This window comes from Haematobia irritans, chromosome 3, assembly GCF_050003625.1.
Source record: "Haematobia irritans isolate KBUSLIRL chromosome 3, ASM5000362v1, whole genome shotgun sequence".
Classification (NCBI taxonomy): Eukaryota; Metazoa; Arthropoda; class Insecta; order Diptera; family Muscidae; genus Haematobia; species Haematobia irritans.
Window position 1 is genome coordinate 12,042,027 of NC_134399.1, and position 144,179 is coordinate 12,186,205.

The following is a 144,179-nucleotide window of genomic DNA, read 5'->3' on the forward strand; positions in this document are numbered from 1 at the left end:
GGTACATGTTATCAGCTTATGATCTCTAACAACCATGCAAAAATTGGTACACATCGGTCCATAATTATATATAGCCCCATATAAACCGATCCCCCGATTTGGCTTGCGGAGCCTCTAAGAGAAGCAAAATTCATCCGATACGGCTGAAATTTGGTATATGGTGTTAGTATATGGTCTCTAACAACTATGCAAAAATTGGTCCACATCGGTCCATAATTATATATAGCCCCCATATAAACCGATTCCCCGATTTGGATTGCGGAGCCTCTAAGAGAAGCAAATTTCATCCGATCCGGCTAAAATTTGGTACATGGTGTCGGTATATGTTCTCTAATGACCATGCAAAAATTGGTCCACATCGGCCCATATTTATATATAGCCCCCATATAAATCGTTCCCCAGATTTGATCTCCGGAGCCTCTTGGAGGAGCAAAATTTGCATCGTGGTGTTAGTATAAGGCCGCTAATAACCATGCCAAAATTGGTCCATATTGGTCTATAGTTATATATAGCCGATCCCCAATCACACAAAAATTGGTCCATATCGGTTAATAATCATGGTTGCCACTCGAGCCAAAAATAATCTACCAAAATTTTATTTTTATAGAAAACATTGTCAAAATGTTTTTTCTATAGAAAACATTGTCAAAATGTTTTTTCTATAGAAAATTTTGTCAAAATTTTATTTCTATAGAAAATTTTGTCAAAATTTTATTTCTATAGAAAATTTTGTCAAAATTTTATTTCTATAGAAAATTTTGTAAAAATTTTATTTCTATAGAAAATTTTTTCCAAATTTTATTTCTATAGAAAATTTTTTCCAAATTTTATTTCTATAGAAAATTTTTTCCAAATTTTATTTCTATAGAAAATTTTTTCCAAATTTTACTTCTATAGAAAATGTTGTCAAAATTTTATTTTGTCAAAAATTTATTTTTATAGAAACTTTAAACTTAATTATATACGTATTTAATCGGCCTTTTATAGTTTAATATATACCACGTATGGACTATGTGGTATATATTATGGTGTTAGCATTAGCGTAGCTAGACAATTTTCCTAGGGGGGGCTATAGCCCCCCTGGCTAAAACTTTATAGACTGAACTTATAGGTTCAACTAATGTTTTATTTCATAAAATTGAATAAAAAATAGACATCAAAATAACTCGAGAATCAATTTATAATAAAGCAACTAAAAGTACCCTAAGGGAAATTGGTGCAAATTGCCACTGACGGACCTATCACAGAACTGGTACCTGTGCTCCAGTTAGTTGCAATTTTCACATTTAGTGAAATAAAATTATCAGAATAACCTTTTGTTCGACATATTTCTCAAAAAATTTTTCTTTTCATTTCGGATTCGATTAGGAGCCCAAATTGAAAGAGATTTCTAAGAGTTTGTCCGAGGTTGGTTCCTGAGGACTTGTTTATGGGTTGCTCCTGCTAAATTGTCCCAGGACGTGTCCTTTGGGGTGAGTCCAAGACGCGTCCTAAAATGTAAGTTTACTCCGTCAATGACAAACCGATGTTAAGGTGGACGGTCCCTTCCATACGTTTTGATCAGAACTGACACTGGTCCATACACACCAGGGACTAGTCCTGTACCAGTTCTGTGGTTGATCCATTTCCCGTAGGGTAGTTCCACACTATTCCCAGCACAAAAATTGGGAGTTGTTCTAAAGGCACAACTTTAAAAGCACTTCCACAAATGTCCTCACAAAGAAGTTAACTATTTTAACTACACAGGAAGTTTTTTTACTTCATTTTTTTATACTTTAAAGCGTAATTTTTTGTTTTCTTTTTTCAAATAGTTAAAAAAACAGTAAGAATAAATAAAATGGTACAAATTATTCAAATTTTGCCTCAAAAATGCTAAATCCATTATAGGAAAATCGATAATATTTGAAAAAACGTTTCAAACAAGCGTTAGAATGCATTAAAAAATCATAAAAAAGTATAAAAATTATTTATTTGGGAAAATATCACAAAATTTTTAATTCACATTCAAAACACTGAATTCAGATCACACCTTAAGAAATGATGCAAATTCATTGCAACGGTTGTTGAAACGGTGGACATTCGTTCTATGACAAGTTCATATTACATTCATCGCTTCTCCGCCAATTTTGTACCACTTCCAGACCCAAACAGAACATTTTCACTTCTTTTTTGGCGACGCTTTTTTGCAGCATTTTTAAGATACTAATTTATGAAAGAATAGTTTTAATATCAATTACTATTTTTTATTCAACTAAATCATAAGTTCAACCACAGCTTTATTTCATAAATATCAGACATCTACCACAACCCAAGTAATTCGATTGTGCATGAAAGTCTTTAGTGGAACTTTGTGCGTTGTACGAGTATATACTTGTTTAATTTTTATAAAAATGTAAAATAGGTTTTCAAAAAAAATGTAAATAGGTTTTCAAATTCTGGGGGGTGGCTAAAATTTTTCTGGGGGGTCTCCCCAGAGGCCTTCCTACGCTTATGGGTGTTAGGAAGTTTTAAGATACCTTGCCATTGGCAAGTGTTACCACAACCCAAGTAATTCGATTGTTGATGACAGTCTTCAGTAGAAGTTTCTACGCAATCCATGGTGGAGAGTACATAAGCTTCGGCCTGGCCGAACTTACGGCCGTATATACTTGTTTTTTGTTCCCATTTATAACCCTCACACAGTGATGCCAACTCCCGAAAGGCAAAAAGCACCAAAAAACGCATTATAAATTCTAACATACCACCTCCAACCACAAAAACGACAAAAGCCAGCCAAAACAAAAATAAACTGTATCATGGACCTTTTGTGTATCGATTTGACGTCTTTTTTATGATTTTTCAAATTTCAAAACATTTATTTTCAGTGGATATTTTTCGACGTTACATTGGGAAATATTAATATTTGGAGAGATTTCTTATTTCAGTTATGAATGCGTTTGTGAATTTAATACAAACGTTTTTAAGGACATTTATATCATGTTCAGAAATTTAGCACTCGCCGCTAGACATTTCTAAAGAATATCCTAAATACCAATATTGATTAAAAAAGATTTAATACCACCTTCGTAACATTCACATTCTATAGTTTACAATATAGTTGAGTTTCTGAAGCTTTTGAAAGTCAATTCCGGATTTTTTTTATGAAAACATATCGTCAATTAAACTTAATACCGTTCAATGTGAAAAACGCACCAAAAGCACTAAATGAAAATGCCAGAAAGCATCAAGTTGGTGCTTTTTTTGAAAAGGCACTAAAAAGCCAATTTGGTGCTTTTTGCAAATCAAAAAACACTAAATTTGGTGCTAAAAGCACCAAACTGGCATCACTGCCCTCACACCATTGTAGATTTATTTTGCCACTCTTCCCTTGTCAACGATGTGGATGCTCTATAAATCCACTGCTTTATTCACCACTATGTTCTCTCACATTTTTTTGTATGCTCAAGCTTATATGTGTGTGTGTGTGTGTGTGAAGAAATACAAATCTTAAGATTTGTATTTTATTTTTCTACCACAAGAACAACTTGTGGTTGTTGTTGTATTTCTAGTAAATAAAGCACAAAAGTACAGCTCTTAAGTCATCTAACAGTTATGTATTGGACAAAATGAATTTCTCCATTAACAACAAATTTATGTAAGCATTTTAAAAACGTTTAATAGTAAACAAACTTACATGTAAAACACCAATTGGATTTATTCAAATTATTTGGCGAGTAGGTTTGTCATTTTTAACACTGTTAACACATAAAAAATAAAAAAAAAACACAACACTACAAAAATAGCAACACGAACTGTACGGTACGAGCATAAAAACCGAACTGTTAGTTTAGTTTTTGGAGGATAAACAAATAACCTGTTGAGCAAGGTGAGGAAGCGGATATTAAACGCATGCTATCCATATTCAGTGATAGCAACTCCCGAAGAGCAAAAAACACCAAAAATATATTATAAATTAAATTATAAAATATATTATAAATATTAATATTTGGAAGGAGTATATTTCTTTTTTCGATTATGAGTGATTTGGTAAATTTAATGCAAAGGTTTTTCATGACATCTTTATCAAGTTCAGAAATTCTGCACCCGTCTCTAGACTTTTCAAAAAATACCCTAAAGAACAATATTAATTAAAACAAGTAAGGAAAGTCTAAAGTCGGGCGGGGCCGACTATATTATACCCTGCACCACTTTGTAGATCTAAATTTTCGATACCATATCACATCCATCAAATGTGTTGGGGGCTATATATGACGGTTTGTCCCAAATACATACATTTAAATATCACTCGATCTGGACCGAATTAGATAGACTTCTACAAAATCTATAGACTCAAAATTTAAGTCGGCTAATGCACTAGGGTGGAACACAATGTTAGTAAAAAAAATATGGGAAACATTTAAATCTGAAGCAATTTTAAGGAAACTTTGCAAAAGTTTATTTATGATTTATCGCTCGATATATATGTATTAGAAGTTTAGGAAAATTAGAGTAATTTTTACAACTTTTCGACTAAGCAGTGGCGATTTTACAAGGAAATTGTTGGTATTTTGACCATTTTTGTCGAAATCATAAAAACATATATATGGGAGCTATATCTAAATCTGAACCGATTTCAACCAAATTTGGCACGCATAGCTACAATGCTAATTCTACTCCCTGTGCAAAATTTCAACTAAATCGGAGCAAAAAATTGGCCTCTGTGGCCATATGAGTGTAAATCGGGCGAAAGCTATATATGGGAGATATATCCAAATCTGAATCGATTTCACCCAAATTTAGCACGCATAGTTACAATGCTAATTCTACTCTCTGTGCAAAATTTCAACTAAATCGGAGTTAAAAATTTGCCTCTGTGGTCATATGAGTGTAAATCGGGCGAAAGCTATATATGGGAGATATATCCAAATCTGAACCGATTTCAACCAAATTTGGCACGCATAGTTACAATGCTAATTCTACTCCCTGTGCAAAATTTCAACAAAATGGGAGTTAAAAATTGGCCTCTGTGGTCATATGAGTGTAAATCGGGCGAAAGCTATATATGGGAGATATATCCAAATCTGAACCGATTTCACCCAAATTTAGCACGCATAGTTACAATGCTAATTCTACTCTCTGTGCAAAATTTCAACTAAATCGGAGTTAAAAATTTGCCTCTGTGGTCATATGAGTGTAAATCGGGCGAAAGCTATATATGGGAGATATATCCAAATCTGAACCGATTTCAACCAAATTTGGCACGCATAGTTACAATGCTAATTCTACTCCCTGTGCAAAATTTCAACTAAATCGGAGTTAAAACTTGGCCTCTGTGGGCAAATGAGTGTAAATCGGGCGAAAGCTATATATGGGAGCTATATCTAAATCTGAACCGATTTGGCTGATATTTTGCAAGTTTTTCGAAACCCATAAAATATTCGGATGTACGGAATTTGAGGAAGATTGGTTGATATATACGACAATTATGACCAGATCGGTGAAAAATATATATGAAAATTGCGAAATATCAGGAATAATGGATTAAAAATAAAAAATAAAGGAAACGAAGATCTTAAGCTTGAAAACTATTGACTTTTATTAAAAAGAAAAAGATCGAATAAAACACCAAGAAACAAAAATGACAGCTATATCTAATCAATAGGGATCGTCTTTGAGCCGAAACAGGACCCTATACCAAATTTTAGGACAATCGGACTAAAACTGCGAGCTGTACTTTGCACACAAAAATACATCAACAGACAGACAGACAGACGGACATCGCTAAATCGACTCAGAATTTAATTCTAAGCCGATCCGTATACTAAAACGCCTTCTTGACGTTACATACAAATGCACAAACTTATTTATACCCTGTACCACAGTAGTGGTGAAGGGTATAAACAGGATAAATACCAACTTCATAACAATCAAATTCTATAAATATTGGCTAATTTTAGAAATTTTAGGATAATTTTAGAAAATATGAACTAAACTATATTATTAGTGTTTTTCCCGGGATCGCGTTCCCGGGAATTCGCTATTTTTTGCTCCTGTTTTCCCGGGAATTAACAGGTTGCCTGATAAGTCCCCGGTCTGACACATAGATGGATTATTTTTATATAGTACCAGCCTTCAAATGATTCGTGTCAAAATTTAACGTCTGCAAGTCAATTAGTTTGTGAGATAGAGCGTCTTTTGTGAAGCAACTTTTGTTATTGTGAAAAAATTGGAAAAAAAGGAATTTCGTGTTTTGATAAAATACTGTTTTCTGAAGGGGAAAAATACGATGGAAGCAAAAACTTGATAATGAGTTTTCGGACTCTGCCCCAGGGAAATCAACAATAATTAATTGGTATGCCAAATTCAAGCGTGGTGAAATGAGCACGGAGGACGTTGAACGCAGTGGACGCCCGAAAGAGGCGGTTACCGACGAAAACATCAAAAAAATCCACAAAATGATTTTGAATGACCGTAAAATGAAGTTTATCGAGATAGCAGAGGTCTTAAAGATATCAAAGGAACGTGTTGGTCATATCATTCATCAATATTTGGATATGCGGAAGCTCTGTGCAAAATGGGTGCCGCGCGAGCTCACATTTGACCAAAAACAACAACGTGTTGATGATTCTGAGCAGTGTTTGCACCGCTTAACTCGTAATACACCCGAGTTTTTCCGTCGATATGTGACAATGGATGAAACATGGCTCCATTACTACACTCCTGAGTCCACTCAACAGTCGGCTGAGTGGACAGCGACCGGTGAACCGTCTCCGAAGCGTGGAAAAACTCAAAAGTCCGCTGGCAAAGTAATGGCCTCTGTTTTTTGGGATGCGCATGGAATAATTTTTATCGATTATCTTGAGAAGGGATAAACCATCAACAGTGACTATTATATGGCGTTATTGGAGCGTTTGAAGGCCGAAATCGCGGCAAAACGGCCCCATATTAAGAAGAAAAAAGTGTTGTTCCACCAAGACAACGCACCGTGCCACAAGTCATTGAGAACGATGGCAAAAATTCATGAATTGGGCTTCGAATTGCTTCCCCACCCACCGTATTCTCCAGATCTAATCCCCAGCGACTTTTTCTTGTTCTCAGACCTCAAAAGGATGCTCGAGAGGGAAAAAATTTTGGTGCAATGAAGAGTTGATCGCCGAAACTGAGGCCTATTTTGAGGCAAAACCGAAGGAGTACTACCAAAATGGTATCGAAAATTGAAGGGAACTATGTTGAATAATAAAAACGAATTTTTACAAAAAAAAATGTGTTTTTCTTTGTTAGACCGGGGACTTATCAGCCAACCTGTTAATATAGGAAATTGTTCCTACATTTCTTTTATCTACCTGTAATCGATGGTATCGATACCTGTCATCGATGTAATCGATATGTTTGCGCGTGGGTTGTTTTTATACCCACCACCATAGGATGGGGGGTATATTAACTTTGTCATTCCGTTTGTAACACATCGAAATATTGCTCTAAGACCCCATAAAGTATATATATTCTGGGTCGTGGTGAAATTCTGAGTCGATCTGAGCATGTCCGTCCGTCCGTCCGTCCGTCTGTTGAAATCACGCTAACTTCCGAACGAAACAAGCTATCGACTTGAAACTTGGCACAAGTAGTTGTTATCGATGTAGGTCGGATGGTATTGAAAATGGGCCATATCGGTCCACTTTTACGTATAGCCCCCATATAAACTGACCCCAAAATTTGGCTTACGAGACCTCTAAGAGAAGCAAATTTCATCCAATCCGGCTGAAATTTGGTACATGGTGTTGGTATATGGTCTCTAACAACTATGCAAAAGTTGGTTCACATCGGTCCATAATTATATATAGCCCCCATATAAACCGATCCCCCGATTTGGCTTGCGAGGCCTCTAAGAGAAGCAAATTTCATCCGATCCGGCTGAAATTTGGTACATGGTGTTAGTATATGGTCTCTAACAACCACGCAAAAATTGGTCCACATCGGTCCATAATTATATATAGCCCCCATATAAACCGATCCCCCGATTTGGCTTGCGAGGCCTCTAAGAGAAGCAAATTTCATCCGATCCGGCTGAAATTTGGTACATGATGTTAGTATATGGTCTCTAACAACCATGCAAAAATTGGTCCACATCAGTTCATAATTATATATAGCCCCCATATAAACCGATCACCAGATTTGACCTCCGGAACCTCTTGGAAGACCAAAATTCATCTGATTCAGTTGAAATTTGGTACGTGGTGTTAATATATGGCCTCAAACTCCCATGCAAAAATTGGTCGATATCGGTCCATAATTATATATAGGCCCCATATAAACCGATCTCCAGATTTGACCTCCAGAACCCCTTGGAAGAACAAAATTCTTCCCATTCGGTTGGAATTTGGTACGTGATGTTAGTATATGGTATCCACCAACCATGCAGGAATTGGTTCATATCAGTCCATAATTATATATAGTTCCCATATAAACCGATCCCCAGATTTGACCTCCGGTGCCTTTTGGAGAAGCAAAATTCATCCGATCTGCTTGAAATTTGGTACGTGGTGGTAATATATGATATTTAACAACCATGCCAAAAGTGGTCCATATCAGTCCATAATCGTACATAGCCCCATATAAACCGATCCCGAGATTTGGTTTTGGAACCTCTTGGAGGAGCAAATTTCATCCGAGTGAGTTGAAATTTGGTACATTGTGCTAGTATATGGTCGTTAACAACCATGCCTAACTAGGTCCATATCGGTCTATAGTTATATATGGCCCTCAGATAAATCGATCCCCAATCACACAAAAATTGGTCCATATCAAGTTCATAATTGTATATAGCCCCGATATAAGCGACCCCCATATTTCAATTTTGGCTCTCTACGTACAAAAAGCCCATATCGATTCGTAATTATTTGTAGACTTAACTATACATAACTTTTTTTTCTAATATATACCATGTATGGACTAAATCAAAATTTAGAAAACGATGTTAAGAAGTTTTAAGATACCACAACCCAAGTAAATCGATTGTGGATGATAGGGTGGTGGTGGGCCGTATATACTTGTTTTAGTTGGAATCGTGTTATTATGATATACGGAGAGATAGTTAAAAATAATTTAGTAAAATAATATAATAAATAACAAATAAAATATATAAAATATTTGTTATTTTAAATTAGTGAGAAAATACCAGAAGAATATCAACTTTCGTCTTCAATTGAATATTAGTTTCACTTAACACACACACAAACACTGAGCGTTTCCGTTGTCGTCAACATGGGTTGCATGCGTTTAATATCCCAGTAAAAAAAGCGTCGCCAAAAAAGTAATGAAAATGTTCTTTTTGGATCCGGAAGTGGTGCAAAATTGACGCAGAAACGATGAATTTAACATGGGCTTGTCATAGGACGGAAGTCCTCCATTTCTACAGCCGTTGCACTGAATTTGCATCACTTCTTTAGGTGTGATCCGAATTCAATGTTTTGGATGTAAATTAAAAAAATTATGCGATATTTTGTCAAATAAATAATTTTTATAATTTTTTATAATTTTTAATGGATTTTAACGCTTGTCGGAAAGGTTTGACCTCAAATATTTTCAAAAATTCACAATTTGTATACCCTCCACCACAGAATGGGGGTATATTAACTTTGTCATTCAGTTTGTAACACATCGAAATATTGCTCTAAGACCCCATAAAGTATATATATTCTGGGTCGTGGTGAAATTCTGAGTCGATCTGAGCTTGTCCGTCCATCCGTCCGTCTGTTGAAATCACGCTAACTTCCAAACGAAACAAGCTATCGACTTGAAAGTTGTCACAAGTAGTTGTTATTGATGTACGTTGGACGGTATCGCCAATGGGCCATATCGGTCCACTTTTACGTATAGCCCCCATATAAACGGACCCCCAAATTTGGCTTTCGGATCCTCTAAGAGAAGCAAATTTCATCCGATCCGGCTGAAATTTGGTACATGGTGTTCGTATATGGTCTCTAACAACCATGCAAAAATTGGTTCACATCGGTCAATAATTACATATAGCCCCCATATAAACCGATCCCCCGTTTTGGCTTGCAGTTGAAATTTGGTACGTGATGTTAATATATGGCCTCAAACACCCATGCAAAAATTGGTCGATATCGGTCCATAATTATATATAGGCCCCATATAAACCGATCCCCAGATTTGACCTCCGGAGCACCTTGGAAGAGCAAAATTCTTCTCACTTGAAAGATATTATAGGCCAAATAGCGCTTATTTTCGTAAGGCCATTTAGTCACAATTCAAAAATCAAGTTTTCAGAACAAGCTCATATAGCTCTTGAACTAATTGAGGTAGGTTCTCAAGGTGACAATTTTTGTTCTACATGCTGTAAGTACTAGTAAAAACAGAAGAAAAATTAATGTTTTTAACATTAGATTTATTTCGGTAGTGAAAGGGTTAAGAAAACATTGTATACTTAGAAATATTTGTTATAATTTGGATAGTTTAACTGACATTTACTTGTATGTAAATAGCTTTATTAATTATCACAAATTCCATATACACTGAAAAACCCCAGGAAGAAAAATTTTGGTTAATTTTAGAAAATTTAAATTATTGAACCCTACACCCAGAGAAGGAATATGATCACCTCAAACATGTTTTAAGAACAAAATGTTATTTTTGAGTGGTGACTATGTAACATGGTTTTCGCAACCATGTAATTTTCTCGCAAATAATGTATCTGTTTTCGGCAAGCAGGTTATATTTGACGAGAAAATAGCATTTTAGTGACAAACATGTTACATGGTCACCATACAAAAATAACATTTTGCTCTTGAAACATCTTTGAGGTGATCATATTCCTTCTCTGCGTGTATATTTCTTTAGTGAAATACAAGGTTCAAAAATTTTGAATGTATGAGATCTATATCCTAATTTTAATTTTATAGCTAGATAATTGTCTAAAATATGTTTATGTTTAAAGAAGCCGTATATTTGGCTCACAATCAATCCTTAAGGGATGGACAAAATCTTTTGATGCATTTAAGCTTTTGCGAGTGTAGGATTTTCATATTGTTTGAGGAAACGATTAGTGAAATTAGTTAGTTGATAATTGAGCTAATCTATCTCCTCAATGTCTTTTTCTAAATCCCATTTGCCATCCATTTTTGGATTTTAATGCTATTCTTATTATTGGCTTAATATCTTCGCCCAATGGCAATAATTCATAATTTTGAACTATTCTGGTGAGAACAGCTTTCATTTCGAGCATTGCAAAACGTTGTCCAACACAACTCCTTGGTCCAGCACAAAAAGGCACGAACACAAAATTATTCTGATCAGTTTCCTTTCTCCCGGGTATAAATATATGGGGATCAGTGAAATATTCTGGATCATTTTGCATAGGCATTATACCTATTAAAACACTTGTTCCTCCTGGAATACATTGTTCACCTATTAGAAAAAAATGTTACAAAAAAACACAGTTAAAACATTATTGTTGTACTGGATATTAGATCACCCTGATACCCACCTACATGAATATCATGCACCAATTGTCTACCAATAAATGCTACAGGTGGATACATGCGTAAAGATTCTTTAATGACTTTATCCATATACTTCAAGTCCATTAGCTGCGTATATGTCAAAGGAGCAGTCACATCTGGTCCTATGATTTCGTTTAATTCCGCGTAGAGCTTTTTCTGTACTTCTTGATAACGTGACAATAAATACAAGGTGAAGCAAATACCACTTTTAGTTGTATCATGACCTCCAAACATAAATGTGTCCACTTCTTCTCGTATATCATGATCGGTTAAAGGCTGTTGATCAATAGTCGATGAAAGCAGAATATCCAATAGAGCCATATGTGTCTTTTTACCACCATACATAATAAAACCTAATAATTTTTAGATATTATTAATTTTTGAAGGGGACTCTCGACCTTTCAAATAGTCAATAGTTTTAAAATAATCAAAATTTAGTTTTAGTTTTCAACGATTGAACAAAAGTTTGTACTATTCCTGTAATGGAATTTTGAAATTGTTAAAAATTGTGTGAATTTTGAATAATTTGATTATCGACTATTATTTATGATTTCAATACGGTACCAAAAACATCACCAAATAATTTGGTGATGTTTTTTGTACCATATTGAAATGTAGAATTCTACCAAATATGGTAGATTTTTTACTGTGTGGTAGATTGGTAGAATTCTTGATGTTTTGGTAGATTTTTCACAATCTTCCTCAACAACGAAGAGGTACTTGAAATTTCTATATACGGAAATACAATTATTAAAAAATACTCTAAAGAAATAAAATTTTGACAAAATTTGTTATAGATATAAAATTTTGACAAAATTTTCTATAGAAATAAAACGTTGACAAAATTTTCTATAGAAATAAAATTTTGTATAGAAATAACATTTTAACAAAATTTACTATAGAAATAAAATTTTGACAAAATTTTCTATGGAAATAAAATTTTCCATAGGAATAAAATTTTCTGTAGAAATGAAATTTTGACAAAATTTTCTATAGAAATAAAATTTTGACGACATTTTCGGAAATAAAATTTTGACAAAATTTTCTATAGAAACAAAATTTTCACAAAAATTTTCTATATAAAAAAATTTTTCACAAACATTTTCTATAGAAATAAAACTTTGATAAAATTTTCCATAGGAATAAAATTTTCTGTAGGAATGAAATTTTGACAAAATATTCTATAGAAATAAAATTTTGACAAAATTTTCTATAGAAATAAAATTTTAACAAATTTTTAAATAGAAAAAAAAATGTTAACAAATTTTCTATAGAAATAAAATTTTGACAAAATTTTCTATAGAAATAAAATTGTGACAAAATTTTCTATAGAAATAAAATTTTGACAAAATTTTCTATGGAAGTAAAATTTTGACAAAATTTTCTATGGAATTAAAATTTTGACAAAATTTTCTATAAAAATAAAAATTTCACAAAAACTTTCTATAGAAATAAAATTTTGACAAAATTTCCCATAGGGATAAAATTTTGGCAAAATTTTGTATAGAAATAACATTTTAACAAAATTTACTAAAGAAATAAAATTTTGACAAAATTTTCTATACTACAGAAATAACAATTTGGCAAAATTTTCTATAGAAATAAAATTTTCGAAAAAATTTCCTATAGAAATAAAGTTTTTAAAAAATTTTCTATGCAAATAAAATGTTGACAAAATTTTCTATAGAAATACAATTTTCACAAAAATTTTCTATAGAAATAAAATTTTGATAAAATTTTCCATAGGAATAAAATTTTCTGTAGAAATGAAATTTTGACAAAATTTTCTATAAAACAAAAATTTTAACAAAATTTTCTATAGAATAAAATTTTGACAAAATTTTATATAGAAATAAAATTTTGACAAAATTTTCTATAGAAATAAAATTTTGGCAAAATTTTCTAAAGAAATAAAACTTTGACAAAATTTTCTATGGAAATAAAATTTTAACAAAATTTTCTATAGAAATAAAATTTTGACAACAGAAATAAAATTTTGGCAAAATTTTCTATAGAATAAAACTTTGACAAAATTTTCTATAGAAATAAAATGTTGGCGAAATTTTGTATAGAAATAAAATTTTAACAACATTTACTATAGAAATAAAATTTTGACAAAATGTTCTATGGAAATGAACTTTTGAAAAAATTTTCTATAGAAATAAAATTTTCTATAGAAAAAAATTGACAAACTTTTCTATAGAAATAAAATTTTGATAAAATTTTCTATAGAAATAAAACGTTGACAAAATTTTCTATAGAAATAAAATTTTGACACAATTTTCTATAGAAATAAAATTTTTACAAAATTTTCTATGGAAATACAATTTTGACAAAATCTTCTATAGAAATGAAATTTTAACAAATTTTTCAATAGAAATAAATTTTTGACAAAATTTTCTATGGAAATAAAATTTTGGCAAAATTTTGTGAAATAAAATTTTCACAAAAATTTTTCTATAGAAATAAAATTTTGACAAAATGTTCTAGAGACATAAAATTTTGACAAAATGTTCTATAGAAATAAAATATTGCAAAAATTTTGGTAGATTTTTCAAAATCTTCCTCAACAACTAAGAGGTACTTGAAATTTCTATATGCGGAAATACAATTTTTAAAAAATTCTCTAAAGAAATAAAATTTGGACAAAATTTGCTATGGACATAAAATTTTGACAAAATTTTCTATAGAAATAAAATTTTGACAAAATTTTCTATAGAAATAAAATTTTGACACAATTTTCTATAGAAATAAAAATTTTACAAAATTTTCTATGGAAATAAAATTTTGACAAAATTTTCTATGGAAAAAAAATTGACAAAATTTTCTATGGAAATAAAATTTTGACAAAATTTTCTATAGAAATAAAAATTTTACAAAATTTTCTATGGAAATAAAATTTTGACAAAATTTTCTATGGAAAAAAATTTGACAAAATTTTCTATGGAAATAAAATTTTGACAAAATTTTCTATAGAAATAAAATTTTCACAAAAATTTTCTATAGAAATAAAATTTTGATAAAATTTTCCATAGGAATAAAATTTTCTGTAAAAATGAAACTTTGACAAAATTTTCTATAGAAATAAAATGTTCTATAGTAATAAAATTTTTGCAAAATTTTCTATAGAAATAAAATTTTGACAAAATTTTCTATAGAAATTAAATTTTGACAAAATTTTCTATAGAAATAAAACGTTGACAAAATTTTCTATAGAAATAAATTTTGACACAATTTTCAATAGAAATAAAATTTTTACAAAATTTTCTATGTCAATAAAATTTTGACAAAATTTTCTATGGAAAAAAAATTGACAAAATTTTCTATGGAAATAAAATTTTGACAACATTTTCTCTGGAAATAAAATTTTGACAAAATTTTCTATAGAAATAAAATTTTCGCAAAAATTTTCTATAGAAATAAAATTTTGATAAAATTTTCCATAGGAATAAAATTTTCTGTAGAAATGAAATTTTGACAAAATTTTCTATAGAATAAAATTTTAACAAAATTTTATATAGAAATAAAACTTTGACAAAATTTTCTAAAGAAATAAAACTTTGACAAAATTTTCTATGGAAATAAAATTTTAACAAAATTTTCTATAGAAATAAAATTTTGACAACAGAAATAAAATTTTGGCAAAATTTTCTATACAATAAAATTTTGACAAAATTTTCTATAGAAATAAAACTTTGACAAAATTTTCTATAGAAATAAAATGTTGGCGCAATTTTGTATAGAAATAAAATTTTAACAACATTTAGTATAGAAATAAAATTTTGACAAAATGTTCTATGGAAATGAACTTTGAAAAAATTTCTATAGAAATAAAATTTTCTATAGAAAAAAAAAATTGACAAAATTTTCTATAGAAATAAAATTTTGATAAAATTTTCTATAGAAATAAAATGTCGGCAAAATTTTCTATAGCAATAAAATTTTGACAAAATTTTCTATAGAAATAAAATTTTGACAAAATCTTCTATAGAAATGAAATTTTAACAAATTTTTAATAGAAATAAATTTTTGACAAAATTTTCTATGGAAATAAAATTTTGACAAAATTTTGTGAAATAAAATTTTCACAAAAATTTTTCTATAGAAATAAAATTTTGACAAAATGTTCTAGAGACATAAAATTTTGGCAAAATGTTCCATAGAAAAAAAATATTGCACAAATTTTCTATAGAAATAAAATTTTGCAACAATTTTCTATAGAAATACAATTTTGCAAAAATTTTCTATAGAAATAAAATATTGACAAAATTTTTTACAGAATTCAAATTTTGACAAAATTTTCTATAGAAATAACAATTTGACGAAATTTTCTATGGAAATAAAATGTTGAAAAAAATTACTATAGAAATAATATTTTGAAAAAATCTTCTATAGAAATAATATTTTGAAAAAATATAATACAATAAAATTTTGACAAAATTTTCTATAGAAATAAAACTTTGACAAAATTTTCTATAGAAATAAAATGTTGGCGAAATTTTGTATATAAATAAAATTTTAACAACATTTAGTATAGAAATAAAATTTTGACAAAATGTTCTATGGAAATGAACTTTTGAAAAAATTTTCTATAGAAATAAAATTTTCTATAGAAAAAAAAATTGACAAAATTTTATATAGAAATAAAAATTTTATATAGAAATTTTCTATAGAAATAAAATGTCGACAAAATGTTCTATAGCAATAAAATTTTGACAAAATTTTCTATAGAAAAAAATTTAGTAAAATTTTCTATAGAAATAAAATTTTGATAAAATCTTCTATAGAAATGAAATTTTAACAAATTTTTAATAGAAATAAATTTTTGACAAAATTTTCTATGGAAATAAAATTTTGACAAAATTTTGTGAAATAAAATTTTCACAAAAATTTTTCTATAGAAATAAAATTTTGACAAAATGTTCTAGAGACATAAAATTTTGGCAAAATGTTCTATAGAAAAAAAATATTGCAAAAATTTTCTATAGAAATAAAATGTTGCAACAATTTTCTATAGAAATACAATTTTGCAAAAATTTTCTATAGAAATAAAATATTGACAAAATTTTTTATAGAATTCAAATTTTGACAAAATTTTCTATAGAAATAACAATTTGACGAAATTTTCTATGGAAATAAAATGTTGAAAAAAATTACTATAGAAATAATATTTTGAAAAAATCTTCTATAGAAATAATATTTTGAAAAAATTTTCTATAGAAATAAAATTTTGACAAAATTTTCTATAGAAATAACACGAAATTTTCTATAGAAATAACAATTTGACGAAATTTTCTATAGAAATAAAATTTTCGACAAAATTTTCTATAGAAATAAAATTTTGTTAAAATTTTATTACTATAGAAATAAAATTTTGACAACACTTTATATAGAAATAGAATTTTGAACAAATTTTCTATGGAAAAAACTGTTGACTACATTTTCTAGATTATAGATCATAAAAATTCGGTTTCAACTTATTTTGACACAGACTCAGTTAGTCGAATGTGTTTTTTTGTACACTATTATTAATGCTATTATTAATATTCAATACAGTACCTTCTTCTTCTCCTTCACTTTTATTTGTATCATCAAAATCTTCTTTATTTTCAGATTGCCCATTGTGTAATATTTCATTTCTTCTTTCCTTTATAATTTTCTCCGTGAATCCATGTAGGGAGGCCAGAAGTTGTTTGTATCTTTTATACATCTTTGAATTAAATAGTTTGAATACAATGTCAATTTGAAATTTTGCAAAACGTTCCAAGAAAATTTCTTCCATCCTGTTAAATGAAGAAAAAATTTTAATTTGATTGCATGAGAATATTACTATAAACAACGAAAAATGCAGCATTAACATCAAATCATAATTCCGCAATGCTCAGTTTTCGTTGTGAAAACCAGTTCATTTTCGGGGCCATTCGACTCTTCAAAACCCATATTAAAAAATACCCAACATTTTAATTGCTTAAAATTATCGCAAAAAACGATTAAAATAACGGAGTTTTATACCTTGCGCCACACTGTGAAACAGAGTGTTATAAGTTAGTACATATGTTTGCAACACCCAGAAGGAGACGAGATAGACATATGGTGTCTTTGGCAATATTGCTCAGGACCGGCCTCCGAGTCAATCTAGCAATGTCCGTCCGTCTGTCTGTGGACACATTTTGTGATCAAAGTCTAGCTCGCAATTGTAGTTTCATCGACTTCAAATTTGGCAGAACTATGCGTTTTGGATCAGAATAGACCCCTATTGATTTTGAAAGAAATCGGTTCAGTGTTTGATATAGCTCCCATATACATACACAAATTTTCCTTGTAAAATTGCCACTGCTAAGTCGAAAACGTTTAGAAATCACTAAAATTTTCATATACCAATAATATTTAAATGTTTTCCATATTTATACCCTTCACCACTACTGTGGTACAGGGTACAATAAGTTTGTGCATTTGTATGTAACACTAACGCCCATTTTCATGAAGCTCCGTTAGTGCTCTGTTAACTAACGAATTTTTAAACCGTATTATGGACATAGCTCCCATCTAGCGTATATACTCCATATGCCAGTTAGGATCTTAACTGACAAAAAATTTGCAGTTAAAGTTAACCGGAAAGAAGATATTTGGATTTTACTTTCTGTTAACTGGCAGTTAAAGCCTAACGGAGCTACATGAAAATGGCCGTAAGAAGGAAAAGTCTGAGTCCCATCTTTTAGTATACTGATCGTCTTAGAATTAAATTTTGAGTCGATTTAGCGATGTCCGTCTGTCTGTCTGTATGTATATGTAATTTTGTGTGCAAGGTACGGCTCGCAGTTTAAGTCCGATCGTCTTCAAATTTGTAGAAAATTTCAAATTTGGCACAGTAATTTACTTTGGCATATCCTGAAATTTGGCACAGATTTTTTTTGTCTACACGCAGGCCAAGTTCGAAGATGGGCTATATCGGTCCTGGATTTGATATAGCTCTCATATAAACCGATCTCCCGATTTAGGGTATTGGGGTTATAGAAATTGGAAATCTAGAGGTTTTCTAGGACCATAAAGGGGAGGAAGCCGAAAATGATGAGAATCGGTCCAAGTTTTGACATAGCCCCCACATAGAGACCGATCTCCCGATTTTACTTCTTGGGCTTCTAGAAACCGTAGTTTTTACCAACTTTGCCTGAAATTGGAAATCTAGAGGTATTCTAGGACCATAAAGAGAAAATGGTGAGTACCAGTCCATGTGTTGATATAGCCCCCATATAGACCGATCTCCCGATTTTAATTCTTGGGCTTCTAGTTTTTACCAAATTTCCCTGAAATTGAAAATCTAGAGGTATTCTAGTACCATAAAGAGGTTTGCAGAAAATGGTGAGTACCAGTCCATGTTTTGATATAGCCCCCATATAGACCGATCTCCCGATTTTACTTCTTAGGCTTCTGGAATCCGTAGTTTTTATCCACTTTGCCGAAAATTGAAATCTAGAGGTATTCTAGGACCATGAAGAGGTGTGCCGAAAATGGTGAGTACCGGTCCATGTTTTGATATAGCCCCTATCTAGAGGTTTTCTAGGACCATAAAGGGGAGGAAGCCGAAAATGATGAGAATCGGTCCAAGTTTTGACATAGCCCCCACATAGAGACCTATCTCCCGATTTAACTTCTTAGGCTTCTAGAATCCGTAGTTTTTATCCAATTTGCCTGAAATTGGATAGAGCCATAAAGATGTATTCTAGGACCATAAAGAGGTGTTCCGAAAATGGTGAGTATGTTTTGATATAGCCCCCATAAAGGCCGACCTCCCGATTTTACTTCTTAGGCTTCTGGAATCTGTAGTTTTTATCCAATTTGCCGGAAATTGGAAATCTAGAGATATTCTAGGACCTTAAAGAGGTGTGCCGGTACAGTTTTTGATATAGCCCCCTTATAAACCGGTCCTCCCATTTGGGGTCTAGATTCTAGAACTACACTTAGATGTGCTGAATACTGTGTGTATCCCTCCATGGGGGAGCCACCGTGGTGCAATGGTTAGCATGCCCGTCTTGCGTACACATGGTCGCGGGTTCGATTCCTGCTTCGACCGAACCCCAAATAGTTTTTCAGCGGTGGATTATCCCACCTCAGTAATGCTGGTGACATTTCTGAGGGTTTCAAAGCTTCTTTAAGTGGTTTCATGGCAATGTGGAACGCCGTTCAGACTCGGCTATAAAAAGGAGTCCCTTGTCATTGAGCTTAACATGGAATCGGGCAGCACTCAGTGATAAGAGAGAAGTTCACCAATGTGGTATCACAATGGACTGAATAGTCTAAGTGAGCCTGATATATCGGGCTGCCACCTAACCCAACATACCTATGAAGACTAGATCAGATTCTGGATTTATAAGAACCACTACTCTGAGCTATTGTTGCATTGTCGTTTTTATTGTTGAACTAGTGAGACTACCTTATAATTACTTGTACCATGCTTTCGGTAAACTTCCACTTATATTCTCAAAATCAGATTGCCTTCATTTATTGATTCACTCTTACTTACTCGATTATGTTCCGAACATATTCACAGTTCTCATCGGTTTGAGCATTTATTTTTACTCCCATAGTTGTTTCACATAATATATCCAATGCAGCCAAGGCTACATAATGTTCCACATTGGTAACATATTTTGTTTCAGATTTTAATATTTCATCCAGGGTAGTGCCTTTTCCCGCAGCTTGTTTCATTAGCTTATTGGCTAATATGTTGGCTTGTCGATCGAAAATCTGTATAAAATTCTCAAGAATTTTAATATGAAAAGCTGGCATTATGACACGACGACGGGAGAACCATTTGGAGCCATGACTAGTCAATAGACCTTCGCCTAACCACTCATTGAATAGAGAATACATGCTATTCTTCTTTAATTCAGTGGGATGACTTAGAACGGTTTGTACATATTTGGGATCACTAACAAAGACGACATTCATACAGAATACCCAAGATTTCACAACACGTCCATAATTTTTGATTACAGTATTGACCATCTCTAGAAGTTCTGAACGATATATGAATAAATATATTTTACTGGGTATTGAAATTCCAATAATCAAGACAATATTTCGTACCATCTGGTTTAGAACGTAAAATTAACCATACAGAACCAAATATGGGCAAATCTAAGGGCCCAGGTATATTTTGCATAATTCTATTAATTTTTCTTTTCCATAAACGATCCAAAATCATTAAAATAACAAATATCGTTAAGAATTCCGCAAACATTTTGATTACTTTGTTTCTGGACGAGCGCGCAATACTGACTGTACTGCAAGGTAATAGAAAACTTTTAAGACCTAAAATACTAATTGTTTAAGTTCAACTGATGATTTTTTAATATTTATTCGTATTAAGGGCACTTAATTTACAATTTATTGATATCCCCCTCTCGTTAGAAAATTTACACAGGTACTCCCTTTATGCAGGCTTGTGCTCTCTGCACAATTAGTTACATTGTTGACGTTTACCGCCATTCGGTTGGGTTGTGTTTCGGTACTTGGATTACGTCCATCAGCAGTGTATCAAAAGGGTAAATATTATAAACAAAATTCCTTCAATAAAATTACGTTTTATTGATTGCTTGAAGAAAAAACTAAATTCTGTGTTTTATTATACCCTCCACCATAGGATGGGGGTATATTAACTTTGTCATTCCGTTTGTAACACATCGAAATATTGCTCTAAGACCCCATAAAGTATATATATTCTGGGTCGTGGTGAAATTCTGAGTCGATCTAAGCATGTCCGTCCGTCTGTTCAATTCACGCTAACTTCCGAACGAAACAAGCTATCGACTTGAAACTTGGCACAAGTAGTTGTTATTGATGTAGGTCGGATGGTATTGCAAATGGGCCATATACGTATAGCCCCCATATAAACGGACCCCCAAATTTGGCTTGCAGACCCTCTAAGAGAAGCAAATTTCATCCGATCCGGCTGAAATTTGGTACATGGTGTTAGTATATGGTCTCTAACAACCATGCAGAAATTGGTCCGTATCGGTCCATAATTATATATAGCCCGCATATAAACCGATCCCCCGATTTGGCTTTCGGAGCCTCTAAGAGAAGACATTTTAATTCGGTCCGGCTGAAATTTGGTACATGGTGTTAGTATATGGTTTTTAACAACCATGCAAAAATTGGTCTACATCGGTCAATAATTATATATAGCCCCCATATAAACCGATCCCCCGATTTGGCTTGTGGAGCCTCTAAGAGAAACAAATTTCATCCGATCCGACTGAAATTTGGTACATGGTGTTAGTATATGGTCTCTAATGACCATGCAAAAATTGGTCCACATCGGTCAATAATTATATATAGCCCCCATATAAACCGATCCCCCGATTTGGCTTGTGGAGCCTCTAAGAGAAACAAATTTCATTTCGGGTAGCAAATAAGGTTTCTGGAAGCCCAAGACCCCAAATCCGGTGGTCGGTTTATATGGGGGCCGATATAGCTCATCTTCGAACTTGACCTGCCTGCAAACAAAAAACGAATCTGTGCCAAATTGCAGGACGCTGTAGTGTCATTACAATAGACAGACAGACGGACATGGTTATATCGTCTTAGAATTCCTCCTGATCAAGAATATATATACTTTGTATAGTTCAGAAATCGAGATTTCGATGTATTACAAACGGAATGACACACTTATTATACACCGATCACCATTCTATGGTGGTGGGTATAATAAAAAGTGCAAAATTATATTGTGGTGTTGTGTGGTGCATTTAAATGTTAACATGTACCTATTTACATCAAAGCATTATTTGCAATTACGTTGCCTTGAACTTGAAGTAAATAAAAGCAATAACAAAATACATACAGACTCCAAAGTCTCTGTTGGTCGTATTACAAGAACAAGTGTTGCATCAATCATTACTGCAGTCAACCTTTGAATTTGTATTGTGCCTAACAGGGTTGCCATTTTGTTCCGATCGAACCAAAATTGGTCCAAAAAATTATTAATTTTTAAATTTGGTCCGATGGTCGAATCAAATGGAATTTGTTTGATTTTGTTCCATTTTCGTCAAATCGGTATTTCTTTTTCAAAATATTCTATAGAAGTAAAATTTTGACAAAATTTTCTATAGAAATCAAATTTTTACAAAATTTTCTATGGAAATAGAAATTTTGACAAAATTTTCTCTAGAAATAGAAATTTTGGCAAAATCTTCTGTAGAAATTTCGACAAAATTTTCTGTAGAAATAAAATTTTGACAAAATTTTCTATAGAAATAAAATTTTGCAAAAATTTCTATAGAAATAAAAATTTGACTAAAACTGAAATTTTGACAAAATTTTCTAATAAACTAAAAGTTTAATAAAGTTTTCTACAGAAATAAAATTTTGACAAAATTTTCTACAGAAATAAAATTTTGACAAAATCTTCTATTTAAACACAATTTATACAAAATTTTCTATAGAAATAAATTTTTGACAAAATTTTTTATAGAAATTAAATTTTAACAATATATTCTATAGAAATAAAAATTTGGTAGATTATTTTTGGCTCGAGTGGCAACCATGATTATGAACTGATATGAACCAATTTTTGTGTGATTGGAGATCAGCTATATACAACTATAGGCCTATATGGACCAATTTTGGAATGGTTGTTAGCGGCCATAACACCACGTTCCAAATTTAAACCGGATCGGATGAATTTTGCTCCTCCAAGAGGCTCCGGAGGGCAAATCTGGCGAACGGTGGGGGCTATATATAATTATGGACCGATATGGACCAGTTCTGGCACGGTTGTTAAAGACCATATACTAATACCATGTTCCAAATATCAACCGGATCGCATGAAATTTGCTTCTCTTAGAGGCTCCGCAAGCCAAATCTGGGGATCGGTTTATATGGGGGCTATATATAATTGTGAACCGATGTGGACCAATATTTGCATGGATGTTAGAGACCATATACTAACACCACGTTCCACATTTGAACTGGATCGGTTGAATTTTGCTCCTCCAAGAGATTCCGGAGGTCAAATTTGGAGAACGGTTTATATGGGGGCTATATATAATTATGAACCGATGTGGACCAATTTTTGCATGGTTGTTAGAGACCATATACCACAACTCTGTACCAAATTTCAGCAAGATCGGATGAAATTTGCTTCTCTTTGAGGCTCCGCAAGCCAAATCTGGGGATCGGTTTATATGGGGGCTATATATAATTATGGACCGATGTGGACCAATTTTTGCATGGTTGTTATAGACCATATAACATACCAACACCATGTACCAAATTTCAGCCGGATCGGATGAAATATGCTTCTCTTAGAGGCTCCGCAAGCCAAATCCGAGGGTCCGTTTATATGGGGGCTATACGTAAAAGTGGACCGATATGGCCCACATGCAATACCATCCGACCTACATCAATAACAACTACTTGTGCCAAGTTTCAAGTCGTTATCTTGTTTCGTTCGGAAGTTAACGTGATTTCAACAGACGGACGGACAGACATGCTTAGATCGACTCAGAATTTCACCACGACCCAGAATATATATACTTTATGGAATCTTAGAGCAATATTTCGATGTGTTACAAACGGAATGACAAAGTTAATATACCCCCCATCCTATGGTGGAGGGTATAAAAAAAACTAAAAGACAATAAACTTATATAATAGTTTGAAGTTGCGAATGCGATCTAAAAAAGGGTTTTCTACATTAGGTTTACGACTTTTACAACATACGTATTATACCGTCGTAAATGTAAGTCCGAAAAATCACAGTTTGCGACAGGCCAACTCTGATATTTAATCGATATTTTAATATCCTTGGAACTGCTTATTATATATTTCGATTTTCGATAGTTGGCAAAGCTACGTACGATTGCACCTTGCAGTCCGTACACCCTACATTTGGTCGGACATTTTTATGATTTTTGGGAATTTTTTGGTTTTAGGTGTAAAGGTTATAGATAGATTTTCGACAGTCTGTGTTCGACGATACACTGTGGAAAAATTAAGGATTGCCTCGTGCACTGAGAAAAATAGTTCGGAGGTAAAATTTTAAGATTTTTCGGATTCGGGTGGAATTCATCAGGAATTCTCATTTGGGCAATATTGAACAATTGTGTCATCTGCTCAAAAATGCTAGTGGCGACGCCCATGAAGTGATGAGTGTTTTTGTAGGGTTTTTTGTTTTGGAACGGGATCCCGGGAATTTCCCGGGAAATTACTATTTTTTCGCTCCCGCTTTCGCGGGAATTCCCGGGAATTTTTTTTTTTAAAATATATGTCCTCAAATTTGCAAAAATCCTTGTGTCTTCAATACCAAATGCTAAAAAATATATTAAACTGACAAAAAAAAAAATAATGTTATATTTCAAAACTATATGTTTAACCTTTAACATCACCGATTCTTCTATTTTTTTTTTTTTTTTTTGCACAAGATCACCGATTCTTCCGAAAAAAATATATAATATACAAAATGGTAAAAAAACAAGAACATCTGCATACCACGTTAAAAAAAAAACTAAGTTTTTATTTACAAATAAACAATTTGATTTTAGTAAAAAATAGAGAATAGAGATTTTTACACGGTTTTTACCCACATTACTTTCATCTCTGATACACAAAAAAAAATTTGTCTGATTCAATTACGAAATTAATTTGTCCAATTAATTTTTTCACAGAAATGATAGTATCAATTAAAAAATTATTTGATCCAATTAATTTTTGTGATTGATTTTTGTTTCTATAAAAAAACTTGTTGAATCAATTAAATTTTTAATTGAATATTTTTTAAAACTCAGTTAAGACTTTAATTGGAAACATTGTCTTTATTTTTTTTTTTTTTTTTTTTTTTTGCTGTGGATCGAATAAAATTTGTTCCATCATGAGCCAACAAAATCAAATTTTGGGATATATTTATATGGGGGCTATGCATAATTATGGACCGATATGGACTAATTTTTGCCTTTTTGGGACACGAATCTTTGAAATGTGTGTCCTTCCGATAAAGTTGTATGTCCTTGAAGTAAGACAATTTTCCTTAAAGCGAAGAAAAACATTTTATGAGTATAGTATCTTAATATTTTGATGAGATTAGATAGTTCTAGTTAGTAAAATTAATTTTATTATTTACTCAATGCCTTTTTCTAAATCCCATTTGCCATCCATTTTTGGATTTTAATGCTATACTTATTGTTGGCTTAACATCTTCACCCAATGGCAATAATTCATAATTTTGAATTATTCTGGTGAGAACAGCTTTCATTTCGAGCATTGCAAAACGTTGTCCAAGACAATTTCTTGGACCAGCACTAAAAGGGAGGAAAACAAAGTTTTTCTGTTGAGCTTCTTGTCTTTCTGGTATAAATTTATGGGGATCAGTAAAATATTCTGGATCATTTTGCATAGTCATTATACCTAGTAAAATACTTGTTCCTCCTGGAATACATTGATTATCTACAAGAAGAAAAAATGTTACCAAATGCACAGTTATGTTAAAACATTATTGTAGTATTAGATCACTTTAATACCCACCTACATGAATATCATGCACCAATTGTCTACCAATAAATGGGGCAGGTGGATACATGCGTAAAGATTCCTTAATGACTTTATCCATATACTTCAATTCCATTAGCTTCATATATGTCAAAGGAGCAGTCACATCTGGACCTAGGATTTCGTTTAATTCCTCGAAGAGCTTCTCTTGTACTTCTGGATAACGTGACAACAAATACAAGGTAAAGCCAATACCACTTTTAGTTGTATCATGACCTCCAAACATAAAAGTGTCCACTTCTTCTCGTATATCATGATCTGTTAAAGGCTGTTGATGAATAGTCGATGATAGCAGAATATCCAATAAAGCCATACGTGTCTTTTTACCACCATACATAAAACCTAATAATTTTTAGATATTATTTACATTTGAAGTCGCCAAATGATAATATAATAAATTTAGTGTTTTTTTCCAATTTTCTAAAAGCTTACTTTCCACTTTTACAAGAATGGACTTTTGAAAATTAAAAAATAAATAAAATAAAATAAAAATAAATAAATAAATTCTTATTTTTTTAATTTTAAAAATTTTGATATTCGATTACACTATCTGCTGAATTCGACAAAAAATTGTAACAAATTTTTTATGGAACTGTTTTTGAGATATCCCGTTGCCATACAAGATGGTAAATTACAGATGCAAACAATTCCAGTAACCTGTACTAATAAGAGACTTTATAATGGTGTATTTCCGGCCTGTTGCGTCATATGTTAATGGTGACTTTGTAGTGTGAATAGTTTCGTTTTATTCTCTATATGATTTTTTTTTTTGTTTGTGAATATAAATGGATTCGTAATTTAAACAATTTTTAAAATATCTGAATATGACACATATCAAGGTAATGAAACAATTCCCAGCAAAAAATACTTCAGCAGTAAGAGTTTAGTTGCGCTTTTTGGTATACAATAAAGTAGGCAGTGCATCCACACTGCATGAATCGGTGGCAATAACGTAAACGAGTAATCAAACTAGTTTATGATCATGCGTTTACGTTATTGCAACCAATTCATGCAGTATAGATGCATGAAAGGTTTTCCTTCACGCCAATAATGCTATATTCAAGATTATATATCACTTCTGAGCAATATTTCTATTAAAATGAGCAATTATATCAGCGCTATGTAGAAGCTGCTCTAAATCGGGACATTGCCCACAAAAATCAGCGCTGATTCGGTTGTTTTGTAAGCAGTTTGTACTGCCTCTCTCCCTTACAATCCTGCTGAAATAGTGCTCCATTTTTTGCTGGGAATCTACTACTAAAGCAAAAATATAGGGTTGCCGTTTTACTATAATTTTTTAAAATGAGGCAACACTATTTTTGTGTATTTGACTTTTCGTAGTATTTTTCAACAATCAGTTGTGGTCACACGAAAATATTTCCAATTAAAAAGTTAATTGAAGTTGAAAATTTTTTCAATTAATAAATTAATTGATACAATTAACTTTTTAATCATGATAGAAACATTAAGTTAATTGAGTCAATGATTGAAAATTTTTAAATTTTTAATTAAAAAATTAATTGATACAATTAACTTTTTAATCAAATTCGGAAGACTAATTCAGTTAAAAAAAATGCTGATTTTTTTTAAATTTTTAATTAAAAATGTATTTCAAACAACCATTTGTTAATCCAAATAAAAATTCTAAGCCAATTCAGAAAGTAATTAAAAATTGTGACTTTTTTAATTAATAAATTAATTGAGTTTTTCAATCAACATCAATTAAATGTTTAATTGAATCAATTAAAAAATTAATTGAAATTAATTTGAAAATCAATTAATTTTTTAATCAAGAATTTTTTCTATGCCCAATTAAAACAGTGATTGATACTATCATTTTCGTGATTGAAGACATTTCAATTAAAAAATTAATTGGATCAATTAATTTGGTGATTGAATCAGAAAAAATTTTTTTGTGTGCAGCTGACAACAAAAGATACTCGTATTTTATACAGGCAGAGAAAAATTATAATTGGCTGGAAACATTTCCACCATGATCATATAAAATCTCATCACGATTAATGGTTTATACTTTTCTGGCGGAAAAGGTCCATTGTAAAATACGGCCTTTTCGCATCGATATTTTTTGAACCACTTAACTTATCACAGATCCAATTATAAACGATTATTCGTCATCTTAATACCTTTCCTTTAAGTACCAACAACGATGCAATCGGACATTTCTAACTCGAGATATAATTTGTTTAGTGAAAAAAGGGGCGAAAAATTAAAAATAACGGGATATCTCAAAAACTTTTCTATAACAAAATTTTCAACATTTTTTTCGAATTCAGCAGATCGAAATACTTAAGAAAAGTCGACACTCATCAAGTGTACATTTTCAGTGTAAATTAGTGTTATTATTTACATTGGCAAGAATTGGATATTCATGTATGTAATGATTTTTTTCGGCATGGCATGGAAAATCGATGTTGTTCAACATCAAAAGTTTAATTTAAATCCTACAAACTTACAAATAATCGATTTTCAATACTATAAAAAGTCGATTAGTCGAGTTTGAAAATAACGAAATGTCAATGACGTCGACCTATTTTAATATTTATAGAAATAAAATTTTGACAAAATTTTCTATAGAAATAAAATTCTAACAAAATTTTCTATAGAAATAAAATGTTGACAAAATTTTCTATAGATATAAAATTTTGACAAAATTTTCTATAGAAATAAAATTTTGACAAAATTTACTATAGAAATAAAATTCTAACAAAATTTTCTATAGAAATAAAATTTTTACAAAATTTTCTATAGAAATAAAATTTCGACAAAATTTTCTATAGAAATAAAATTTTGACAAAATTTTCGATAGAAATAAAACTTTGACAAAATTTTCTATAGAACTAAAATTTTAACAAAATTTTCTATAGAAATAAAATTTTGATAAAATTTTCTATAGAAATAAAACTTTGACAAAATTTTCTGTAGAAATAAAACTTTGACAAAATTTTCTATAGAAATAAAATTTTGACAAAATTTTCTATAGAAATAAAATTTTGACAAAATTTTCTTAAAAATAAAATTTTGAAAAAATTTTCTATAGTAATAAAATTTTGACAAAATTTTCTATAGAAATACAATTTTGACAGAATATGCTATAGAAATAATATTTCGACAAAATTTTCTATAGAAATAAAATTTTGACAAAAATTTCTATAGAAATAAAATTTTGACAAAATTTTCTATAGAAATAAAATTTTGACAAAAATTTCTATAGAAATAAAATGTTGACAAAATTTTCTATAGATATAAAATTTTGACAAAATTTTCTATAGAAATAAAATTTTGACAAAATTTACTATAGAAATAAAATTCTAACAAAATTTTCTATAGAAATAAAATTTTTACAAAATTTTCTATAGAAATAAAATTTCGACAAAATTTTCTATAGAAATAAAATTTTGACAAAATTTTCGATAGAAATAAAACTTTGACAAAATTTTCTATAGAACTAAAATTTTAACAAAATTTTCTATAGAAATAAAATTTTGATAAAATTTTCTATAGAAATAAAATTTTGACAAAATTTTCTATAGAAATAGAATTTTGACAATATTTTCTATAGACACAAAACTTTGGCAACATTTTCTATAGAAATAAAACTTTGACAAAATTTTCTGTAGAAATAAAACTTTGACAAAATTTTCTATAGAAATAAAATTTTGACAAAATTTTCTATAGAAATAAAATTTTGACAAAATTTTCTATAAAAATAAAATTTTGAAAAAATTTTCTATAGTAATAAAATTTTGACAAAATTTTCTATAGAAATACAATTTTGACAGAATATGCTATAGAAATAAAATTTCGACAAAATTTTCTATAGAAATAAATTTTCGACAAAATTTTCTATAGAAATAAAATTTTGACAATATATTCTATAGAAATAAAATTTTAACAAAATTTCCTATAGAAATAAAATTTTAACAACATTTTCTATAGAAATAAAATTTTAAAAAAATTTTCTATGGAAATAAAATTTTGTCAAAATTTTCTATAGAAATAAAATTTTGACACAATTTTCTATAAAAATAAAATTTTGACAAAATTTTCTATAGAAATAAAATTTTGAGACAATTTTCTATAAAAATAAAATTTTGACAAAATTTTCTATAGAAATAAAATTTTGAGACAATTTTCTATAGAAATAAAATTTTGACAAAATTTTCTATAGAAATAAAATTTGACAAAATTTTCTATAGAAATACAATTTTGACAAAATTTTCTATAGAAATAAAATTTTGAAATAAAATTTTGACAAAATATTCTATAGAAATAACATTTTGACAAAACTTTCTATAGAAATAAAATTTTGACAAAATTTTCTATAGAAATAAAATTTTGACAAAAATTTCTATAGAAATAAAATTTTGACAAAATATTCTATAGAAATAAAATTTTGACAAAATTTTCTATAGAAATAAAATTTTGACAAAATTTTCTATAGACATAAAATTTTGACAAAATTTTCTATAGAAATAAAATTTTGGCAAAAATTTCTATAGAAATAAAATTTTGACAAAATTTTCTATAGAAATAAAATTTTGACAAAATTTTCTATAGAAATAAAATTTTGACAAAAATTTCTATAGAAATAAAATTTTGGCAAAAATTTCTATAGAAATAAAATTTTGACAAAATTTTCTATAGAAATACAATTTTGACAAATTTTCTATAGAAATAAAATTTCGACAAAATTTTCTTTAGAAATAAAATTTTGACAAAATTTTCTATAGAAATAAAATTTTGACAATATATTCTATAGAAATAAAATTTTGAGAAAATTTTCTTTAGAAATAAAATTTTGACAAAATTTTCTTTAGAAATAAAATTTTGACAAAATTTTCTTTAGAAATACAATTTTGCAAAAATTTTCTACAGAAATAAAATTTTGACAAAATTTTCTGTAGAAATAGCATTTTGACAAAATGCGACTTTTGCGACTTTTTCCAATATGGACTTATAAAAATTTTAAAATTATAAATGAAAAAACCTCGACTTCGACTTATTTCGATACATGATCGATTTGGGCTTTTGGATCTTCATTGTAGCCGTATTAAATACAATACCTTCTTCTTCTTCTTCAGTTGTATTTCTATCATAAAATTCTCCTTTATTTTCAGATTGTCCATTGTTTAGCATTTCTTTCCTTCTTTCCTTGATTATATTCTCCGTGAATCCATGTAGTGAAGCCATAACATGTTCGTATCTTTTATACATCTTTGAATTAAATAGTTTGAAAACAATATCAATTCTATAGTGAAGTTTTACAAAACGTTCCAAGAAAATTTGTTGCATTCTATTGAAAAAGAAATACAAATAAGGATCATTAGTATGTCATTATTAAATGGAAAATTAATAAGAGTAAGGAAAAGTTTCATAGTATCTACCAATTTGGATAGTTGGCTCAATTTTAATGACAAATATTAATAATACATAGATTTATTTAAGTGTATTGAGAATGGATAAAAACGAAATAAACTTTTCTATATATTTTGACAAAATTTTCTATAGAAATAAATTTTGACAAAATTTTCTATAGAAATAAAATTTTGACAAAATTTTCTATAGAAAAAAAAATTGACATAATTTTCTATAGAAATAAAATTTTGTCAAAATTTTCTATAAAAATAAAATGTTGACAACATTTTCTATAGCAATAAAATTGTATGTGTTGTTTTGATCTCAGCTTTAAAACCATTGACTAAACTACAAGAGTAGCTTAACCAACAGAGGAAAAGAATGTTTGTCAAATTTATTTGGGCTCAATTTTAATGACAAATATTAATAATACATAGATTTTTTTATATGTATTGTGAATGGCTATAAACGAAATAAACTTTTCTATAGAAATAAAATTTTGACAAAATTTTCTATAGAAATAAAATTTTGACAAAATTTTCTATAGAAATAAAATTTTGATAAAATTTTCTATAGAAATAAAATTTTGACAAAATTTTCTATAGAAATAAAATTTTGACAACATTTTCTATAGAAATAAAATTTTGAGAAATTTTTCTATAGAAATAAAATTTTGACAAAATTTCCTATGGAAATAAAATTTTGACAAAATTTTCTATAGAAATAAAATGTTGACAAAATTTTCTATAGAAATAAAATTATGACAAAATTTTCTATAGTAATAAATTTTTGACAAATTTTTCTATAGAAATAAAATTTTGACAAAATTTTCTATAGAAATAAAATTTTGACAAAATTTTCTATAGAAATAAAATTTTTGCAAAATTTTCTATAGAAATAAAATTTTGGCAAAATTTTCTATAGAAATAAAATTTTGACAAAATTTTCTATAGAAATAAAATTTTGACAAAATTTTCTATAGAAATAAAATTTTGGCAAAATTTTCTATAGAAATAAAATTTTGGCAAAATTTCCTATAGAAATAAAATTATGACAAAATTTTCTATAGTAATAAATTTTTGACAAATTTTTCTATAGAAATAAAATTTTGACAAAATTTTCTATAGAAATAAAATTTTGACAAAATTTTCTATAGAAATAAAATTTTTGCAAAATTTTCTATAGAAATAAAATTTTGGCAAAATTTTCTATAGAAATAAAATTTTGACAAAATTTTCTATAGAAATAAAATTTTGACAAAATTTTCTATAGAAATAAAATTTTGGCAAAATTTTCTATAGAAATAAAATTTTGGCAAAATTTTCTATAGAAATAAAATGTTGACAAAATTTTTTACAGAAATAAAATTTTGACAAAATAAGATTGTTTTATTTGCTAAAAAAAAAAAAATAAAACATTCTTGTTCGCTAAATTAGAATTTTTTTCGTCATAAAATATTTGTCTGTTTCAGTAACTGAAAATTGTTATTTAAATTCTGTTTTCCCATTTTAAGTAGACCTGCTTTAGCAGATTTTTCTACTGTGTCTACTAACAAATTTCCTTGCTTGTTCATTTATTGATTTATATACTTACTCAATTAGGTTGCGAACATATTCACAGTTCTCATCGGTTTGAGCATTAATTTTTACTCCCATAGCTGTTTCACATATTATATCCAATGCAGCCAAGGCTACATAATGCTCCACATTGGTAACATATTTTGTTTCCGATTTTAATATTTCATCCAGAGTAGTTTCCTTTGCCACAGCATGTTTATTTAGTTTATTAACTAATATGCCAGCTTGTTGATCGAAAATTTGTATAAAATTTTCAAGAATTTGAATATGAAAAGCTGGTGTTATGGCACGCCGACGGGATAACCATTTGGGACCATGACTTGTTAATAGACCTTCACCCAACCATTCAATCAATAGAGAATACATGCGATTTTTCTTGAGTTCAGTGGGATGACTTAGAATGGTTTGTATATATTGGGGATCACTAACAAAAACGCCATTCACATGGAATATCCAAGTTTTCGCCACACGTCCATATTTTTTGCATGTAAAATTGGCCAATTTTAGAAGATCTGAAACATAAGAGTGAATATAGTCCACGGGGTATTGCGATACCAATAATCAAGAGTATGTTTTGTACCATCGGGTTTACAACTTAAAAGTAACCATAAAGAACCAAATATGGGCAAGTCTAAAGGTCCAGGTATATTTTGCATAATTTTATTAAATTTTCTTTTCCATAAATAATCCAAAACTATTAAAATAACAAATATCGTTAAGAATTCTACAAACATTTTGATTACTTTGTTTTAGGACGAGCGCGCGATACTGACTGTTCTCTGTTATATGGGGCGTGTCATTACAAGGTAGTAGTTGCTAAATGTAAGCATTTACAAAACTAAAAACTAAAAACAAATTTTGTTTGTTTTATCATTTGAAAAGGTCGAAGGCGAAAGACGACTTCTAAATTTAATTGTTTGTAAAAACGTTTAGATTTTATTATGTGCGGTGATAAAAAGAAACATATGGCTCATTTGGATATTTTGCTTCCATCAACCGGCGAACAACAACCTTTAATAGATGTTGATATACGAGAAGAGGTGTAAGGTCATATTACAACTAAAATTGGTATTGACATCACCTTGTACTTTGTTTTATTTTTTATACCCTAATTCACATAGTGGTTTAGTGCAAAACAATATGCCTACCAGGAATATTTAATTTTGAGCCCAATCGACTCAGAATCACCTTCTGAGTCGATATAGCGCTTAGTGTCCGCTCGTCCATCTGTCCCGTCACAATAATTAAACTATTTTGATGAAATTTGGTTGTTGTTGTTGTTGTTGTAACAGTTTATTGTGATCTCATCCATTTCATGTTATACGCTTGGTACATCAGCTTGTTGGCAGATCAAGGAACTCTGCGACTAAGATGGGGTGTGTCCAGAGTGATCTGGTGGTAAGTCGGGTTGGTTTGGCTGGGCAAGAGAAAAGATGACGCGTGTCGTGTGGCCCTTGGTTGCAAATTGGGCAAACGTCAGCTACGCTGCTATCAATCACCGATAAGTAGGAATTGAGGCGGCTGCACTTGCCTGATCTTAATTGGGCCAAAACTACCCTAGTCTGCCGTGGGGGGTCTCTTTCCTCCGGTGCTATGGGCGGTGGTCGGACTCCAAGAACAGGATTAACCTTGTAGCTTCTCACCGCTTCAGCTACAGTATCCTCATGAATCCTGTTCAAACCTGCCTGGTACGCTGCTTGATCTAGAGGCTCTCTTTTATAGCGCTGGATCTCGCGCTCTAGATTATGTATATCAACCCTTACGTTCCTGGGTGGTGGTGAAATTTGGTATATGGTGTTTTGTTTATCACAGCCATCTTAAACGAAATACATAATAAGCTAATGGAATTTAAATACATGCATAAAGAAATAAAGGAATCTTTACGAATGTATCCGCCTATCCCATTTATTGGTAGACAATTGGTGCATGATATTGATGTAGGTGGGTATGAAGCGGGTATGGAATATACAATTTTTAAGAAGAGGAAGAAAGTACAGAAAAGGTATTTTTTTTTTAGCGAAAAAATACTTTTTACTACATTTCATCAAAAGATTATTGTCAAGATCTCCCTTAGAATGAATTTTAAAGAAAATAAAATTTTGTTTGTCAACTTCCACACTTTAAATATCTTTTTTTAGTTTTATATCCAATGTGGTATCACAATGGACTGAATAGTCTAAGTGAGCCTGATACATCGGGCTGCCACCTAACCTAACCTAACCTAGTTTTATATCCGCTTACCACAGTTGGAAGAATTCTACCAAAAATTGTATGTTTTACTGTTTTGTAGATTGGTAGAATTCATGGGACTTCATAAATTTTCTATAGATAAATAAAAATAACTTTTTGACAAAAATTTCTATAGAAAAAAAATTACAAAATTTTCTAAAGAAATACAATTTTGACAAAATTTTCTATAGAAATAAAATTTCGTCAAAATTTTCTATAGAAATAAAATTTCGTCAAAATTTTCTATAGAAATAAAATTTTGACAAAAATTTTTATAGAAATAAAATTTCGACTAAATTTTCTGTATAAATAAAATTTTGACAAAATTTTCTATAGAAATAAAATTTTGACAAAATTTTCTATAGAAATAAAATGTTGACAAGATTTTCTATAAAAATAAAATTTTGACAAATTTTGGTTTAGGACTTTCTACTTTATTTACACCCAAAGAAATTTGTTACTAGGGACAGCAGAAAAGTCTGCTAAAACAGCAGAAAGTCTGCTGAAAAAGGGACAGGAGTCACTGTTTGCTGAAATAGCAAAAATTTCCTGCTATTTTTTAAGCTCGATTACACTAAAACATGTTTTATTTTGGCTAAAACAAATAAAAATGTCAACTTAGGAGCTATCCTAACATAATTGAAACAATATTTTATGAATATCTATGTTATAGTATTTGACCAAAAATCTGAATATTTATCAAATTGAGGCATAACAGCAAACAACATGTTTGCTGATCATATTTAGGAGCTTGTAAGTATACTACAGTGCAAAAATATACCAAAAACTACTTTGAGGAAAAATGTATAACCTAAAAATTTTATAAATTGTTGTTCATTTGGTCCTGAAGTACAAAAATATAACAGCAGACATCGACTGCTGTTTTTAGCAGACTTTTTCTATGAGTGTAGAAATAAAATTTTTAAAAAATTTTCTGTAGAAATAAAATTTTGGCAACATTTTCTATAAAAATAAAATTTTGACAAATTTTGGTTTAGGACTTTCTACTTTACTTGTTTCAATTGTCAACGAACTAGAACTACTTATATATTCTCACTGATCGTTGCCTTCAAATGAAGATATTAAAACAAATATAAGATTAATATGTAGCAATATTCTAAAATATGATATATCTGACAAAATTTTTTCTATAGAAATAAAATTTTGACAAAATTTTCTATAGGAATTAAATTTTGACAAATTTTCTATAGAAATAAAACTTTGGTAAAAGTTTTCTATAGAGCTAAATCTTTGGTAAACATTTTCTATAGAAATAAAACTTTGGTAAAATTTTTTTATAGAAAAAAATGTTGGTAAAAAATTTCTATAGAAATAAAACGTTGACAAAATTTTCTATAGAAATAAAACTTTGGTAAATTTTTTTTTATAGAAAAAAATGTTGGTAAAAATTTTCTATACAAATAAAATTTTGACAAAATTTTCTATAGAAATAAAATCCCGAGATTTCGGTACGGGATTAATCCCGGGTGACAGCCCTAGTAGATATAAATCCATACCGGCTTGTGTTCTCTCGTAATGCAAGTGAAAAACCCTTGACAAGGGGTTTTCAAATTTTAATAATTTTCTATTGAATTTACAAAGACCAAGTTCATGGAATGGTACAGGAAATATCACTTTAGTTTAGGTTGCCGATGTATCAGGCTCGCTTAGCCTATTCAGCCCATTCTGATACCACAGCGGCGAAATTCTCTATTTAGTTTATCTTTTAATTGCCGTACGAATTAGAATAATTAAATTTAATTTAATAATTGTCCATTACTTTTGGTGTTGAACCAAAAGTAATGGTATTAAAATCCAATATGATTTTTTTTTTTTCAATTTTCCATCATTACAAAAATGTATTATTGGATTTTATAACATAAACCTATTTATTAACTTTTCCTGGAGTGGGCAGACTTGCAACGGGTTTGGAGTAGGTTAGGTTAGGTTAGATGGCATCCCGATGTATCAGGCTCACTTAGACTATTCAGTCCATTGTGATACCACATTGGTGAACTTCTCTCTTATCACTGAGTTCTGCCCTATGCTATGGTAAGATCAATGACAAGGGAGCTCCTTTTTATAGCCGAGTCCAAACGGCATTCCACAATGCAGTGAAACCACTTAGAGAAGCTTCGAAACCCTCAGAAATGTTACCAGCATTACTGAGTGGGATAATCCACCGCTGAAAAACTTTTTGGTATTCGGTCGAAGCAGGAATCGAACCCACGACCTTGTGTATGCAAGGCGGGCATGCTAACCATTGCACCACGGTGGCTTACGCGTTTGTAAGTGGCAACTTTTAGAATTTCTTAACCAAATCTAAAATTCCATGAATGGCAAATGTATTTAAAAAGTTTTGTACATAATCATTGCCCTGAAACAATGATATTAAAGCACACAAATCGGAAATCCTTGATATAGGTAACAATTCTCATGAAGTTGGCCCTCGCTAACCGACGTTTTATCCGGCAACTTCAAAATCCAAGGGAAATGAATTATATGCTTTCAAAGATCCAATCCAATGAAATAGTAAAAGTCCTGGCAACTTGTCTGTTAATTAGAATTCTACAATTTTTTTTGCACTAAAGGCAATGATGTTGTTCAACCCACAGTATTAAAATCCAATGTGAGTTGTTTCAGTTTGTCTATGATCACATAAATTTATTATTGACTTTTAAAATTTAATCCCATTTGTAAACTTTTCCTGGAGTAGGCAGACTTGCAACAGGTTTTGAGTCAGCAGCAAGTTTTAGATTTTCCTTAACCAAATCTACAGGAGGTGCTACAATACGACGGGGATCACGACCATGATAGTAGCAATCGGACCTCAAGACAGGATAAGGAATTTCTGGAGGAGGTTGTGTACGATCTGCCAAACCGTCTTCGAAACGTAGTGCCACTGTGTGTTCACGCTGTAAGGAAAAGGTTCATTAAATCCTTGGAAAAAATTACTAAGCTTACATAACGCAAACATTATGTGTGACATTTCCCTAGGACTTACGCCAAGCAAGAAGGCTCTCAAGCGCTGTAGAAATGGAGCAATGTCACGACGTAAAGCTGACATGGTTGTCAAATAATAATTTTCTATGGAATAGATAAAATTATTTATTTAATTGAAACTCTTAAATTTAGGATTGTACAATGAAAACATACCGAAACAGAACTGTCAGCTGTCACACGCTGACACCGGAAGTTATCCCTAAATATGAGCGCATTTGTTTTGCGTACAATAAAAAGCAGACTGTTGTCACAATATGAACTAGAAAACGGAATATTTGTCTGCAAGCATGCATGCATGCTTGAAATGTCGCTTTTTCCACAAAAGCTGGATATTAAGTTCGAGTTTAACCACTAAAATCGTAATTAAATCTGTAAAAGCAGAATTAGGTCATAATTTTTTTTAGCATGGGGAACGATCCAAAGCAACAATTGAAAAAATATATTTCCTTTAAAATGAATTATTAAAGACAAGTAATCGTTAAACTGTTTTAGCACGATAAGGTGGGTATTAAGTTTGAGTTTAACTGTTAAGGTGAGTACTATGTTCGGGTTTTCCACCAAAAACAAAATGAAAAGTACAAATATATTTATGAAGACGATTATATTTTGATCAAGTCTTGCCAAATAATGGATTGAAAAAGTCCAAGGAATTGATTGCAAATAATTTTATATTTCTAAATTAATTAATTTAAAAAAAGTAACCGTGAAAACAAACTGGTTTTCAGCTTGAAAACTGAACATAGTACTCAGCTCTAAAATCCCCATTTTTCACGATTACTTTTCTTAATTAATCCACTTTAAGGAACACAAACTTTGTGAAAATTTACTTTGGGCTATTCCCCATCAAGTTATAATGAAATCTGCAACAAATATGTATAATTTTATGCCTTTTTTACTGATTTAGTTTTCACTTTATGCGCTTGACAGACTATCAGTTATTCCGGACGGAATGTCGGTGTTTGTAAAGAATCTTACAGTGTGTCGGATCGATACGACTTGTCGGCGATGACTAAATAATCGGTAAATGTGTTATCGATCCCATAAACATGCAGCAGTATCGATTATGCCTCTCGGACTTAACTTATAATGTGCACAATATATGGGATATTTTCGACACGAGCACTGTCGTCCGGAATAACTGATTTTAGCGGCTAAACTCGAACTTAATACTTTAGGTGAGTTCTATGTTCGAGTTTTTCACCAAAACACTAAATTAAAAGTTCAAAAATATATATAAAGACGGAAAAGATCCAATGTATTGATTGCGAACCATTTAATATTTCGAAATTAATTGATTAAAAAAAGTAACCGTGAAAATAAGCTGGTTTTCAGCTTGAAAACTGAATATAGTACTCAGATTTAACTAACAAAGCGTCGCCTAATAACACTACAGCTTCACCTGCGCATTCGCCGCAATTTAGTGTTGGAAATCATAACGTATGTAGTTGTCAATTCGGTATGTTCAGTGCATGTCAACTTCTTCTTGATGTAAATGTAAACAAATGCTACGAAGACATCGTACACCATTGTAAATATTGCAAATAGTTGCTATTTCATATATTCGCCATATAATTAATTAAATAATGAATCCAAATCGCGCATTACCTCAATCTAAAGAAGCCTTACTGAAGTCATATCAAGTGCGTCTGAAGGATGATGTCAAAAGTATGCTTGAGAATTTTGAAGGTAAGGAACAAATTTCATGGCTCGGTTTGGCTTTTTAAATTATTAGTTTTTGGGATATTTGATTGATTTTTTATTAACTGTTCTATTATATTTATAAAAAAGATTTATAGATTATAGTCTATTGTATGCCTGTAGAACATTCTTTTTGGTACATTGTCAAAACCTTAAACTTAAATTGTAAATTTAAATTTGTGTGTTAGATGGATACGTTCTATCGCCCGCAATTCGTCGCATTCGTTGTTCCTAGTCTGGCAAATGTCGAATCTAGTGTCTAAAAGCGATACTTCGGCCCACAATAAGAAACGGAAGTAACAACAAAAACCAAGAAGTGGTTTTTGTTACGGTCATCGACAATTGAAAGTTCTTGTTAACAAATGAAGGGCAGCATTTTGCCTAAGAAAAGTTATATTTGGGTAAACTACAATTAATTTTGTTCTTTGCGAATATATAGGTATTTAATATTAAAATGTTAGAAAAGTTCCTATCGGCTAATGTCATAAAATCTGGAAATCATTGTTTTATTATAAACTCTTCCGCTCTTTAAGTTTATCCATAATTGTCTATTATTTAATTAGTAGGTGGATATATTTGTTATCCCGAATAAATTATACTTTTATACCTCATACATATTAGACTTCCAAAATTCACTTTTGGTAGATTTCAAATCATTTGCCTTATGAAAAAGGGATTTCAAATCTACTTTTAGTAGATTTCGAGCCTAATGTGAATGGGCTATTAAATTGGTCATAGCTGCATCAATACCAGTTAACTATGTATTTTAATCAAGTGTCGTTTGAACCCAATTAAATTGTTACAATGCTTCTACATGATACGTATGTATTATAGGAAATACCAAAAGTTTGCGCCACACCTTTATATTCTTATTTCAAAAATTATAAAAAAATACTGGATAGTTTGCCGGTCAGTTAATAAAACTGAGGGATTAATTTTACTATACATACAGATATCAAAATAGGATCTCTGCTTCAGTCTCAAAAATTCTTCCGTCTTTCCGTTTAAACCCACCTATCTTTCCAAAATGCTCTGTAGTTTTCCCAAAAATTGGGTATTGAAGCCATATTATATTACGTACCATCTTCAATATCATCTGATTTTGAAATTTCTTACCATATCAAACTGAACCTCTTGCCTCTTAAATTGGCTTCAGAAGACTTCAGATAATTATACCTTCATTTTTAATCTATAAATATGAATTATACAGGGCTTATTTATTATTATTATTAATTTGCGTTTACAATTAAAATTAACTTAAAATATAGTATGTGTATATAAGAATGTCCATTCACTGAATACCCATCGTTTGAGGTTTAATTTTTCTTCTCCAACATATCTCTCAAATAGTCCAAACCCTCATAGAGGCCTTTGCCAGTTGTGGCTGTTGTAGCATGCACATGCCAGTCTTGTTTCAATGTATGCAATTCCAAATGTTTCGTTAAATCCGCACAACTTAGGGCATTTGGCAAATCTTGTTTGTTTGCAAACACTAATAGCACAGAATTAGCCAACACCTCGTTAGACATCATACCATGCAGTTCTTCTTTGACATCATCCATGCGTTGAACATCCGATGAATCAACAACAAAAATCACCGCTGAGGTATTTGGGAAGTAATGGTTCCACAGATTTCTGATTTTCTTTTGGCCACCAATATCCCATACGGTAAAGCATATATTTTTATATTCCACTGTTTCAACATTAAAACCAATTGTGGGAATTGTCGAGATGACTTCGCCGATTTTTAGTTTGTACAGAATTGTAGTTTTGCCAGCACCATCCAAACCAACCATCAATATACGAACATTCTGTTTGCTTAGGAAGTTGTTGAGCAAATTTGAGATAAGTAAACCCATCTTTGAAGCAAATTTATTTGCGATAATATAAAAAGTTTATTGACTTTATGTTAATTTTCTTTTTATTGTGAAGAAATTTATGACAGTTCCGATTCTGACGTGGTAAGTTGACAAGAAATGGACAGCTGATTCTAGTCGCCATTTTCTAGAAGGTTGTTGTAGAACAAAATATGTACAGCAATTAGTACAGAAACGTAAGATAATTAGGGTTGCCAGACCGTAAATAGGAATTGTGGGAATATCTATGACAACTTCAAACCTGGTAAACTTTTCTGTTATAATTCGGGTCAAATAACAAAAAATTCACCGAAAGTGTATAATTTTTTACAAATAAATTAACCCTACTAAATTGTATACATTTTTGTTTTAATCTCATGTTTCATATTCCATTACAATTTTAGAAATTATCAAACTGGCTCGTGGTGAAGGTGACTCACAGATCTCAAAGACTACACAATGCGAACAGGATACTTATGAAATGCAAGTTCGGGCCGCCAATATAGGTATTATAAATTTTTGTATAATTTAAACATAAATATAAATCTCTTATATTGCTTTCAGTTCGTGCTGGTGAATCTTTAATGAAATTAGTTTCGGACATTAAACAATATTTAATATTAAACGATTTCCATTCGGTAAATGAAGCGATCGCCAGCAATTCACAATTATTCCGTACCACTCAAAGAGATTGTGACAAGAAATTAATGAAACTTCGCGATGAAATGGCAATGGATTTGTATGATTTAGAGGAAGAATATTACACAAGTATATTCAAGTAGTAATAATTGTATAAAATAGAAGGTAATAAATTTATGGATATGTTATATTGTTTAAAGTGTTTTAAATTTAAATAGTACAAATTGTTAAACCAGAGGTGATTTGCAACATCATTACTATAGAATAATGAAAAGATGTTTCGGCACTGTAGCTACTACGTGTTCTAGTTTATGATTTTGATTATTGAAAACAAGACGTTATTATTCAAACCACTGCGATTTATAAACGAATGTAGCCCATTTCATTCAATTGAATGCGAATGAATTTGAATTTATTTTTGTTCATTTCGTTTTGGTATTTCTATATTTGCAAGTTCGTTTTATGCATATTGCTTAGTACTAAGTTCGTTTCTGCGAAAAACGAATATCTTCATTTATCTCCGTATATAGGGTCTCAAACCCAGGGATGTTACCTTATTCGAAAGAATATACCTGCCTATTGTTTCGTGCGAAAAATCCCGGGTTGTATAAATATGTGCTTTAAAATGCTCAAAACAAAGATTTCGCATTTATTCCGCGCTAATGCTTAGTACTAAGTTCGTTTCTGCGAAAAAAACGAATATCTTCATCTATCTCCGTAAATAAGGTCTCAAACGCAGGGATGTTAACTTATTTATGCGAAATAATATGCCTGCCTATTTTTTCGTGCGAAAAATGTTATTCTATAGAATTGTGAAGTCTGGTTTACCACCCCCTTTGAGAGACAAGTTTATTTTTTTTCTAGGACTGCCAGAAATCCGCAGTTGATAATTCCCCATATGGTAACCCAATTTTACGAACGTTCTTTTCTGGTGAGAGTGATTCGCGCTTGGAATCGTCTTCCACTTGAATTAAGAAATTTTTCATATTCTGTTCCTATGTTTAGACACAAACTCGCTTCATATTTTTTAACTCTCTGATGGCAGTTCGTTTTATGATGATCTACCATTTTAACATTAGTGCAGCTAGGGCTATTAATATTAATATTTGTAAACATTTTTTGTGTTTTTAATATATGGCTGGGGAGCCGCGTTATTTGTACATTGCTTAAGAAGGTAATTGAATTGCAAACTACTTATATTTGTAATAATGTTATTGGCCTTGAAGGCTTTATATTACAATAAAGGAATAAATAAATAAATAAAAAATCCAGGGTTGTATAAAAATGTGTTTAAAAATGCTCAAAACAAAGATTTCGCATTTATTCCGCGCTAACGTTTTTTATATGGAGTATAACAGTTTTTCGTGCGAAAACGTGACCTTAGTACTAGGCTTAACTTTTTTATATGGAGTATAACAGTTTTTCGCGCGAAAACGTGATCTTAGTACTAGCCCTGCCAACATTTTTTGAATTTGGGGACTCTTTTGAGAATCCCCACTACGTCGAAAACAATCATATACGACATCAAAAACTCGTCGGAAAAGCGCCGTCACTATTGAGAAGTTGTACCACGCCAAGTTACTACAAAAATGTTTCGCATGAGTGCAATTATTAGGTGCCTTTATAGATCAATTTAGAACGACGCCAATAAGGGACCCTCCAAACAATCAGAAAAAGTGCATTTTAAGATAGTTGTAAAAGAATCATTGTGGTCGAGTAAAACACGTTTGTTTAGATATTTATTAATTTGATTAAACATTTACAAATTCTTAAAAATATAACATTTATACCACTATCACATTACATTTAACATAATTTTTGGCATTAATGATGATGTTGAGTTACAAGTAGCGAGTTACATGTTGCTGCGTCTATCAACCAGTGTTTTTATTCCATGGAGGCAGCGGGTCTGTAAAATATCTGAAAAACAATCACTTTATTCCATTTGGAAAATCACCAAATTGTTCACCAATATACCTTTCACAATTTTAAGCGTATAATCTATGTTTTCAGAACTTTATTTTCGTTTTTATTTAATTAAAATATAACAAGCTGGTTGCGCTTGGCGTTTCACAAAAAAATGGCTTTTTTAACAGTGGGGATGGCAAATTACTTGCATGTACTTTTTGATGTACCTTTTCATGATGGTTGAAGTGACATTTACGAGTCTGTGGTAACGATGAGGTTGAAATGGAACTTTGAAATGCTGGCAGGGAGGCTTATGAGAGAATACATTGATAATCAAAAACTAATCATTACATATTTTTGCCCTGAAAGTTCATACAAAACTTAAAAATATTTTTGCTTGACACACGTTTCATAATTCGGACTTCTACTTAACAGAAACTTATGAAGTGACTTGTTTTTCGAAACGAATGCTTTTGGGCACTACTTGGTTATAAAACTGACAAGATATCCCTCCGCCAATACTGATAATGATCTGGCATCGCTCAATACGTTACACTATGCACTAATCAACGGTCTAGATTGAATGGCAACTTTGGTTAAAGCATTCAATATGGCAATACCATAGGCATAACTGAAAATCAGCTGATGTTTTGGTAGTTGTATTGTCACCAGTGGAAAGAAGGAAATAGATGTAAAGTAGGAAATTTTTAATAAAGGATATTATTAATGAAATATAGTGTCATATAATATACAACAATTGCAGTGATAAATGTTAACCATATTTCTTTTCCAGAGTTGAACCACTGGACTTCCTACCAATTGTTCGCAGAATGAATTTCTTAAGGCAAACTCTCAACATTACGAAACAATGGACAGCACAAGGTAGTGTATAGAATTTAATTTAATAGTACATGCCGGTTGGTATATAATAATTAATATATAGTTTTAAGTTGGATTAGATTCATCAGTAGGCATGACGACCATGCTAACCAAATGGCAATATAGGGCTTATATATCAGGTATTAATTTGTGCTCTATAGATTCATAGAGCCAATAGCAAGAGCCATGCAATATCAACCCATGCCTTCGATTATGAAAAAAATGTTTTTCAAAATGAATAGAAGCTATGTAAATATGATATCAATATATGAACATATATAGCCACCTCTTAGATCAAAGTGGGCAGGAATAATTTAATAATTTAGTCTAGCAGTATAAGCCGTAATTGATCTTTCCAATTCTTATTCGATCCATAATAGATTGCAATTTGTTTGACAGTACAAAGGCGAAAGATGTCGCTGCGATCAATTTTATTGTAGGATTGAAAAACAAACAAATGGTTATCTATTGGACAACAGATGTCGCTGAAAAATATTCCTTCATGGGGAAAGTATTAATTAGTTCAATCGTACAAATTACAATTAAACGCTATTCTAAAATTTTACTAATATGGATGACTTTTGGGATATATGATTAAGCTAACTCCTAGCCGTCATTTCGAAAACCTTACATTTCTGATGAAATCGAAACAGGTTCAGCAAGATAAAGTGTATATACAGTGCAAAACGCGATACTAGGAACTTAAGGGTGTATTTTAAAAATTGAGAAAAAAATGTTCCCCTTGACCTTACAGCTTTTTTTTTTGTTTCAATATAGCCATGATCCTAATTAATGTACGCCATATGGTATTACAAATTGAAGTTTGTATATTCTCCACCATAGAATGAAAACCCCCTCATATTAACCCGTATATGCCGACGGGCCATTATATTCTGTAGCACACCAACAAGTAGGTTAGAAAATGTAAAGCACCGTAAACGCAGAAACCTGAACATAACAGGTGTACTACATGTAGTACGGTCGGCATATCTGGGTTAAGTTTGGCATTCTGAGTCGGTCTAGTGAAATCACGTACGTCCGTCTGTTGAAATCACACTAACTTTGGAACGAAACAAGCTATCAACTTGAAATTTGGCGCAAGTACTTCTTATTAATGTTGGTCGAATAGCATAAAATTACCATATCGGGTCACTTTTAGGTATAGCCCCCATATGAAAGGAGCAATTTTCAACCGATCCGGTGGAAATTTGTTACGCGATGTTAGTATATGCTCTCAAACAACCATGCAAACTTTGGTCCATATCGGTCCATAATTATATATCGCCCCCATTATAAACTGATTTGTTTTCCGGATCGTCCTGGAAGTGAAAATTTCATCCTATCCCATTGAAATTGGGTGCGTTATGTCAGTATATGCTTTCTACTAATTATGTAAAAATTGGTTCAATATAATATATAGGTCCCTACTGACCTATTTATTTATATGTTGAAACTTATTGTGTACCACCGAGCCCTTATTGTCTCAACGGGGTCCTGACCCACATCTCGAATACCTAACTTTGGAGTCCCTATAGGTAACCTTCTGAACCAGGGGGTCCCATCTGGCCCTTTTTAAGTGTATTGTTGAATAATTCAAAGTTATATTTTGTAAAGACCCGGCTGCTTTTAAAGACCCGTGTGAATAAATAAATATCCCGACCACAAAAATTTGACTTCTAGAGCCTTATAGAAGAAAAAATTTCATCCGATCCGGTTGAAATTTGGCTCTTTTATTACCGTTCGAGAATTGATCGTGCATGATAGCCTTTGACAGAACTTTCTACGCAATCCATGGTGGAGTGTGCATTCGGCATGGCCGAACTTACGGTCGTATATACTGGTTTATTTTAAATTATTCCATATAATTTGAAGCCACTGTATTGTGGTTTCGGATATCGATTCTATTATTGGAGCGGTAAATTTATAGAACATTTCAAAGGACGGTTAGGTTTTTGTAGCCTTTGAAATAAATATGTACTTCTAAACAGAAGAAACTCGTATTGTACTTCAGCTAGAATCGAGATCAAGGAACTCTGCGACTAAGGTGGGATGTGTCTAGTGTGATCTAGTGGTGAGTCGGTTAGCTTTAGCTGGGCAAGAGAAAAGATGACGTGTGTCATGTGGCATGTCAGCTACGCGGCCATCAATCACTGATAATAGGAAATGAGGCAGCAGCACTTGCCTGATCTTAATTGGGCCAAAAATACCCTAGTTCTCCGTGAGAGGTCTATTTCCTCCGGTGCTATGAACGGTGGTCGGACTGTGAGAACAGGCTTCTTATCGCTTCAGCTACAGTGTTCTCATGAATCCTGTTAAAACCTGCCTTTTATGCTAACTAATTTAGAGGCTCTCTTTTGTAGCCCTGGATCTCGCGATCAAGATGATGTAGATCAACCGTTACATGCCTAGGTGAGGTTTTTTATTCATGAGAAGGTGGTTTGGATGATTACTGCGGTAAAAACCAAGGAGGTACTGCTTTGACAACATGTAGTTGTGCCTACGCACAGCGATGCTATTTGTATCCATTTAAAGGTGATCCAGGGGTGTGCTGCGGAGACATCCTGTCACAGTTCTGAGGGCAGCGTTGTAGTTAGGTTAGGTGGTAGCCCGATGTATCAGGCTCACTTAGACTATTCAGTCCATTGTGATACCATATAGGTGAACTTCTCTCTCATCACTGAGTGCTACCCGATTCCATGTTAAGCTCAATGACAAGGGAACTCCTTTTTATAGTCGAGTCCGAACGGCGTTCCACATTGCAGTGAAACTACTTAGAGAAGCTTTGAAACCCTCAGAAATGTCACCAGCATTACTGAGGTGGGATAATCCACCGCTGAAAAACTTTTTGGTGTTCGGTCGAAGCAGGAATCGAACCCACGACCTTGTGTATGCAAGGCGGGCATGCTAACCATTACACCACGGTGGCTCCAGCGTTGTAGTTATTCCACTGCATATCACTAGTCTGATGAGTCCACATAGTCGTCAAGTGACTTGAGGACCTTGTTTCTACCGTGAAGCTTATCAAATTGCAGTGGCATGGGCAGACGACTTGAAAAGGCTGCCGAATTTCACACCGAAAATTTTGGACCTGGGTACTTCTGCCGTCCATGTAGTGAATAGTGTGGCCGAGGTTTTGGAGGCGGATATCCTCAAATTTCTAGCAGTGACAAACTGATAAGATCAGCAAGGCAGACGTTTAATCGATCGCAGATGTCATCAACATTGGGTCCGGATACTGTGTGAGCTATATCAGCAGGCCTATCGTGTGTTAAATTTGTTCGGATTATTTCCATATTCATTAGCTAGAAAAAATTCCCAAAAAATGCCAAATTTTGGTGAAGATCAGATTAAGAACTACGTGCAAACAAATAAATAAACATGGAGAGAATTAAAGAGCTCGACCAACTCAGGCGATTATTCTCTATCGATCGATATTTAAATTATTGGACTTGAGGATTACTATTTTTGGAATATTGATCTTAGACCGCTTTGTGGTCTAAGCTGTAAGGCCCTATATTTAGGAAAATATTCAAGAGAAGTAGTAAGGCTATTGCTCTCATTCTTGTAAAGTTTTTAGGGTTTTACTTGGTTACATATATGTCGAAAACAAAAAATTAATAAAAATATAAGTAAACATTTCTAAATATTCGGGCTTTTATATTATATTTTTAAGATTCCAAAATTTCAAATACTTATATTATTAAAAGATTTTAAAATTCAATATTTAAAGTTTCAATGACTAATGTTGACCAAAAAAGAAATGTTCTTTTAACTTCATTTTATTTGCTTATATCAATTTTTCATTGATTATTGTCAAAAACAAAAATACTGCCACACTTCAAGTACGCGTCCCTCCATCCATTCCATCTCATTGATCTTAACCTTAACAAATTATAATTTATTTTTTGTCAATATTTGATATGGGCACACCTCTTCAGGCAAGAAACGCAAAATCATTCCACATTTATATGTTAGAGCCCACCATTTTTATTAAACACATCTGTATTTAGAGATTTTATTTTGCCATATGTTTGTGTTTTGTCGTACTTCAGAAGCATGCATAGCCGACGCCAATCAGTGGCCACAATTTCTATTAAACAGGGCATAGAAAGCAGGTGCTGCTGTATATATAATTCAAACGCCTCTTCTAAGAGGATGATGTGGCAAATGTTTAATTGTATAAATGGGCACACTATTCCACATCAACCCTTTTGAAATTGTATAGCGATTGTTAATTTTGCAAAATTCTGATTTGTGGTTATTCTTCTGTATTTGATTTCATTGCTTTGATCCATGATTAGAAAATGTGATTTCGAAAAAGAAATTTCTTAATATGAATACAGAAACTAGAGATTTTGATCAGAAAGGACATAATATTATGTTAATTTGGAGGAGTATACGTAGTTTGGAGAAATTCATATTCAACTTTAGTTCACTTTTAAACTCTAATATTTTCTGGTAACCCAAAAAACAAATTTAAACCTTCTATAAATACCAACTTTCCAATCGATTTCACAGAAATCAGCCACATGTTAGCAATTCATTTTCTATTTTGTTTTTATCTTATTGGGGTTGCAAAAATATATTTCATCGGTCAAAATGTAAATTTTACCTCAGGAGCTCTCTCAATATTGCTTCGTTAAAAATAGATAACCAACGTACAGTTACCAAAATAACCTTTCATCCATTCTAATATGACGTTTTTCTTTTCCCACAAGAATTTTAGTTTTGAAAAAAATAAAAATCAACTGTGAAAATGAAACTAATCACACACACACATGTCTGGCCAAATTCAAATTTGACCATCTCAAACTGATGACCACCCATTGTGCATATGGGAATTTTAATCCCTTCCATACACATTGTGTGACATTACAATAGAAGAAACAATTATAAAAACAGTCAGTGTCCATGGCAAAAGTCTACAAAAGAACAATAAAAGTGGCCAATTTTTAAATTTAAACCCGAACGTATTTGCATGATTCAAGTGTAAAAAAACAATACTCGTTATTAAAATTGGTCCATTGATTGAAAGTGGACACATTTGGTCATATGAATAGGAGGATTAGGAAAGGTGTAAATAATTCGCGTATATATTTTTTTATATATAAAACACCTGCATTTGATGGATTGGAACTTATAAGCCTATGTGGCATTTGTTATTATTGTAGTCTCTAGTATTTTCATAAATCATGAAATTATGGGAAAAAGAAGAAGTCGAGGTTTTGAAAATGTGGTCAATTGGAACTTTAAGTCCTTTTTACATATATTATTTTTCTAGTACCTAACATTTGCAAGTATCATGAAATCGGTTAGGAAGAAAATAAAATATTGAAAATTTGGTGCTACACGAAAATAGAAAATTTTGTCCAAATATTATTTCTATAGAATTTTTTTTTGTCCAAATATTATTTCTATAGAATTTTTTTAAAAAAATTTTATTTCTATTGAAAATTTTTGTAAAATTGTATTTGTATAGAAAATTTTGTTAGAATTGTATTTGTACAGAAAATTTTGTCAAAATTTTATTTCTATAGAAAATTTTGTCAAAATTTTATTTCTATAGAAAATTTTGTCAAAATTCTATTTCTATAGAAAATTACTGCAAAATTTTATTTCTATAGAAAATTACTGCAAAATTTTATTTTTATAGAAAATTTTTGCAAAATTTTATTTCTATAGAAAGTTTTTGCAAAATTTTATTTCTATAAAAAATTTTTGCAAAATTTAATTTCTATAGAAAATTTTGCCAAAATTTTATTTCTATAGAAAAATGTTGTCAAAATTTTATTTCTAAGAAAATTTTTCGAAAATTTTATTTCTATAGAAAATTTTGTCAAAATTTTATTTCTATAGAAAATTTTGGCAAAATTTTATTTCTATAGAAAATTTTGCGAAAATTTTATTTCTGTAGAAAATTTTGCGAAAATTTTATTTCTGTAGAAAATTTTGTCAAAATTTTATTTCTATAGAAAATTTTGCGAAAATTTTATTTCTGTAGAAAATTTTGCGAATATTTTATTTCTGTAGAAAATTTTGTCATAATTTTATTTCTATAGGAAAATGTTATCAACATTTTATTTCTATAGAAAACTTTTGCAAAATTTTATTTCTATAGAAAATTTTGTCAAAATTTTATTTCTATAGAAAATTTTGCGAAAATTTTATTTCTGTAGAAAATTTTGTCAAAATTTTATTTCTATAGAAAAATGTTGTGAACATTTTATTTCTATAGAAAATTTTTGCAAAATTTTATTTCTATAGAAAATGTTTGCAAAATTTTATTTCTATAGAAAATTTTGTTAAAATTTTATTTCTATAGAAAAATGTTGTCAACATTTTATTTCTATAGAAAATTTTTGCAAAATTTTATTTCTATAGAAAATGTTTGCAAAATTTTATTTCTATAGAAAATTTTGTTAAAATTTTATTTCTATAGAAAATTTTGTCAAAATTTTATTTCTATAGAAAATTTTGTCAAAATTTTATTTCTATAGAAAATTTTTGTCAACATTTATTTCTATAGAAGAAAATTTGTCAACATTGTATTTCTATAGAAAATTTTGTCAAAATTTTATTTCTATAGAAAATTTTGTTAAAAATTTATTTCTAAAGAGAATTTAAAAAATTTTTCTTCTATAGAAAATTTTGTTAAAATTTTAATTCTATAGAAAATTTTGTTAAAATTTTATTTCTATAGAAAATTTTGTCAAAATTTTATTTCAATAGAAAATTTTGTCAAAATTTTATTTTTATAGAAAATTTTGTAAAAATTTTATTTATATAGAAAATTTTGCGAAAATTTTATTTCTATAGAAAATTTTGTCAAAATTTTATTTTTATAGAAATTTTTTGCAAAATTTTATTTCTGTAGAAAATTTTATTACTATTGAAATTGTGTCAAAATTTTATTTCTATAGAAAATTTTGTTAAAATTTTATTTCTATAGAAAATTTTGTTAAAATTTTATTTCTATAGAAAATTTTTGTCAACATTTATTTCTATAGCAAAATTTTGTCAACATTTTATTTCTATAGCAAAATTTTGTCAACATTTTATTTCTATAGAAAATTTTGTCAAAATTTTATTTCTATAGATAATTTTGTCAAAATTTTATTTCTATAGAAAATTTTGTTAAAATTTCATTTCTATAGAGAATTTTGTTAAAATTTTATTTCTATAGAAAATTTTGTCAAAATTTTATTTCTATAGAAAATTTTGTCAAAATTTTATTTCTATAGAAAATTTTGTTAAAATTTTATTTCTATAGAAAGCTTTTGCAAAATTTTATTTCTATAGAAATGTTTTGCAAAATTTTATTTCTATCGAAAATTTTTGCAAAATTTATTTCTATAGAAAATGTTTGCAAAATTTTATTTCTATAGAAAATTGTATCAAAATTTTATTAGTATTGAAATTGTGTCAAAATTTTATTTCTATAGAAAATTTTGTTAAAATTTTATTTCTATAGAAACATTTTGTCAAAATTTTATTTCTATAGAAAATTTTGTCAAAATTTTATTTCTATAGAAAATTTTGTCAAAATTTTATTTCTATAGAAAATTTTGTTAAAATTTTATTACTATAGAAAATTTTTGTCAACAATTTATTTCTATAGAAAATTTTGTCAAAATTTTATTTCTATAGAAAATTTTGTCAAAATTTTATTTCTATAGAAAATTTTGTCAAAATTTTATTTCTATAGAAAATTTTGCCAAAATTTTATTTCTATAGAAAATTTTGCCAAAATTTTATTTCTATAGAAAATTTTGTCAAAATCTTATTTCTATAGAAAAATGTTGTTAAAATTTTATTTCTATAGAAAAATGTTGTAAAAATTTTATTTCTATAGAAAAATTTTGTCAAATTTTTATTTCTATAGAAAATTTTTGCAAAATTTTATTTCTATAGAAAATGTTTGAAAAATTTTATTTCTATAGAAAACTTTGGCAAAATTTTATTTCTATAGAAAATTTTTGCAAAATTTATTTCTATAGAAAATTTTTGCAAAATTTTATTTCTATAGAAAATTTTGTCACAATTTTATTTCTATAGAAAATTTTGCCTAAATTTTATTTCTATAGAAAATTTTGCCTACATTTTATTTCTATAGAAATTTTTTGCAAAATTTTATTTCTATAGAAAATTTTATCAAAATTTTATTTCTATAGAAAATTTTTATTTCTAACTTGCCTTTAAAATTTCGGTGCATCTTTTATTTTTTAATCCATTTAATTATGTATTGTTTTGTTTCAAATTCACCCTTTTTTATTTTTTTCTATTTTCTGAACTATTACCATTATCAAAAAAAGTACTTAAATATGGTTCAGAAGACATTGTGAGAAAGGGTCAGTGAGACAACATATTGCTTTCTAAAATTCACATAGCACATTGTGTCCAATAACTAACAATAACTATCAATCACTTTGCAGCATCTATGCGACCCATCATGGACACAATATTAAAAATTGAAGAAAACGTCATTTGGAGGCAATTATAGGAAATCTTATGCGTGTAAATGTATGAATGCATTTCATCCATTGACCATCACCACCACAACAATACAATGGTGGCTAAAGATTTTTCACAGAGATTAAGTGAAAACAAAAATCCATATTGATTTTCATTGCAACGACTATTGTTTCCACTTTAGCAAACTCAGAGTATATATGGCATGGCAAAAATGCACATTTCATATTTTTTTCGATTTCGAAATTTATGATAAGTTTGACCTGATGTATAGATTTTGGGTGCTGCTTTCAATCTTTTCTATCTCTTTGTCTATGAGGAGTAGGAAAAAGTATTGCATTTTTCCAATATGCCTTTTGTATACAATAATATTCCCAATAGTTATTCCCCGTTTAATCTGCTATATATTCGCTTTATGTACACTCGGATTCTTCATTTTTTTTTCTTTTTTCATGTTTATCAACGCTGACTGCATCTGTCAGGCCTATTTGATTAGAGTATTTGATTTGCTGAGAATGTTATAAAGCCGTCATCCCTTACTTTTGACTGTTATGGATAATGTTTGGATGCACCTTCGTTTTGCACGAGTCTGTCACACTTTTCATTTTGCTTTGTATTTCTTTGAGGTTTTGTCGGTGGGTTTTATTATTTACTTTCCACACTATTGTTTTTGTCATGAATGACGCCCCCCAAAATATTGATAAAAGGATTCAAAATGGGATTTTTGGTACTGAACTAAGCTGGAATATTGGCTGTTGTTTTGCTGGAAGTCTTGAGGAGATTGGCAACGTCAAACTTAAAAGTCGAGGTCGATTGTTTGTAAACTTCAAATTCGAATAATTCTAGTTATATCTGTGCTTTTGCCGTTTTAGCCATCTTTGTTTATAAGCTACTTCTTTTAGAATTGTTGACGTTTTGGTAGATTTTGCATAATATATAGAAATAAAAATTTTACAAAATTTTCTATAGAAATAAAATTTTGACAAAATTTTCTATAGAAATAAAATGTTGACAAAATTTTCTATAGAAATAAAATTTTGACAAAATTTTCTATAGAAATAAAATTTTGACAAAATTTTCTATAGAAATAAAATTTTGACAAAATTTTCTATAGAAATAAATTTTTGACAAAATTTTCTATAGAAATAAAATTTTGACAACATTTTCTATAGAAATAAAAATTTGACAAAATTTTCTATAGAAATAAAATTTTGACAAAATTTTCTATAGAAATAAAATTATGACAAAATTTTCTATAGAAATAAAATTTTGACAAAATTTTCTATAGAAATAAAATTTTGACAAAATTTTCTATAGAAATAAAATTTTGACAAAATTTTCTATAGAAATAAAATTTTGACAAAATTTTCTATAGAAATAAAATTTTGACAAAATTTTCTATAGAAATAAAATTTTGACAAAATTTTCTATAGAAATAAAATTTTCACAAAATTTTCTATAGAAATAAATTTTTGACAAAATTTTCTATAGAAATAAAATTTTGACAAAAATTTTCCATAGAAATAAATTTTTCACAAAATTTTCTATAGAAATAAAATTTTGACAAAATTTTCTATAGAAATAAAATTTTGACAAAATTTTCTATAGAAATAAAATTTTGACAAAATTTTCTATAGAAATAAAATTTTGACAAAAATTTTCTATAGAAATAAATTTTTGACAAAATTTTCTATAGAAATAAAATTTTGACAAAATTTTCTTTTTGACAAAAATTTCTATAGAAATAAAAATTTGAAAAAATTTTCTATAGAAATAAAATTTTGACAAAATTTTCTATAGCAATAAAATTTTGACAAAGTTTTCTATAGAAATAAAATTTTGACAAAATTTTCTCTAGAAATAAAATTTTGACAAAATTTTCTATAGAAATAAAATTTTGAAAAAATTTGCTATCGAAATAAAATTTTGACAAAATTTTCTATAGAAATAAAATTTTGACAAAATTTTCTATAGAAATAAAAATTTGACAAAATTTTTGTATAGAAATAAAATTTTTACAATTGACACATTTAAATTTGACAAAATTTGCTATTGAAACCAAAATTTGACAAAAGTATTGTATAGAAATAAAATATTGACAAAATTTTCTATAGATATAATATATTTACAAAATTTTCTATAGAAATAAAAATTTAACAAAATTTTTTTATAGAAATAAAGTTTTGCAAAAATTTATATGAAATAAAATTTTGGCAAAATTTCTATAGAAATAAAATTTTGGCAAAATTTCTATAGAAATAAAATTTTGACAAAATTTTCTATAGAAATAAAAATTTGACAAAATTTTTGTATAGAAATAAAATTGTTACAATTGACACATTTAAATTTGACAAAATTTGCTATTGAAACCAAAATTTGACAAAAGTATTGTATAGAAATAAAATATTGACAAAATTTTCTATAGATATAATATATTTACAAAATTTTCTATAGAAATAAAAATTTAACAAAATTTTTTTATAGAAATAAAATTTTGCAAAAATTTATATGAAATAAAATTTTGGCAAAATTTCTATAGAAATAAAATTTTGGCAAAATTTCTATAGAAATAAAATTTTGACAACATTTTCTGTAGAAATAAAATTTTGGGAAAGTTTTCTATAGAAATAAAAATAGAAATAAAATTTGGACTAAATTTTCTATAGAAACAAAATTTTGACAAAAATTTCTATAGAAATAAAAATTTGACAACATTTTTGTATAGAAATAAAATTTTGACAAAATTTTCTATAGAAATAAAATTTTGACAAAATTTTCTATAGAAATAAAATTTTGAAAAAATTTCTATAGAAATAAAATTTGACAACATTTTTGTATAAAAATAAAATTTTGACAAAATTTTCTATAGAAATAAAATTTTGACAAAATTTTCTATAGAAATAAAATTTTGAAAAAAATTTGTATAGAAATAAAATTTTGACAAAATTTTCTATAGAAAAAATTTTGACAAAATTTTCTATAGAAATAAAAATGTTACAAAATTTTCTATAGAAATAAAAATTTGACAAAATTTGCTATTGAAACCAAAATTTGACAAAAGTTTTGTATAGAAATAAAATATTGACAAAATCACCTATAGAAATAAAATATTGACAAAATTTTCTATAGATATAATATATTTACAAAATTTTCTATAGAAATAAAAATTTAACAAAATTTTTTTATAGAAATAAAGTTTTGCAAAAATTTAAATGAAATAAAATTTTGGCAAAATTTCTATAGAAATAAAATTTTGACAAAATTTTCTGTAGAAATAAAATTTTGGGAAAGTTTTCTATAGAAATAAAAATAGAAATAAAATTTTGACTAAATTTTCTATAGAAATAAAAATGGGACAAAATTTATTCTCCAAATTTTGGCTCGAATGGTAACCGTATTGGTTATACGCTTCACCATAGAAATGGAGGTATACACAGAAGAAATCGTTAAACTGATGCTTAATTTTATGATTTGCTTGATCTATGATCACTCCCAAAAAATGATAAATTTCACTAAATCCTAAAAAAATATGTCAATGAAAAAAATGTCACGGCGCAAAAACGGCGCTTAATTCGTGATGACCCAAAAAAAAAATAAAAAATTCCTTTCAAATCCAAAATTTTTATATGAAAAACTTATTTTGCTTATACATCTTGAATTAAGCATCGAAAATTCCGACCAAATCCTAAAAAATATTAATTTTTATATATTTTTTATTTTGCTTATATCTCCTAAACTAAACAACATATAGCGAAACGGAGCTTAATGCGTGATATCCCTCCCCCCAAAAAATCGAAAATTTTATAAACATCCTAAAAATTCAAATTTATTGGAAATGAAATTTATTTATTTATTTTATTTATTTATTACAATTCTAAAAACTATAATAAACATTAAAGCACTAGCTACAAAGGCTATCGGCTTAAAGGAAATGTTTAATTTTATTATATTTTAAACATTTATCTAATATTTCTAAAATTAAAATTGTAATTCAATTTAAGAAAGCATACTATAAAAAAAAATAATTGAAAATGTTTTTATTGGATCAATTACCATTTTTATTTAAATTGAAAGTTAATTAATTTGGCGATTAAATCGAAAAAATATTTTTTTCCCAAAAAATTTTATAAACTTAATGTGGGTATAAAATTCTATGACCATACAAATAAGTTCAACGTTAAAGAAAATTTTCGTACAAACCCCGAAAATAGTTAGAAAGAACGGCTTTATGATCACGACTTGGCGCCAGTAACTGTTTCCTTATTTTTAGTACATTTTCTAAGAAGAAATGAATTCCTAAATGGTAGTTAAAAAGCTCGCCAGTTTATAACATTTTCCCCTTATTTTAAGAAGGCATTGTGGAAATCTCAAAAAGTGGAGTACAATTTAATTCAATTTTCGTACAAAGTAGCAACTCTTGCCCTTTACCTTAAGTCGATATAGCGTTGTCCGTCCGTCTATCTGTGGGTCATATCGGACCAATTTTGGGTATAGCCCCCATATAAACCAATCCCCTGATTTGAAACTACCAGTAAACGCAATGTGGGTTAATTTTAGCAAAATGTCCAAAATTTTCCAGGCCAAATTTTCGGCCTTATATACTTTTTTTTATTAAGATATAAAAATTCTTAAATTCTATTTTATTACTCCCCCTTTTATCCTTTTCTGCTTACAGTTGTAAATAATTCCTATCTGCAAATGCGAGAAATGGCATCGCTTAATCAAATGCATCGTACTGGACCCCATGTTAAAACAAGACCTCCTCGTCAACCATTGGATGGTAAACCATTTGCGAAAGGTGTTGTCCTAAAGACACTCATCAAAAAACCCAAAAAACCTAATTCGGCCAATCGTAAATGCGTTCTGGTGCGTTTATCAACGGGTAAGGAAATGGTTGCCTATATACCGGGTATCGGTCATAACTTGCAAGAACACAATATAGTTTTGTGTCGTGTGGGACGTGTTCAAGATGTACCTGGTGTCAAGTTGAAATGTGTCAGAGGTGTTTATGATTTAAATCATGTTGTTAAAAATAAATAAAATTTTTTAAATTGAAGAATTTATTACTTATTTTTATTTAAAGATGCCTTTATACGCTGAAAACATTTTTTGTTTGTTTTTGGATTCAATCACAAAACTAATTGACCTAATTATTTTTATAATTAAACATGCATCATTGCCGATTGATGATATTATCTAGCACAGATTCCATGAACTAAAAAACGAATTAAATTGGCTTTAGTGGCGTATAGGGTTCACTTTTTGTGAAAGTATTTGGTACACCTGTTTGTGGTCCTAAAATACTTCTAGATTTTTTTAGGCAAATCGGATTTTAGGCAAATCGGATAAAAACTATGGTTTCTAGAAGCCCGAGAAGTGAAATCGGGAGAAAAAGTTAATATTTTGTACTTTTATAAGAGTACATATATTAAAAATTAAAATTGTATTTTTATATAATAAAATATTAATTTGAAATGTTAATATTTCAATTAAAATCATAAAAATTTTCAATAATTGGCCTAACTGTTTTTTGTTTTATTTAATAAAAAAATTTAATAGAGTAGTGAGATCTTCCATTTTATTGTAGAAAACGATTTTAATTCTTGCTGTTCATATTTATATTTGTTCATTGACTAAAATATTTGTGTAAAACAAGAATTAAAGGCGGGTTTTTATTACAAAAAGGAAGAACCCATTGCAGTTGGCGCCCAACGTGGGGCCCGTACAAATGGCCGTGGATGTGTTTTTTTGTCAGTCAATACACCGATGTGGTCGCACATAAATACAGATAAGCTATAACCATTCTGGAGATAACTAGATGCAGATTTTCAGTTCAATATAGCGTTTGAGATATAAGCACGGTTACCACATTTGGTGGAATTCTACCAAAAATGGTAGGTTTTTTACAGTTTGGTAGATTGGTAGAATTCATGATGTCTTGCTAAATTTTGCAAAATATTTCACTCCAGCCAAGAGGTAATTCACAAATTTTCTATAGAAATAAATTTTTGACAAATTTTTATATAGAAATAAAATTTCGACAAAATTTTCTTTATGAATTAAATGTTGACAAAATTTTCTGTAGAAAATATTTCAAAAATGTTCTTTATATTTAAATTAAATTTTGACAAAATTTTGTATAGAAATAAAATTTTACAAAAATTTCCTATAGAAATAAAATATTGACAACATTTTCTATATAAATAAATAAAATTTTGACAAAAATTTCTATAGAAATAAAATTTTGGCAAAATTTTCTATACAAATAAAATTTTGACAAAATTTTCTATAGAAATAAAATTTTGACAAAATTTTCTAACGAAATGAAATTTTGACAAAATTTTCTATAGAAATAAAATTTTGACAAAATTTTCTATAGAAATAAAATTTTGACAAAATTTTCTATAGAAATAAAATGTTGACAAAATTTTCTATAGAAATAAAATTTTGACAAAATTTTCTATAGAAATAAAATTTTGACAAAATGTTCTATAAAAATAACATTTTGAAAAAATTTTCAATAGAAATAAAATTTTGCCAAAATTTTCTATAGAAATAAAATTTTGACAAAATTTTCTATAGAAATAAAATTTTGACAAAATTTTCTATAGAAATAAAATTTTGACAAAATTTTCTATAGAAATAAAATTTTGACAAAATTTTCTATAGAAATAAAATTTTGACAAACTTTTCTATAGAAATCAAATTTTGATAAAATTTTCTATAGAAATAAAATTTTGAAACATTTTCAATAGCAATTAAATTTTGAGTAAATTTTCTATAGAAATAAAATGTTTGCAAAATTTTCTTTAGAAGTAAAATATTTAAATTTTTTTATAAATTAAATTTTGACAAAATTTTGTATAGAAATAAAATTTTACAAAAATTTTCTATAAAAATAAAATGTTGACAAAATCTTCTATAGAAATAAAATTTTGCCAAAATTTTCTATAGAAATAAAATTTTGACAAAATTTTCGATAGAAAGAAAATTTTGACAAAATTTTCTATAGAAATAAAATTTTGACAAAATTTTCTATAGAAATAAAATTTTGACAAAATGTTCTATAAAAATAACATTTTGAAAAAATTTTCAATAGAAATAAAATTTTGTCAAAATTTTCTATAGAAATAAAATTTTGACAAAATTTTCTATAGAAATAAAATTTTGACAAAATTTTCTATAGAAATAAAATTTTGACAAAATTTTCTATAGAAATAAAATTTTGACAAAATTTTCTATAGAAATAAAATTTTGACAAACTTTTCTATAGAAATCAAATTTTGATAAAATTTTCTATAGAAATAAAATTTTGAAACATTTTCAATAGCAATTAAATTTTGAGTAAATTTTCTATAGAAATAAAATGTTTGCAAAATTTTCTTTAGAAGTAAAATATTTAAATTTTTTTATAAATTAAATTTTGACAAAATTTTGTATAGAAATAAAATTTTACAAAAATTTTCTATAAAAATAAAATGTTGACAAAATCTTCTATAGAAATAAAATTTTGCCAAAATTTTCTATAGAAATAAAATTTTGACAAAATTTTCGATAGAAAGAAAATTTTGACAAAATTTTCTATAGAAATAAAATTTTGACAAAATTTTCTATAGAAATAAAATTTTGATAAACTTTTCTATAGAAATAAAATTTTGACAAAATTTTCTATAGAAATAAAGTTTTGACAAAATTTTCTATAGAAATACAATTTTGGCAAAATTTTCTATACAAATAAAATTTTGAAAAATTTTTTTATAGAAATAAAATTTTGACAAAATTTTCTATAGAAATGAAATTTTGACAAAAATTTCTATAGAAATTGACAAAATTTTCTATCGAAATAAAATTTTGCACAAATTTTCTATAGAAATTGACAAACTTTTCTATAGAAATAACATTTTGCAAAAATTTTCTATAGATATAAAATTTGGACAAAATTTTCTATAGAAATAAAATTTTGCACAAATTTTCTATAGAAGTAAAATATTGACAAAATTGTCTATAGAAATAAAATTTTGACGTAATTTTCTATAGAAATTGACAAACTTTTCTATAGAAACAAATTTTTGACAAAATTTTCTATAGAAATAAAATTTGAGACAAAATTTCTATAGAAATATAATTCTGACAAAATTTTCTATAGAAATAAAATTTTGACAAAATTTTCTATAGAAATAAAATTTGAGACAAAATTTCTATAGAAATATAATTCTGACAAAATTTTCTATAGAAATAAAATTTTGACAAAATTTTCTATAGAAATAAAATTTTGACAAAATTTTCTATAGAAATAAAATTTTGACAAAATTTTCTATAGAAATAAAATTTTGACAAAATTTTCTATAGAAATAAAATTTTGACAAAATTTTCTATAGAAATAAAATTTTGACAAAATTTTCTATAGAAATAAAATTTTGACAAAATTTTCTATAGAAATAAAATTTTGACAAAATTTTCTATAGAAATAAAATTTTGACAACATTTTCTGTAGAAATGAAATTTTGCAAAAATTTTCTTTATAAATTAATTTTGACAAAATTTTCTATAGAAATAAAATATTGACAAAACTTTCTATAGAAATAAAATTTTGACGAAATTTTCTATAGAAATAAAATATTGACGAAATTTTCTATAGAAATTGACGAACTTTTCTTTAGAAATAAAATTTTGACAAAATTTTCTATAGAAATCAAATTTTGCAAAAATTTTCTATAGAAGTAAACTTTGGACAAAATTTTCTATAGAAATAAAATTTTGACAAAATTTTCTATAGAAATAAAATTTTGACAAAATTTTCTATAGAAATAAAATATTGGCAAAATTATCTATAGAAATAAAATTTTGACGAAATTTTCTGTAGAAATTGACAAACTTTTCTATAGAAATAAAATTTTGACAAAATTTTCTATAGAAATCAAATTTTGCAAAAATTTTCTGTAGAAATTGACAAACTGTTCTATAGAAATGAAATTTTGCAAAAAAAATTTCTATAAAAATAAAATTTTGTCAAAAATTTTCTATAGAAATAAACTTCTGGTTGAAGTAACGTTTTAAATTGAAATTTAATTGGCTCACACAACTTCGTGATTCAAGCAAATAAAATCAATTTTTTTCTGTGTACAACCGTTGCCATTGTTCAATCATTGGTTGGTGCCAATTTTTTTCTACACTTAAGGCATAAAACATTGTCCTCTTCAATTGTTGAAGGAGGATTTACCTTTCCTCCTCCTTGTTGTGTGTGTTATGTCTATTCACATAATCTTAAGTCAACAGCATCTCTTCATGGGTTCTGTAGGTGCTTTTCTCCTTTTTGTGGAAGAAAACTCCTTTCGATATTTGTTATTTCTTTGGACATTGTCATCGTCCTTTTTTACAAAGAAATAATAACAAAACAGGATTTCGTAAGTATTTTTACGCTTTAACATTTACTGGAGGATAATCTTTTGTGGTTTATCTATAATTTAATGCATTTCTCTTGTCGTTTTTTGCATGCTCATTATTCGTTGAATAACAATTGGCTGACGACGACTGGATGCTGATGCTGCCAACAACCAATTTGATGCTAAATGAGTTTTTGGTCTTTTTGCTTTGTCAGCCATGGGATTTTCGTCTCGCCCATACGCCTCTTTTTCACAGCAATCGATGTCTTATTCTCAATTTCACCAAGAAATTTATCGACAAAGAGGATTTATTTGTTTTGACTTGGCAAAAAAAAAAAAGAAAATCCCAAATCCCTATTTGTCCATCCATGTCTGTTGTTGCTGGGGATGTATCTTGTTGTCTTGCTTCCAGATTCTATGTTAAAGATGCATTTTTTGTAATTATAATAGGGCTATGTGCTATTATTGCGACAGACGATCATTTGCGAGATTTCAATGCAAATTAGTCCTCATTAAAAACAAGACAAATAAGTGGATCAATTTCGAAAGACTTTAACAAAATGTGGTAAAGTTTTTGTCGATGGATTCCAACACGGTTGCCACAGTTGGTAGGATTCTACCAAAAATGGTAGATTTTTTAATGTTTTGATAGAGTTTGCAAAATATTCTAACTTAAGGGAATTCATTAACAGAAATGAAATTTTAACAAATTTTTCTATAGAAATAAAATTTTGATAAAATTTTCTAAAGAAAAAAAAATTAACAAAATTTTCTATAGAAATAAAATTTTGCAAAAATTTTCTATAGAAATAAAATTTTGACAAAATTTTCTATAGAAATAAAATTTTGACAAAATTTTCTATAAAAATAACATTTTGAAAAAATTTTCTATAGAAATAAAATTTTGCCAAAATTTTCTATAGAAATAAAATTTTGACAAAATTTTCTATAGAAATAAAATTTTGACAAAATTTTCGATAGAAAGAAAATTTTGACAAAATTTTCTATAGAAATAAAATTTGAGACAAAATTTTCTATAGAAATGAAATTTTGACAAAAATTTCTATAGAAATTGACAACATTTTCTATAGAAATAAAATTTTGAACAAATTTTCTATAGAAATTGACAAACTTTTCTATAGAAATAATATTTTGCACAAATTTTCTATAGAAATAACATTTTGCAAAAATTTTCTATAGAAATAAAATTTGGACAAAATTTTCTATAGAAATAAAATTTTGCACAAATTTTCTATAGGAGTAAAATATTGACAAAATTGTCTATAGAAATAAAATTTTGACGAATTTTCCTATAGAAATTGACAAACTTTTCTATAGAAACAAAATTTTGACAAAATTTTCTATAGAAATAAAATTTTGACAAAATTTTCTATAGAAATAAAATTTTGACAAAATTTTCTATAGAAATAAAATTTTGACAAAAGTTTCTATAGAAATAAAATTTTGACAAAATTTTCTATAGAAATAAAATTTTGACAAAATTTTCTATAGAAATAAAATTTTGACAAAATTTTCTATAGAAATAAAATTTTGACAACATTTTCTGTAGAAATAAAATTTTGCAAAAATTTTCTTTATAAATTAAATTTTGACAAAATTTTCTATAGAAACAAAATATTGACAAAACTTTCTATAGAAATAAAATTTTGACGAAATTTTCTATAGAAATAAAATTTTGACGAAATTTTCTGTAGAAATTGACAAAATTTTCTATAGAAATCAAATTTTGCAAAAAATTTCTGTAGAAATTGACAAACTTTTCTATAGAAATAAAATTTTGCAAAAAATTTCTGTAGAAATAAAATTTTGAACAAAATTTTCTACAGAAATAAAATATTGCAACATTTTCTATTGCAATAAAATTTTGACCAAATTTTCTATAGAAATAAAATTCTGACAAAATTTTCTATAAAAATAAAATGTTGACAAATTTTTCTAAGAAATAAAATTTTGATAAACTTTCTATAGAAATAAAATTTTGCAAAAATTTTCTATAGAAATAAAATTTTGCAAAATTTTTCTATAGAAATAAAATTTTGCAAACATTTTCTATAGCAATAAAATTTTGCAAACATTTTCTATAGCAATAAAATTTTGACAAAACATTCTATAGAAATAAAATTTTGATAAAATTTTCTATATAATTAAAATTTTGCAAAAAATTTCTATAGAAATAAAATTTTGAACAAAATTTTCTACAGAAATAAAATTTTGCAACATTTTCTATTGCAATAAAATTTTGACAAAATTTTCTATAGAAATAAAATTCTGACAAAATTTTCTATAAAAATAAAATGTTGACAAATTTTTCTATAGAAATAAAATTTTGATAAAATTGTCTATAGAAAAAAAATTTTCTATAGAAATAAAATTTTGCAAAAATTTTCTATAGAAATAAAATTGTGCAAAATTTTTCTATAGAAATAAAATTTTGCAAACATTTTCTATAGAAATAAAATTTTGACAAAACATTCTATAGAAATAAAATTTTGATAAAATTGTCTATAGAATTAAAATTTTGGAAAAATTTTCTTTAGAAATAAAATTTTGCAAACATTTTCTATAGCAATAAAATTTTGACAAAATTTTCTATAGAAATAAAATTTTGACGAAATATTCTATAAAAAGAAAATTTTCCAAACATTTTCTATAGCATTAAAATTTTGACAAAACATTCTATAAAAATAAAATTTTGACAAAATTTTCTATAGAATTAAAATTTTGCAAAAATTTTCTATAGAAATAAAATTTTGTCAAATTTTTCTGTAGAAATAAAATTTTGACGAAATATTCTATAAAAATAAAATTTTCCAAACATTTTCTATAGCAATAAAATTTTGACAAAACATTCTATAAAAATAAAATTTTGACAATATTTTCTATAGAAATAAAATTTTGCAAAAATTTTCTATAGAAATAACACTTTGGCAAAATTTTATTTCTATAGAAATAAAATGATGACAAAATGTTGTTATAGAAATAAAATTTTGACAAAATTTTATATTAAATATAATTTTGACAATATTTTCTATAGAAATAAAATTTGAAAAAATTTTCTTTGGAAATAAAATTTGGACAAAAATTTCTATAGAAATAAAATTTTGACAAAATTTTATATTAAAATATAATTTTAACAAAATTTTCTATAGAAATAAAACTTTGAAAAAAATTTCTTTTGAAATAAAATTTTGACAAAAATTTTTATAGAAATAAAATTTTGACAATATTTTCTATAGAAATAAAATTTTGACAAATTTCCATGTTACAGAAAATTTTGTGAATTCCATGTACCCGGTAATTATTCCCACGGTCCTCCTGACTGTCGTCCTATTCTCCTTGAGTAGTTTTTATCTGAATCTGAATATAGTTCCATCGCTCTTCTGACCATTGCATTTATTTTTCTCTTGTGCCAACTTGACCCGCGATCCCTCTATTGGATTTGCATTCTTTTAGTTCACTTCTCAACATGTGCTAGTTCTTATCGGCTTTTGCTTTCTAATACCGTTCGCGGCCGAACAGTAATGTTTGCTATTGTGTCCTCTGGCAGTCTGCGAGAATGTTCATGTTTTGGGGCCTAGTGTCATTAGCGAGCTACTTCTGCGGAATATGGTCTCGGTGACTGGGTCCTCCATATATACGCCCAGTCCCGTCCATCTTCGATCCATCGGTGTAGCAGTTGTCTCTCTCTAGTATCTGTTCTGAGTCTAAAGTTCAGTAACATTTCCAAAAAAGAAATTAAACCAATTTTACTATGGAATATCGGCCTTTAGTTCTGTAAGCCTTACAGTAAGACAGCCTTATTGGCTTTCATTTTCCAATAACATAATTTTTTTGTCGGTGTATATAAATGTGAATCTGTATATAGTATACTCAATAATAAAATAACATTGGGTAACATCCCCTTTTGCTTCAGCTCTAGAACCACCCTATAATTAAACAAGAGTTGTGTGATAAATTGAACTATGGTTGCCCGTACTCACCCCATGTTTTATTGGTTCAAGTGGAGGCTATTGATGGTGGTGGAAAATGGCGACATTTCTTAAAGTCATGATGGAGAAATAAAAGTAAGTGCTGGCAATATTGCCATGGAAGTTGATGACATCTTCCACATAAGAGGAAAAACAAAATTACGAGCAAAATCTGGCTGAAATTTAAATATTTTCAGGTTCCCAAATTTAATATTCCGGATGGTGAAATGACATCCGACATCTGTTTGGGACTTATGGAGGTGTAGGTGTCTTACGCATGTTGAGTTTTCAAAAGTTCAAAAATGGTCGCCATTTCGGACCTTGAAAACATGCCTCAAAGGAAGCAACTACAGAATCTAAAGGCATTATTGAAGGAAAGTGGTCGCCAAGAAATTCGTGAATAGGCCGAAAAAATTAATATCGTTGCAACGACAATATGTCGCCACCTTCAATAAATTGGTTTTATTCAAAAACTTGGAGCATTGGTGCCCCACGAGCTCAATGAAGAAAACGAAGGATCTAAACGTCTTCTAATTGCTTTTTGTATCATATCTTCATAGGAGATAACAAATAGTGTCTCTATGCCAATTTAAAACAAAGAAGGGAGAAGGAAGGCCCAGAAAAAATGCCGAAAACGAGAATCACGTACTTCACCAAAAAAAGCCATGATCTGTGTACTCGGATGTGCTCAAAACATGAGCTCGAATGGAAAGTTCTTCACCATCCACCGTACTCTACGGATCTCTCGCCCACAGACGGCTTTCGATGGTGAACAGGACCTTAAAATCTATCTCAATTTATATTAAAACAAGGAGGTGGAAGGTCCAGGGAGACGCCGTAGACGAGAGTCCAAAAAGGATTTCACCCAAAAATAGACTATGATTTACATTTAAAGGGACTGATAAGTTTTGGTGCTCCGGAGGAACATAACTATTAAAAAGGGGCTCTTCATTGCCCGGAGGAATCGTTTAAATGAGGTTATTCGCCTGAAAAGATCCGATATTAAACCCAATTCATCTTTGCTCCACGATCACGCCAGGCTTCATGTTGCCCATGTCGTCAAAACTGCGCTCCAATTGCAGGATGGTAGGTTCTATAGCATCCACTATACTCTACGGATTTTCACATAACCACTATATTTTGTATATTCGGTAAAACCGGGGAAATGCTCGAGCGAAAGGCCATTGTCTCTACATTACCAGTTGAACTAAAAAGACCCGATAGAAAAGGCCAAGACATCTATAAGTACTCGAATGGGAGGTACTTCAGCATCTACCCTACTCCTCGGATATCGGATACCTGCCAACTATCACCTTTCCCGGAGCCAACTATCACCTTTTCTGGGAGCCACCGTGGTGCAATGGTTAGCATGCCCACCTAGCATACACAAGGTCGTGGGTTCGATTCCTGCTTCGACCGAACACCAAAAAGTTTTTCAGCGGTGGATTATCCCACCTCAGTAATGCTGGTGACATTTCTGAGGGTTTTAAAGCTTCTCTAAGTGGTTTCACTGCAATGTGGAACGCCGTTCGGACTCGGCTATAAAAAGGAGGTCCCCTGTCATTGAGCATAACATGGAATCGAATAGCACTCAGTGATAAGAGAGAAGTTCACCAATGTGGTATCACAATGGACTGAATAGTCTAAGTGAACCTGATTCATCGGGCTGCTACCTAACCTATCACCTTTTCCGCTATTTGTCAAACCGAAGAAGAGGTTTTACTTCCGAAGGCGAAGAGAGCAACGAAAGAAGGTGATATGCCCAGGAAAGACGCCGAAGACGGGAGTTAAACAAAGGTCATGATACTTTGGTGAGGCTGGCAAGGCATGGTACTCGGGGAAAACAAATGGTGGGCCCAGGAGAGACGCCAAAGACGAGAGTCAAATAAGATCCTAAACCGACTATGATATGCATTTGATAATTGTGGGAAGGCATGGTGTTCCGGGGAATTGCACGAACGAAACAACACTGTCAACAAGGAGCTCCACATTGCCCAGCTGAACTGGGTAAATAAGACAATTCGGCTGAAAAGGCCTGATGGACGAGTCCTAAACATCTTGCTCCACGACCACACCATGACCCATGTTGATCATGTCGTCAAAACAGGACTCTGGGAGCTCAAAAGGGTTGTTCTTTAGTATCCGCTGTATTCTACTGATCTTGCAGCTACCGACTATTATCTTTTTCCGCTCTCGATCGAATCAAATGCGAGGTGTTACCTTCGATGTTACCTTAAAATCTACCTCAATTTAAAGTAAAGAAAGGAGGCGGTGGGACCAATAGAGATGTCGAAGACAAGAGTACAAAAAGATTTTTACCACAAAAAGCGTCATGTTCTGCTTTTGGTGAGGCTGGAAAGACATGGCTGAACTGGGAAATGATCGAAGGAAATGCCATTGTCAACAAGAAGCCCTACATTGCCCAGCTAAACCGTGTTAATGAGTTTATTCCCCCGAAAAAGACCCGATAGAGAAGACCAAGTCATCTTACTCCATGGCAAAGCCAGACTCAGTGTTGGTCAAGTCGTCAACACATCACTCGAAGAGCTGAAATAGGAGGAAAGGACCTTCAATTCTACGTCAATTTTCAACAAAGAAAGTTAAACAAAGGCCATAATCTGCCTTTGGTGAGGCTGGGAAGGCAAGGTCCTCCGGGAAAATGCTCTAGGAAAACAGGTGGTGGGTCCAGGAGAGACGCCAAAGACGAGAGTCAAACAAGATCTTAATCTCACAACCGATTACGATTGGCGTTTGATAAGAGTGGGAAGGCATGGTGCTATGAGAAATTCCTCGTACGAAACATCACTGTCAACAAGAAGCTCCACATTGCCCATCTGAACCATGTACATGAGACAATTCAGCTGAAAACACCTGATAGAGAAGTCCTAGACATGTTGCTCCACGACCGCACCAGGCTCCCTGTTGACCAAGTCGTCAAAACTGGATTCTAAGAGCTCGAATAGGAGGATCTTCAGCATACACCGTATATTACCGACTATTAACTTTTTCTGCTCTCTATAAAATCAAATGCGAGGTGTTACCTTCGATGGCGAAGAGGATTTTAAAATTTACCTCAATTTAAAGTAAAGAAAGGAGACGAAGACAAGAGTACAAAAAGATCTTTACCACAAAAAGGGTTATGATCTGCTTTTGGTGAGGCTGGAAAGGCATGGCTCTCCTGGGAAATGATCGGTCGAATCGTTGACATTGTCACCATATACTCTATATTACCCAGTTGAACCGTGATAATGAGTCTATTCCGCCGAAAAGACACGATAGATAGATAGACCAAATCATCTTACTCCATGACAACGCCAACAACCCAGTGTTGGCCAAGTCGACAAAACAGCACTATAATGGGAGGTTCTTCACCATCTACCGTGCTCCACGGATCTCGCACCTACCTACTATCACCTTTTCCGCTATCTGTCAAACTGAAGGAAAGGTTTCGCTTTCGATGACGAAGATGACCTTAAAATCTACGTCAATTTCAAGCAAAGAGAAAAGGTGGGAGCCAAAAAAGGTCATGACTTGCCTTTGGTGCGGAAAAGCATGGTGCTCCGGGAAATATCTGGTGGGCCCAGAAGAGACGACAAAGACTATGATTTGGGTTTGGTAAGAGTGGCAAGGCATGGCTCTCCTAGGTAATGTTTGAATGAAAAGCCATTGTCAACAAGAAGCTCTACATTGTCCAGCTGAACAGTGTAAATGAGACAAATCCGTTGAAGTTATTCGATAGACAAGACCAAATCATTTTGCTCCACGGCTACGCCAGGCCTCATATTACCTACCCAATTCGTCAACATAGCACTCCAAGAGTTGGAATGGAAAGTTCTTCAGCATCTACTGTGTTCCACGGATTTCACACCTACCGACAATCTCGCACCTATGATATGCCCAAGAGAGACGCCGAAGACGAGAGTTCAACAAGACCTTCACCCAAAATAGGATATGATCTTCTTTTGGTGAGGCTGAGAAAGCATGGTGCTCTTGGAAAATGCTCAAACGAAATGCCATTATCAGCAATAAGCTCAATATTGCCCAACTGAGCCGTGTAATTGAGGCTATTCGATTGAAAAGTCCCGATAGACAAGCCCAAGTCATATTTGCTTCAGGACCAAGATAAGAGCATCGAATAAGCGGTTCTTCAGCATCCACCTAAGGATCTTGCACTTACCGACTATCACATTTTCCGATAATAATGATATGGAATATTTTCTTCGTAATAATCTCTCAATAAGCATAGTAGGAATTTGAAATATAGTCACATAGAAATTTTTAGAAATATCAATCATTTGTCTAACTTTGGTAGATTAATACAAAAAAACGCATTTACCACGCCGAAGATTACATAGCAATTTTGAAAAACATTGTCCAAACTTCTGTAAAAATTATTCGCATATCTTTCAATAATCGAATACAATGTCATCTTTTCGTAGAAAAATTTCATGCACTAAACTACAGACAATGTAGCAATTTTCCAGCGAATAGATTTCACATTAGTGAAGTAAAGACTATAACGGACACTTTCTTCATATGTGACCACATCCTGCCGCAAAAGATATTCTCTGGCAAAGGACAAAACTGATAAAAGAAAACTACATCGCTTGACCATTGTTTGAATTGACTCAGCAAAAAAAGGAGACAACCTAGGAAACAAACAAAGACAAAATGCAAAAAGTGATCATTTAAAGATGTATGCTTATCATATTTGTGGCTAAGAGAGAGAGTGAGATCGTTAGACGAGAATGCTCACATGTAAGGATTATTTCCCGTTAAAATCATTGCAACGGCATTTTGCGGCAAAGATCATAGTCAATAGGGCTATTATAGCTCAATCAACCGTTAGCCGTCGAACACCGGCACATTATGTCGCCCATTGTTTACGGAACCATTTCTGGTCATTTGCCTATTGGCGGCAAATTCCTTTGCTTGTTTTTTGCAAAGGCTCATTCAATGGGGTTTACTACAATGCCATTAGAGACAGCTACATTGGAATATGGGTTTTTTGTTTGAACCCTTTGTTGATTTAATGTCAGGTGACAAACGTCATTATAACTCTAAGACTCTATTTGACTCTAACGGTTTTTGGGGGAGTTTCCCATACGATGACTTATTGATATGTACAGATATTCAGTCATGCGTTAACTCTTTGATGTTAGTCTTAAAAAAAAAGAGAAATTTGAAGTGAATTCTTTTAGTTTAGAAGAAAGGAAAAAATCAACTCTTAAATGCTTAGACACACATCGTAGATTATGTTTAAATGTAATTGGAGAACTGTATAGGAAGGCATATTATCGCTTGATTGCTATAGACGGCCAGCTAAGGATTCTAATGATAGTGACAGTTGAATCCGGAAGATTACAGGAGAATCCTCAGAGGTAGCGAAAAGTCTACGTAGAAAGTATACCTTCATCGGGGGATTCTCTTTACCGCTATAGACAGCCTGCAAAGGATTCTGATGGAAGTGAAAATTGAATACGAGAAATCGCAGTATAATCCCCAGAAGTTGAGATGATCCCCCAGATTCTACATAGAGGACGTAAGTAGAATCCCCAAAAGTACAGATGACTGCTAAAGACAGCCTGCTAAGGACTCTGGTGGTAGAGCAAGTTGAACCCGAGAGATTGCAGTTGTATTCCAATAGGAAACGATGATCCCCCAGAATCGATGTAGACAACGTAGAGAGAATCCCCAGATGTAGGGATGATCCCACCCAAAAAAAAAAAAAACAATTATATACGGCCGTAAGTTCGGCCAGGCCGAATCTTATGTACCCTCCACCATGGATTGCGTAGAAAATTCTACGAAAGAATGTCATCCACAATCGAATTATTTGGGTTGTGGTATCTTAAAACTTCTTAACATCGTTTTCTAAATTGTGAGTTAGTCCATACGTGGTATATATTAGACAAAAAAGGTATGTATAGGTACATCTACAAATAATTACGAATTGATATGGACTTTTGCACGGTACGTAGAGAGCCAGAATTGAAATATGGGGGTCGCTTATATGGGCCCTATATACAATTATGAACTTGATATGGATCAATTTTTGTGTGATTGGGGATCGATTTATCTGAGGGCTATATATTACTATAGACCGATATGGACCTAGTTAGGCATGGTTGTTAACGGCCATATATTAGCACAATGTACCAAATTTCAACTCACTCGGATGAAATTTGCTCCTCCAAGATGCTCCAAAACCAAATCTCGGGATCGGTTTATATGGGGCTATATATGATTATGGACTGACATGGACCACTTTTGCATGGTTGTTAAATATCATATACTACCACCACGTACCAAATTTCAAGCAGATCGGATGAATTTTGCTTCTCCAAAAGGCACCGGAGGTCAAATCTGAGGATCGGTTTATATGGGAGCTATATATAATTATGGACTGATAGGAACCAATTCCTGCATAGCTGTTGGATACCATATACTAACATCACGTACCAAATTTCAACCGAATGGGAAGAAGTTTGCTATTCCAAGGGGCTCTGGAGGTCAAATCTGGGGATCGGTTTATATGGGGGCTATATATAATTGTGGACCGATATGGACCAATTTTTGCATGGGAGTTTGAGGCCATATATTAACACCACGTACCAAATTTCAACTGAATCAGATGAATTTTGGTCTTCCAAGAGGCTCCGGAGGTCAAATCTGAGGATCGGTTTATATGGGGGATATATATGATTATAGACCGATGTGGACCAATTTATGCATGGTTGTTAGAGATCATATACTAACACCATGTACCAAATTTCAGCCGGATCGGATGAAATTTGCTTCTTTTAGAGGCCTCGCAAGCCAAATCGGGGGATCGGTTTATATGGGGGCTATATATATTGGGGGTCCGTTTATATGGGGGCTATACGTAAAAGTGGACCGATATGGCCCATTTGCAATACCATCCGACCTATATCAATAACAACTATTTGTGCCAAGTTTCAAGTCGATAGCTTGTTTCGCTCGGAAGTTAGCGTGATTTCAACAGACGGACGGACGAACATGCTCAGATCGACTCAGATTTTCACCACGACCCAGAATATATATACATTATGGGGTCTTAGAGCAATATTTCGATGTGTTACAAACGGAACGACAAAGTTAATATACCCCGCATCCTATGGTGGAGGGTATGAAAACTTAAAGAGACTACCAGGAGAGCTGCTGAAATCAGGATCGGTCGACTTGAGTTGAAGCCATAAAAATTGCTCAGAAATGGTCGGGTTTGATGATGATAGAGCAAGTTGAACTCGAGAGATTGCAGGAGAATCCCCAGATGTAGCAATGATCCCACCAAAAAAAAGACTTAAAGAGACTACCAGGAGAGCTGCTGAAATCATGATCGGTCGACTAGAGCTGAAGGCATAAAAATTGCTCAGAAATGGTCGTGTTTCGGGGATTCTTGGCCCGGTAAGGATTCGGATGATAATGCAAATGGAAACCGAGATTGCACGACAATCCGCAGAATTGGAAATGATCGCTGTAGACGGCCTGCTAAGGATTCTGAGGGTACTGCAATTTGCAGGAGAATCGTCAGAAGTAGAGATGATTCGCCTGAATCTACGTAGAGATTGTTCACAACAGTCGAGATATGACCATAGCTTCTTAGTCGGAGGCCTATCGAGCCTTCGGCAACTTAATATTTTCAGGAATGTTGGATTCTGTATTGTGATACTTAAGATGTCTGCTTGGCTTTGCAAAAAAACTTTTAAAGAGACTACCAGGAGACCTGCTGGAATAATGATCGATCGACTTGACTTGAAGGCATAAAAATCGCACAGAAATGGTCTTACGATTACGTCGCAGTTAGCAAATGCAACGTCCAAATTGTCATGTTTCGCCGATTCCTGCCCTGCTAAGATTCCTGATGGTAAAGCAAATAGATGCTGAGATTGCAGGACGATTCGCAGAATTGGAGATGACCGCTATAGACAGCTTGCTAAGGACTCTGGTGATAGATCAATTTGAATTCGAGAGATTGCAGGAGAATCCTCAGAAGTAGAGATGACTCGCCTGAATCTACGTAGAGATTGTTCACAACAGTCGAGATATGACCATAGCTTCTTAGTCGGAGGCCTATCGAGCCTTCGACAACTTATTATATTCAGGGATGTTGGATTCTGTATTGTGATAGTTAAGATGTCTGCTTGGCTTTTCAAAAAAACTTTTAAAGAGTCTACCAGGAGAGCTGCTGAAACCATGATCGGTCGACTTGACTTGAAGCCATAAAAATCGCACAGAAATGGTCTTACGATTGTTTCTGTGGTCCGGAGTGAGCAAATGCAACGCCCAAATTGTCATGTTTCGCCGATTCCTGCCCTGCTAAGGATCCTGATGGTAAAGCAAATAGAAGTTGAGATTGCAGGACGATTCGCAGAATTGGTGATGACCGCTATAGACAGCTTGTTAAGGATTCTGGTGATAGATCAAGTCGAATCCGAAAGATTGCAGGAGAATCCCCAGAAGTAGAGATGATTCGCTTGAATCTAAGTAGAGATTGTTCACAACAGTCGAGTTATGATCATAGCTTCTTAGTCGGAGGCCTATCGAGTCTCCGGCAACTTAATATTTTCAGGGATGTCCGATTCTGTATTGCCATATTTAAGATGTCTGCTTGGTTTTGCAGAAAAACTTTTAAAGAGACTACCAGGAGAGCTGCTAAAATCGGTCGACTTGAGTTGAAGGCATAAAAATTGCTCAGAAATGGTCTTACGATTGTTTCTGTGGTCCGGAGTGAGCAAATGCAACGCCCAAATTGTCATGTTTCGGGGATTCTTGGCGTGCTAAGGATTCTGATGGTACTGCAACTTCTACCCGGGAGATTGCAGGATAATCCACAGAAGTAGTGACAATCCCCACCGACCACAACACAATCCAGCAAGCGGAAGTCCTGGCCATAACGGAATGTATGAAATTTGTCAGCACTAATACTAGATCAAGGAGCATTAACATATTTATGGATAGCCGAATTCATATCGGAATAAAAAATTATGATTTTTAAGACTTTTGAAAATATGTCAGAATCTGGAATAAGAGGAAACTTACCCCCATTTTCATAAAGTTCCGTTAGTGTTCCGATAACTAACCAACTTTTAAACCGTATTATGGACGAAGCTGTCATCTTGCCTTTATATTCCATAGGCCAATTAGGAGCTTAACTGACGAAAATTTTTCAGTAAAAGTTAACCGGAGAGAAGATATTTGCAATTTACTTTCTGTTAACTGGCTGTTAAAGCCTAACGGAGCTACATGAAAATGACCGTTAGAGATACAAGGTTTAGTTATATCAGTCACGAGGAATAGGGAAATTAACATAGAGAACGGTTTGCTAATATATGTTAGGGGAAAAGTGGAAGTGAACATAAATGAAGCAATGCCAATAGGGGCCCCAAGGGCTGAGTTTATGTACGAGCCATAAAGACACAAAAACAATGTGGAACATGACTACATTTGGAAAGACGGCGAGAAAAGTATGGGATGACCCATGCCGTAAAAAACTAGTCAACTTTTTAAAGGGAGTAGGACGACGGCTGGTAGAAGAGCCAACCACAGGATTTAGACTCCATAACATAAACCGGTAGGTAATAACAAAAGGATCTGTGATTCTCTCATCACAGAGGACGGAACTATGGGCACACCGATTTTCTATTCCGACTATAGCAAAATCCAGCAAAGTAGAAATCCAAAGGGTGATGTGAGTAATGATTGCCGTCACGTTCTCCGAAGTGAGCAATGGTTGCCGTCACACTTTTCTCCGTTAGTTCATGTGGTTGTAAATCTATCGAGTCCCCGGCGACATAATATTTTCAGCGGTGTTCGATCATATATTACGATAGTTTCCTTTACAAAGAGAGCCACCGTGGTGCAATGGTTAACATGCCCGCCTTGCATACAAAAGGTCGTGGGTTCGATTCCTGCTTCAACCGAACACCAAAAATTTTTTCAGCGGTGGATTATCCCACCTCAGTAATGCTGGTGACATTTCTGAGGGTTTCAAAGCTTCTCTAAGTGGTTTCACTGCAATGTGGAACGCCGTTCGGACTCGGCTATAAAAAGGAGGTCCCAATGTGGTATCACAATGGACTGAATAGTCTAAGTGAGCCTGAAACATCGGGCTGCCACCTAACCTAACCTAACATTCCTTTGCAAAACAAAGGGCTGACATATTTGGATCGGCCCCGAAGGCATACAAAACGGCGTGGAATATGGAACTCGAGACCAGTATGAGATGACCCGAAAAAAATTGGAAAGTCAAAGTCAGTAGGACGACTGGTAGAAGAGCGGCTAGAATTGAAGGCACATCCATTGCTCTGATTACGCCAGTCGTTCGGGGTTACCGAATTCAACCACGCTATCTTTTGCAATACCTTTGGTTTTCACTGACATTTCTCACTTTTTGAGTTCGGTAAGCTCCTCTAGCGGAAGTTTCCTTGAAATGCAAATATCAAAGTTTTTATATGGGACGAATCATCTGCTGAGCAAACATAATATTTTCAGGGATATTCGACCCTTTGTTTCGATTAAGATTTTCCCTTTGCTTTGCAAAACAAAAAAAAAACTTGTTAAAGGGACTAGGACACTTCCAGGAGACGTGCTTAAATGTCCATAATAGCACAAAAATGGTAGTACGATTACGCCTGTTACCATAGTGACCAAAGGCACGTCAAAACTATCGTGTTTAGTGAAACTTTGCCACATACCATTGCTGTCAAATTCGCTTTTTACCACCAGTTATGGCTTTTGTGGTCTATCTATCGAACTTATGTTAGTATAAAGGGTGGTTAAATTGTAAGGGCCGATGTTGAATGTGAACCACACCTAAACACCAAGTTTTTTTCCCAATTTTATTTGACATTTCTCTATTTCAGACTTACTCAATTTGAACCATGGAGAGATACACAATCCAACAACGTGGTTAAGTTATCCAGACTTATTATGAAAATGGGCGTTCATTCTCGAAGAAAATCATTTTCAGTGATGAGGCACATTTTCACCTCAGTGGATTCGTCAATAAACAGAATTGTCGCATTTGGGCGAATGAGAATCCAAGAGCGATTGTCTAGAAACCAATGCACCCACAAAGAGTGACTGTTTGGTGCGGTTTATGGGCTGGCGGCATCATCGGGCCGTATTTTTTCCAAAATGAGGCCGGTCAGGCAGTTACTGTGAATGGTGTTCTCTATCGTGAGATGATAAAGAACTTTTTATGGCCCGAATTGGAAGATATGGATGTGGACGATATGTGGTTTCAGCAGGACGGTGCCACTTGCCACACAGCTAACGAAACCATGGCTCTTTTGCGCAAATGGCCGTGTTATCAATGGCCGTGTTATCTCACGTAATGGCGATGTCAATTGGCCGCGAAGATCATGTGATTTGACACCGTTGGACTTTTTTCTTTGGGGTTATTTTAAAGAAAAGGTGTACGTCGATAAGCGAGCAACAATTCAAGAGCTAAAGGATGAGATAATTCGGCACATTAACGGCATAGAACTTCCATTATGCCTTAGCGTCATCGAAAATTTGGACCATCGGATGGAGGTGTGCCACCGAGGTCGCGGCGCCCAGTTGGCCGATATTTTGCTCCATACATAATTGAGTAATACCAATATATCATAATAAGATAAAATTACAATAATTTCCTAAATAGTTTGTGTTTTATTAAAAATCAACATCGGCCCTTGAAATTTAACCACCCTTTAGAACTGGACATACTGACCTGAACGGAAGGGAGAAATTCGCTAAGATCTTCGGTCCAACTGAAATGAAAAAAAATTTGGGATACCTTAGAATGTTTATGAAAAAAGAAAACGATTTTATATGGAGCTTTGTCATTTACGACTAAAGATTTTTGCTATATAAAGAATTTGAATAAAAACCAATATACTTTACCCATATATCTTTATTCTATGCTAGAACTGCACCTTTACCACAATAGATTTACATATCCATAATTTGCCAATTTAATTTTAGAACTATACTTCACCATATTGGTATATGAATACATTGACAGTGATTATCTTGGTGATTTGCATGAAACTCTGTAATGAAAGGTAATCTTGATCTCATTTAGCAAACAATGCAATCACACTGTACACTTTAATCTGGGGACATTAGGCAAGGCTTAAACGAAAAACTGGATCAGTCCAGGCGAAAGGAGAACAAATTGTCACTATTTGTAAGATTCTTTTTTGATCCACCAGCGTTAGAAATCGAAGGAGCGAGCGTCTGCTTTAGCTTAAGTCCACTTTAAGTCTGCCCGAGATTAAATTAAAATGTCGCGCTCTAATCGCAGCATGCCTCTTAGACTAAGAGATTTTCTTGAAAGAGTATTAGTTTCGCTAAATCCTCACCATCTCTTAATCTCCCTCTCTCGTTCACACACGCATTGTTTTGCTATGCCAGGAGCATACGTAATTTCTACACAATGTCTTACCTGAATTAACCTGATTAAATGTAGAATTTTTCCCATATTTATGGGATTAAGTTCCGCTCAAGTTCCTTTAACTCGTTTAAGCTACCGGATTTACTAATACTTATGTCTAACCCATGCATGCATGCGTGGATTTCTCTTAAGAGAAATTTACATACCTGCCGTTAGGATTCTTTGATCTCCTTCAATGTTATAGGCATGGCCCCGTGTGGGTGCATAGGTGTATGGGTGTGTATATGTGTACATGAGAGTATAGATTTAGCCCATTTTATTGAGGAGGCTTTAATTAGGTCAATTGTTTACAAAATCTTCCCTACATTACGTACTCTTCCTCTTTAGCAAAAACCCGTTGAGTGATTGTCGAAAAAAGGAGAGGATTGCAAGCAGCACACGCCTACAAAAGTTCTCTATAGAGCAGGCAAAACATGTGGGCATGTGCATTTTCCACACCAAAGCCAAATCCATACATGAGATTTTCAAATTCCATTTAAAAATTGATCTAATCATCGTGGATCAATGAACTTGTTGGACTATAAAAGGTAGATGGATTAAATTCGGTAAATGTAACAAATATTGGTTGAACCACAGAACCCGCAGCAATATGGGAATTTTTGTTTTTGATTTTAGCAAAAACAAAACAACGAATGCAAGATATGACAAATATGTTGCACAGAGATATTACACAAAAATTGTTGCAAAACTATAACATTTGAAAGATGCTCAATTTGAACTTTATTTCTATAGAAAATTTTGTCAAAATTTATTTCTGAAGATAATTTTGTCAACATTTTATTTCTATAGAAACTTTTATTAAAATTAAAGTAAAATGTTATTTTTACAGAAAAGTTGGTCAAAAATTTTTTTTCAAAATTGTCAAAATTTTACTTCTACAGAAAATTTTGTCACAATTTTATTTTTATAGAAAATTATGTCAAAGTTTTATTTTTATAGAAAATTTTGTCAAAATTTGATAACTAAAAAAATTTATCAAAATTTTATTTCCATAGATAACATATTTTTGTCAAATTTTTATTTCTATAGAAAATTTTGTCAAAATTTTATTTTCATAGAAACTTTTATTAAAATTTTGTCAAAATTGTATTCCCATAGATAATTTTGTCAATATTTTATTTCTATAGAAAATTTTGTCAAAAATGTATTTCATAGAAATTTTTGTCAAAATGTTAATTTTATAGAAAACTAGGTCAGAATTTTATTTCTATAGAAAATTGTCTCAGAGTTTCAATAGAAAGTTTTGTCAACATTTTATTTCCATAGAACATTTTGTCAAAATTTGATGACTATAGAAAATTTTTGAAAAATTTTATTTCTATAGAAAATTCGTTTTAAAATTTCATTTGTATAGAATATTTTGTCAAAATTTTATTTCTACAGAAAATTTGATCAAAATTTTATTTCCACCCAATATTTCAAAATTTTATTTATATAGAAAATTTTGTCAAAATTTGATACCTATAGAAAATTTTATTTCTATAGAAAATTTTGTCATAATTTTATTTCTATGGAAAGTTTTCCATAAAAAATTTTGTCAAAATGTTATTTCTATATAAAATTTTGTCAAAATTTTATTTCTATAGAAAATTTGTTTCCAAATTTCATTTGTATAGACAATTTTGTCAAAATTTTATTTCTACAGAAAATTTTGTCAAAATTTTATTTCTGCAGAATATTTCAAAATTTTATTTCTATAGAAAATTTTGTCAAAATTTTATTTCTATAGAATATTTAGACAAAATTTTATTTCAATAGAAAATTTTGTCCAAATTTGTTTCTATAAAAAATTTTATCAAAATTTTATTTCTATAAAAAATTTTGTCAAAATTTTATTTCTATAGCAAATGTCGTCAAAATTTTATTTCTATAGGAAATTTTGTCAAAATGTTATTTCTATAAAAAATTTTGTTAAAATTGTACTTCTATAGAAAATTTTGTCAAAATTTTATTTCCATTGAAAATTTTGTCAAAATTTTATTTCTATAGAATATTTTGACAAAATTTTATTTCAATAGAAAATTTTGTCCAAATTTTTTTCTATAAAAAATTTTATCAAAATTTTATTTCTATAAAAAATTTTGTCAAAATTTTATTTCTATAGCAAATGTCGTCAAAATTTTATTTCTATAGGAAATTTTGTCAAAATGTTATTTCTATAAAAAATTTTGTTAAAATTGTATTTCTATAGAAAATTTTGTCAAAATGTTATTTCTATAAAAAATTTTGTCAAAAATTTTTTTCATACGAAATTTTGTCAAAATTTTATTTCCATAGAAAAATTTTATTCCTATAGAAAATTTTGTAAAAAATTGATAACTATAGAACATTTTCACAATTTTTTGTTTTCTATAAAAAATTTTATCAAAATTTTATTTCTATAGAAAATTTTGTCAAAAACTTATTTCTACAAAATATTTTGTCAAAATTTCTATAGAATATTTTGTAAAAATTGTATTTTTATAGAAAATTTTGTTCAAATTGTATTTCTATAGAAAATTTTGTCAAAATTTTATTTCCATTGAAAATTTTGTCAACATTTTATTTCTATAGAAAATTTTGACAAAATTTTATTTCAATAGAAAATTTTGTCCAAATTTTTTTTTTAAAAACTTTATCAAAATTTTATTTCTATAAAAAATTTTGTCAAAATTTTATTTCTATAGCAAATGTTGTCAAAATTTTATTTCTATAGGAAATTTTGCCAAAATGTTATTTCTATAAAAAATTTTGTTAAAATTGTATTTCTATAGAAAATTTTGTCAAAATGTTATTTCTATAAAAAATTTTGTCAAACATTTTTTTCATAGGAAATTTTGTCAAAATTTTATTTCCATAGAAAAATTTTATTCCTATAGAAAATTTTGTCAAAAATTGATAACCATAGAAAATTTTCACAATTTTTTGTTTTCTTTAAAAATTTTATCAAAATTTTATTTCTATAGAAAATTTTGTCAAAATCTTATTTCTACAAAATATTTGGTCAAAATTTCTATAGAATATTTTGTAAAAATTTTATTTCTACAGAAAATTTTGTCAACATTTTATTTCTATAGAAAATTTTGTCAAAATTTTATTTCATAGAAATTTTTGTCAAAATGTTAATTTTATGGAAAATTAGGTAAGAATATTATTTCTATAGAAAATTGTCTCAGAGTTTCAATAGAAAGTTTTGTCAAAATTTTATTTCCATAGAATATTTTGTCAAAATTTAATGACTATAGAAAATTTTGGCAAAATTTTATTTCTATAGAAAATTCGTTTTAAAATTTATTTGTATAGAAAATTTTGTCAAAATTTTATTTCTACAGAAAATTTGATCAAAATGTTATTTCTACCGAATATATCAAAATTTTATTTCTACAGAAAATTTTGTCAAAATTTTATTTCCATAGAACATTTTGTCAACATTTTATTTCCATAGAAAATTTTGTCAAAATGTTATTTCTATAGAAAATTTTGTGAAAATTTTATTTCTTTAGAAAATGTAAACAAAATTTTTTTCCTATATAAAATTTTTGTCACAATTTCATTCCTATAAGACATTTCAAAATTTTATTTCTCTAGAAAATTTTGTCAAAATTTTATTTCTATAGAAAATTTTGTCAAAATTTTATTTCTATAGAAAATTTTGTCAAAATTTTATTTCTATAGAAGATTTTATCAAAATTTTATTTCAATAGAAAATTTTGATAAAATTTTATTTCTAAAGAAAATTTTGATAAAATTTTATTTCTAAAGAAAATTTTGTCAAAATTGTATTTTTAATGAAAATTTTGTCGAAATTTTTTTCATAGGAAATTTTGTCAAAATTTTATTTCCATAGAAAGCATTTTATTTCTATAGAAAATTTTATCAAAATTATTTCTATAGAAAATTGTCTCAGAGTTTCAATAGAAAATTTTGTCAAAATTTTATTTTCATAGAAAAATTTGTCAAAATTTTATAGAGAATTTAAGCACCTCTTAGTTAAAAAGGAGTATTTTGAAAAATCTACCAAAACGTAAAAATTTTACCAGTAAACTGTAAACATCCATTTTTGGTAGAATTCTACCATAGCAGTTTATTACTATACTCGGTTTTCGTCCCCTGAATTGACTGAATTGACTTCACAATGTTAAAACTCCATTGGTGATTCCAACATTCCTTAACGCCATAGGGAAATAAGAGCACAGCACGATCCTATTTTAACAAGCAAATAGTTAAACTGGTGCTAAAGGACAATAGCGGACAAAAGGACAACATGATGGTTTAATGGTTTGGTCACCAATGGAATTCTTCAAAGTCTTAATGGACTTCACACTGACTCATTGGTGTATTTAAATGGGAACTTAGTGCAGCATGGAATGCAAATGCAATTTACCCAAATCAAAGAAAAATTACAAAACTATTACAAATTTCATTGGATCATTAATCACATGCCTCAACATGTAGGACATCTCTCTTCTACTGCCCACATACCATTCCAAGAGTTACAATAACAAATTTGTAAAAGGAGGAATTTGTTCTAAACTAAAATAACCGGAACCGATATCATTAGCATTTCACTGCTTGACATAAGGCAAGAAAGATCTTCATTTTGTTAAATCATAATCCTGGAATGCATTTCCAACATCATTAGTGAATGAAATATTTAACCAGATGACAAAAAAGGAGGGGATTTCTTATGACAAAGTGATCGTTGGAGTATTCATGACTTTTGTTTGTGAGTGTCTGGGTATCCTTTCCCACATTCACTGAATTGATGATTGTTATTTTGAGGAACTACTTTTGTCCTCTTCTCTGTGGTCATAACTCTGCTAACTCTTTCCAACAATTTTCAATATTAGATCTAAAATAAATATTTTTTCTTAGCCTCATCTAAACATGTATGGTGCAGATGCCCTCCTCTTGTGTCTATTATTTTAGGCTACAATAGACACGTGTGTTGAATGGGTTCTGCTGCATGGATTTTCATGTCTAAAGAGCTCTTCATTTGGTTTATTTTGACTTCTTCTGGGAAAGAAAAATAATTAAAATTCCTATTGTGGAATGCAATATTGTCACCATTTTGAGGGAAATTAAAATCAAATCCAATGTAATTTCTTAGGTTATTTCGACTTTTGGACAAAAACAAAAAACCTTATATCAGAGAAATATGGGCGTCTTCTAAGATTCGCATTAGTATTTTAAGGACATGGAATATTTGGCCTTACGACAATATTTTTTTTATTTTTTCAAAATTTACATTTCTGTAGGAATTTTTGTCAAAATTTTAGTTCTATAGAAGAATTTGTCAAAGTTTTATTTCTATAGAGAAGTTTGTCAACATTTTATTTCTATAGGAAATTTTGTCAAAATTTCATTTCTATAGAAAGTTTTATAAAAATTTTGTCAAAATTTCATTTCTATAGAGAAGTTTGTCAAAATTTCATTTCTATAGGAAATTTTGTCAAAATTTCATTTCTATAAGAAATTTTGTCAAAATTTCATTTCTATACGAAATTTTGTCAAAATTTCATTTCTATACGAAATTTTGTCAAAGTTTAATTTCTATAGGAAATTTTGTCAAAATTCGTTTCAATAAGAAATTTTGTCAAAGTTTCATTTCTATAGGAAATTTTGTCAACATTTCATTTCTATAGGAAATTTTGTCAAAATTTAATTTCTATAGGATTTTTTTTTAATTTTATTTTTATTGATATTATTGTCAACATTTTATAACTATTGAGCATTTTGTCACAAAATTTCTTATAGAATTTTGTCAAATTTTCATTTGTTAAAATTTTTATTTCTATAGAAAATTTTGTAAAAAAATTATTTCTGTAGAATATTTTGTCAAAATTTTATTTCTATAGGAAATTTTGTCAAAATTTTATTTCTATCGGAAATTTGTCAAAATTTAATTTCTTTAGAAATCTTTTTTCTGTAGAAAATTTTATCAAAATTTTATTTCTATCGGAAATTTTGTCAAAATTTTATTTCTATAGAAAATTTTGTCAAAATTTCATTTCTAGAGGAGGTTAGTGCCACTAACGATCTTCTGCAAATTTTGTATATGAGTTCGTGAGTTTTGAGAAAATTTTCTACAGAAATAAAATTTTGATAAAATTTTCTATAAAACCAAAATTTTTACAAAATTTCCTAAAGAAATGCAATTTTGACAAAAATTCCTATAGAAATGAAATTTTGACAAAATTTCCTATAGAATAGAATAAAACCAAAAACCAATAGGAATAAATTTTTCAAAAAAAAAATTCTATAGAAATAAAATTTTGACAAAATTCCCTATAGAAATGAAATTTTGACAAAATTTTCTATAAAACCAAACTTTTTACAAAATTTCCTAAAGAAATGCAATGTTGACAAAATTTCCTATAGAAATGAAATTTTGACAAATTTTTCTATAGAAATGAAATTTTGACAAAATTTCGTATAGAAATGAATGTTTGACAAATTTTTCTATAGAAATTAAATTTTGACAAAATTTCCTATAGAAATGAAATTTTGACAAAATTTTCTATAAAACGAAAATTTTTACAAAATTTCCGAAAGAAATGCAATGTTGACAAAATTTCCTATAGAAATGAAATTTTGACAAATTTTTCTATACAAATTAAATTTTGACAAAATTTCTTTTAGAAATAAAATTTTGACTAAATTTCCTATAGAAATGAAATTTTGACAAAATTTTCTATAAAACCAAAATTTTTACAAATTTTCCTATAGAATAGAATAAAACCAAAAACCAATAGGAATAAATTTTTCAAAAAAAAATTCTATAGAAATAAAATTTTGACAAAATTTCCTATAGAAATGAAATTTTGACAAAATTTTCTATAAAACCAAACTTTTTACAAAATTTCCTAAAGAAATGCAATGTTGACAAAATTTCCTATAGAAATGAAATTTTGACAAATTTTTCTATAGAAATTAAATTTTGACAAAATTTCCTATAGAAATGAATTTTTGACAAATTTTTCTATAGAAATTAAATTTTGACAAAATTTCCTATAGAAATGAAATTTTGACAAAATTTTCTATAAAACCAAAATTTTTACAAAATTTCCTAAAGAAATGCAATGTTGACAAAATTTCCTATAGAAATGAAATTTTGACAAATTTTTCTATACAAATTAAATTTTGACAAAATTTCCTTTAGAAATAAAATTTTGACTAAATTTCCTATAGAAATGAAATTTTGACAAAATTTTTTATAAAACCAAAATTTTTACAAAATTTCCTATAGAAACAAAATATTGATAATTTTTTTTTTGTAGAAATAAAGTTTTGAAAAAATTTTCTATAGAAATACAATTTTTTTTCTGTAGAAATAAAATGTTAGTACTTGTTATACCCTCCACCATAGGGTATATTAACTTTGTCATTAAGTTTGTAACACATCGAAATATTGCTCTAAGACCCCATAAAGTATATAAATTCTGGATCGTGGTGAAATTCTGAGTGGAAAATTGGTCCATATCGGTCCATAATTATATGTAGCCTCCCTATAAACCGAACACGAGATTTGACCTTCGGAGCCTCTTGGAAGAGCAAAATGCTCCGATCTGGTTGAAATTTGGTACGTTAGAGACTATATACTTGCACCATATAGTCTCTAACAACCATGCAAAAAATTAGTCCATATCGGTTCATAATTATATATTATAGGCACTTTACATAATAAAAATGTTTTAAATACAACACTGGAAAAAAAAAATATTTACGTGATATTAAAGATGCGAAATTTACAAAATATTAAGGACAAATTTCTTTAAAATAATGAATTTTTAATTAAAATAATGTTATAATCTTTGCTTCAAAAAATATTTTTAAATTAAATTTAGGACATAAATTTTGTAAATTTGCGTCCCTCCATTAAAGTCACATGTCTTTGAACTAAGGCTAATTTTCCTTAAAGTAAGGAAACAAATTTTTGATTTAAAGAAATTGTCCTTAAATTAACTGAAATACTGAAACTTTAGGTTTAAGATAAAAACCCTTGAAATATAGGCTAGGACTTATTTTGAGGATTTAGCGTCTTTGGTTTAAAGTTTTTTTGGAATTAAGAAAACATTTTTTACTTTGAAGTATCCGTTATAATTTGGATTTTTAAACTAGCATTTGTTTGTACGTGAGTACCTTTATTAATAAACCACGAAAAAAGAATTAAAATTTGATAAATGAGATCTGTATTCTAATTTTATTTTTTTTTTTTGGTCATAGATTTAAAGTCCGATAGGTCTCTAAACATTTTTTTTTATTTTAAAGAAGCCGCATCTTTGACTCGGAATAGCAAAATCCGTAAGGGAAGGTCAAAATCTTTGGATCAAAGTAAACTTTTTTTGAGTGTATGTTTGGAAAAACAAGCCAAGAAAATTATTTTACATTTTATGAATGATTGTGAAAAATAATAAATTCATTCTCTTACTGTCATTTCAATTAAACGGAAGTTTTATTAAGAGAATCCTTATAATATAGCCCCCATATAAACCGATCCCCAGATTTGACCTCCTTTAGGATCATAATTCATCAGAATCGGTTTAAATTTTGTACATTTTGCTAGTATACACACAAAAAAAATTCACGAAAATTTTTCCAATTAAAATTTTAATTGAGTTTTAAAAAATATTCAATTAAAAATTTAATTGATTCAACAAATGTTTTAATTGAAACAAAAATCAATCACAAAAATAATAGTATCAATTAATTTTTTAATTGGATCAATTAACATTTTAATTGACCTTCAATTAATTTTTTAATTGATACTATCATTTCTGTGATTGAAGACATTTCAATTAAAAATTAATTGGATCAATTAATTTCGTGATTGAATCAGAAAAAATTTTTTTTGTGTGTATGGTCGCTAACAACCATGCCAAACATGGACCAAGTCCGTCTAAAGGGTCAAAATTTGGTCAATATAAACTTGACGTATTTCTTTCAATTTTGCATTTAAAAAACCTGAACACCCCTCATTTTGAAGGTGTGTGTGTAGAATGTTGCTCCTATTTTGATTTTGGAATTCACTCTTCAGTTGTCAAAATGCCGTCCAAGCAAGAAGAGCAGCGTATCAAAATTTTGCTCGCGCATCGCGAAAATCCGAGCTACTCGCACGCAAAGCTGGCAAAATCGCTAAAAGTTGCCAAATCAACCGTTACAAATATAATTAAAGTGTTTGGGGAACGTTTGTCGACAGCCAGGAAGTCTGGATCGGGGGGAAATCGAAAACCGGAAGCCGCTGAGACGACAAAGAGAGTTGCTGGTAGTTTCAAGCGAAACCCTAACCTCTCTCTCCGAGATGCCGCAAATAAGCTGGGTATATCGTCTACAACCGTGCATCGAGCCAAAAAACGAGCCGCACTATCGACTTACAAGAAGGTAGTGACTCCAAATCGCGATGATAAACAAAATACGACGGCCAAAGCGCGATCCCGGAGGCTGTACACGACGATGCTGACGAAGTTTGACTGCGTGGTAATGGACGACGAAACCTACGTCAAAGCCGACTACAAGCAGCTTCCGGGACAGGAGTTTTATACGGCAAAAGGAAGGGGAAAGGTAGCAGATATTTTCAAGCACATAAAACTGTCAAAGTTCGCAAAGAAATATCTGGTTTGGCAAGCCATCTGTACCTGTGCCTTGAAAAGCAGCATTTTCATAGCTTCCGGGACTGTCAACCAAGAAATTTACGTGAAAAGTGTTTGAATAAACGTCTGCTGCCTTTCCTGAAGAAACACGGTTGTTCCGTACTGTTTTGGCCGGATTTGGCATCTTGCCATTACGGTAAAAAGGCCATGGAGTGGTACGCCGCCAACAACGTGCAGGTGGTTCCCAAGGACAAGAACCCTCCCAACACGCCAGAGCTCCGCCCAATTGAGAAATACTGGGCTATTGTCAAGCGGAACCTAAAGAAGACCAAAAACAAACTGCTAAGGACGAGCAGCAGTTCAAGGCAAACTGGCTTTCTGCTGCGAAGAAGGTGGACAAGGTGGCTGTACAAAATCTGATGGCAGGTGTCAAGCGTGAGGCTCGGCAATTCGGATTTGGAAAAGCGAAAGCCTAACTGAATATTTTTCCTGAATTTTATACTAATTGAACTTGAAAAAGAAATTTAATTTGATTTTTTAAATAAACGATTTCACCGATTTACACGCGTTTTCCCTTGGCCAAATTTTGACCGTATCACCCTTTATAGTTATGTATAGCCCCAGATAAACCGATCGCCAATGACACAAAAATCGGTCCATTGGTCATAATTGTATATAGCCCCATATAAAGCGAACCCTCTCTAATATTCCTCCTCTCTAATATTCCCGCAAAAGTTCATATCGGTTTGTAATTATTTGTATACTTCCTTATATATACAGGTTATGAATTGAATTATATACGTATTTAATCTGCCTTTTTTGTCTAATATATATACCACGTACAGACTAACTTAGAATTTAGAAGACGATGTTGAGAAGTTTTAAGATATCTTGCCATTGGTAAGTATAACCACAACCCAAGTAATTGACAGTGGACGACAGTCTTTAGTAGAAGTTTCTACGAAATCCATGGTGGAGGGTACATAAGATTCGGTCTAATTTTTAATTGGAAAAATAAAATTTTGACAAAATTTTCTATAGAAATAAAATTTTGACAAAATTTTCTATAAAAATAAAATGTTGACAAAAATTTCTATAGACATAAAATTTTGACAAAATTTTCTATAGAAATAAAATTTGGACAAAATTTTCTATAAAAATCAAATTTTACAAAATTTTCTATAGAAATAAAAATTTGACAAAATAAAAAAAAGGTGATTTATAAGGAAATTTTGAGGAAACCCCTAATAGCCATGGATTCAATACGAAAAACAAAACAATAGGGGAAAAAGTGGATTTTAAACCCAAGAGTTTTATACCTCTTTATCTTAAGTGAATTTTGTAAAACATTTACATACTCCATTATTGTCATATTGCATCTATTGCCTTAAGGGATGCACTCGAGTGGCAACCATGATCACAATGGACTCAATTGGAGTCACTTTGACATAACCTAACCTAACGTAAATTTCGGAAAATTTGAAATACACCGAAAATATTTAAAAAAAAATATCATAGATATATAATTAAAAAGTATTTCTTTTTCCGACAGATGGTTAAATGTGTTATTTACATGGCCCTATTCCTAAGAATAACCCCATCAGTCATATTTGCGTATAATAGATTATCTTGGATTTCGCCTCCCACCGCAATGATGGCTTTGTAAAATTTCTCCAGAAAAAGGAAGAAAAACCAAAAAACCACATTATTTGGCAATTAGATGTAGCCTAACAATGGATCTATTGTTGGCTCATTATGGAATACATTGTTGTGCGAAGAAACAGATCTCTCCAGAACTGATTAGTCAATCATTTTTTTTTTTGGCATGTATACAAGATATTGTCTCTCTTGCTGTTACTGCCTATTGGCAAGGTTAATATGCATGTTAACGGTGATGTATCGTTTACACCCTATAGCTCTTATCCTTTTTTAACTCCTGATATTCTTTGTAAAAAAATAAACAAGAGCTATATAACAATACCCCGAAAAAGAAAAAGGTCAAGAGGCAAAATCCACAGGAGGCAACACATCTCATCATTGGTAGTGAGTTGAACACGCGAAACAATCAAGTCAAGAAGGAAACAGCAGGTGATAATAACGCAGGCGAAAGTGAAAAAACTTCCTGGACAATGTTACAACTAGTTAAGATCATTGAAGTTTCTTTGCTTAAGTGGGAGTTTTATACAAGATTTTAGAATAGATTTTAATTTATAAGGAAATTTTGAGGAAACCCCTAATACGAAAAACAAAATAATAGGGGAAAAAGTGGGTTTTAAACCAAAGAGTTTTATGCCTCTTTATCATAAGTGAATTTTGTAAAACATTTACATACTCCATTAATGTCATATTGCATCTATTGCCTTAGGGGATGCGGTCAAAACTGTACGGGCGGAAATATGAAAACTTCCCTCACAATATGATATTCAGCAATGGACACCAGAAATTAAAAGTCGATCTAGGGATTCGTGTGGATTTGATATTTGATTTGGGGGTTTCCCAAAGCTCTTCAATGTTTTATTTTATGCTCAATATCAAGGACACGGTGACGATGACTTTGAGCTGATATAAAAGGGTCATATATAATAGGACAATATAAAAAAGAGTTTGTCAGCAGTTAGTGGATATAAGACATTGTCAAGCTTTCAAAAAGTATCCGCTGAATACATCTTGAAAACCATACAGGTTGGCTGATATGTAATACAACAAAGTAAAGCCCTATGTTTCCCTATTGTTTTAATTTTATTGTTCAAAAGTCCAAACTATGGGAAATAACATCAAATTTTAGTATCAGTTCAGATTTGTTCGCTTTGCCTACCTGTGGCATGATGTATGGTCTTCAAACGGCCAAAGACTTCTCAAGTTCTAGATAAGTGGCTTTGGGGTATATGGCACAAAAGTCGAATGGATTGATATCATGGTTGCCACAGCTGGTAGAATTCTACCATAAATGGCAGATTTTTACTGTTTGAATTTTTGATGGTTTGGTAGGAATTTGCATTATATTCTTCTCCAACTAACCAAACTTTTTTTTTATAAAAATACATATTTGACAAAATTTTCTACAAACATTAAATTTTAACAAAAATTTCCCATCGATATAACATTTTGACAAAATTTTCCTATATATATAAAATTTGACAACATTTTCTAAAGAAATAGAATTTACACAAAATTTTCTATGGAAATAAAATTTTGCCAACATTTTTTAAAGAAATAAAATTTTCCATATAAATAAAATTTTGACAAAATTTTCTATAGAAATAAAATTTTGACAAAATTTTCTATAGAAATAAAATTTTGACAAAATTTTCTATAGATATAAAATTTGTAAAAAATTTTCTATCGAAATAAAATTAAAAAAAAAAATGGAAATAAAATGCTACCAAAATTTTCTGTAAAATAAAATTAAAAAAAAAATAGAAATAAAATTTTACCAAAATTTTCGATAGAAATAAAATTTTGATAAAATTTTCTATAGAAATAAAATTGTGTCAACATTTTGTATACAGTTGGTAGAATTCTAATAAAAAAGGTGGATTTTTACTGTTTGAATTTTTGATGGTTTGGTAGATTTTGCAATATGTTCCTCTCCAACTAAGAATTTTTGATGGTTTGGTAGATTTTGCAATATGTTCCTCTCCAACTAAGAAAAAAAATCTTTTCGATAAAAATAAAATTGTGACAAAATTTTCTACAGAAATATAATTTTGTCGAATTTTTCTATAGAGAGAAAATTAAAAAAAATCTATAGAAATAAAATTTTGACTAAATTTTCTATGGAAATAAAATTTTGCCAAAATTTTCTATGGAAATAAAATTTTGCCACAATTTTTTAAAAGAGTAAAATTTTGACAAAATTTTCTATAGAAATAAAATTTTGAAAAATTTTTTTAAAAGAGTAAAATTTTGACAAAATTTTCTATAAAAATAAAATTTTGACATATTTTCTAAAGAAATAAAATTTTGAAAAAATTTTCTATGGAAATAACATTTTGAAAAAATTTTCTATGGAAATAACATTTTGACAAAATTTTCTATGGAAATAAAATTTTGCCAAAATTTTTTAAGAGAGTAAAATTTTGACAAAATTTTCTATAGAACTAAAATGTTGACAAAATTTTCTACAGAAATAAAATGTTGTCAACATTTTCTATACAGTTGGTAGAATTCTAATAAAAAGTGGATTTTTACTGTTTGAATTTTTGATGGTTTGGTAGATTTTGCAATATGTTCCTCTCCAACTAAGAAAAAAAAAACTTTTCTATAAAAATAAAATTGTGACAAAACTTTCTATGGAAATAAAATTTTCTACAGAAATATAATTTTGTCAAAATTTTCTATAGAGAGAAAATTCAAAAAAATCTATAGAAATAAAATTTTGACAAAATTTTCTATGGAAATAAAATTTTGACAAAATTTTCTATGGATATAAAATTTTGCCAAAATTTTTTAAAAGAGTAAAATTTTGACAAAATTTTTTTGACAAAATTTTCTATAGAAATCAAATTTTGCCAACATTTTTTAAAGGAGTAAAATTTTGACAAAATTTTTCATAGAAATAAAATTTTCACAAAATTTTCTATGGTAATAAAATTTTTCCAACATTTTTTAAAACAGTAAAATTTTGCATAGAAATAAAATTTTGACAAAATTTTCTTTAGAAATAAAATTTGTAAAAAATTTTCTATAAAAATAAAAATTTGACAAAATATTCTATAAAAATTAAATTTTTACAAAATTTTCCATAGAAATAAAATTTTGACAAAGTTCTCTATAGAAATAAAATTTTGACAAAATTTTCTATAGAAATAAAATTTTGACAAAATTTTCTGTAGAAATAAAATTTTGACAAAATTTTCTATAGAAATAAAATTTTGACAAAATTTTCTATGGAAATAAAATATTGACAAAATTTTCTATGGAAATAAAATGTTGACAAAATTTTCTATAGAAATAAAATGTTGACAAAATTTTTTATAGAAATAAAATTTTGACAAAATTTTCAATGGAAATAAAATTTTCACAAAATTTTCTATAGAAATAAAATTTTACCAACATTTTTTAAAGAAGTAAAATCTTGACAAAATTTTGCATAGAAATAAAATTTTCACAAAATTTTCGGTAGAAATAAAATTTGTAAAAAAAAATTTTATAGAAATAAAAATTTGACAAAATTTTCTATAAAAATTAAATTTTTACAAAATTTTCTTTAGAAATAAAATTTAATAAAAGTTTCTATAGAAATAAAATTTTGACAAAATTTTCTATAGAAATAAAATTTTGACAAAATTTTCTATAGAAATAAAATTTTGACAAAATTTTCTATAGAAAGAAAATTTTGACAAAATTTCCTATAGAAATAAAATTTGGACAAAATTTTCTATGGAAATAAAGTTTTCACAAAATTTTCTATGGAAATAAAGTTTTCACAAAATTTTCTATGGAAATAAAATTTGTAAAAATTTTCTATAGAAATAAAATTTGGACAAAATTTTCTATGGAAATAAAGTTTTCACAAAATTTTCTATAGAAATAAAATTTGTAAAAAAATTTCTATAGAAATAAAAAAGAATAAAAAATTTTCTATAAAAATAAAATTTTGACAAAATTTTCTATAGAAATAAAATTTTGACAAAATTCTCTATAGAAATAAAATGTTGACAAAATTTTCTATAGAAATAAAATTTTGACAAAATTTTCTATAGAAATAAAATTTTCACAAAATTTTCTATGGAAATAAAATTTTGCCAACATTTTTTAGAGGAGCAAAATTTTGACAAAATTTTCCATAGCAATAAAATTTTGACAAAATTTTCTATAGAAATAAAATTTTGACAAAATTTTCTATAGAAATAAAATTTGTAAAAAATTTTCGATAGAAATAAAAATTTGCCAAAATTTTCTATAGAAATAAAATTTGTAAAAAAATTTCTATAAAAATAAAATTGTGACAAAATTGTCAATGGAAATAAAATTTTGACCAAATTTTCTATAGAAATAAAATTTTGTCATAACTTTCTATAGAGAGAAAATTAAAAAAAAATTCTATAGAAATAAAATTTTCACAAAATTTTCTATGGAAATACAATTTTGCCAAAATTTTTTAAAGGAGTAAAATTTTGACAAAATTTTCCACAGAAATAAAATTTTGACAACATTTTCTATAGAAATAAAATTTTGACAAAATTTTCTATAGAAATAAAATTTTGACAAAATTTTCTCTAGAAAATGTTGACAAAATTTTCTATGGAAATAAAATTTTCACAAAATTTTCTATAGAAATAAAATTTTCACAAAATTTTCTATGGATATAAAATTTTGCCAAAATTTTTTAAAGGAGTAAAATTTTGACAAAATTTTGTATAGAAATAAAATTTTGACAAAATTTTCTATAGAAATAAAATTTGTAAAAAATTTTCTATAGAAATAAAAATTTGACAAAATTTTCTATAAAAATTAAATTTTTAAAAAATTTTCTCTAGAAATAAAATTTTGATAAAAATTTCTATAGAAATAAAATTTTGACAAAATTTTCTATAGGAATCAAATAGAATTGACAACATTTTCTATAGAAATAAAATTTTGAGGAAATTTTCTATAGAAATATAGTTTTCACAAATTTGTTTTTTTGAAATATAATTTTGACAAAATTTTTTTGTTTAGCAGATTCTTGGTAAAATTTTCTAAACATTTTGCTAGATTATATTTGGCTCGAGTGACAACTGTGGCGACCAACAGCCAATTTGAAACTGATGTAGCGATGATCTGAGAAGCTATGTTCGCTTAAAATTTGTCGTTTAAAATTTTTTCATTCAATTCTTGCGAGGCCAAGGTCTTGAATGCATGTCTGGCCCAAAGTAGTTAAAATATGGCCAATTAGCCTCTGAACATCAAGGAAACATGGGAGTATGGATATAGAAAATCGAAACATTTTGTTTTTAAATTGCCACAGAAAATATCTTCCTTTTTATTCTCACTGTGGAAAAATTTTTTATTATTTTATTCCACGTGCCTTTTTCCTATTATTAAAATCTATCACAAGAAATTCCCGTCGATTTGTTTTTCTATCATCCATGGTAAAAGAAAAAAGAGAATTAAACAAAACTAGGATTCCACGCTGGAAGACAAAATATGTTAAGAATTATAAGTGGTTTTTCTATGATCACGCGTGGGCTATACAGATCATAGAGCCTCTACCAAAAACATATGATTAGAATGACATTTAGAAGTCTACAATACACCCATAGAAATCATATTTGTATGACTAAATGTGGTAGCAATCGCAACCCTGCGATTCATTTCCATTTAAAGAGCATGCGCGCGGCGCGTGTAAACGCCCCCTCGAGATTAATGATCCTGCACACACAATATGGAGTGTATGACAAGCAACAAAAAAAAAGGCAGCAATCTTTGTACGTTCATCGTTGATCTTATGCCTTGGAAAAATATTATTGTGAGGCAGACGATATACATAACTGCTCCTCTGACTCCCTCACAATGTAACCTTTGCCAAGCAGCCAGCTCGTGTATTTGTTTATTTAATTTTATTCCGTTTTTCCTGAATCCTTTGACGACAATCCCTTCCCTTTACCGTATGCCAGATCAGCTGCACATGGTTATGCAGAGTCCTTTAGGGATATAGAGGACATTTGTGTGGTGGTGGTGGTGGCCACACTTAAAGTTGACCACCACCACGCATTAATTGTCAATGTCTGACTGGAATTCTTAATAATTCTTCAATGAATGTCCCATGTGCTAAATGTTATTTAAATGCTCTTGTAGAAAAAAGAAAAACAGAAGACTCTATTTTCTGCTGACTAATGGATTTATGTTTCCGACCATCCATATGGAAACTATATAACAATCCTTTTTGCCCGAATGGAGTAATTCTAAACGTAGGCTGGTATTTGTAGTATCCGTCTATGGGGAAATTTAGTAGAATTGACCAAAAATCACATATTTAACATTACAATCGAGGTTAATGATTAATGATAGATGACCAAACGAATTGAAATTTCTTTGGTATAATTCGGAATTTTTTAAAATGGACTTTTAAACCCCATTTAATTGCCAAAGAAGCAATTCCATATGTTAATGCGTTTTGTAATTGTTAAAACAAAGATACAAAATTTCAAGTAGATTTTCTTTATTTCGATTTTATGAACATTACAAAATGGAATTTCTCAATAATCGATGTTTTGAGCACATGTACAAAAATATTACCTTGATCACAAAATTTACTAGTCCTAAAGATACACTTAAAAAAAGCGAAACCGTCAGAAAGGTAAATATAGGTTATGCTAGGCATAGTGGCAGCCCGATATTTCAGGCTCAGTCCATAGTGATACCACAGTGTAGGTTAATTTTAATTTAATTTTTGAATTCAAAGAAATTTTCGTAGACTTAATTAATTTTTTTTTACTTGCTAAGAAAATTTCCTAATTCGAAGGAAATTGCAATATTGACCATGAAAAGACTTAAAATATTCCTTAGACGTTCTTCTGGCAACTCCATCGGTGGTGTAATGTATTAAGGCGACTGTTTACGCGTATGGAGCAGACAATCCAGGTTCGAGTCACGGTAGCGGTGTTTTATACCCTGCGCCACACTGTGGAACAGGGTATTATAAGTTAGTGCATATGTTTGTAACACCTAGAAGGAGACGAGATAGACACATGGTGTCTTTGTCAATTACACTCAGGGTGAATCCCTGAGTCGATATAACCATGTCCGTCCGTCCGTCCGTCTGTCTGTGAACACATTTTTGTGATCAAAGTCTAGGTTGCAATTTAAGTCCAATCGCCTTCAAATTTGGCACATGTTCCTAATTTGGGTCAGAATAGAACCCTATCGGTTTTGGAAGAAATCGGAATAGCTCCCATATATATCTTTCGCCCGATATGCACCAAAATGGACCCAGCAGCCAGAGTTTTATACCGATTTGCTTGAAATTTTGTACAAACATAAAACTTAGTCATATAGTCAAGTGTGCAAAATTTGATTGAAATCGGTTCAGATTTAGATATAGTTTCCATTTATATTTTTCGCCCGATATGGACTTATATGGCTCCAGAAGCCAGAGTTTTGGCCGAATTTGCTTAACATTTTGAACAAGAAGAACAATTAGTACTATAGTCAAGTGTGCAAAATTTGATTGAAATCGGTTCATACTTAGATATAGCTCCCATATATATCTTTCGCCCGATATGGACTAATATGGTCCTAAAAGCCTGAGTTTTGGCCCAATTTTGGTTGAAATTTTGCACTAGGAGTACAATTGGTAGTATAGTCATGTGTGCCAAATTTGATTGAAATCGGTTCAGATTTAGATATAGCTATCATATAAATTTTTCGCCCGATATGGACTTATATGGCTTATATTTTCGATAGAAATAAAATTTTGACAACATTTTCATAGAAATAAAATTTTGTCAAAATTTTTTATTGGTTGGTAGAATTCTAACAAAAATGGTGGATTTTTTACTGTTTGTAGATTGGTAGAATTTTTGACGGTTTGGTAGATTTTGCAATATGTTCCTCTCCAACTAAGAGATACTTAAAAAACTTTTCTATAAAAATAAAATTGTGACAAAATTGTCTATGGAAATAAAATTTTGACAAAATTTTCTATAGAAATAAAATTTTGTCAAAATTTTCTATAGAGAGAAAATTAAAAAAAATGTACAGAAATAAAACTTTGACAAAATTTTCTATGGAAAAAAAAATTTTGACAAAATTTTCTATGTAAATAAAATTTGGCCAAAATTTTTTAAAAGAGTAAAATTTTGACAAAATTTTCTATAGAAATAAAATTTTGACAAAATTTTTTGAAAGAGTAAAATTTTGACAAAATTTTCTATACAAATAAAATTTTGACAAAATTTTTTAAAAGAGTAAAATTTTGACAAAATTTTCTATGGAAATAAAATTTTGCCAAAATTTTTTACGAGAGTAAAATTTTGACAAAATTTTCTATAGAAATAAAATGTTGACAAAGTTTTCTATAGAAATAAAATTTTGACAACATTTTTTATAGAAATAAAATTTGTTGGTTAAGCTACACTTGTAGTTTAGTCAATGTATGGTTTTAGGCTGCAATAAAAAACAACAACAAAGAAATAAAATTTTGACCAAATTTTCAATGGAAATAAAATTTTCACAAAATTTTCTATAGAAATAAAATTTTGCCAACATTTTTTAAAGGAGTAAAATCTTAACAAAATTTTGCATAGAAATAAAATTTTCACAAAATTTTCGATAGAAATAAAATTTGTAAAAAATTTTCTATAGAAATAAAATTTTGACAAAATTTTTTAAAAGAGTAAAATTTTGACAAAATTTTCTATAGATATAAAATTTTGACAAAATTTTCTATAGAAATAAAATTTTGACAAAACTTTCTATGGAAATAAAATTTTCACAAAATTTTCTATGGAAATAAAATTTTGACAAAAATTTTTAATGGAGTAAAATTTTGACAAAATTTCGTATAGAAATAAAATTTGTAAAAAAATTTTCTATAGAAATAAAAATTTGACAAAATTTTCTATAAAAATTAAATTTTTACAAAATTTTCTGTAGAAATAAAATTTTGATCAAATTTTCTATAGAAATAAAATTTTGACAAAATTTTCTATAGAAATCAAATAGAATTGACAACATTTTCTATAGAAATAAAATTTTGGGAAAATTTTCTATAGAAATATAGTTTTCATAAATTTTGTTTTTTTTTTAAATATAATTTTGACAATTTTTTTTTGTTTAGCAGTTTCTTGGTAAAATTTTCTAAATATTTTTCGCCCGATATGGACTTATATGGCCCCAGAAGCCAGAGTTTTGACCCAATTTGGTTGAAATTATGCACAGGGAGTAGATTTCGCATTGTAGCTATGCGTGCCAAAAGCGAAACCCTAACCTCTCTCTCCGAGATGCCGCAAATAAACTGGGTGTATCGTCTACAACCGTGCATCGAGCCAAAAAACGAGCCGGACTATCGACTTACAAGAAGGTAGTGACTCCAAATCGCGATGATAAACAAAATACGACGGCCAAAGCGCGATCCCGGATGCTGTACACGACGATGCTGACGAAGTTTGACTGCGTGGTAATGGACGACGAAACCTACGTCAAAGCCGACTACAAGCAGCTTCCGGGAGAGGAGTTTTATACGGCAAAAGGAAGGGGAAAGGTAGCAGATATTTTTAAGCACATAAAACTGTCAAAGTTCGCAAAGAAATATCTGGTTTGGCAAGCCATCTGTACCTGTGGCTTGAAAAGCAGCATTTTCATAGCTTCCGGGACTGTCAACCAAGAAATTTACGTGAAAAGTGTTTGAATAAACGTCTGCTGCCTTTCCTGAAGAAACACGGTTGTTCCGTACTGTTTTGGGCGGATTTGGCATCTTGCCATTACGGTAAAAAGGCCATGGAGTGGTACGCCGCCAACAACGTGCAGGTGGTTCCCAAGGACAAGAACCCTCCCAACACGCCAGAGCTCCGCCCAATTGAGAAATACTGGGCTATTGTCAAGTGGAACCTAAAGAAGACCAAAAAAACTGCTAAGGACGAGCAGCAGTTCAAGGCAAACTGGCTTTCTGCGGCGAAGAAGGTGGACAAAGTGGCTGTACAAAATCTGATGGCAGGTGTCAAACGTGAGGCCCGGCAATTCGGATTTGGAAAAGCGAAACCCTAACTGAATATTTTTCCTGAATTTTATACTAATTGAACTTGAAAAAGAAATTTAATTTGATTTTTTAAATAAACGATTTCACCGATTTACACGCGTTTTCCCTTGACTAAATTTTGACCGTATCAACCTTTATTCAATTTTTTTCCTAGCATCAAGTGCGCAAAACTCAAATTTAAAAGAAAATTGTGTGTTAAAGGTATCCTTACTTTAATTCTTCTTAATTCTTCGAGCCGCTTCTTTGGCTCGGAATCAATAATCTTTGGAACCGGGCAATCTTTTCCATTCAATGTAGGTAATTGTAAATAATATGTAGAATCCTTTCCATTTTGATGTTCAAGTAGCATGGCTAGTTCTTTTTTTTTTTTTGTTTCATTGGAAATTTAGAGGATAATTTTCTTTAAGAGAAAAAATAATTGTTATTTTTTTACAATAAAAGTGCTTTTTATAATTGCATATAACAAACTCAAAATAAAATCAAAATTGTTACACCAACTCTTCCATCTCGAAAAAGTAAAGTTATAAATAAATTCTATTCACCTTTAGTGGTCACTAATCCCAAACAAATCCATTGTTTCTACAACGGAAATGGATTAAAATCATTTTCTTTTTTATTTTCAAAAGGAAATATGAAAAATATGAGCTGATATACAATTTGTAAAAATCTTAAGATATGTTCTTTCAATATATATGTATATTCATGTTGAATAAAAGGATTTTCGTGTGATAAAAATCAAAAGGAAATGGACATTTCTAATACATCTCGAAATTACTAAGGGTTAGGTGTAAACATCAATCCTTTATTATTATTGGGAATCTTTCTCTACAACATAAATCTAAGTATGTGGGTAACTAGATAAGATAGGCATAATATACATATGTATGTATGTATGTGTGAGTGTATACACTCATTTCCAATAATAGAAGCAAATAAATTGCAAAAAAAAATCTAATTAAATTTCATCCCTTTTCCGTAAACAAAACAACAGCCGCATAGTCTGTGGAATATAGACATGTCTGTGATGAAAATCGATTTAGTTGTCGAATTTCGTTTAACACCCAGTAACTAGGGGCAATACGCACAACAAGATGATGGGGGCAGGGGGGGAAATTGTAGTAATAGAAGGACGATTTTATGTCTCGTCCAGCATTAAATGTGTCAAGAATATTGAGTAGAAGAAATAACGAAATGTATAAATTGCGCCCACAATCGATAACTTAAGGTCAATAGACATAGTTGGTTGTGGCCAGCAGCTACCCTCCCCCCTGCCACACGTGGACATTCAACGAAAACAACCCCCTGGTCAAAAAAGGATTACAGAACCCTTTCAGTGATAACACAATAACATCATCAATTTTTTTGGCCACCAAGATGACCAAATTATTCATCATGTTTGTGTGTTATGTAGCATGCAAGTGACCATGTCCGTTTCCGCAAACACAGACACAGACACAGCCACTCACATGTAAAACAATTGGTTTTGTAAACCACCCCCTTTTTGGTGTTAATACCTCACCATAGTTTTTCGCATTCAGGCCATGTATACGTGTGTATATATGTATGTTTAGATATACATATGTATGCATATATATTTTTTTGCTTCCAAAGATTTATAGAATTTGGTCTCATATTAATAAAACTCATGGTATTAGCAACCATCAGCTGTGGTTACATATTCCTATCGACGACAAATGGACAGATGGCATTATTTCGATATTTTGTTAACCCTCTAATGCCCAAGCTTCATTTTATAAGGAAGCTTTTAGTAAAACACACCTTAAGACAACAAAAATGAATAAAATAAAAAGAAAACTTATTTGAAACTGTTCAAGAGGCTTTGCAGCATATAATGAATTTTACCGTATAAATTTTTCTTGTTTACTTTTCTTGCTTTCGTGTCGTTAACATTGAAAATTTAATCAGCTGGCAAAAAAATTGGGGCATTAGAGGGTTAAGCAAAACTTGAATATGTGACAGTCCGATATTTTGAGGCTCATTTAGACTATTCAGTCCATTGTGATGTCATAGTGGTGACCTTTTCTCTTATCACTGAGTGCTGTCCGATTCTATGTTTAGCTCAGTGACAAGGGACCTCATTTTTATAGGAGAGTCCGAACGGCGTTTAAAATGAAAAACAAAAACTGAAAAAAAAGCATTCCCCGTTCCAAAGATCTTGTCTTTACACTAATGATTTTGGTATTGATTCCGAGCCAAAGTAGCGGAGAATTGAAATAAGGGCAAATTTAAGACACATTTGTCTTTTAAATTTAGGTTTTGCATACACCCAGAGAAGGAATATGATCACCTCAACCATGTTTCAAGAACAAAATGTTATTTTTGGACGGAGAACATGTAACATGTTTGCGGCAACCATGTTATTTTCTCAAAATGCATATGTCGGATTTCGGTAACCATGTATATGTTTGCCTAAAAAACAACATTTTTGTGACAAAAGTGTTCCATGGTCACCGTCCAAAAATAAAATTTTGTTTGGGGTGATCACATTCCTTCTCTGCGTGTACTTGATTCTGGCAAACAAAGTTTAATTAATTCGTTTTTTCGCCCTTTCCTTCATGAGCTATCACAGTCCTTTAAAATCATGTAAAAGACAATTTAAATATCCAAATTCGGACTCGACTACAAGTTGAAATTATGCTTTGTTTGAAGTAAAAAAGCCTTTAAAATAAAAAAAGCTGCTACTTGCTTCCCAGCAAAAAACGAGCTTCCAAAAAAAGTAGTTTGGATCCCCAATTTGTGATCCGGAAGTAGTGCAAACTTTGATCATCTCCAATGAATTTTAAATGGGCTTGTCACGGGACGGAAGTACTCCATTTTTGTATCCTTTGTATTGCTTTAGAAGTTGTGCCCTGGAAGTTAATTTGAATGAAGAAATTAAAAAAAAAAAACAAGTATATACTAGAGGTCTGCATCGAATAACTTTTCACTACATGTATGCAATTCGCTGTCGAATATAGTACATACACTGTCTTTCTCTCAGAGCGCAAGTAGTGAAGTGAAGAGAACACTTGCTTGTCAAATACCACCAAGTACTTATCCGAAACAATATGTGTTCCGAAAAAAAGGAACAATAAAAATGTAAGTACTTGAGAAAAAGTACAACATGGATTCTCTTCACTTCACGTGGTACCACAAGTATTGCTCAGTTATGTGCGAAGCAAAACTTTCCATTATTATTAATCATAGATATGTATGTATGTCACATATTTCATATATTTATGTATGTCACACACTTACCTTAACGTTTGCCGTTCTTTATATCAATCCGAAAACATATATTATGGAGAGTAACTGTATTCTTGTATTTCTGAAACTGCACGTGGTACATGGAGTACTCTATGAAGTTTTGTTCTCGCAACATACTCGACGTGATCACTCTGAGTCAGTGATGGAAAATACAATTTTTAAGAAAGTACAAAAAAGGTATTTTTTGAGCGGAAAGGTACTTTTTACTAAATTTCACAAAAATTTCACTGGAAAATTATTGTCAAGAGACTAAATTTTAAAGAAAATAACATTTTGCAAAAATTTTCTATAGAAATAAAATTTTGCAAAAAAAATCTGTTGATAAAAAATGTTGCAAAATTTTTTCTATAGAAATAAAATTTTGCAAAAATTTCCTATAGAAATAAAATTTGTACAAAATTTTCAATTGAAATAAAATTTTGACAAAATTTTCTATAAAAATAAAATTTTGCAAAAATTCTGTATATACATAAAATTTTGACAACATTTTCTACCGAAATAAAAAATCGATAATATACACGGATGAAAAAGACTGTTTTTCATATGTTTGGCTATAAACATTATATGTTTGGAACACAAATTTTTAAACACAATATTTTTGAGTGCAAGCATATAATGTTCATAAACTAGCATAACATGTTTGGGACATATATGTTAATATGTTAGAACATATTATGTTTGGGACATAAAATGTTTGTAAATATAATATGCTTGGATGCAAACATATATTAATTTAGAAATAGCCTATAAACATATATGTGTTTAGTAGCTTGGAGCGCTATTTAACAGGGAGCGATATTGAACTAAGTTGGTGGTTGTTGCTTGTTATTACAAAATTAACATTTTATTTTTCCTTGGGCAATTGATCAGCTACTTCTTTGATCCTTACAAACTGTGTGGTCCGCTGTTCGAATCCCCGTCCGGCAAAAGGTAAATTTAAAATAAAAAAATCATAAAATTGAATAATTTCTTCTACAATGCTTGTATTACAGAAAAATTTTGAGCATTCAGGTCGAAAACCTATGTTGTTAGCACCTATATTACCTGTTTATTTTCATAATTCATTACGATTGTAAATATATAAAAAAAATAAATAAAATTTTGAGCACAATATTGTTTGGGAGAATTTTTTTTAAGCATATAATATTTTTGGGTGCAAAATGCTTCCAAACATATCATATGTTCACATAATAACATATTGTTTTTTGGAAGACAACATTATTGAATTTGGATGCAAAAATACAAAATGTTTGGAACTTAGACTACCCAAACATATATTGTTTAGACCAATATGCTTTCAAACATATTATATATTGGAAGAGATCAAACATATAAATGTTTGGGCAATACCCAAAAATGTATATGCTTGAAGCAAAATATGTTTGGGAGTATATGATACAGAAGCGATTTTTTGTGAGGGTGTAGAATCGCATTCTTTTTTCGACTAAAACATTCTTGAAGTTCAATAAAATCCTGTTTTTGACTATGTCTTTTACAAAATCGAGATTTTCTTCCCACATGAACATGTCTGTTTTGCCATATGTGTAAAAGACTATTAGCAAATAAGATTGATAAAGACTTTCTCAAAATATTAAAATATTTTGTCAAAGCTATTGTACCATAAATCTGATATCGACTCAAAAATGTCTACACAAAAGGTACTAAATCATTCGCGGGGGTACTACGGTACTGACCGGGGTGAAAAAAGTACTATAGTACTGAATTTTCCATCCCTGCTCTGAGTACACTTCAATAAGAGAGAAAGAGGAATATGTGTTTGTTGGTAGTGAAGACATCGGAGTAGCAACAAGAAGGTACTCGTGGCTTTTGGTGTTCATTAAAATGTGTACCAATTGTTTTGCGACTCTCTCAAATAGATGTACTCATTTAGCAAGTACACGTGTACTCTGCATTTACAAATGGAATTGTGCAGACCTCTAGTATATACGGCCGTAAGTTCGGCCAGGCCGAATCTTATGTACCCTCCACCATTGATTGCTTAGTAACTTCTACTAAAGACTGTCATCCACAATCGAATTACTTGGGTTGCGGTAACACTTGCCGATGGCAAGGTATCTTAAACCTTCCTAATACCGTCTTCTAAATTGTAAGTTAGTCCATTAAATAGAAATAAAATAAATTTTGACAAAATTTTCTATAGAAATAAAATTTTGGTAGATTATTTTTGGCGATATGGACCAATTTTTGTGTGATTGGCGATCGGCTATATATAACTATAGACCGATATGGACCAATTGTTGCATGGCTGTTAGCGGCCATATACTAGTGATATGTACCAAATTTCAATCGAATGGGATGAATTTTGCTCCTCCAAGAGGTTCCGTAGGTCATATCTGGGGATCGGTTTATATGGGGGCTATATATAATTATGGACCGATATGGACCAATTTTTGCATGGTTGTTAGAAACCATATACTAACACCACGTACCAAATTTCAACCGGATCGGATGAATTTTACTCCTCTACGAAGCTCCGGAGAGCAAATCTGGGGATCGGTTTATATGGGGGCTATATATAATTATGAACCGATATGGACCAATTTTTGCATGGTTGTTAGATACCATATACTAACCCCACATATCAAATTTCAACCGGATCGGATGAATTTTACTCCTCCAAAAGGCTCCGGAGGGCAAATCTGGGGATCGGTTTATATGGGGGCTATATATAATTATGGACCGATATGGACCATTTTTTGCATGGTTGTTAGAGACCATATAATAACACCACGTACCAAATTTCAACCGGATCGGATGAATTTTGCTCCTCTACGAAGCTCCGGAGGGCAAATCTGGGGATCGGTTTATATGGGGGCTATATATAATTATGAACCGATATGGACCAATTTTTGCATGCTTGTTCGATACCATATACTAACACCATGTACCAAATTTCAACCGGATTTTTTTACTCCTCCATGAGGCTCCGCAAGCCAAATCTGAGCGTCGGTTTATATGGGGGCTATACGTAAAAGTGGTCCTATATGGCCCATTTGCAATATCATCCGACCTACATCAATAACAACTACTTATGCCAAGTTTCAAGTCGATAGCTTGTTTCGTTCGGAAGTTAGCGTGATTTCAACAGACGGACGGACGGACGGACATGTTTAGATCGACTTGGAATTTCACTACTACCCAGAATATATACTTTATGGGGTCTTAGAGCAATATTTCGATGTGTTACAAACGGAATGACAAAGTTAATATACCCCCGTCCTATGGTGGGGGGTATATTAATTTCACTTTTTATTTTTATCAGTATTTTTTGTTACACTGTTATTTTTTTATTATCTAATTTTTGAAAAACTTCTTCGCTTCCTCCGGGGTCTGTTGGCACCATAATAGAACGCCTTAGCATACTCAGCCACAAACGCCATTGAACACGATGCATCAAAACGTCTATTCAAATGTTTGTGCCATGAACCTAATATGACACCACGGCATGACATTCTAACTACTTCTTGAGATGTTCTTTAATATTAGGAATGAAAAAAATAAAGAACTCGGCTTTAAATCTCACCAGCGGAAATTTTTTTATTAAATATTTTTCTAAAAAAATATTTTTTTATGATTCATCGTTTTTATTTTGTTTTTTTTTTTTGGCATACATTTTTGTATAAATATATTTTTTCCCATTAAAAATCATAAAAAAAAATTAAAAATTATCGTAATTTGCAAAACTCCCTCAAAAGTACTTCCATGAAAGTGAAAAAGTCAAACGGCACAGGTTCAAATCCCAGCGGGGTAAATTTTTTTATTTTTTTACTTTTTTATTTATTTTTTATTCTTGTTTGCGAAATTTAATTGTCAAAAACTTAAATTTTCACCTAAAACGGCCTAATTCCGTACTTATTAGGTCTTGTCCAAAAGGACTACTTCGTAAGTGGAAAAAATCGATAGGAGATCCCGGGATGCGCTTTAAAAGAAATGTTTGTGGACTTGTCTAAAAGTACGTTACTGCATCGGAACTGAACAAAATTGATGGGGGATTCCGGGATGCGCTTTAAGAGAAATGTGTGTGAACAACTTTCAATTTGTTTTGCTGGGTTTATAGTCAAGATGCAAAAAGTCCAAAAATTTAAGGACTTTAAAGATTTCATTTTGAAGAATTACTAAAGCCAGGTTGACCTTAGTCAAACAAATTTTTCTTTCATTTTAACATACAATACCCAATTTTAAGTCGAATCGCTTAACTATAAGGACAAAACGACTTCGTTGAACATTTTATAGACTTTTGAACAAGGAAATCAAAAACTTTATATCAGAGAAATGCGTCTCTAAGCTATGCGAAATTCGTATTCATATTTTAAAGACATGAAATCTTTGCCCTCACGACAATATAAGCTTTAGTAGATTCAGCAATGACACTATTATTGGTGAGGGGAGATAAACCACAGCCAATAGCCCTTTGTATGCAAGGGGGACATTCAAACTATCGCACCACGGTGGCTCCGTGTAACAAAGCAAGAATTATGTCCATATTTAAAAAGATTAAATTAAACTTTCAACCTACTTTTCCCATACAAATTTCTTCGATAAACTGTTTATAAATTATTTTGAATGTGGACATTAGTTTGGTTTAATTTGATGGCACGTTTTTAATTTCCACCACCAAAACAATCCTCGTCGTGTCCGTCTGTCTGTTGTAATCAAACTACAGGCTCTAATAACGGCGACATGGTCCTGATATGGAGGCAGGTCAAGTTTGAAGATGTGATATATATCGGTCCAGGTTTTGATATAGCCTCTTATAGGCCCCGATTTAGGGTCTTGAGCTTCTAGAATATGGTGTGTATCGGTGCATGTATGCCTCCATGTAGACCGATCTCGCTATTGGCCTTCTAGAAACCGAAATTATTATCCAATTTGCTGAAATTGGAAATCTACAGTTATCTTAAATCCGAAAATAGATTTACCAAATATTATGCGTATTGGTCCATGTTTTGGCATAGCTTCCATGGTGACCGATCTTGCGATTTGCCTTCTCGCCTTCTAGAAAACGCAATTTGTATCCGATATGCCTGAAATTGGGTTGTCCGCTCTTAAGAGTGTCCAAATTTAACAGAATTCACAGAATAATTATTTTATAAGCACCAGTGGAGCATGGGGCACCAACTATAGCCGTTTTACATCTCACTCGGTTTGAAGCTATCAATCTAAGTTGATCCCAGGTTATTGCGATAGACCCCATTACGGTTTCGGTTCCAAGTTCTCCAAGTTTTTCTAGGGCTTCCATCACTAAAAAATCAGTGATGAACTCCTGGAGACATACGATGAATATATCGATCGATGGTGAACTAATAAAGAATCTAGAGGATCATATAGTAAATCCTAATAACTAAGGATCATATAGAAATCACTCTTACATATATCACCCTTAAGGATCTTACCATTAAGGTAAAGCACTCTAATCTAGGAAATTCAAACTCATTTTCTCCACTGTAATGTGATTGGTTCATTCGGATATTTCATTATGTATTATTTCCACATTGTTCACCTTTACGTATGTATGTGTACACAGTTACGTATCGTATGCCATACTTAAATACAAACCCTCTCAATATTGCATTTACTTCGTTTGATTTCTTCATTCGTTTCATTGAGAGTGTCAGTAGAACACAATGTTATGTAAAAGTGTATGTGTTTGAGTGAGTGAGCGATTGTTTTTTTCTTTTTCCTACCCTCTTATATTGTTCATGAATCTTGACTATGTGGGGGGAAGGATCTAGAAAAAGGGGATGAAAATGAAAGTGCTAAACTAGAGTAAATATTTTTTCGTAAAAATGGCGTAAGGGTATTTATATGACATAAGGGCAAAAAGGACTTATTTACACATCTTTATAAATGGATTGAAAACATTCATATTAATTTAATGAAAGTAAATAAATATATTGTACTAAATTAATATAAATAAATAAATATAAAAATCAATTAAATTAAAATAAGATTATTAAAAAGCAAGTAAGGAAAGTCTAAAGTCGGGCGGGGCCGACTATATTATACCCTGCACCACTGTGTAGATCTAAATTTTCGATACCATATCACATCCGTCAAATGTGTTGCGTGCTATATATAAAGGTTTGTCCCAAATACATACATTTAAATATCACTCGATTTGGACAGAATTTGATAGACTTCTACAAAATCTATAGACTCAAAATTTAAGTCGGCTAATGCACTAGGGTGGAACACAATGTTAGTAAAGAAATATGGGAAACATTTAAATCTGAAGCAATTTAAAGAAACTTCGCAAAAATTTATTTTTGATTTATCGCTCGATATATATGTATTAGAAGTTTAGGAAAATTAGAGTCATTTTTACAACTTTTCGACTAAGCAGTGGCTATTTAACAAGGAAAATGTTGGTATTTTGACCATTTTTGTCGAAATCAGAAAAACATATATATGGGAGCTATATCTAAATCTGAACGGATGTCAACCAAATTTGGCACGCATAGCTACAATGCTAATTCTACTCCCTGTGCAAAATTTCAACTAAATCGGAGTTAAAAATTGGCATCTGTGGTCATATGAGTGTAAATCGGGCGAAAGCTATATATGGGAGATATATCTAAATCAGAACCGATTTCAACCAAATTTGGCACGCATAGCTACAATGCTAATTCTACTCCCTGTGCAAAATTTCAACTAAATCGGAGTTAAAAATTGGCCTCTGTGGTCATATGAGTGTAAATCGGGCGAAAGCTATATATGGGAGATATATCTAAATCCGAACCGATTTCAACCAAATTTGGCACGCATAGCTACAATGCTAATTCTACTCTCTGTGCAAAATTTCAACTAAATCGGAGTTAAAAATTGGCCTCTGTGGTCATATGAGTGTAAATCGGGCGAAAGCTATATATGGGACCTATATCTAAATCTGAACCGATTTGGCTGATATTTTGCAAGTTTTTCGAGACTCATAAAATATTCGGATGTACGGAATTTGAGGAAGATCGGTTGATATACACGTCAATTATGACCAGATCGGTGAAAAATATATATGGCAGCTATATATAAATCTGAACCGATTTTTTCCAAAATCAATAGGGATCGTCTTTGAGCCGAAGCAGGGCCCTGTACCAAATTTTAGGTCAATCGGACTAAAACTGCGAGCTGTACTTTGTACACAAAAATACACCAACAGACAGACAGACAGACGGACAGACAGACAGACGGACATCGCTAAATCGACTCAGAATTTAATTCTAAGCCGATCCGTATACTAAAAGGTTGGTCTATGATTACTCCTTCTTGGCGTTGCATACAAATGCACAAACTTATTATACCCTGTACCACAGTAGTGGTGAAGGGTATAAATATGGGAAACGTTTAAATCTGAAGCAATTTTAAGGAAACTTTGTAAAAGTGATTTATTGATTTGATTTATCGCTCGATATATATGTATTAGAAGTTTAGGAAAATTAGAGTTATTTTTACAACTTTTCGACTAAGCAGTGGCGATTTTACAAGGAAAATGTTGGTATTTTGACCATTTTCGTCGAAATCAGAAAAACATATATATGTGAGCTATATCTTAATCTGAACCGATTTCAACCAAATTTGGCACGCATAGCTACAATGCTAATTCTACTCTCTGTGCAAAATTTCAACTAAATCGGAGGAAAAATTGGCCTCTGTGGGTAAGTGAGTGTAAATCGGGCGAAAGCTATATATGGGAGCTATATCTAAATCTGAACCGATTTCCACCAAATTTGACATGCATAGCTACAATGCTCATTCTACTCCCTATGCAAAATTTCAACTAAATCGGAGGAAAAAATTGGCCTCTGTGGGTAAATGAGTGTAAATCGGGCGAAAGCTATATATGGGAGCTATATCTAAATCTGAACCGATTTGCCTGATATTTTGCAAGATTTTCGAGATTCATAAAATATTTGGATGTACGGTATTTCAAGAAAATCGGTTGATAAACGCGCTAACTATGACCACATCGGGGATAAATATATATGGCAGCTATATCTAAATCTGAACCGATTTTTCCAAAACCAATAGCGATTGTCTCTGTCCCAAGAAACTGCCCTATGCCAAATTTGAGGACGATCGGACTTAAATTACATATACAGACAGACGGACGGACGGACAGACAGACAGACAAACGACTCAGAATTTAATTCTAAGCCGATCGGTATACTAAAAGATGGGTCTATGACCACTACATACGTTACATACAAATGCACAAACTTATTATACCCTGTACCAGAGTAGTGGTGAAGGGTATAAAAAATAAAGCGATGCGCCTTATCTACAAAAAAAAAGGTCCTCCATTTACCCTATCATGCTCCCAAAGTGTAGTCTATTAATATAGTATATTTAACCAAAATAAAATGAATTTATTAAATTTTATTCAAGTGAAATTTTTTTGATATCAATCGCAAATTATATAAAATTTTGCTTTATAATTTTCCTAGTTCACCGTGCCACCGTGGGAGCTACCGTGGTGCAATGGTTAGCATGCCCGCCTTGCATACACAAGGTTGTGGGTTCGATTCCTGCTTCAACCGAACACCAAAAAGTTTTTCAGCGGTGGATTATGCCACCTCAGTAATGCTGGTGACATTTCTGAGGGTTTCAAAGCTTCTCTAAGTGGTTTCACTGCAATGTGGAACGCCGTTCGGACTCGGCTACAAAAAGGAGGTCCCTTATCATTGAGCTTAACATGGAATCGGGCAGCACTCAGTGATAAGAGAGAAGTTCACCAATGTGGTATCACAATGGACTGAATAGTCTAAGTGAGCCTGATACATCGGGCTGCCACCTAACCTAACCTAGTTCGTATACCGTTTGTCTCATGCTGCATATGATTAAAATCCATTTCCGTTCCTCGAGAAACGCCAACACATTTCACAACAGTTACGGTTAGCAACGCCCTTAGAAATATCCTTCTTACTAAAAATATACCCATGCAGTTTTGCATGAATACGGAAGAAGATCCAAATGATCAATATGGCTAACAGCAGACAAAGGCTTAAATGACAAACTAATCTCCCAGAGATTTAAGTTAAATGCTGAGATGACAAAAACTCCCACAATCTGAAAGGTGTAAAGAAAGGATTCTTCATGGAGTTCATATTACTGGCCCTAATCCGGCTAAACCGTTATTGTGCTTCAAAATGAACAAACGTTTCGCTTGCAAATTGAAAACAATTCCATAAAATGGCCCAAAACCGAGATGATGGACGATGAAGTGCATCGTCCAAAGATTAGGGTTTTTTCTGCTTTGTACGCATGTGTGTGGCTATTGTTTTTTGTGGTATCGCCTCCTTCCAACTTCCGTAAAATAAGGAAAAAAAAGAGTTTCGATTCATATCACCCAGTCAATGTGAAACAATCGTAGGCATTTTTGGGAAACACCTTTACAACAAAATGTCACACCTAACGGCATCCTAACACCCAAAAGTGGTGACACATCTCACGAAGTGAGAACAACGGTATTTAGGCCATTCAAGGTGGGAAAAAGAGTTGTATTACAATCAAATAATTCCCAAATAAAAAAACAGAAACAGAAACGGAACTCAACAATGAAATCCCTCAAATCCCTGGAATAATGAGGTACCATTATCTGGCAAAGGCTTATATGACTCGATTGACATCTCCTCTTCACACATATTTTCACAGTAATAATTTTTGACTATCCAACAACGGTACTGTTGTGGATCGCCACACATCTCCCACAAGAATGAGCCAGGATTTCGAGATACACCACACAATCACATCTGGGTAATAATGAGTATGAGAGTATGGTGGCTGGCATTCAATTGATTCCATTGAAAACAATTTTAATGAAGTGTGGATTTATTTAATCGGCTGAGATGACATTTAATGATGAATGGCATCATTCAGATCACACACATAATGGATGATTGGTAACTGTTACAACGGTTTTCTCACTTTAATTTTGGATATGTCAAATGTGACAATTGTCATGAGTAGGGAAGAGCCATGGAGAAGATAGAAGAATGTTTAAATGGCAGTAATAATGACAGCATTTTTATTACTAAATTTAGAGGATGCGAGTTCTTCTGTGAGAAAAAAAATCGTGTGAGAATAATATGACATACTTTAAACCAGGCTTGTAATGATCATATTCGAAAATCATTATACAGTGAAATATCTCAATCACCGAAGTCAATATGTTAGGTTAGGTATAGTGGCAGCCCGAGATTTCAGTCTCACTTAGACTATTCAGTCCATTGTGATACCACAGTGGTGAACTTGGCTCTTATCACTAATGGCTGCCCGATTCTATGTTTAGCTCAATGATAAGGGACCTCCTTTTTTATAGCCGAGTCCGAACGGCGTTCCACTTAGAGAAGCTTTAAAACACTCAGAAATGTCACCAGCATTACTGAGGTGGGATAATCCACCGCTGAAAAACTTTTTGGTGTTCGGTCGAATCAGGAATCGAACCCACAACCTTGTGTATGTAAGGCTGGCATGCTAACCATTGCATCACGGTGGCTAGCGAAGTCAATAAAAAAACAAGTAAAGAAAGTCTAAAGTCGGGCGGGGCCGACTATATTATACCCTGCACCACTTTGTAGATCTAAATTTTCGATACCATATCACATCCGTCAAATGTGTTGCGTGCTATATATAAAGGTTTGTCCCAAATACATACATTTAAATATCACTCGATTTGGACAGAATTTGATAGACTTCTACAAAATCTATAGACTCGAAATTTATATCGGCTAATGCACTAGGGAGGAAAACAATTTTGGTAAAAAAAATATGGGAAACATTTAAATCTGAAGCAATTTTAAGGAAACTTCGCAAAAGTTTATTTATGATTTATCGCTCGATATATATGTATTAGAAGTTTAGGAAAATTAGAGTCATTTTTACATTTTTCCAACTAAGCAGTGGCGATTTAATAAGAAAAATGTTAGTATTTTGACCATTTTTGTCGAAATCAGAAAAAACATATATATGGGAGCTATATCTAAATCTGAACCGATTTCAATCAAATTTGCCACACATGACTATATTACTATTGTACTCCTAGTGCAAAATTTCAACCAAATTGGGCCAAAACTCTGGCTTCATAAGTCCATATTGGGCGAAAAATATGTATGGAAGCTATATCTAAATCTGAACCGATTTCAATCAAATTTGGCACACATAACTATACTACCAATTGTACTCATTTTGCAAAATTTCAAGCTAATCGGGATAAAACTCTGGCTTCTAGGTCCATATAAGTGCATATGGGGCGAAAGATATAAATGGGAGCTATATATAAATCTGAATCGATTTCAACCAAATTTGGCACGCATAGCTACAATGCTAAATCTACTCCCTGTGCAAAATTTCAACCAAATTGGGCCAAAACTCTGGCTTTGAGGACCATATTAGTCCATATCGGGCGAAAGATATATATGGGAGCTATATCTAAATCTGAACCGATTTCAATCAAATTTTGCACACTTGACTATACTACTAATTGTACTCCTAGTGCAAAATTTCAACCAAATTCGGCCAAAAGTCTGGCTTCTGGGGCCATATAAGTCCATATCGGGCGAAAGATATATATGGAAACTATATCTAAATCTGAACCGATTTCAATCAAATTCTGCATACTTGACTACACGACTAAGTGTTATGTTTGTGCAAAATTTCAAGCAAATCGGTATAAAACTCTGGCTGCTGGGTCCATATTAGTGCATATCGGGCGAAAGATATATATGGGAGCTATATCTAAATCTGAACCGATTTCTTCCAAAATCAATAGAGTTCTATTCTGATCCAAATTAGGCACATGTGCTAAATTTGAAGGCGATTGGACTTAAATTGCGACCTAGACTTTGATCACAAAAATGTGTTCACAGACAGACGGACGGACGGACGGACAGACGGACATGGTTATATCGACTCAGGGACCCACCCTGAGCATTGTTGCCAAAGACACCAAGTGTCTATCTCATCTCCTTCTGGGTGTTACAAACATATGCACTAACTTATAATACCCTGTTCCACAGTGTGGTGCAGGGTATAATTAGTTGATCCAATTAAAAACTTAATTGATACTATTAATTTTTATGATTGATTTTTCTTTTAATTTTTTTTTAATTAAAAAAATTGTTGAATCAGTTAAATTTTTACTTGAATATTTTTGAAAATTCAATTGAAATTTTAATTGGAACTATTTTGGTGAAATTTTTTTCTGTGAGAATAATTTGGTAAAATAGTCCCACAAAAATTGTTTGAATTGGTTACCTTTGCGCAAAATTTTCACCTAAAAAATCGTCACTACACTTCACAATCATATTATGATATTGCTTTAATTCACTCTCCCAATGCTCTCCCAGTGACTTTCAAACTTACCCCCAGAAAAAAACAACGACATTTTTTACAACCGATTTATTATGTTCATGAAAATTACATGATTTTGGTTCAATTTTGCTCAAAGTGAGAAAATGTTTCTTATTTTAATTATTTTTTGCTTACTTTAATGACATGAACTAAAAACAAAAAAAAGAGTTTTATACAAATTAGAACACAATTTTACTAAATATGAAAAAATGCATGTTTTCCTAAAATGGTTGAAGTTTGTTGAAGCTGAGTTCATAAAGACATTTTAACAAATTTTATTTCCATTTTTTTTTTTTTTTTCAAAATATGAAATTTTATTAACTTATATGTATCATGTTACAATTACTAACATATTTTAGATGTGTACTAAAATATTTTAGTAATTTGTATCAGCCTGTTTCTATATGTCGAACGAGCTCTATAGATCGACTGAAATGCATAGAAGCAGCTGATTTTTGGTTATAAATAAAACGTTGACAAAATGTTCTATACAAATAAAATTTTGACAAAACTTTTAATAGAAATAAAATTTTGACAACATTTTCTATAGATATAAAATTGTGACAAAATTTTCTATAGAAATAAAATTTTAATAAAATTTTCTATAGAAATAAAATGCTGACAAAAGTTTCTATAGAAATACAATTTCAACAAAATTTTCTATAGAAATAAAATTGTGACAAAATTTTCTATAAAAAGAAAATGTTGACAAAATTTTTCTATAGAATAAAATTTTAACAAAATTTTCTATAGAAATAAAATTTTGACACAATTTTCTATAGATAAAAAATTGTGACAAAATTTTCTATAGAAATAAAATTTTGACAAAATTTTCTATAGAAATAAAATTTTGACAAAATTTTCAATAGAAATAAAATTGTCAAAATTTTCTATAGAAATAAGATTTTGACTAAATTTTCTATAGAAATACAATTTCAACAAAATTTTCTATAGAAATAAAATTGTGACAAAATTTTCTATAAAAAGAAAATGTTGACAAAATTTTTCTATAGAATAAAATTTTAACAAAATTTTCTATAGAAATAAAATTTTGACAAAATTTTCTATAGATAAAAAATTGTGACAAAATTTTCTATAGAAATAAAATTTTGACAAAATTTTCTATAGAAATAAAATTTTGACAAAATTTTCTATAGAAATAAAATTTTGACAAAATTTTCTATAGGAATAAAATTTTCGATTGCAAGCGATGAAATTTCGGTTGCCATCCACAATCTATGTCATATTTGGATGAAATTTGCTCCTTCAACAGATTCTGGAATTCAAATCTGGGGATTGATTTATATGGGGATAACATCACTAAACCCCTCCCCCAGGAAAATTCTTTGCTCCGCCAATGATAGGCTATGGCTTCTTTAAACCAAGAGCGATCATTAGATCTAAGGCAACAAATTTTGATTGAAGCTGTCATATTCACACAGTCACACAGGTCACATAGTCGATTTCCTATCGATTACAATTTTTAAAAATCTAGGAATTTATGTAATTTATTAGACACAAATCAGTTTACAATTCCTCTGATGGATGATCCATATATAATTAAACATTAGCAAGGTTAATGCATATCTATTTTATTACAATAAAACAAACAAAAAAAATAATATGTATTGTGGGAGTGTCCATTCTATTTAAGAAAAAAAATCTCTCATAAGGAAGTAGAAATTGCATGCATTCTTATCGATTCGATATACTTCAATGTTATATCCGGTATATGTATGGCTTCTTTCCACATTGTGCTGCATTGTCCACTACAGAAAATCCTTTGGGAATTTATTGTAATATGATTAAAATGAAAAAATATTATTTTGTCCTTTAATAAATCAACAAAAAAATTTTGATTTATTAATGAACATTTGTTGAATAATTTATATGCGAACAAATCATGTCTCAAAAGTATCCTAGTATGTAGAAAAAAATTCGTCAGAAGACACATTTAATGGTTAACAATGCATTGCCTCTGATGCCGGGCACGGTTGCCACTCGAGTCAAAAAATCTACCAAAATGTGAAGAAAATTTTACCACATAAAAATATCTTATTATGCAGTTTTTGATCAAATGATGGTTATTATGAAAAAAATTTATTCTTCGATAAAAATGTTTTATTATTTTACTTCAGAAGTGTATTTATTATTTTATTTTTGTCAAATTTTTATTTCTATAGAAAATTTTGTAAAAAATGTATTTCTATAGAAAATTTTGTCAATATTTTATTTCTATTGCAAATTTTGTCAAATTTTATTTCTATAGCAAATTTGGTAACATTTTATTTCTATTGAAAATTTTGTCAAAATTTTATTTCTATAGGAAATTATGGTAAAATTTTATTTCTGTAGAAAATCTTTGTAAAAATTTTATTTCTGTAGAAAATTTTCTGAAAATTGTAGTTCTAGAAAATTTTCTCAAAACCTTATTTCAATAGAAAAAGTTGACAAAATTTAATTTCTATAGAAAAGTTTGTCAAAATTTTATTTCTATAGACAATTTTCTGAAAATTTTATTTCTATAGAAAATTTTTTGAAAAGATTATTTGTATAGAAAATGTTGGCAAGATTTAATTTCTATAGAAAATTTTATTTCTATACACAATTTTCTGAAAATTTTATTTCCATAGAAAATTTACTAAAAAGATTATTTCTATAGAAAATTTAAAAAAAAAATATTTCTATAGAAAATTTTGTCAAAATTTTATTTCCATAGAAAATGTTGTCAAATCTGTCAAGATTTTATTTCTATTGAAAATTTTTTCAAATTTTATTTCTATAGAAATTTTTCTCAAAATTTTATTTCTATAGAAAATTTTGTAAAAAAATTATTTCCATAGAAAATTTTGTCAAAATTTTATTTCTACAGAAAATTTTATTTCTGAAGAAAAATTTGTCAAAATTTTATTTCTATAGAAAATTTGGTAACATTCTACTTCTATTGAAAATTTAATTTCTATAGACAATTTTCTGAAAATTTTATTTCTATAGAATTTTTTCTAAAAAGATTATTTCTATAGAAAATATTTTAAAAATTTTATTTCTAGAGAAAATTTTGTCAAATTTGTCAAGACTTTATTTCTACTGAAAATTTTGTCACATTTTATTTCTATAGAAAATATTCTGAAAATTTTATTTCTATAGAAAATTTGGTCCAATTTTTTTTAAATTATCTACAGAAAAAAAATTACGACAAAATGTTCTATTGAAATAAAATGTTTACATAATTTTCTTTAGAAATAAAATATTTTTTTTTTAATATTTTATTTCTAAAGAAAATTATGTCAACATTTTATTTCAATAGAACATTTTGTCGTAATTTTATTTCTGTAGATAATTTAGTAAAAATTGTAAATCCATAGAAAATTTTCAGAAAATTTTATTTCTACAGAAAAATTTTTCCACATTCTATTTCTCGAGAAAATTTTGTCAAAATTTTCTTTCTATGGGAAATTTTGTCAAAATTTTAGTTCTACGAAAAGTTTTGTCAAAATTATATTCTATAGCAAATTTTGTCAAAATTTTATTTCTATGGAAAATTTTGTAAAAAAAAAATTTTTCTAGAGAAAATTTTGTAAAAAATTTTATTTCTGTAAAAAATTTTGTCAAAATTGTATGTCTATAGAAATTTTGGTCCAAATTTTATTTTTATAGAAAATTTTGTCAAAATTGTATTTCTATAGAGAGTTTGGAAAGATTTTATTTCACAAAATTTTTTTTATAGAAAATTTGGTCAATATTTTATTACTATAGAAAATTTTGCTAAAATTTTATTTCTAGAGAAAATTTTGTCAAAATTTTATTTCCATAGAAAATATTGTCAAAATTAACAATGGTTAGCATGCCCGCCTTGCATACACAAGGTCGTGGGTTCGATTCCTGCTTCGACCGAACACCAAAAAGTTTTTCAGCGGTGGATTATCCCACCTCAGTAATGCTGGTGACTTTTCTGAGGGTTTCAAAGCTTCTCTAAGTGGTTTCACTGCAATGTGGAACGCCGTTCGGACTCGGCTATAAAAAGGAGGTCCCTTGTCATTGAGCTTAACATGGAATCGGGCAGCACTCAGTGATAAGAGAGAAGTTCACCAATGTGGTATCACAATAGACTGAATAGTCTAAGTGAGTCTGACACAGCGGGCTGCCACCTGACCTAACCTACTATAGAAAATTGTATCAAAATTTTATTTCTAGAGAAAATTTTATCAAAATTTTATTTCTATCGAAAATTTTGTCAAAATTTTAGAAAATGTTGTCAAATTTGTCATGATTTTATTTCTAGTGAAAATTTTGTCAAATTTTATTTCTATAGAAATTTTTCTCAAAATGTTATTTCTATAGAAAATTTTGTAAAAAAATTATTTCCATAGAAAATTTTGTCAAAATTTTATTTCTATAGATAATTTAGTAAAAATTTTATTTCTATAGAAAATGTTATCCATTTTTTTTTAGAAAATTTTCAGAAAATTTTCTATATAAATAATTATGGAATTAAAATTTTTACTAAATAATCTATAGAAATTAAATTACGACAAAATATTCTATTGAAGTAAAATGTTGACATAATTTTATTTCTAAAGAAAATTATGTCAACATTTTATTTCAATAGAAAATTTTGTCGTAATTTTATTTCTGTAGATAATTTAGTACAAATTGTAATTCCATAGAAAATTTTCTGAAAATTTTATTTCTACAGAAAAATTTTTCCACATTGTTATTCTCGAGAAAATTTCGTCAAAATTTTATTTCTATGGAAAGTTTTGTCAAAATTTAATTTCTATAGAAAATTTTGTCAAAATTTTATTTCTATGGGAAATTTTGTACAAAAATTTTATTTCTATAGAAAATTTTGTCAAAATTTTATTTCTATAGAAAATTTTGTCAAAATTGTATGTCTATAGAAATTTTTGTCCAAATTTTATTTTTATAGAAAATTTTGTCAAAATTGTATTTCTATAGAGAGTTTTGTCAAGATTTTATTTCAAAAAATTTTTATAGAAAATTTGGTCAATATTTTATTACTATAGAAAATTTTGCTAAAATTTTATTTTTAGAGAAAATTTTGTTAAAATTTTATTTCCATAGAAAATGTTGTCAAAATTTTATTTCTAGAGAAAATTTTGTCAAAATTTTATTTCCATAGAAAATGTTGTCAAAATTTCTTTTTGTAGAAAATTTTGTCAGTATTTTATTACTATAGAAAATTTTGTTACAATTTTATTTCTAGAGAAAATTTTGTCAAAATTTTATTTCTAGAGAAAATTTTGTCAAAATTTTATTTCTAAAGAAAATTTTCTGAAAATTTTATTTCTAAAGAAAATTTCTGGAAATTTTATTTATAGATTTTTTTAAGCTACTGGATAATTACCTAAACAATATTGCAGTAATTTGAAGAAAATCCACCACAATTCTTAATAATACTCTATGTAATTTATTTCGGCTGAATCTATGAACACATGCCACTCTCTCCAAAATTAAAAGAAATTCTCTCGAATCCTAATCCAATATCTTAAGAATTTAAATTTTATATAAAAAAGCCAACAAAACGGAAAAAAAGACTAGCCATGCGGAAAGAAAAAACCAAAAATAATTTTGCCGGAAAATCCTTTTGTAGTGACCAACAAATTGAATACCATGGCTTATAGGCCCAACATATGGGCACATGCAAATGCCACTTGCTGTTAAGTATGTCCTTTTAGTTTCAAGCATCAATGTTATAAAGGAAATACTTCCGAAAAAGGACAAACAAAAATCTACAACACAACTTGTTATCAGTGTAAAATGAAAGGCTAAGTATGCAAAAATTTTGGCCATCATTTCCTCAACAATATGAAGACAATTATACGGAAGTAGTTTTTTTCGTAAATACACAACAAAACAAAAAAAATACAAATAATTTCCAGCAAGGATTACTGGGCCCAAACACCATTGAGGATATGTTAATGAAAAGGATTTGAAAGGAATTGCAAGAGAGCCTTTTTCTTTTAGCTCTTCTAACAACTTGATTTGCTTGTTGTGGGTCAAGTCTTAAGAGATAACCAAGTATCTTTATGCCTACACAGACATTTACAAATAAACTAAATCCTTTTCTAATTGTTATCCTATCGTTATCCTATATTGTTTCCATCACTGGTAACTAGGACATTGTTTTTGTCAATTCTCAAAAAAAATTAAAACCAAAAACAAAAAACGAAAAACACATTCAAATGAGCTGTGTTCTTGCCTGGGTGAATCTACTTTGGATGCTGTAATTAAGAATCAACAAATATCAAGTACCACTTGGAGTTTTTCTGTTTTGCAATTACCATCTTCTATACGAGTACCAAACAATAGGCCAATGGAATCTTTGCAAATTTTGGTTTTTGTATTGAAAAGCCAAAACGGAAACCCGGAAATTTAAACCAATCTATTGAACCGCAAAGATATTTCAATGCTGATTGTCTTTTCGTTGGTTTCATTTGATTATTTGCAAACAAATATAAGGATTGGCCAGGGTTAGTTAAAATCTTAAATAATGTCTTCTTTCCAAGGATTGTTCCATTAGTGGTGCGGTTTTTATATGACAAAATATAATTAGGGTCATCCGCTGTTGCCTTCCATTTTTTTTTTGGTTTTTTGCAAGGTAACAAAATAAGTAACCATCAAGTATAGGCCATCATTATATTATGTCTTAGTGGTAAATTGATATTTTGTTCTTTTTCTGATTTGATTGAGCCATTTTGATGTCTTGCTCATTAGCTGCATATACATTATCTATAAAGATTAATAAGATTCTTATATACCTTAAAAAGGCCATTCTGTACAACTCAACTCTGTAGCCATAAACTACTTCATATCTCTCAACGAGATGGCTGTGCAGTTCAATATTTATCTTATATGGATGTCTGGCCACAGGAACATAGGAGAAAGAATCAATTATAAGCTATATAACTGCAGAAACTGAAAATGTTTAACTTTAGTAATTTCTTATGAATAATCTTCTCTTTTGCATGATTTCTCTAAATGCCACATCAATCGTCATTCCTAAGACTAAATCCAAAAATAGTTTCCGTCGTCCATGTATCTGATGAAAATTTTGTTATACAAACTATGAATCTTTACTGTATACCCAAATTGCTTTTATTAGTACTTCGAAAACAATCTTATCTATTCATTAGTTGAAGCAACATTTAAATAAATTCAAAAAAGTTATAATAAAATTGAACAAGTTCAAAAACCTTTGAATATTTCACTGTAAACATTTCCCGAACAAATATGAAGCGGCGTCTATGTGTCTGGTAGAACCGCATATTAAAATAATAGTGATAAAAATTTTTACATCAATATTTGCTAGTTAATTCAACAAAAATTAACAATTAAAAATTATGGACTATTATGAATTGTTGCCATTAAAATTTTTCCCACGAAGTTTACTGAGTTCAGTGTCAAAATGAAATAAATAAATAGAAGAACTGATTATTATCAAAGGTTAAATATGATCTGATGACAATTAATATTGACATTTACCAAATAGCTTCAAGAGCATGACGTATTAGAAGATGGGTACATGACATCTCATACCATTTTCAATGATTCATGATAATAACAGGTTGGCTGATAAGTCCCCGGTCTAACAAAGAAAAACACATTTTTATACCCTGCGCCACACTGTGGAACAGGGTATTATAAGTTAGTGCATATGTTTGTAACACCCAGAAAGAGACGAGATAGACACATGGTGTCTTTGGCAATAATGCTCAGGGTAGGTCCCTTTGTCGATATAACCATGTCCGTCTGTCCATCCGTCCGTCCGTCTGTCTGTGAACACATTTTTGTGATCAAAGTCTAGGTCGCAATTTAAGTCCAATCGCCTTAAAATTTGGCACATGTTCCTAATTTGGGTCAGAATAGAACCCTATTGATTTTGGAATAAATCGGTTCAGATTTAGATATAGTTTCCATATATATCTTTCGCCCGATATGGACTTATATGGCCCCAGAAGCCACATTTTTGGCCGAATTTGGTTGAAATTTTGCACTAGGAGTACAATTAGTAGTATAGTCAAGTGTGCAAAATTTGATTGAAATCGGTTCAGATTTAGATATAGCTCCCATATATATCTTTCGCCCGATATGAACTAATATGGTCCTAAAAGCCAGAGTTTTGGCCCAATTTGGTTGAAATTTTGCACAGGGAGTAGATTTAGCATTGTAGCTATGTGTGCCAAATTTGGTTGAAATCGATTCAGATTTATATATAGCTCCCATATATATCTTTCGCCCGATATGCACTTATATGGCCCCAGAAGCCAGAGTTTTGGCCCAATTTGGTTGAAATTTTGCACTAGGAGTACAATTAGTAATATAGTCATGTGTGCCAAATTTGATTGAAATCGGTTCAGATTTAGATATAGCTCCCATATATATGTTTTTCTGATTTCGACAAAAATGGTCAAAATACCAAAATTTTCTAATACATATATATCGAGCGATAAATCATAAATAAACTTTTGCAAAGTTTCCTTAAAATTGTTTCAGATTTAGATATTTCCCATATTTTTTTACTAACATTGTGTTCCACCCTAGTGCATTAGCTTAAATTTTGAGTCTATAGATTTTGTAGAAGTCTATCAAATTCTGACCAGATCGAGTGATATTTAAATGTATGTATTTGGGACAAACCTTTATATATGGCCCCCAACACATTTGACGGATGTGATATGGTATCGAAAATTTTGATCTACAGGATATAATATAGTCGGCCCCGCCCGACTTTAGACTTTCCTTACTTGTTTTTTGTCAAAATTCGTATTTTTTTATTCAACATAGTTCCCTTCAAGAGCGATACAACGATTATAACGACCTTCCAATTTTTTGATACCATTTTAGTAGTACACCTTCGGTTTTGCCTTAAAATAGGCCTCCGTTTCGGCGATCACCTCTTCATTGCAGCCAAATTTTTTCCCCGCGAGCATCCTTTTGAGGTCTGGGAACAATAAAAAGTCGCTGGGGGCCAGACCTGGAGAATACGGTGGGTGGGGAAGCAATTCGAAGCCCAATTCATGAAGTTTTGCCATCGTTCTCAATGACTTGTGGCACGGTGCGTTGTCTTGGTGGAACAATACTTTTTTCATGTTCATATGGGGCCATTTTGCCGCGATTTCGACCTTCAAACGCTCCAATAACGCCATATAATAGTCACTGTTGATGGTTTTTCCCTTCTCAAGATAATCGATAAAAATTATTCCATGCGCATCCTAAAAAACAGAGGCCATTACTTTGCTAGCGGACTTTTGAGTCTTTCCACGCTTCGGAGACGGTTCACCGGTCGCTGTCAGCCGACTGTCGATTTGACTCAGGAGTGTAGTGATGGCGCCATGTTTCATCCATTGTCACATATTGATGGAAAAACTCGGGTGTATTACGAGTTAACAGCTGCAAACACCGCTCAGAATCATCAACACGTTGTTGTTTTTGGTCAAATGTGAGCTCGCGCGGCACCCATTTTGCACAGAGCTTCCGCATATCCAAATATTGATGAATGATATGACCAACACGTTCCTTTGATATCTTTAAGGCCTCTGCTATCTCGATCAACTTCTTTTTACGGTCATTCAAAATCATTTTGTGGATTTTTTTGATGTTTTCGTCGGTAACCACCTCTTTCGGGCGTCCACTGCGTTCACCGTCCTCCGTGCTCATTTCACCACGCTTGAATTTTGCATACCAATCAGTTGTTGTTGATTTCCCTGGGGCAGAGTCCGGAAACTCATTATCAAGCCAAGTTTTTGCTTCCACCGTATTTTTTCCCTTCAGAAAACAGTATTTTATCAAAACACGAAATTCCTTTTTTTTCATTTTTTCACAATAAGAAAAGTTGCTTCACAAAAGACGCTCTATCTCACAAACTAATTGACTTACAGACGTCAAATTTTGACACGAATCATTTGAAGGTTGGTACTATATAAAAATAATATGCATTTAATACTAGCGACACCATCTATGTGTCAGACCGGGGACTTATCAGCCAACCTGTTAATTGAAATCTTCGTAATGTCTACAGGATGGGTGATATGTGTTGAACACTTTTCAGCTCGATTTTAAAATATTCACCTTCTCTCATAGTAGGGAGCCACCGTGGTGCAACGGTTAGCATGCCCGCCTTGCATACACAAGGTCGTGGGTTCGATTCCTGCTTCAACCGAACACCAAAAAGTTTTTCAGCGGTGGATTATCCCACCTCAGTAACGCTGGTGACATTTCTGAGGGTTTCAAAGCTTCTCTAAGTGATTTCACTGCAATGTGGAACGCCGTTCGGACTTGGGTATAAAAAGGAGGTCCCTTGTCATTGAGCTTAACATGGAATCATGCAGCACTCAGTGATAAGAGAGAAGTTCACCAATGTGGTATCACAATGGACTGAATAGTCCAAGTGAGCCTGATACATCGGGCTGCCACCTAACCTAACCTTCTCTCATAGTATTTGGTTTGTTAAAGAGCTTCCTAAAATTGCTTATATCGCAATTGTATTGAAATTTTTCTTCACACCTTTCTTCTTTATAAAATAACAAGTATATACGGCCGTAAGTTCGGCCAGGCCGAAGCTTATGTACCCTCCACCATGGATTGCGTCGAAACTTCTTCTAAACACTGCCATCCACAATCGAATTACTTAAGTTGCGATAACGCTTGCCGGTGGCAAGGTATCTTAAAACCTCCTACAACCGTCTTCTAAATTGTATGTAAGTCCATACGTGGTATATATTAAATCAAATTAAATCAAAAAAGATCGATCAAATACGTATATAATTCAATTTGACAAAATTTTCTATAGAAATAAAATTTTCACAAAATTTTCTATCGAAATAAAATTTTGCAAAATTTTCTATAGAAATAAAATTTTAACAAAATTTTCTGTACAAATAAAATTTTAACAAAATTTTCTATAGAAATAAAATTTTGACAAAATTTTCTATAGAAATAAAATTTTGACAAAATTTTCTATAGAAATAAAATTTTGGTAGATTATTTTTTGGCTCGAGTGGCAACCATGATTATGAACCGAATAAAATTTTAACAAAATTTTCTATAGAAATAAAATTTTGACAAAATTTTCTATAGAAATAAAATTTTGGTAGATTATTTTTGGCTCGAGTGGAAACCATGATTATGAACCGATATGGGCCAATTTTTGTGTGATTGGATATGGACCGATATGGACCAATTTTTGTGTGATTGTGCTATATATAACTATAGACCGATATGGACCAAGTTTTGCATGGATGTTAGAGACCATATACTAACACCACGTTCCACATTTGAACCGGATTGGATGAATTTTGCTCCTCCAAGAGGCTCCGGAGGTCAAATCTGGAGAACGTTTTATATGGAGGCTATATATAATTATGGACCGATATGGACCAATTCTGGCACGGTTGTTAAAGATCATATATGGCACGGTTGCTAAAGATCACCATTTTCCAAATTACAACCGGATCGGATGAAATTTGCTTCTCTTAGAGACTCCGCAAGCCAAATCTGGAGATCGGTATATATGGGGCTATATATAATTATGAACCGATGTGGACCAATTTTTGCATGGTTGTTAGAGACCATATACCAACATTATGTACCAAATTTCAGGCGGATCGGATGAAATTTGCTTCTCTTTGATGATCGGCAGGCTAAATCTGGTGATCGGTTTATATGGGGCTATATATAATTATGGACCGATGTGGAGCAAATTTTGCATGGTTGTTAGAGACCATATACCATCACCATGTACCAAATTTCAGCAAGATCGGATGAAATTTGCTTCTCTTTGAGGCTCCGCAAGCCAAATTTGGGGATCGGTTTATATGGGGGCTAGGTTTAGGTTTAGGTTATGTGGCAGCCCGATGTATCAGGCTCACTTAGACTATTCAGTCCATTGTGATACCACAGTGGTGAACTTCTCTCTTATCACTGAGTGCTGCCCGATTCCATGTTAAGCTCAATGACAAGGGACCTCCTTTTTATAGCCGAGTCCGAACGGCGTTCCACATTCCAGTGAAACCACTTAGAGAAGCTTTGAAACCCTCAGAAATGTCACCAGCATTACTGAGGTGGGATAATCCACCGCTGAAAAACTTTTTGGTGTTCGGTCGTAGCAGGAATCGAACCCACGACCTTGTGTATGCTCCCTCCCTGGGGGCTATATATAATTATGGACCGATATGGACTAATTTTTGCATGGTTGTTAAAGACCATATACCAACACTATGTACCAAATTTCAGCCGGATCGGATGAAATATGCTTCTGTTAGAGGCTCCACAAGCCACATCTGAGGGTCCCTTTATATGGGGGCTATACGTAAAAGTGGACCGATATGGCCCATTTGCAATACCATCCGACCTACATGAATAACAACTACTTGTGCCAAGTTTCAAGTCAATAGCTTGTTTCGTTCGGAAGTTAGCGTGATTTCAACAGACGGACGGACGGACTGACATGCTTAGATCGACTCAGAATTTCACCACGACCCAGAATATATATACTTTATGGGGCCTTAGAGCAATATTTCGATGTGTTACAAACGGAATGACAAAGTTAATATACCCCCATCCTATGGTGGAGGGTATAAAAAGACTGACTTTGATATAGAGGTGTGCACGTGAGTAATATTGTGCTCACGCTCACGCACACTCCCGACGGAGAAATCTTATTCACGCACACACACGCACGATATTTTTTGGTAGGACTCACGGTCACGCACGCTCACGAAAAGAAAATTTATACTCACGCACACTCACGCACGAAAATATTTTAAATGTCATGACTCACGAAAAATGTCGTGACTCACGAATAATTTTATGAGTGATTTACCTATAGAACCTGACTGAAAACATTAGTATGGTTAAAATCGAGTGCGTTATAAAACTCTTACCACCTAGGATGTCACTAAAATTATAAATGAATTCAACTCGTAAGCATTTTATGTTCGTAAGCGGGATTATTTTCGTGAGCGTGTTTTTCCGAAATTCGTTACTCACGCACACTCACGATGATATTATTTTCGTGACTCGTGATCACGCACGACATTTGGTTGGTTAATCACGTTCACGCACACTCACGCCGTTGCCGTCAGCGTGACTCACGACTCACGCGTGAGTCACGAAAATGTTCGTGAGTCACGATAATTTCGTGTCACGTGCACACCTCTACTTTGATATTGTCGAAATCTAGTTCTAACATATTTCCCTACGTTCAAACGGATTCCTATATAGGCTTAATATAGTTTCGCCACACTCTATAATGTGATTGAAATATGGTATAACGGTTACAAATAGTTTCGTTTTCAATTAAAAAAATTAATTGAATTTTACAATCAACATCAATTAAAAATTTAAGTGAATCAATTAAAAAATTAATTGAAACTTGCTAATGAAATCATTTAATTTTAAGTATTAAGTATTTTTTTGGTGCTCAATTAAAACTGTGATTGATACCACCATTTTCGTGATTGAAGACATTTCAATTAAAAAATTAATTGGATCAATTAATTTTGTGATTGAATCCGAAATTTCAGTGGAATATCCCCCTCAGGAATGCTAGTGAAAGCCGTTTGGGCTCGGCTATAAAAATTATGTCCCTTGTCATTAAGCTAAACATAGATTCGGACAGCACTCAGTGATAAGACAAAAGAAGTTCACCACTGTATAAACAGTCTAAGTGAGCCTGAAAATATCGGGCTGCCACTATACCTAACCTAACCTAAGGCGACCATTGCACCACGGTGGCTCTCTGGCCTTTATAGCTGCTTTAATGTCGATGAAGAAGCTGATATCGATTCTGAATAATGGCCTCATCATCAATAGGTCTAAAGTCCTTAGATTAGGTCCATTGTCATATCAGAGATCGTGGAATTCTCTCTTAAATGCTACCTCAGTCTATGTTACGCCCAAAGGCAAGGTCGCTCCTTTTCATAACCCAGCTTTGAAGCAATCAGAAATATTACCATTAACCGAACTTTGTTTAGCATTATCCAATTGCATTTACTCTCCGGCAAGTATCAGCATTAGCGTAGCTAGACAATTTTCCTAGGGGGGGCTATAGCCCCCCTAGCTAAAACTTTATAGACTGAACTTATAGGTCCAACTAATGTTTTATTTCATAAAATTTGATTTAAAAAAATAGACATCAAAATAACTCGACAATCAATTTATAATAAAGCAACAAAAATTACCCTACGGGGAAATTGGTGCAAATTGCCACTGATGGACCTATCACAGAACTGGTACCTGTGCTCCAGTTAGTTGCAATTTTCACATTTAGTGAAATAAAATTATTATATATTATTATTATTAGAAAAAGGTTATTCTTTTGTTCGACATATTTCAAAAGTTTTTTCATTTCGGGTTCGATTAGGAGCCCAAATTGAAAGAGATTTCTATGAGTTTGTCCGAGACTGGTTCCTGAGGACCTGTTTATGGGTTGCTCCTGCTAAATTGTCCCAGGACGTGTCCTTTGGGATGAGTCCATGACGCGTCCTAAAATGTAAGTTTACTCCGTCAATGACAAACCCATATTAAAGTGGACGGTCCCTTCCATACGTTTTGATCAGAACTGGGACTGGTCCATACACCCAGCGAAAAATTGGGAGTTGTTCTAAAGGCACAACTTTAAAAGCACTTCCAAAAATGTCTTCACAAAGAAGTTAGCTATTTTAACTACACAGGAAGTTTTTTTACTTCATTTTTTTATATTTTAATGCGTAATTTTTTGTTTTCTTTTTTCAAATAGTTTAAAAAAATAGTAAGAATAAAAAAATTGTACAAATTATTCAAATTTTGCCACAAAAATGCTAAATCCATTATAGAAAAATCGATAATATTTGAAAATATTCGAGGGAAAGCGTTTCAAACAAGCGTTAGAATGCATTAAAAATCATAAAAAAGTATAAAAATTATTTATTTGGGAAAATATCACAAAATTTTTAATTCACATTCAAAACACTGAATTCTGATCACACCTTAAGAAGTGATGCAAATTCATTGCAACGGTGGTTGAAACCGTGGACATTCATTCTATGACAAGTTCATATTACATTCATCGCTTCTCCGCCAATTTTGTACCACTTCCAGACCCAAAAAGAACATTTTAACTTCTTTTTTTTGCGACGTTTTTTTTTCAGCATTATCTTAATAATACTGCAAATTTATGAAAGAATAGTTTTAATATCAATTACTATTTTTTATTCAACTAAATCATAAGTTCGACCACAGCTTTATTTCATAAATATCAAACTTCTACCACAACCCAAGTAATTCGATTGTGCATGAAAGTCTTTAGTGGAACTTTGTGCGTTGTACGAGTATATACTTGTTAATTTTTATAAAAATGTAAAATCGTAAATAGGTTTTCAAATTCTGGGGGGGGCTAAAATTTTTCTGGGGGGGGGTCTAAGCCCCCTCCCCAGAGGCCTTCCTACGCTTATGAGTATCAGTAGGTAAGATGGCTATTTTTGGTTCGTCAAAAATCAAGAACTAAATCTGCAACATGTTAAAACACTGGCCTAAGTTCATAAAAGCGGACATGAGGTATATTAGAAGATCAATTTCTTTTCATAATTTCGCAATAAATTCGATCATACGTTTTAGGACTTATAACAAAAATAGGCAGTTAGAGTATACTCGTCCAACCCACTAGTCGTTACTTTTCTTTGGTAGTCTATAGAATATATCAAAAGATTTCTGAAATCAAGCATGAATATGCTAAATGAACCCAACGAACATCCTTTTCAGGCATTCTATAATTTGTTACATATCCTTTTAATCCTTTTCTTTAGAAGGAGTAAAACTGTGCAAAATCCTTTAATAGTTTCCTTTATTTCCTGTACACCATATGAAAATACGGATACGCAATCTCAGTAGTAGAGAGATAGTAATGGTGGTGGTGATAGGGAAACAAGGATTTATATTTTGTTTTTTGGAACTCATACGGGCTAAAACCATTGTCTAGTTGTTGTTACATTAATAACTCTTGCTTTCATTGCAAGGGGCGTTTACTGAGATTTCTCGGCTCAAAACTCTGACCTTGTCTATCACTGCAAGACAATGACATTATGGTGTATGGTGGGTGCTATTATTACTACTACTAAATTAAAGGCGTTACCCTACGTCAAGACTTTATAGGAAATGTAGCTAATTTTCTATTGACGCATGTTATTGCTTGGAAAGGAGTAATGTTGTCCATAAATAATATGGAGACTAATGCAAATTACCTGTAATATATGCAAATTTTAAATTAGTTCTGCGTATAAAGACAAGCCAAAAATATGAGCGAAAACAAAGAGAGAAAGAAAGATAATAAGTGAAAGAGAGTGTTTCAAGGTTTTATAAGATAACAGAGGCAGGGCTACCAATTTTGCCGATTTATCAGCATTTTGACGATTTTTACTCAAAAAATAGCAAATGCCGATTTTTCGATTTGCCCCCAAAAAGACGATATTAGCTCCGTTCAAAAAATTGGAATATTAGCAGTTCGTTTACACGTTTATAGCCAGGAAAAGAGAGTTTTTGCTAGAAAAAATAATCCACCAAAATTTGAAGAACATTCTACCACGAATCTATCAAATTAAAACAAATTATTTTGAAATTGTTGATCAAATTTTAGTGGTTAGTATTAAAAAAAAATTTTGTTTTATTCGAAAGAAATTTTTATATTGAATTTACAGAAAATTTTGCCAACATTTTATTTCTAAAGGAAAAGTTGTTAAAATTCTATTTCTATAGAAAATTTTGTCAAAAATTTATTTCTATAGAAAATTTTGACAAAAATTTATTTCTATAGAAAATTTTGTTAAAAATTTATTTCTATAGAAAATTTTGTCAACATTTTATTTCTATAGAAAATTTTGTCAAAATTTTATTTCTTTAGAAAATTTTGTCAAAATTTTATTTCCATAGAAAATTTTGTCAACTTTTATTTCTATAGAAAATTTTGTCAATATTTTATTTCCATAGAAAATTTTGTTAATATTTTATTTCTTTAGAAAATTTTGTCAACATTTTATTTCATAGAAAATTTTATCAAAATTTTATTTCGTTTTGTTTGTTATTGTTGGCTTCTCTTCAATCGTTATTGTTGTTTCTTTTTTTGATCTCAGCTTAAAGCCATGCATTGACTAAACTACAAGTGTAGCTTAACCAACAGAGGAAAAGTATGCTTGTCAAATTTATTTGGGCAAAGCCCTATAGACTGCAAGATGGTTGGATGTACAGCTGTTTCGGAATTACCACATTCCTCATCAGCATCCTCTACTTGCAGCAAAACTATCAACCAATTATCAGAATAAATTCGGGTAATTCACTCAACCCAAAGTGAACTACACTTGAACCTCCCGAAAAAGGCTTTGATAGTCGGCTACTGCCTAAACAAATTTGCCAGCATATCTCTTTTCCTTTGCCAAACTCAAATCATCGATTTGTATGTATTTGGCTGGGTTTGTTTTTGAGCGTGCTTCCTATATCTTCATTCGTTTTGTTTGTTATTGTTGGCTTCTCTTCAATCGTTATTGTTGTTTCTTTTTTTGATCTCAGCTTAAAGCCATGCATTGACTAAACTACAAGTGTAGCTTAACCAACAGAGGAAAAGTATGCTTGTCAAATTTATTTGGGCAAAGCCCTATAGACTGCAAGATGGTTGGATGTACAGCTGTTTCGGAATTACCACATTCCTCATCAGCATCCTCTACTTGCAGCAAAACTATCAACCAATTATCAGAATAAATTCGGGTAATTCACTCAACCCAAAGTGAACTACACTTGAACCTCCCGAAAAAGGCTTTGATAGTCGGCTACTGCCTAAACAAATTTGCCAGCATATCTCTTTTCCTTTGCCAAACTCAAATCATCGATTTGTATGTATTTGGCTGGGTTTGTTTTTGAGCGTGCTTCCTATATCTTCATTCGTTTTGTTTGTTATTGTTGGCTTCTCTTCAATCGTTATTGTTGTTTCTTTTTTTGATCTCAGCTTAAAGCCATGCATTGACTAAACTACAAGTGTAGCTTAACCAACAGAGGAAATGTATGCTTGTCAAATTTATTTGGGCAAAGCCCTATAGACTGCAAGATGGTTGGATGTACAGCTGTTTCGGAATTACCACATTCCTCATCAGCATCCTCTACTTGCAGCAAAACTATCAACCAATTATCAGAATAAATTCGGGTAATTCACTCAACCCAAAGTGAACTACACTTGAACCTCCCGAAAAAGGCTTTGATAGTCGGCTACTGCCTAAACAAATTTGCCAGCATATCTCTTTTCCTTTGCCAAACTCAAATCATCGATTTATATGTATTTGGCTGGGTTTGTTTTTGAGCGTGCTTCCTCTATCTTCATTCGTTTTGTTTGTTATTGTTGGCTTCTCTTCAATCGTTATTGTTGTTTTTTTTTTTTTTTTTTTTTTTTTTTTTTTTTTTTTTTTTTTTTTTTTTTTTGATCTCAGCTTAAAGCCATGCATTGACTAAACTACAAGTGTAGCTTAACCAACAGAGGAAAAGTATGCTTGTCAAATTTATTTGGGCAAAGCCCTATAGACTGCAAGATGGTTGGATGTACAGCTGTTTCGGAATTACCACATTCCTCATCAGCATCCTCTACTTGCAGCAAAACTATCAACCAATTATCAGAATAAATTCGGGTAATTCACTCAACCCAAAGTGAACTACACTTGAACCTCCCGAAAAAGGCTTTGATAGTCGGCTACTGCCTAAACAAATTTGCCAGCATATCTCTTTTCCTTTGCCAAACTCAAATCATCGATTTGTATGTATTTGGCTGGGTTTGTTTTTGAGCGTGCTTCCTATATCTTCATTCGTTTTGTTTGTTATTGTTGGCTTCTCTTCAATCGTTATTGTTGTTTCTTTTTTTGATCTCAGCTTAAAGCCATGCATTGACTAAACTACAAGTGTAGCTTAACCAACAGAGGAAAAGTATGCTTGTCAAATTTATTTGGGCAAAGCCCTATAGACTGCAAGATGGTTGGATGTACAGCTGTTTCGGAATTACCACATTCCTCATCAGCATCCTCTACTTGCAGCAAAACTATCAACCAATTATCAGAATAAATTCGGGTAATTCACTCAACCCAAAGTGAACTACACTTGAACCTCCCGAAAAAGGCTTTGATAGTCGGCTACTGCCTAAACAAATTTGCCAGCATATCTCTTTTCCTTTGCCAAACTCAAATCATCGATTTGTATGTATTTGGCTGGGTTTGTTTTTGAGCGTGCTTCCTCTATCTTCATTCGTTTTGTTTGTTATTGTTGGCTTCTCTTCAATCGTTATTGTTGTTTCTTTTTTTGATCTCAGCTTAAAGCCATGCATTGACTAAACTACAAGTGTAGCTTAACCAACAGAGGAAAAGTATGCTTGTCAAATTTATTTGGGCAAAGCCCTATAGACTGCAAGATGGTTGGATGTACAGCTGTTTCGGAATTACCACATTCCTCATCAGCATCCTCTACTTGCAGCAAAACTATCAACCAATTATCAGAATAAATTCGGGTAATTCACTCGGGAGGTTCAAGTGTAGTTCACGTTGGGTTGAGTGAATTACCCGAATTTATTCTGATAATTGGTTGATAGTTTTGCTGCAAGTAGAGGATGCTGATGAGGAATGTGGTAATTCCGAAACAGCTATACATCCAACCATCTTGCAGTCTATAGGGCTTTGCCCAAATAAATTTGACAAGCATACTTTTCCTCTGTTGGTTAAGCTACACTTGTAGTTTAGTCAATGCATGGCTTTAAGCTGAGATCAAAAAAAAAAAAAAGAAACAACAATAACGATTGAAGAGAAGCCAACAATAACAAACAAAACGAAATAAAATTTTGACAAAATTTTCTATAGAAAAAAAAATTTGACAAAATTTTCTATAGAATTAAAATTTTGACAAAATTTTCTATAGAAATAAAATTTTGACAAAAGTTTCTATAGAAATAAAATTTGTAAAAAAATTTCTATAGAAATACATACAAATCGATGATTTGAGTTTGGCAAAGGAAAAGAGATATGCTGGCAAATTTGTTTAGGCAGTAGCCGACTATCAAAGCCTTTTTCGGGAGGTTCAAGTGTAGTTCACTTTGGGTTGAGTGAATTACCCGAATTTATTCTGATAATTGGTTGATAGTTTTGCTGCAAGTAGAGGATGCTGATGAGGAATGTGGTAATTCCGAAACAGCTGTACATCCAACCATCTTGCAGTCTATAGGGCTTTGCCCAAATAAATTTGACAAGCATACTTTTCCTCTGTTGGTTAAGCTACACTTGTAGTTTAGTCAATGCATGGCTTTAAGCTGAGATCAAAAAAAGAAACAACAATAACGATTGAAGAGAAGCCAACAATAACAAACAAAACGAATGAAGATAGAGGAAGCACGCTCAAAAACAAACCCAGCCAAATACATACAAATCGATGATTTGAGTTTGGCAAAGGAAAAGAGATATGCTGGCAAATTTGTTTAGGCAGTAGCCGACTATCAAAGCCTTTTTCGGGAGGTTCAAGTGTAGTTCACTTTGGGTTGAGTGAATTACCCGAATTTATTCTGATAATTGGTTGATAGTTTTGCTGCAAGTAGAGGATGCTGATGAGGAATGTGGTAATTCCGAAACAGCTGTACATCCAACCATCTTGCAGTCTATAGGGCTTTGCCCAAATAAATTTGACAAGCATACTTTTCCTCTGTTGGTTAAGCTACACTTGTAGTTTAGTCAATGCATGGCTTTAAGCTGAGATCAAAAAAAGAAACAACAATAACGATTGAAGAGAAGCCAACAATAACAAACAAAACGAATGAAGATAGAGGAAGCACGCTCAAAAACAAACCCAGCCAAATACATACAAATCGATGATTTGAGTTTGGCAAAGGAAAAGAGATATGCTGGCAAATTTGTTTAGGCAGTAGCCGACTATCAAAGCCTTTTTCGGGAGGTTCAAGTGTAGTTCACTTTGGGTTGAGTGAATTACCCGAATTTATTCTGATAATTGGTTGATAGTTTTGCTGCAAGTAGAGGATGCTGATGAGGAATGTGGTAATTCCGAAACAGCTGTACATCCAACCATCTTGCAGTCTATAGGGCTTTGCCCAAATAAATTTGACAAGCATACTTTTCCTCTGTTGGTTAAGCTACACTTGTAGTTTAGTCAATGCATGGCTTTAAGCTGAGATCAAAAAAAGAAACAACAATAACGATTGAAGAGAAGCCAACAATAACAAACAAAACGAATGAAGATAGAGGAAGCACGCTCAAAAACAAACCCAGCCAAATACATACAAATCGATGATTTGAGTTTGGCAAAGGAAAAGAGATATGCTGGCAAATTTGTTTAGGCAGTAGCCGACTATCAAAGCCTTTTTCGGGAGGTTCAAGTGTAGTTCACTTTGGGTTGAGTGAATTACCCGAATTTATTCTGATAATTGGTTGATAGTTTTGCTGCAAGTAGAGGATGCTGATGAGGAATGTGGTAATTCCGAAACAGCTGTACATCCAACCATCTTGCAGTCTATAGGGCTTTGCCCAAATAAATTTGACAAGCATACTTTTCCTCTGTTGGTTAAGCTACACTTGTAGTTTAGTCAATGCATGGCTTTAAGCTGAGATCAAAAAAAGAAACAACAATAACGATTGAAGAGAAGCCAACAATAACAAACAAAACGAATGAAGATAGAGGAAGCACGCTCAAAAACAAACCCAGCCAAATACATACAAATCGATGATTTGAGTTTGGCAAAGGAAAAGAGATATGCTGGCAAATTTGTTTAGGCAGTAGCCGACTATCAAAGCCTTTTTCGGGAGGTTCAAGTGTAGTTCACTTTGGGTTGAGTGAATTACCCGAATTTATTCTGATAATTGGTTGATAGTTTTGCTGCAAGTAGAGGATGCTGATGAGGAATGTGGTAATTCCGAAACAGCTGTACATCCAACCATCTTGCAGTCTATAGGGCTTTGCCCAAATAAATTTGACAAGCATACTTTTCCTCTGTTGGTTAAGCTACACTTGTAGTTTAGTCAATGCATGGCTTTAAGCTGAGATCAAAAAAAGAAACAACAATAACGATTGAAGAGAAGCCAACAATAACAAACAAAACGAATGAAGATAGAGGAAGCACGCTCAAAAACAAACCCAGCCAAATACATACAAATCGATGATTTGAGTTTGGCAAAGGAAAAGAGATATGCTGGCAAATTTGTTTAGGCAGTAGCCGACTATCAAAGCCTTTTTCGGGAGGTTCAAGTGTAGTTCACTTTGGGTTGAGTGAATTACCCGAATTTATTCTGATAATTGGTTGATAGTTTTGCTGCAAGTAGAGGATGCTGATGAGGAATGTGGTAATTCCGAAACAGCTGTACATCCAACCATCTTGCAGTCTATAGGGCTTTGCCCAAATAAATTTGACAAGCATACTTTTCCTCTGTTGGTTAAGCTACACTTGTAGTTTAGTCAATGCATGGCTTTAAGCTGAGATCAAAAAAAGAAACAACAATAACGATTGAAGAGAAGCCAACAATAACAAACAAAACGAATGAAGATAGAGGAAGCACGCTCAAAAACAAACCCAGCCAAATACATACAAATCGATGATTTGAGTTTGGCAAAGGAAAAGAGATATGCTGGCAAATTTGTTTAGGCAGTAGCCGACTATCAAAGCCTTTTTCGGGAGGTTCAAGTGTAGTTCACTTTGGGTTGAGTGAATTACCCGAATTTATTCTGATAATTGGTTGATAGTTTTGCTGCAAGTAGAGGATGCTGATGAGGAATGTGGTAATTCCGAAACAGCTGTACATCCAACCATCTTGCAGTCTATAGGGCTTTGCCCAAATAAATTTGACAAGCATACTTTTCCTCTGTTGGTTAAGCTACACTTGTAGTTTAGTCAATGCATGGCTTTAAGCTGAGATCAAAAAAAGAAACAACAATAACGATTGAAGAGAAGCCAACAATAACAAACAAAACGAATGAAGATAGAGGAAGCACGCTCAAAAACAAACCCAGCCAAATACATACAAATCGATGATTTGAGTTTGGCAAAGGAAAAGAGATATGCTGGCAAATTTGTTTAGGCAGTAGCCGACTATCAAAGCCTTTTTCGGGAGGTTCAAGTGTAGTTCACTTTGGGTTGAGTGAATTACCCGAATTTATTCTGATAATTGGTTGATAGTTTTGCTGCAAGTAGAGGATGCTGATGAGGAATGTGGTAATTCCGAAACAGCTGTACATCCAACCATCTTGCAGTCTATAGGGCTTTGCCCAAATAAATTTGACAAGCATACTTTTCCTCTGTTGGTTAAGCTACACTTGTAGTTTAGTCAATGCATGGCTTTAAGCTGAGATCAAAAAAAGAAACAACAATAACGATTGAAGAGAAGCCAACAATAACAAACAAAACGAATGAAGATAGAGGAAGCACGCTCAAAAACAAACCCAGCCAAATACATACAAATCGATGATTTGAGTTTGGCAAAGGAAAAGAGATATGCTGGCAAATTTGTTTAGGCAGTAGCCGACTATCAAAGCCTTTTTCGGGAGGTTCAAGTGTAGTTCACTTTGGGTTGAGTGAATTACCCGAATTTATTCTGATAATTGGTTGATAGTTTTGCTGCAAGTAGAGGATGCTGATGAGGAATGTGGTAATTCCGAAACAGCTGTACATCCAACCATCTTGCAGTCTATAGGGCTTTGCCCAAATAAATTTGACAAGCATACTTTTCCTCTGTTGGTTAAGCTACACTTGTAGTTTAGTCAATGCATGGCTTTAAGCTGAGATCAAAAAAAGAAACAAAAATTTTATTTCCATAGAAAATTTGTTCAAAATTTTATTTCTATAGAAAATTTTGTCAAAATTTTATTTCTATAGAAAGTTATAAAAAATGTTTTTCCTATACAAAATTGTCTTTATATACAAAATTTTGTCAAAATTTTATTTCTATAGAAAATTTTGCCAAAATTTTATTTCTATAGAAAATGTATTCAAAATTTTATTTCTAGAAAATTTTGTAAACATTCATATTTCCAATTTTGTCCAAATATTATTTCTATAGAAACATTTTTCAAATTTATTATTTCTATAGAAAATTTTGTCAAAATTTGATTACAATAGTAAATTTTCTCAAATTTATTATTTCTAAAGAAAATTTTGTCAACATTTTATTTCTAAAGGAAAAGTTGTTAAAATTCTATTTCTATAGTAAATTTTCTCAAATTTATTATTTCTAAAGAAAATTTTGTCAACATCTTATTCCTATAGAAAATTTTATCAAAAATTTATTTCTATAGAAAATCTTATCCAAATTTTATTCCTATAGAAAATTTTGTCAAAATTTTATTTCTATAGAAAATTTTGACAAATTTATTATTTCTAAAGAAAATTTTGTCAACATTTTATTTCTAAAGGAAAAGTTGTTAAAATTCTATTCTATAGAAAATTTTGTCAAAAATTTATTTCTATAGAAAATTTTATCAAAAATTTATTTCTATAGAAAATTTTGTCAAAATTCTATTTCTTTAGAAAATTTTGTGAAAATTTTATTTCCATAGAAAATTTTGTAAAAAATTTATTTCTATAGAAAATTTTGTCAACATTTTATTTCTATAGAAATTTTGTTATAAAAAAAGTTATAAAAAATGTTTTTCCTATACAAAATTTTTGCATAATTTCGTATCTATAAAAAATTTTGCCAAAATTTTATTTCTATAGAAAATTTTCTGAAAATTTTATTTCTATAGAAAATTTTGTCAAAATTTTATTTCTATAGAAAATGTCATCAAAATTTTATTTCTAGAAAATTTTGTCAACATTTTATTACCATAGAAATTTTTGTCCAAATTTTATTTCTATAGAAAAATTTTTCAAATTTATTATTTCTATAGAAAATTTGTCAAAATTTGATTTCTATAGTAAATTTTGTCAAATTTATTATTTCTAAAGAAAATTTTGTCAACATTTTATTTCTAAAGGAAAAGTTGTTAAAATTCTATTCTATAGAAAATTTTATCAAAAATTTATTTTTATAGAAAATTTTGTCAAAAATTGATTTCTATAGAAAATTTTATCAAAAATTTATTTCTATAGAAAATTTTGTCCAAATTTTATTCCTATAGAAAATTTTGTCAAAATTTTATTTTTATAGAAAAGTTTGTCAACATTTTATTTTTATAAAAAATGTTGTCCAAATTTTATTTCTATAGAAAATTTTGTCAAAATTTTATTTCTATAGAAAATTTTTCCAACATTTGATTTCTATAGAAAATTTTGTCAAAATTTTATTTCTATAGAAAGTTATAAAAAATGTTTTTCCTATACAAAATTTATACAAAATTTTCTTCATATACACAATTTTTGCATAATTTCGTATCTATAAAAAATTTTGTCAAAATTTTATTTCTATAGAAAATTTTCTGAAAATTTTATTTCTATAGAAAATTTTGTCAAAATTTTATTTCTATAGAAAATGTCGTCAAAATTTTATTTCTAGAAAATTTTGTCCAAATTTTATTTCTATAGAAAAAATTTTCAAATTTATTATTTCTATAGAAAAATTTTTCAAATTTATTATTTCTATAGAAAATTTTGTCAAATTTTTTATTTCTATAGAAAATTTTGTCAAAATTTTTTTCCTATAGTAAGTTATAAAACAATGTTCTTCCTACACAAAATTTTCGCATGATTTTGTATCTATACAAATTTTTTTGTAAAGTTTATTTCTGTAAAAAATTTTGTCAAAATTTTATTTCTATAGAAAATTTTGTCAAAATTTTATTTTTATAGAAAATTTTGTCAAAATTTTATTTTTCTAGAAAATTTTGTCAAATTTATTATTTCCATAGAAAATTTTGTCAAAATTTGATTTCTTTAGCAAATTTTGTCAAAATATTATTTTTATAGAAAATTTTGTCAAATTTATTATTTCTATAGAAAATTTTGTCAAAATTTGATTTCTATAGAAAATTTTGTCAAAATTTGATTTCTTTAGAAAATTTTGTCAAAATTTTATTTTTATAGGAAATTTTGTCAAATTTATTATTTCTATAGAAAATTTTGTCAAATTTTTTTTTTGCTATAGTAAGTTATAAAAAAATGTTCTTCCTATACAAAAATTTTCTCATGATTTTGTACCTATACAATTTTTTTTGTAAAGTTTATTTCTATAGAAAGTTTTGTCAAAATTTTATTTCTACAGAAAATTTTGTCAAAATTTTATATATATTTTTATTATAGAAAATTTTGAAAAATTACAGATTTGATGAAAATGAACCCAAATCAACCAAATTCCACTTGGTCCAACCATCGGACCAAATTTAAAAATTAATAATTGTTTAGACCAAAATGGCAACCCTGAAGATAGCATAGGTGAAAATTAATATAGGAGACAAGAGAGAGAGAGAGAGAGAATGCAAAATAGAGTATTTCAATGATTTGGCGAAATTGTATATAGTAGACAACTCATAATATCACATTGGAAGCAAATCTAATGAGCTTCCACCATGATTTTAAATAATTCCCTAATGGAAACTAATGTCCATCCATTATCCCTTACTTACTCGTACATCCTACAAATGATGAAGGTCATTTATAAGGGAGTCAAAGAGAGTCTCTTGACAAATATATCTGTGATGACATAAACGTTGGACTTACGAATGTTTTTCTTAGAGTTATCCTAACATACGATACGATATTATGTATGTCTATGCTTATCCCAATATGGACAGGTTCAACTAATGACTTTTTAGCTCCTTATTTTCTTGAATATTCATATTCCTGGAAATATAGAAACATTAGTGATAGTTATCCCCCCATAATCGTTTATGATTATGATGATTTTCTCTAAAGATTACTGGATCCCCTAGTCATGAGAATGTACCTGTTCATAGGACAACTGAACACTTACCATACATTTACACTTGTAGGTTAGGTTAGGTTATGTGGCAGCCCAATGTATCAGGCTCACTTAGACTATTCAGTCCATTGTGATACCACAGTGGTGAACTTCTCTCTTATCACTGAGTGCTGCCCGATTCCATGTTAAGCTCAATGACAAGGGACCTCCTTTTTATAGCCGAGTCCGAACGGCGTTCCACATTCCAGTGAAACCACTTAGAGAAGCTTTGAAACCCTCAGAAATGTCACCAGCATTACTGAGGTGGGATAATCCACCGCTGAAAAACTTTTTGGTGTTCGGTCGTAGCAGGAATCGAACCCACGACCTTGTGTATGCAAGGCGGGCATGCTAACCATTGCACCACGGTGGCTCCCACTTGTAAGTTATAAGCTTAACGATGTTTGTGTTTCCAATCCATTGGATTTCGTCACTTGCATAATCTTTTCTAACATTTCGACACTGTAAATCTGGCTTAACCATAAGAAGTTATTGATTTTTAAGTTAACTCAGCGGATTTTTTTTAAGCAACGTCAATGCTAAAAAAAAAGTTGTAGATCTATTTAGTTAAATCATATTCTAAAGAAATTGCGAGAGCAAGTGTATATCGTTATAAGGATTGATTATTTGTTTATTTAACCATCGCATTTGAAATCCTAGCTAATTCTATGGAAATCCTAAAATTAGATAAATTGTTGTTATGAAGAAATCACTTTGCTAATTCATTGAGGATGAAAAAGAAGTCACATAAAAACAAGAATTTAACACGAAAATTAATATTTCCAAAGAAATTGCATATTCTAAAAACTATAGACAATTTTTATTCTATAGAAAATTTTGTAAAAATTTTATTTCTATAGAAAATTTTTACAAAATTTCA

At 30.6% G+C, this 144,179-nt stretch overlaps 6 protein-coding genes and 1 long non-coding RNA gene across 9 annotated transcripts; 2 read left to right on the plus strand and 5 right to left on the minus strand.

The window, feature by feature from the left end:
• Nucleotides 1-10,366: 10,366 nt before the first annotated feature.
• On the minus strand, nt 10,367-20,812 carry LOC142230229 (cytochrome P450 4d2-like). Its single transcript, XM_075300871.1, has 5 exons — nt 20,589-20,812; nt 20,023-20,518; nt 17,061-17,284; nt 11,486-11,854; nt 10,367-11,406 (listed from the first exon to the last, which is right to left on the minus strand). Exons 1-5 carry the CDS (start codon nt 20,740-20,742, stop codon nt 11,084-11,086), a joined length of 1,566 nt encoding a protein of 521 aa, XP_075156986.1. The 5' UTR covers nt 20,743-20,812; the 3' UTR covers nt 10,367-11,083.
• Nucleotides 20,813-25,323: 4,511 nt separating this feature from the next.
• On the minus strand, nt 25,324-33,657 carry LOC142230759 (cytochrome P450 4d2-like). The gene is made up of 5 exons (XM_075301386.1): nt 33,582-33,657; nt 33,018-33,513; nt 31,133-31,362; nt 26,025-26,390; nt 25,324-25,946 (listed from the first exon to the last, which is right to left on the minus strand). Exons 1-5 carry the CDS (start codon nt 33,655-33,657, stop codon nt 25,624-25,626), a joined length of 1,491 nt encoding a protein of 496 aa, XP_075157501.1. The 3' UTR covers nt 25,324-25,623.
• Nucleotides 33,658-37,864: 4,207 nt separating this feature from the next.
• ND-B14.5A (NADH dehydrogenase (ubiquinone) B14.5 A subunit) lies at nt 37,865-38,453 on the minus strand. 2 transcript variants are annotated; one of them, XM_075300857.1, is made up of 3 exons: nt 38,387-38,453; nt 38,235-38,317; nt 37,865-38,145 (listed from the first exon to the last, which is right to left on the minus strand). In XM_075300857.1, exons 2-3 carry the CDS (start codon nt 38,295-38,297, stop codon nt 37,915-37,917), a joined length of 294 nt encoding a protein of 97 aa, XP_075156972.1. In that variant the 5' UTR covers nt 38,298-38,317; nt 38,387-38,453; the 3' UTR covers nt 37,865-37,914. The 2 variants fall into 2 exon arrangements, with proteins under 2 accessions (XP_075156972.1, XP_075156971.1); XM_075300856.1 differs by lacking the exon at nt 38,387-38,453 and having other exon boundaries at nt 38,235-38,380.
• A 1,259-nt stretch (nt 38,454-39,712) lies between these two features.
• Nucleotides 39,713-42,614, plus strand: MED22 (Mediator complex subunit 22). Its single transcript, XM_075299735.1, has 3 exons — nt 39,713-39,919; nt 42,192-42,293; nt 42,352-42,614. The coding sequence occupies exons 1-3, from the start codon at nt 39,817-39,819 to the stop codon at nt 42,567-42,569; spliced, it is 423 nt and encodes a 140-aa protein (XP_075155850.1). The 5' UTR covers nt 39,713-39,816; the 3' UTR covers nt 42,570-42,614.
• LOC142229196 (ADP-ribosylation factor 4-like) lies at nt 41,113-41,923 on the minus strand. The gene has a single exon (XM_075299734.1). The coding sequence runs from the start codon at nt 41,788-41,790 to the stop codon at nt 41,248-41,250; it is 543 nt and encodes a 180-aa protein (XP_075155849.1). The 5' UTR covers nt 41,791-41,923; the 3' UTR covers nt 41,113-41,247.
• Nucleotides 42,615-44,152: 1,538 nt separating the features above from the next.
• LOC142227955 (uncharacterized) lies at nt 44,153-44,501 on the minus strand. Its single transcript, XR_012720021.1, has 2 exons — nt 44,404-44,501; nt 44,153-44,346 (listed from the first exon to the last, which is right to left on the minus strand). It is a non-coding gene; the product is annotated as an uncharacterized LOC142227955 (long non-coding RNA).
• A 423-nt stretch (nt 44,502-44,924) lies between these two features.
• tko (30S ribosomal protein S12 technical knockout) lies at nt 44,925-58,741 on the plus strand. Of its 2 annotated transcripts, none has more exons than XM_075301030.1 (3): nt 44,925-45,030; nt 45,128-45,216; nt 58,358-58,741. In XM_075301030.1, exons 2-3 carry the CDS (start codon nt 45,165-45,167, stop codon nt 58,720-58,722), a joined length of 417 nt encoding a protein of 138 aa, XP_075157145.1. In that variant the 5' UTR covers nt 44,925-45,030; nt 45,128-45,164; the 3' UTR covers nt 58,723-58,741. The 2 variants fall into 2 exon arrangements, with proteins under 2 accessions (XP_075157145.1, XP_075157146.1); XM_075301031.1 differs by having other exon boundaries at nt 44,964-45,025.
• The last annotated feature ends 85,438 nt before the right edge of the window (nt 58,742-144,179 follow it).

Coding starts and splice junctions, on each gene's coding strand:
- tko (XM_075301030.1), top strand. CDS start 45,165: ATGAATTTCTTAAGGCAAACTCTCAACATTACGAAACAATGGACAGCA. Junction 45,217..58,357: donor GAAACAATGGACAGCACAAG/GTAGTGTATAGA, acceptor TTCTGCTTACAG/TTGTAAATAATTCCTATCTG.
- LOC142229196 (XM_075299734.1), bottom strand. CDS start 41,790: ATGGGTTTACTTATCTCAAATTTGCTCAACAACTTCCTAAGCAAACAG.
- LOC142230759 (XM_075301386.1), bottom strand. CDS start 33,657: ATGCAAAATATACCTGGACCTTTAGACTTGCCCATATTTGGTTCTTTA. Junction 33,514..33,581: donor TTTAAGTTGTAAACCCGATG/GTACAAAACATA, acceptor CTTATGTTTCAG/ATCTTCTAAAATTGGCCAAT. Junction 25,947..26,024: donor GGTGCATGATATTCATGTAG/GTGGGTATTAAA, acceptor TTCTTCTTGTAG/ATAATCAATGTATTCCAGGA.
- LOC142230229 (XM_075300871.1), bottom strand. CDS start 20,742: ATGTTTGCGGAATTCTTAACGATATTTGTTATTTTAATGATTTTGGAT. Junction 20,519..20,588: donor TTTACGTTCTAAACCAGATG/GTACGAAATATT, acceptor TATATCGTTCAG/AACTTCTAGAGATGGTCAAT. Junction 17,285..20,022: donor TATGTTCGGAACATAATCGA/GTAAGTAAGAGT, acceptor TTCATTTAACAG/GATGGAAGAAATTTTCTTGG.
- MED22 (XM_075299735.1), top strand. CDS start 39,817: ATGAATCCAAATCGCGCATTACCTCAATCTAAAGAAGCCTTACTGAAG. Junction 39,920..42,191: donor TATGCTTGAGAATTTTGAAG/GTAAGGAACAAA, acceptor TTACAATTTTAG/AAATTATCAAACTGGCTCGT. Junction 42,294..42,351: donor AGTTCGGGCCGCCAATATAG/GTATTATAAATT, acceptor TATTGCTTTCAG/TTCGTGCTGGTGAATCTTTA.
- ND-B14.5A (XM_075300857.1), bottom strand. CDS start 38,297: ATGTCAGCTTTACGTCGTGACATTGCTCCATTTCTACAGCGCTTGAGA. Junction 38,146..38,234: donor TGAGAGCCTTCTTGCTTGGC/GTAAGTCCTAGG, acceptor TTTTCCTTACAG/CGTGAACACACAGTGGCACT.